This window comes from Lycorma delicatula, chromosome 5, assembly GCF_047948215.1.
Source record: "Lycorma delicatula isolate Av1 chromosome 5, ASM4794821v1, whole genome shotgun sequence".
NCBI classification, from domain to species: domain Eukaryota; kingdom Metazoa; phylum Arthropoda; class Insecta; order Hemiptera; family Fulgoridae; genus Lycorma; species Lycorma delicatula.
This window is the reverse complement of record NC_134459.1, coordinates 90,354,781-90,498,959: the sequence shown is the minus strand read 5'-3', so window position 1 is coordinate 90,498,959 and position 144,179 is coordinate 90,354,781. Positions and strand designations below refer to the sequence as shown.

At 31.1% G+C, this 144,179-nt stretch overlaps 3 protein-coding genes across 8 annotated transcripts in view; all 3 read right to left on the bottom strand.

Moving 5' to 3' along the window:
• LOC142325192 (uncharacterized) overlaps window positions 1-10,940 on the bottom strand; it is a 19,154-nt gene extending 8,214 nt beyond the window's left edge. Inside the window, exons 1-2 of one of the 2 annotated variants that reach the window (XR_012756500.1) lie at window positions 10,430-10,940; window positions 8,322-8,560 (exon numbers count right to left, since the gene is read on the bottom strand). Coding sequence is in view for 1 of the 2 variants with exons in the window: in XM_075366629.1 (XP_075222744.1) it covers window positions 8,413-8,560; window positions 10,430-10,593 (312 nt within the window). In the remaining variant the exon portion in view is untranslated. The remainder of the gene's footprint in view (window positions 1-8,321; window positions 8,561-10,429) is intronic. The other variant, XM_075366629.1, reaches the window with a different exon arrangement.
• Window positions 10,941-23,901: 12,961 nt separating this feature from the next.
• On the bottom strand, window positions 23,902-30,929 carry RpS25 (ribosomal protein S25). The gene is made up of 4 exons (XM_075366628.1): window positions 30,816-30,929; window positions 28,260-28,355; window positions 25,876-26,059; window positions 23,902-24,035 (listed from the first exon to the last, which is right to left on the bottom strand). Exons 1-4 carry the CDS (start codon window positions 30,816-30,818, stop codon window positions 23,956-23,958), a joined length of 363 nt encoding a protein of 120 aa, XP_075222743.1. The 5' UTR covers window positions 30,819-30,929; the 3' UTR covers window positions 23,902-23,955.
• Window positions 30,930-41,996: 11,067 nt separating this feature from the next.
• Nup133 (nuclear pore complex protein Nup133) lies at window positions 41,997-141,075 on the bottom strand. Of its 5 annotated transcripts, XM_075366622.1 has the most exons (24): window positions 140,489-140,713; window positions 139,289-139,482; window positions 132,802-132,931; window positions 128,339-128,463; window positions 126,697-126,887; window positions 122,566-122,880; window positions 116,998-117,171; window positions 113,807-113,921; window positions 106,183-106,362; window positions 100,146-100,308; window positions 96,100-96,241; window positions 87,155-87,320; window positions 86,334-86,455; window positions 85,326-85,432; window positions 82,106-82,205; window positions 79,608-79,727; window positions 77,754-77,900; window positions 77,035-77,236; window positions 72,060-72,193; window positions 71,743-71,958; window positions 63,116-63,298; window positions 57,655-57,758; window positions 50,805-50,926; window positions 41,997-42,255 (listed from the first exon to the last, which is right to left on the bottom strand). In XM_075366622.1, the coding sequence occupies exons 2-24, from the start codon at window positions 139,293-139,295 to the stop codon at window positions 42,113-42,115; spliced, it is 3,408 nt and encodes a 1,135-aa protein (XP_075222737.1). In that variant the 5' UTR covers window positions 139,296-139,482; window positions 140,489-140,713; the 3' UTR covers window positions 41,997-42,112. The 5 variants fall into 5 exon arrangements, with proteins under 5 accessions (XP_075222737.1, XP_075222741.1, XP_075222742.1 ...); XM_075366626.1 differs by lacking the exons at window positions 139,289-139,482; window positions 140,489-140,713 and adding an exon at window positions 141,005-141,075; XM_075366627.1 differs by lacking the exons at window positions 139,289-139,482; window positions 140,489-140,713 and adding an exon at window positions 140,720-140,797.
• Window positions 141,076-144,179: the final 3,104 nt, after the last annotated feature.

Below are 144,179 nucleotides of genomic sequence, written 5' to 3'. Positions count from 1 at the left end.
CAAAAAAAAATTGAGAAAACCACCAGTGCTTCACAGTCATACACAATTAATTGTCTTTGATATTTCCTAACTTCTTTTTTTCAAGGCAATGCTGGCCACACAAGGCAAATGGAAAAATTTCCTTAGAAAAACTTCAATCATCCTCCCTGTAGTCCCAAGATAGCTCCTAGCAATTATTTTCTTTTTCTTCTCCAGACACTGGTTTGCATCACAAAGGTTTGACAATGACAACGAATTGAAAAATGGCATTACTGCATGGTTTAAGTTAACGGTGGAATTTCTAGAAGAGGGAATGAAGAAGGTAGTGAAATGCTATGAAAAATGTGTTTAAGGCAGCTATGAACATAATTAGTAAATTTTATGGGTAAGTAATAAAGTTTGTTCATATTTTCAGTTTTAAAACTTATTTTAAAAACACATCTCCTATATATGTTTAAATAAATAAAAATGATATTTAATTGTTCATATCAATTTATTTTGTTTTTATGATTATTTCATTGCCTGTTTCTTAATTGTTCAATATATCAGTTGGTACATAGAACCTGATAAGCGAGGTCAAATCATTTCATTATCATATTGCGCATAGATTCAGTTATTAATACTTTTATTTAGTGCTTTCAAATATTTTCCTTCAAACCAGAATAGTCTTGTAAATAATTTCAGCATGTTAAAATGCCAATGTATATGTTAAGGTATTATGGAGAATCAGTAATTGCAAAATCTGCAACTACTGACTACTAATGTACTTCTTTACAGTCATACTAAATCTATTAAATAAACCAAGATGTTAGATAATCAAGTTTTGCTACCCTTAAACATGAAACATGTGACAAAAAAGCAAACTTTACACATAGCGATGGATGACATTGATAAAGTGATCTTCCTTTATTGATATACTAGCAGAACATATTTTCTCCAGCGACATCACATAAAAAAACTAGCCATTACAATAAACCTTAAAAAAAAACAACTGATTACACTGGCTTTGTTAAATCAATAAAAAAAATGTGGTAACTGCACAAATTTTTTAATTTTCTTAATAAAGCATATCTAACAGTAACAGTTTGGTTTTAGAGAAAGCTTAAACACAGAATCAGCAGTAACCAAAGTACTTGATGCAATATCAAATGGCATGAATGACTGGGATTGTATAAATGTGGTTTCTTTTTATTCATAACTAAAGCTAACTATGTCAAAAACAGCTTGTACAAGTGTTAAATTCAAAAGGAATTCACTGACTGAAAATATTAACTTTCAAGGAAAAAAGATGTACGTCACTTCTTACATAAAATTCCTTAGTAAAATAATCCATAGTTTTATTTAATTACTATCATTCTTCTACTTCCAACCAACTTTGTTAAAACAAACAATATAAGCCAGGTATCAATAATAAATATACAACAAATACATAAATAAATTATTGTTTATTAATTTAATAAATTTTTAATGCTTGTATTGTCATTATTATTTTACTTTTGGACAGTTATTGTAATGATTGTTATTATTTTTATTGTTAATATATCAGATGTAAATTTTAATTTACTTGATTTTTTTTTAACTTCTATTTTAAATTTCTGATGTAATATAATACTGTCTAATAAATTTTCTACCATAAGAGTACTTTAGTCTAATTACATTGACCTATTTCAAATTTTTATATTTCACTGAACAATTTTTTTTTATAATGCAACTTTTACTAACTGCATAATTTTTCTTTAATCTTAATGAAAAATTGTGTAATTGGACCTTTTTTCTTTACTGAAAAGACTATTAATGGAAATATTTATCTTAATATGTAAAATGACTACTGCTTTCCTCAACTGGTGTACTGGTATAACATCAAATTTTATTTCAAACAGATGGATAGCCAAAAAACCTAGACACCTAAAAATAGCTTTTATTCAGGTTTTACTGATGTGTTTTTTCTCAGAAAAAAAATTATCTAAAAATGTTACCTTTAAGTTTTATTCGCTTAATTACAAAGTAATTTAATTTAATTTCTAAGAAACTACAGAAGACTAATTTTCAGTTCATAAAATAAATATATTTTTTACTGTACACCCAACATTGTTTCAAACTTGATTAATACTTGCTAGTTTAATATTAAAATAAAACTTTTTAGTTTCAACTATTGCCTAAGGTTGTAAAATTAAGAATTTGATGTGTTGTGATTGATTCATTATAAATTTTCCTGGCAGGAAATCTGATATGGGATGTTTAGAATAATTGGTGAGCTTGCTACTGAGATGTCATTAATAACAACAAATAATAACCTAATTTTAAGAAGCATCTTTGCTATGGTAAGTTTCTGATAGTAAATTTAAGACCACACACAAAAACTGCTTCAGTAATTTACAGAAACAAATTTATTATAGGTGGCTTCAACGTTGACACTACCCCTATACTTTTCACTACTAGTAATTTTCTATTTTACTCTATATGAAATATTCCAAATGTAAAACCATAAATCAAGAACTTCCAACAAAAAAAAAGATCATTAACAATAAAATATAAAATTAAAAACAGCATTTTTTATTTTCCTTATTTCAGAATTTATAATTTTTATCATTTGCAACTTGTAGGTGGTCATACAAGTTGTAGTATGACCCGTAAAAGCGATCTGTTATAGACTCCTAATATAAAAGTGTTTTTTTTTTGTCTTGTTAATAAAATGTTTCTAGTAATCCTCCACATATATAATATAACTAAAATATGGACCATGTTTGTCTTTTTTTTTGTCTTCAGTCATTTGACTGGTTTGATGCAGCTCTCCAAGATTCCCCTATCTAGTGCTAGTCGTTTCATTTCAGTATACCCTCTACATCCTACATCCCTAACAATTTGTTTTACATATTCCAAACGTCGCCTGCCTACACAATTTTTCCTTCTACCTGTCCTTCCAATATTAAAGCGACTAATCCAGGATGCCTAAGTTTGTGGCCTATAAGTCTGTCTCTTCTTTTAACTATATTTTTCCAAATGCTTCTTTCTTCATCTTCTTGCGTAGAACTTCATCTATGCCGTTCATTGTTTCTTCTAAATCCTTTTTACTTTCGGCTAGAATTACTATATCATCAGCAAATCGTAGCATCTTTATCTTTTCACCTTGTACTGTTACTCCGAATCTAAATTGTTCTTTAACATCATTAACTGCTAGTTCCATGTAAAAATTAAAAAGTAACGGAGATAGGGAACATCCTTGTCGGACTCCCTTTCTTATGTTCTTCAATTATTACTGTTGCTGTTTGGTTCCTGTACATGTTAGCAATTGTTCTTCTATCTCTGCATTTGAACCCTAATTTTTTTAAAATGCTGAACATTTTATTCCAGTCTACGTTATCGAATGCCTTTTCTAGGTCTATAAACACCAAGTATGTTTGTTTGTTTTTCTTTAATCTTCCTTCTACTATTAATCTGAGGCCTAAAATTGCTTCCCTTGCCCCTATACTTTTCCTGAAACCAAATTGGTCTTCTCCTAACACTTCTTCCACTCCCCTCTCAATTCTTCTGTATAGAATTCTAGTTAAAATTTTTGATGCATGACTAGTTAAACTAATTGTTCTGTATTCTTCACATTTATCTGCCCCTGCTTTCTTTGGTATCATAACTATAACACTTTTTGTGAAGTCTGACGGAAATTCCCCTTTTTCATAAATATTACACACCAGTTTGTATAATCTATAAATCGCTTCCTCACCTGTACTGCGCAGTAATTCTACAGGTATTCCGTCTATTCCAGGAGCCTTTCTGCCATTTAAATCTTTTAATGCTCTCTTAAATTCAGTTCTCAGTATTGTTTCTCCCATTTCATCCTCCTCAACTTCCTCTTCTTCCTCTATAACACCATTTTCTAATTAATTTCCTCTGTATAACTCTTCAATATATTCCACCCATCTATCGACTTTACCTTTCGTATTATATATTGGTGTACCATCTTTGTTTAACACATTATTATATTTTAATTTACGTACCCCAAAATTTTCCTTAACTTTCCTGTATGCTCCGTCTATTTTACCAATGTTCATTTCTCTTTCCACTTCTGAAAACTTTTCTTTAATCCACTCTTCTTTCGCCAGTTTGCACTTCCTGTTTATAGCATTTCTTAATTGTCGATAGTTCCTTTTACTTTCTTCATCACTAGCATTCTTATATTTTCTACGTTCATCCATCAGCTGCAATATATCGTCTGAAACCCAAGGCTTTCTACCAGTTCTCTTTATTCCGCCTAAGTTTGTTTCTGCTGATTTAAGAATTTCCTTTTTAACATTCTCCCATTCTTCTTCTACATTTTCTACCTTATCTTGTTTACTCAGACCTCTTGCGATGTCCTCCTCAAAAATCTTCTTTACCTCCTCTTCCTCAAGCTTCTCTAAATTCCACAGATTCATCTGACACCTTTTCTTCAGGTTTTTAAACCCCAATCTACATTTCATTATCACCAAATTATGGTCGCTATCAATGTCTGCTCCAGGGTAAGTTTTGCAGTCAACGAGTTGATTTCTAAATCTTTGCTTAACCATGGTATAATCTATCTGATACCTTGCAGTATCACCTGGCTTTTTCCAAGTGTATATTCTTCTATTATGATTTTTAAATTGGGTGTTGGCAATTACTAAATTATACTTCGTGCAAAACTCTATAAGTCGGTCCCCTCTTTCAATCCTTTTGCCCAGCCCGTATTCACCCACTATATTTCCTTCCTTGCCTTTTCCAATGCTTGCATTCCAATCTCCAACTATTATTAAATTTTCATCTCCTTTTACGTGTTTAATTGCTTCATCAATCTCTTCGTATACACACTCTACCTCCTCATCATCATGGGCGCTTGTAGGCATATAGACGTTAACAATCGTTGTCGGTGTAGGTTTTGATTTTATCCTTATTACAATGATTCTATCGCTATGCGTTTTGAAATACTCTACTCTCTTCTCTATCTTCTTGTTAATTATGAAACCTACTCCTGCCTGCCCATTATTTGAAGCTGAGTTAATTATTCTGAAATCACCTGACCAAAAGTCGCCTTCCTCTTCCCCACCGAACCTCACTAATTCCTACTACATGTTTGTCTAATATCAGTTAAAATTTAAAATTTTAGCATCTATAGTTAGTTTTGAAGTTATTTTTTTATAGATATTTTTGGATAGGAAATCCAGATTTTAACCCTTCCCCAAAGTAACAATGTGGTCAAATAGCCCATCTCCTTTGTTTTCAAAATGTCATATTTCAGCTACAGCCAAACATTTCTGTTTATGTATATCTACAAACATTTTGACACCTATCTTGCATACATTTATTTTATGTATCCAAATTTCTTTCTTACAACGCATTAAACACTAAACATGAAGAAGTATTATGATCTAAAAATATAAATTTCAGATTGTCACAAATTTCTTTCACTAACTTATCTATTGCTGATAGCCAACCACTATTCTGCTCATTATCAAAATTCATTTGTTCTTTCATAAACAAACAACACAATTTCTAACTTTACTATCATCACTCAACTTCTGCCATAAACTCAAGATTTCTAGCCAAATAATGTATCACAGCACAAACTCTGCAGTTGATAGGATAATATATCGTAGTATTTACTATAAACCATCCACACACCACAATCACATGTTAATGCAGAGTAAATAGTAGACACTTGGTTATTACATCAAATTGAAGCATGATCCTGCTTCATTACCAGAATCTATAGTAATTTCATAATGGACCTTACTTAAAATAAACGAGTCTCATATATGGATTATTTTATAATATATAAAATAATAATATAAGATTTGAATTTTTTTATTATATAGCTACAGGTATTCTCACTACACAAAAAGGGAACAAGCAGAGCTCTTGTTCAATTAAAAATTTTAACTGAGGCAAGCACTGGAAAAAAATCCCATAAATACGTTTTTAAGTCAAATATTTAAATGATGCCGAAATAATGTACACTACCACAGATGACTAAATGTAGGTAGATAGTACAAGATTTTTTCTATTTTTTCACTGTTATCTTTATTTATACATTTTATTATTTATTTCAGAACCTTTATCAAAGATTAAAATTTTACTAAATATTACTTCTGTTCCTTTTTAAAGTTGAAAAAAAATATCCATTTTAATGTAACCAGAAATAATATTAAACACTATATTTTACTTAAATAATCTATCTAATGACTTTTTGAATTGATATAAACTAATATAATCTGAAATTTGATGCACTAGATCAGTAGATCTACAAGATTCATCTTTGTTTTAAATTCACTACCATTACTAATAAGAAACTGATTTCCATTGTTTAGATTAATCCTATTACTGGAACTCACTATTACCTTACCAATTACTTAAATATTTATACGTACCATTATTAAATATCAAATTATAATAGCAGCAGACACTGACACAGTAAGCTCTGTATTGTACAGTAGCATGATTACAAACTCAGACAATTAAAACCATACTGAGCCCGATAAATGGAGAAAACGTTCATTATCTTGATAAATGATTTTAGGATTGCATACCCTGGTAAAATTAATCAAATCTGGCAGCACTTGTGTACTTTTGAAAGGTGATATTTCAGTTTTTTTTTGAAAAATATGATTGTTTATATAAAAGTTATTGGGCCTTGCAAATGAGTGAAAAAAAGGAAGGAATTTGAAATATTTTGAAAGTTTATTACAAAAAAGGGAAGAATGTGACTCGGGCTGCTAAAAAAAGTTGTGATGTTTATGGAAAAGATGCAGTATCAGTATGATAAGCTGGTTCAAGCTTCAATCTGGAAACTTATGTCAATGATAATTTCTCTTTTTTTCCCCCAGGTACACAACGAGGTGTCATTATCAGCGCCCAGATAAACCTCACTCTGATCAGCTTGACTGAAAAAGTTGATTAAATGTCTGTGAAAAGTAGATTAAAGTACAATCCAGATTAAAGTGAAAAGTTGATTAAAGTACAATCCATATACATAATTGAATAATATTCAGAAAGAAATGATGATCACAATGATTTGGTGAAGCTTCGAAATTGTAGCAAAGCCAAGACTGATACCAAGAAACTTTATGTGTGTGTGTGTGGGTACGGGTAGGGGGAGGTGGAATCATAAAGGAATTATTCACTTTGAGCTGCCTCATCCCCAAGTCAAACCATTGAATCAAACTACTATCAACTACTAGAAATACTACGCCAAGCAATCAAGGTAAAGCGAGCAGAATTGATCAATAAGCAAGGGTTTCTTTTCAATCACATCAGACCCCATACATCCTTAATGACCCATTAAAAACTGAAGAAACTTGGCATGGAAGTTTTGATGTGCATGTCTAGTCTAACCTTGCACAGTCAGACTACCATTTGTTTTGAAAGTTTATTACAAAAAAGGGAAGAATGTGACTCAGGCTGCTAAAAAAAGTTGTGATGTTTATGGAAAAGATGCAGTATCAGTATGATAAGCTGGTTCAAGCTTCAATCTGGAAACTTATGTCAATGATAATTTCTCTTTTTTTCCCCCAGGTACACAACGAGGTGTCATTATCAGCGCCCAGATAAACCTCACTCTGATCAGCTTGACTGAAAAAGTTGATTAAATGTCTGTGAAAAGTAGATAGAAAATTTGGTCAAGACCAGCACAATAGCAGTAATGAACAGTTTGTGATATCAGTAATGAACTAAACATCAACCGCAATACTGTTTTAAATGGTTTGAAGAAGGCTGTAAATAAAAAATGTTTAGGCATCACATGATTTAATAGTGAAAAACAAAATTAAATTAACCATTTTTGAAATTGCTCATTATAGATAACAAAAAATGGATAAAGTACAATCCATATACATAATTGAATAATATTCAGAAAGAAATGATGATCACAATGATTTGGTGAAGCTTCGAAATTGTAGCAAAGCCAAGACTGATACCAAGAAACTTTATGTGTGTGTGTGTGTGGGTACGGGTAGGGGGAGGTGGAATCATAAAGGAATTATTCACTTTGAGCTGCCTCATCCCCAAGTCAAACCATTGAATCAAACTACTATCATCAACTACTAGAAATACTACGCCAAGCAATCAAGGTAAAGCGAGCAGAATTGATCAATAAGCAAGGGTTTCTTTTCAATCACATCAGACCCCATACATCCTTAATGACCCATTAAAAACTGAAGAAACTTGGCATGGAAGTTTTGATGTGCATGTCTAGTCTAACCTTGCACAGTCAGACTACCATTTGTTTTAGTCTCTACAGAACTCTCTTAATGGTGTTAAGTTGACTTCAAAAGAGACCCAGTATAATTTTGTACAGAAAATACAGAAGTTTTAAAGTGATGAGAATATGATTTTACCTCAAATATGGCATGTGGTGGTTTATGAAATGGCACACATTATATCTATATAAAGTATCTACTTATCAATATCTAAGAACATCTTTCTTACAATTCTATCTTCATTAAACCATCTCTCTATGCAACCTTGATGAAACATATGGCCACATACTAGATACTGTACATGAGTGTTGTTCAACGATTCTAAACATATAGAACAATCTGCATTTCTACGCCTGTCATTTATTCTTCTAGGATTACTGAAAAAAAAATTTTTTTTATTAAAAACAAAAAATCAATGGTTATACACTGTTCATTGGTACACATACATAATTTTTAAAGCTGCTATGTTTTTTTTCATAAATGGGACTTTCATAAAGCTAAATAATTTAAATAAAAAAATTTATGCTATTAATTCATCTTAAGCTATTAACATAACCATAACTTGCTACAGTCTAATTTAAATCATGAAACATTATGTCTGTTCGAGATAAGAATGCAATAAAGAAGTGCCTAAGAGAAGAACAAATATGCAGGTGGGTATATTCATCATTAATTTGAGCACTTTCTTGATCTTCAATTTTTTTCATACTTTAATCTATGTCAGTAGATATGCTTAGGATCAGGAAAACACAAAATCTAAATGTTGGGAAGCAGGTTTGGGTAAAAGGTGACTTGCGCAAGCTCTAAGTCCGCACTGCATTATCAGTACTCTAGTTATTAGAATCAGTTTTGTGAGTTATGGCAATGTGATCAGTGTAGAGAGGAATAAACCATAAACTAATCTTAACAGTTGTTAAAAGTCGAGCTCATGTCAGCTGTTAAAGATGACTGATGGCGGTTTTCATAATATGACTATCTGCCAAACATGTGAGTATAGCAAGTGTGATATATAGTCACTACAGAGAGACAAAGTGTCCTATGAAATGATATTAAATATTGACACACCTTTGTACCTCCCTTGAAACATCCCTAATCTTTCTTCACAGAACGAATTAGTATCTAAACTGGTACTTGATAACTCATAAAACTGACTTATAGAGTACTGATTATGAGGTGCAGATTTTTGATTTTGTATAAATCTGCCTGCTTTCTCACATTCAGATTTTGTTTTCCTGATCCTAAGCATGTCTAACTAAGGTATAATTAAGTACGAACAAAATTGAAGCTGATCAAGTGATAATTGCTCAGAACTACCAAAATTACCACTTCAGATAATTGTAATTTAATTTATCTTTCGGTATATGAATAAACATTGGTAATTATGTATGATTATGGAATGGCCTCTGATTTTTATGAAATTTGAAATATACCTTATTTAGGACCTAAGTTAGGTTAGGTAACTACAGATTCCGTGTACAGTAAACTTCATACAATATCAGCAAATATAACCTAATGCTGCTTTGCTGGCTAACCTCATCGAATTAACCTTACACATTAAATTGGCAGATTGTAATAAAATATATATTGTAAATACAATTATTTAGTCTGAAAATAATTTACAATACAGTACTGAAATTTTTGGTAAGGATACTGTGTAACTTACAAAACATAACCTGGGTCTTAAGAAGGTATATTACAAATTTTATCAAAATCTGAGGTGAGTCCATAGTTTTATATAATTACCTACAATCTATTTACTTTGTGAGCAAGAATTAGAAATTAAAAAAAAAAAAACTTAGTTGATATTATAATTAACAAAATTGTACACAAGTATTAACTGAAAGTTCAAAAAGTGTTGTGTAACACAAAGTTGCAGAGCAATTCTACCTGAAGTCTTTGAAGTATCTTTGGCATCGATTGTATACAGTGCCATAATACTTTAAATAGAAAAAAAAATGTGGTATGATAATTTATACTCTAAAGCTTTCTAAACTTTGACAAGTGATATTTATTGGAAAATTCAATACAATACTTACAGGAGAAATGGTTGACATATTTACTATAGTGATCCCCACTTATTTTTATTTTTGCTGCTACGAAAATAGAAAATCAAATGGATCTACAATTAACTAATAAAAAAAAAAATTGTTTTTCTATTTAGAAAAAGTACTTAAACAGCAACTTTAATTTTGCTACCAAGTAAACAGCCTACAGACAACCAAATAAAAAAATTTATTAATACTTACCGTCTTCGTGGAGGTGTTGATACAGGTCTCTCTTCAAAATTCTGGGATGTATATTCATGACTATGTCTTCCCATATATTCCTGATAAGCGAATATTCCAACACCAACCACAGCCGCTGCAATTGCAATTATCGGGAAAGCAGATAAAAATCCTACGTTCGGCATTTTTTAAATTAAAAGTATTAAGTGGACTGAAATACGAAATTAAAACTAAATGTAAATTATTCTTTACGAACTCATAGAGCTCAACTGATTATAGTCTGTAAAGATTAAGAAACAACTGCCATAATAGACAAACAGAAATGTTATTATTATCCATAGAAAATCAAATAAATTTAATTTGATATCACTTCTAAAGATTTAACTCTTTTACAAAAAATAAAAATACCTAAGAAGCAAATGTACAAACTACACGCATTAATTCTGTTGCTGTAAAAATACCTATCACACAAAAGTTACCACTGAAAGCAGGAATATAAAAAAAGTACTAAGTGCTTCATGTTCTTATTCTCCACAAGTGTTTTTCTTTACAAAGAGATATGAAACAGCACCATCTCTTAACAAAGATGTTATTTTTTTACATTGTTGACGAACGTAAAAATCTTAATCAGAATTGACTATCTAGTCAATCTGTTTAGATTCTAAACAAATCAATGATTAACAGCCTTAATGAATATAATATGCATAGGAAATTTGGAGACATATTTGTGATTTGGTGTCATATGAATAAATCAATTTTACAACACGTACCAATTAAAAGTGCAAATACAAAACTGATTTTAATGAAAACGCTTTTTTTATTTATGCAACAAAATAAATTGTATGTTGCATCACTTAATTGTTACAAATGTTTATATATATATATATATATAATATATATATATATATATAGACACAATGGTTGTATATTCTGTTTAGCGCTTTTGTATTACACAGCTGTTAAGTTGAAGGGCAAGTGTATTTTTGTTTTCTGTTATAAACACGAAATGTAATAACGAACGTTATCAAAATTGAATAAGTTACCATCTTAAGTTATATGATAAGACAAGGAAACTATTTTGTATATTTGTTTATATGTCTTGAAGTAAGTTAATATTTAATGGTGAAAAATGGACGTTTTTGTGTAAAAATTGAGATACCTTAACGATAGTTTGTACTTATTATAGGTGAACAGACCTCTATTAAATTAAATTTTTCAGTCTTAAAATAAATTTTGAAAAGTTTTATTACGTCCGGAGATTTTATGGTATTAATAATAATAATAATTTTTAACTTTTTTGACAGAGAACACTACTTTTACCGAAATTGTCAGCAAGTAGTATAATTTTGCATGGTGCAGCAGCAATCGTGTGAACGTTTTGTGCTCAAATTACCACTACACTACGATAATTAGTGAAGCAGTTCCTTGCGAATCCACGTATTCGAGTTTGCGTTTATTATTTTTACAATTACTATAGTTCCTTTAAAGATAATAAGTATTGTTATTGTTCGGTAATTGAAAAAATTATTCGAGTAATACCAGTTTACACATTCTTCAAATTTGGGCTGTTTGAATAATTATAATTGTTTTAAAACAATTTTAACTCTCGTAGTGCTCACAAGCCTTGCTTTCGTAATTAACTTAATTCTTAATTCATGATTATGTACAATAGTTAGTGGTGCAATTTATTATTCTGGTAATATTAATTTTTGCCATGACATTGAGTCACATTACAACTGAGCTAATTGAATAAATACTAGATTGTGAATACTGCTATTATTTGGTGGTTGTGTTTCAGTTAATTAGATTGTAAAAGACTACACTACTTCATTTACATTCACACTTTGAAGTAATACCTTACGGTGGTTAAACAGAAAAAGAGAGCGTTAATCCATCAATATTACTTATATATTGCAAGAGAATTACACCTCAAATATCCTCCTCCCAAGAGATTTTCAGCTAAGCCAGTTAACACTTTCTCTTAAAGAACATATTAAGTTGCTCATTTAATATAGCATTACCATATTTCCAACAGGTGAGCGATCTAATTTTTTAGTATAAACATGATGCCGTGACAGCTGCATGGCAAGTACAGCCGAGCAGTTATAGCAAGGCGCTTGAGGAGGTGAGTAGATGTACGGCAATGGGAGGTACGGAACAAATTCGGGGAAGAACTTATTCGTAACAGGAATCAGCAAACTACCTATGCAAAAACCATTAAACGTAATATTATTTACTTACCATAATTAATGTAACTCTTCAATACCGCAAATTTTGCTGTCTGAATTGTCATCGTCACTGGATTCACTGTCACTATTACTACCAGTATAGTTTTCACTACAATTTCCGATACCTGGTATTTAAACATTTATGAAATTTGAAAGTCACATTTTTATCAGCAACATAAGTCTGATTGAGATCTGGTGGAAACGGATATACACAGTGACCCTTTTCATTTCAGCAAGTAAAGCACCTATTTTATACATTTTAAATCTTGATTTACTGACTGAAATGAATTTATATAGCTCGGGTTCTAACAGTTTTCATTGAACGGTATCTTTATTCAGTAAGCCGTTCAATCATTTCACATTTCTTGGAGATTGATGTAATTGTACCATTCAACTGAAAATTGTAATATGATGCGTTATCAATGACTAACACTGAAAATTGTCTGTTATGATAAATTTTTTGAGTTGATTTGTGAACCATTTTTCATAATTCATACAATCATGGTAATCACCAGACTTTTTTTTCTTTCCTATATCCCTGGGCCGGACATCCACACTTAAGTATTCACGGCCCAGGAACGTGTCCATGTGACTTTTAAGGAGGCGTCCCCCGCTTTACACCCGGCACGGCAGGATGGCGCCCCGGTTCCGGATCTTTTAGCGTCTAGCATCTGCCTCTAAAACCCCACGGCTGAGACTAGGTCCGGCTATGGGGGGTCTCCCACCCCCCATCGGGGAACCCGGTCACTGTCTTTATGCCAGCCTCTAACCGGCAGTACCAGCCCCAGAAAGCACCCCCGGCCGGGACTCTGTCTTAACATTTTCCCCATGCAGTCTACCCCAGGAGTTTTTTTTCTTTCCTATATCCCTGGGCCGGACATCCACACTTAAGTATTCACGGCCCAGGAACGTGTCCATGTGACTTTTAAGGAGGCGTCCCCCGCTTTACACCCGGCACGGCAGGATGGCGCCCCGGTTCCGGATCTTTTAGCGTCTAGCATCTGCCTCTAAAACCCCACGGCTGAGACTAGGTCCGGCTATGGGGGGTCTCCCACCCCCCATCGGGGAACCCGGTCACTGTCTTTATGCCAGCCTCTAACCGGCAGTACCAGCCCCAGAAAGCACCCCCGGCCGGGACTCTGTCTTAACATTTTCCCCATGCAGTCTACCCCAGGAGTTCCCACCCCATCACCGGAACCCGCATACCTAAGCATACGGGCCCTCCGAGGTGGGACTGTCCTCCCTTCCCTACTTTCATACCTATATTCCCTGGCATCTTCCTCTTTTGTTCTGAAGATGATACCTGCAAAGTTCGCGAACCAGCCCCAATTTGTATCATTAGATAGTAACCACCTGACCAAATTTTTAGTTGTTAAAATTATTTACCGTTCTCATTTCTATACAGCTCCCATTTATGGCAAACAAAAATCGTATGCTCGACATCATCCACTTCTTGACAATAAATGCATTCAGGTGATTGTCTTTTGCCAAATTTGTACAGGTACTGGCCGAATGATCCGTGTCCCGTCATTTATATAAGTCCAAATTACCCTGTTTCCTTCCTAGCCAGTATTATTAATGATGTCTTACACCTCGGTTCTGGACGCTACTGCTGCTCTCAAGCTACGGCTTCTGATTTGTAATTCTATTGATGGTACCTTGGCCAGTACGCACAACGCATCATAAGATATGGTGCGGTATCCTGCCACTACCCTTAATAATGCGACCCGATGTACGCTTCTTAGTTTCTGTGAGTATTCATTGCATCACCTCATACCGGGGCCGCATAAAGCACCGAAGACATCATGGCTGAGGTTATTAGCCTCCTGAGCGCCGCTCTGGGTATGTTGTGATTGTTAAACAATCCCCTTAGTGCCTTTATAGTGGGTGCCACTCTTTTACATAACATCTTTACATGTACTCCACACTTAAGACTTTTATCTAATATTACTACCAGATATTTGGTATTGCTTACCTCTAAGATGTGTTCCCCTCGTATCTCAACATTAATTTCTCGTACTCTTCGTCTGCCAGAGAACAGAATGTATCTTTGGCAGGGGATACCTGCAGTTGGTTGCTGTCCAGCCATTCATCTATTAATCTCAGGGCTTTGTTAGTTTTGATCTCCAGGTTCTCTACCTCTCTATCCTCTACCAGAACTGCAATATCATCAGCATAACCCACTATTGTTACCCCTTCTGGATAACTGAGTCTGAAAATCTGATCATAAAATACATTCCAAAACCGACCCCCTGTGGAACACCTCCGAATATTTGGAATGCAACAGTTTTAACTTCAGTATGTCTTTCGTAGAGGTAATAGTTAATTTGATTGATTAGGTACCTGCTAATGTTCATCCCTGTCAACGCCCCAATGATCGCTGGCCACGGGACCGAACCGAAGGCATTTTTGATATCCAATTGTACCATTAAAGGCAATCTTCTTGTCCTCCAAGAAAATTATGTAGTCATTGTATTGTAGCTAATGTTTTTAACTTTCATTTAAACTCTATGTCAGACTAAAAACTAATCAGTGGCTCCCACTCTAATATGTGACTTTGGCATGTTGTTACTCTACTAGAGGGGCCATGCTAGAACTGCTCTGCTGTACAAGAGGAGCACTAATATAAAATATCACACTTTTCAAAGATAATGTTCTATTCTTAATATCTGTGATCTACAAAATCTTAATGGCGATAAAGATGCTGAAGAGTTTTTGCAATTGTATTGTTTACACTTTCTGCCACTGAATACTATTGACCACTGATTTCGACTGTTTTATTTTGCAATTGTATTGTTTACACTTTCTGCCACTGAATACTATTGACCACTGATTTCATAATTAAATTGCTGAAATCTTTTGGAGACAATTACACTCATTTAATTACTTTTGTATAATATTATTTATGCTTGTTAATCTATATTCGATACTAATTTAACATTATTGGTTTTTTTTTTCGCTAAATCCTTTTATTAATTTCCCATCTAGCGCTATAGCTTTAGAAGGAAAAGTATTGTAATCGATCCAATTTGGACATTGTAGGTGACATTATGTCACATACAAAACTCAAAATACCAGTAAATTTTCCAGATGTTTGTGTGTGGTGTGTTCAATTTTGCACTCTTATCTCCAGAACTACTGGACAGATTTTGATTAAATTTGGCCAATTACTTCTATACATATGGGGCATTGATACCATTAAATTTCAACTTATAAAGTCAAGGGGTGAGGCTGTAGAGCAAGGTCACCTCAGTATCTCAAGATTTTGCCAAATTAAGGTCTAAATTTTTCTTAGGCCATTCGTTAACAAATAAAAATAACAATATTTGCAAAATCACACCCCAACCCAAAAACTGATTAAACTAGCAGCTAATTGGGTATTCTACATCAATAGTATCCCCTCTCAACACAAGGAGCATTAGTGTAGCACTGACGTATAGCTATTATAGTCTTTTATGTTGTGATATCACAGGTGAGTGATAGAATTAATAAATGAATGAATGAATATTTAAAATGGCTGCTAGTCCTGCCACACCTGCATCAATGAAATACACAGTACGTGTACATGTTTTAGTTAGAATCATTAAATTAAAAAATATATATATTTAAATAAATTATAAATATTTTAGATTAAGTTGTGTGTGTAAGCTGTGTATCAGAAAAAACCCTGTGACAGGAAAGTACTACTGTGAAGTCAGCTTTTTTTTCACTTGATGTATGCATATTTGAAAACTTTTTGTCCTCCTTTTACATTTATTTATACTAACAAATAACTTTTTATTTTCTATAAACCAATCAAAACTAGGTTTTGGTTTAAATTTACAACCTGCATAATTTTATTACTAGATTGTTATATTACTTACGTGGCGAAATACTATTATAATGCAGTCGAATCTCTATAAAGAAATTGAGAATCCTCATTAAATAAAGGTCCACTTCAACCTGTCTTGTCAATGTTGACAATTTATTTTCTCAAATGTTCTTCCAAAATCAGTTACAGCACAGTCTGCTTCCAAGTTTCATGGCCATTTTCTCCAAAAATTGCTATATGAATAACACTGTCATTTTTTAAACTACTGTAAACACCCATTGCTGGCATGTAAATCTTTGTGTCCTAATACGACACCAAATTCCAAGACTTTTTCTTTAATTAATGTCCCAGATAATGGAAGCTTTTCTCACATATCACTGTCATCCATTTTAAAATGGCTTTGTCGATATTATCAAGCGCAATCTTTTAATTTTTTTTCACTAGATTTTCTTTACGCTGGTCAGTTCTTGTAGCATCCCAATTTATTAAAATTGTTGACAATGAACTTTGTGGGATTTCAAATTTTAGCACAATATCTTTTTTAATCCCAACTGATCACAAACTGAATTAATCCCAGAAAAAATTATTGCTGAACTGTATACACTGAACAATAAGAGGGAGTGTGTTAAAATATTTTCTAAGTATTTTTTTGTTATGCCTACATATTGTAGATGAATAAAAGTTGCACAGTAATTTTAGTGCTCTGCTTTAGTTAATGGATTTTGGTAAATTCCACTTCTTTAATATACATGCAGACAGTAATTGCAGAACACGTGTTTAAATCTTTTGTTAGAATTTTATAGTTAATGGTTAAGAGAATATTGGAATGTTCGCTTCATCAGTTCAATACAAATAACCTGTCATTCTTGACCATCAGAGTACTTTCCGTTTGTATACGGGTACAGAAATCAAAAGAATAACTATGTTCAACTCACAGAGATGTCCAAAATACTAAATTTAATGTCATTATTTAAAAAAAAAAACAATTGTAAAAATCACTGTTATGTTAGTTACTACATACTATTATGTTAATATGCAGCATGTCACGATTTCGTTATATAGAGGTAAATTTACATGTAGTTTTATTAAAATGTTTCAGTGCAGTAAAAAAATGTGTAATATCAAGGTTCAACTGTATTAGTATTTTTAAAAGTTTATTTGCTTTAATCCTTGTTCCCTGAAATCTTATACATAAAACTGTTAATTATAATAATTAATTTTACATTAAAATCTCTTCAGCGACAGCTGATTTATTCCGATTTTTTAAAATGCAAATAATATTATCTATTTCCTTAGTATAAGTAAACAAAATCCTTTGGTTTTGTTCTGCTTGCCTGAACATTATAATACTGTATACTTGTTTCATTTATCCAATATACGACAATTATTAAAGTTTTATAATCAGATTATTTTACTTTAATACAGTTTTCAATACTGCATTGATTGTTGTGTAAAACAGTTGGCATCAATGTTACTGCATGACATTTGCAAACAGATGCAAAGAAAGGAGACTTGATGGCCAATCTCTATTGGCCATACCTCATTGCTTGTTGTAATTATATAAAAATTATATATAATTTTGTACATTTATAAAAGTATGCACTATCATACTGCAATAAATAAAGACCACAAAACAATGTTTGACATTATATCAGTCATTTTTAATAAATTATCTAATTTTATGAGTCTTATGATAAAAATTGTTAACATAACATTCTTCTTCATTCTGAAGAAAGTTTGAGACTGCATGAAGTTTTTATGATTTATAATGACCACATCCTTGATTGGGTCTCTTGAGCCAACAACCTACTTTGATTCAATTTTTAATAACAAACTTTAAGTAATTTAATTACAAGGAATGTCTTCCATTACTAGTGTGAATTACACCCTGAATACATAACACAATAGAACAACTTCTATCAATAAAAGAGGGGATATTAATAAAACTGTTCAGTTTTCAAGTCATGAAGAAAATCAAACTTCAAAAATTAATTGAAATCCCTGCCAAATCAAACTCTCTTTTTTGCCAGATTCAAAAAACTTAAATTTGAAATTTTATAAATATCATTCAGTGCCACAATAAAGCATTCTTTCAAAACTTCACCTGGTGCAATACTAAAAATTCAATTTCATAAAAACATTCTTTTAACAATGATAAAAATCATGGGAGAATTAAAAAAAAATTAATATTAAAGAAAGAAGCTAGTTTCACACATCAGAATAGCGTCAAAATAACAGGCACAATAAAAAGTTATTTCAGAAAAAATTATAAGTTTCAAATTCCAGAAATAAGGCTGTACATTAAAATATATGTTAAGAGATTTTCTCGAAGTAGTGACGATTCAATCTTATTTAGGATTTACAAATCTCAATTTATAAAGAAATTTAAAACATTATACGGAAATAATTCTTTCAAAATTCAATAGATGGATGTGATTTGGTGAGTTACTAAACCACATTCAATAGTGTCCGAAGTTGAAAAATGTTAATGGATAAAATTACTTTTATGTTGAACAAGTGGCTGATCTCCGAGGTGAAATGGTAGCATCTGCCTTTCATCAAAAGGTTCTGGGTTTGAGTCCTGGTCAGGCATGATATTTTACATGCTACAAAAATTAATTTCATTATTTATTGGTGTCTGTTCCAGATATCAGTAATAAAACATAATATAGAGCATTTAATTGCTGTTAGACTCTTCAAGTCAATTATAGGTATTCGATATTGAATACAATAATTTAATACTACAAAAAAAAATTGAACAAGTACCACAGCTGATTCTGTAACATTCACGTATAAGGCCTTTCCCTGGTGCCAGTTGTTAAGTATATTTTAGAGCTCTTAAATATTTGAAACTTCCTTTTATATATGAAATATTACCACAGTGCATTGTTAATGGGATTTCATACACCACAAAACAAATTTAGTCTAGTATTGCTGCCAACAAAATTGTATGGCTATCAAGCAGTGAATTTACATCAAGCTGACAGTTTTTGAGACAAATGTATATTTCTTTCAAAAATTGATTCTATTTTATAAAAAAAATACTAGAAACCAGGATGTGGGATAGCATCCCACATTGGGTTTATAGCTCTAACATTTCACAATATGTGTTAGTACTACACAATATTAGTAGTTCCATGATCAGTAAATTCGACAAGCAATGACAGTAGCATAAAATTAACTTTTTTAATATACCTTCTTGTTTGAACTTCTTTGGTCTCAGAGATAATGAATTTCGCTAATGCATTGAATATTGTTTTGTCTCGATGTTCAAATAAGAGATCTAGGTTTTACTTTCAGTAATGTGATCAAACAATTTTCATAATGATACAAAAATTCATGTGCTGCAGCAAGACATTTATCCTTTTGTGTTGGTTAACATCTTTGGGATGTAATTTTTCAGTCAAAACTTTATAAAACCAAGATTGCAAAACATCAAAGACAATTGTGACATGGTGAAGTGCCACTTTTCTTGAATTATTTCATCAACTTTTTTAATACAAAACAGTATCACAGATGGTCAGCTGCTACATTCATCCTGAATATTTGTTTGCCCTTCTCAAAATAAAAGGCTCTAAGCACGACTCATAATATTCGACCTGTAAACAAAACTGCAAATTTCAGTTGATTTTTGCTATAAAAAACCAGATTACTCCTTGTACTTCCCACTCTGTGGGATCATGAACTGTAGCACTCTATATAAATGGATGAATACAAACTGTTGTTGCTAGCAGATGATTATTAACTGAAATAACTGAGCTATGCTGCCATATGTTTATAACGTGCAGAACAAAATTTAATACTAAAATCCAAATATACTTAGTTGATATAATGTATAGCAATTCTATAGTTTAATCATATTTTCCTAACACGTAATATAGCAATGTTGGTTATATGGATTCCTTGTTATGCAATGTTGGGATTTAATTCTGTACAACTGGTAGGCATACTTTCACTGTTTAACATCTTGTACTGTGATTCTGATTTGAAGTGTTCAATTTTTAACCCAATCTGCTAGAATTTTTTTGTAAATTATTTAATAGACCTGTTGACATCTTTCCTGTTTCATTTTAACCAATTTATTTATTTTGACAAGGCTCACTGTGAATTCATGCAGCACTCAAGTTTTGGTAGTCTTGCTTGCTGCTGTAATGGATGCATCTACTTTAATGACTTTAATTCTTAACACGTTGACTGCCGAAAGAAAAAAACAGATTATGACTGCCGATGCCGCTCAGTTTTTTTTTACCACTTTTCAGTTAAAATGATCTTACATTATAAAGGAGGAGCTTTAAAAATGTCATTTTCATTATTTATTTATTCAAAAATTATAAAAATATATTTAACTCTGATCAGAGTGGTCGGCATCGTTTACAGATTTTTTTTTAATTGGTGCCGAAAACTCCGATCGTGTGAATTTTAGGCAATTAAATAAGAAAATCCATTCTTGTAATGAAATAAAGGTTTTATTAATAAATTGTAAGTTTAAAAAATTGAATGAAAATACAATAATAAAATAACTTTTCTAATCTGATAATGAAAACGTGTCTTGATTATGACATTTTAAGTTTAAAAAGGAAAAAGAATTAAATTGAGTACAATAAAATGAAATAATTACACATCAATTTTTGCTTAACATTTTGTGATATTCATCAAAACAGTTTATGCATAAACCTGGATTTCCAAAACACATCTTGCACTCGTAAATAGTTTGCTTTTTAACATTTTTCTTTCTGCACAACTTGCATTCCTTTCTGCTGACTCGCTTCGATTCTTTCAATCCTTTTTGTTCTTTAGCCGTTTTTTCGATTTTGCTAATCCGGTGGGTACTCTTTTCTGTAAGATTCAGTTTTCTGTTACGTTGTACTGGTATCAATGTACGAGATGACAACAACCCTCTGATTATTTCCTAACGAAACTCATACAATCGTCCAGGCTTAAAAAACTGGTTGTGAAGATAATATGCATTTACAACACTTAATTGCAATACATGCATAAAAAGTTTCTTTTACCATCGTAAGGTTTTACGACTACATGGATATGCCATCATTTGGTCCTTACTATCTTCTCAGTTTCTACTATCTTTTGTTTGTGATCATTTTCATTTCATTCCCAAATTCAGTAGAAATGTATGTTACATTTCTTTTGTTCCGCCATTTACAGACATGAACGCCATTACAAAACATGGATTTATTATCCCCCCGTTTCAGGTTTAAAGTGATGACTTCTTTCGGGTTATTCTTGCTATCTGTTCGAAGGGTTCCAGTACAGTATGTATTGTGTTCTAATAATTTCATAGCCAAACCCACACTATTATAACAATTATTGGTGTACACTGCATGCCCATTTTGTAACTTCTCATCCAGTAAATGCAATACTACTTTGTCTGTATGACCAGCTCCACTATGAACATCAGAGGACCTGATCAATCGTTTCGGAAAAAGGTGATAAACATGAAATTTAAGAACTAAATTTCGTTAATTCTTTTATTAAAAAAATCTACTGATCTTATTTTTCCGAAACGATCATCTCATTATGATTAGACGTAAAATGCAGACATCTTAATATTAAAAGAAATCTGTTTCGTGACATGTAATTTCAAAAAGGGGATCGGTCTTCCAATAGTCATTCAGTCGGGACAATGAAATAGTAGCTGTGTGAAGCAGCAAACCTAGGAAAACTTTTAACTCTTCTAATGTTAACTACTTCCAATTTGTTATAAGAGGTCTTCCCTTTATCCCTGGTCGGCAAAAAACTTCCACAACGTATTCATTTATCTCATGGACAACAGTTTGCAAAAAATTATCGTGAAAGATTAACTCGAAAAAATCTAGGGGTTTGCCATCGCCTGGAATTGGAACCAATAAATTCTGTTGTTTCGTACATGTAAATTTTTTCAACATACCTGTATCACTCTCCATACACTACTTGAATTTATATTTGGTGAAACGATTTCGGGTGAGACATCGTGTGTAACCTCATCTTCATTTTCACCACTGGAAGTTGATAGATCAATGTCACTATCAAGAAAACTATCGTCATTATATCACTGTTTTCCAAATAATGAATTAGTTGATCATTAGATAACTGATTACGTTTTGTAAAATCACCAGATTTTTTTAAGAACAGTCGTGAAGGTCCTGGTTTATCCGCCATTTTGTATGATGTCAGAAAAAATGCGGAACCGGTACGCGTACCGAATAAAAATACTGTTTTAAAAGGACGCCAAGACAATAACACACAAATTTTAATAATGCCAAACTCACAATGAAGCTGCACAGTGAACTAAAAACTCCCATTCCGATCGGAGTGGGCGGCACTCCCGAAGGAAGCCGAAATACTACGATCGGAGTGGTCGGCAGTCAGCGTGTTAATGTACTTTTTAAATTGATTATTAAAACTTCAGATAATAAAGCAAAAATTATCATAGTATTAAATATTTTAAATACAGTATTGTGAGTGTTTATAGATGTAATTATTTTGTTATTCAATTTATACAATCAAACTGAATTTATTTTAGAAAGATATGAAACATTTAGAATTTTTCTAAAACAGCAAAAATGGTCTTTCCAATTCATAATGACCAATTAACGCTAAGGCAACTGAATTAATTTTTTTTTTGCAATTTGTTAAATCCTTTGTTCTAGAAATTATCCAAGGATGAGGGTGCAGGATAATATGGATTTGGTGGAGAGGAAGTAGTTACTGTGGTTTGATCGCTTAATGTGAATGACAAATACACAAGAGCAGTAGCACAAAATTATCTATTACACACTTGTCTGAAACTCAATTTAAGAATTTTATAATATGCTTTATTTGACAGACAGCTAAAATTTAATTTGAGCTATAAAAAACCCCTTTCAATTATCAGGAGTAAACAATTAAACCATATTCACCTCAATATGTTTTACATCAGAGTTTACATACCAATGTATCTTTCCTAATCCTTATTTCTTTATGGAAACAATTTAAGTATAGTTAACAATTTATATAGGCACATAATCATCCTTGTCACAAATAAAACTTTCAAATATAAAATTATCAATGTCATGTGATAAACACAAGTGATGTCCTCTTATGAAGGCGCAACTGAAAATCATATAATTGTAAAAAAAATATGAGGTGTTAGTAGTTATTCATCCACTTGCCTCTTACTGTATCGTTAATACGTACAGAAAACTCAATTGGTAGAACACACTACACTGTTTCAAACTTGTCAATAAAATTAACTGGAGAATGTAGTACACTCATATGAAGAGTGTCTCCAAGAGCTACAATATCAGATAATTCATAGTTTTAGACTATGTAATTCATAGTAGAAGTCATCCAACGTCACATTAAAGAAGGATGAAATAGTTCCCAGACTGGCGACTTAATTATACAAATAGCATTAACTTAAAAATAGAAATGTTTTAAGAGGAAATATATATATACATATATAAAAACAAACAAAAAAAATTACCAAAACACTTTATTGGTAATTATCTAAAATATAAAAACAGAACAAATCACGCAGCAGCATCATCTCCCTTTGTTACCCTAGTATAGATTACCTGGGCATGGTGTTTTATCACCTGTTTAATTAGACCTAAAAAAAAAAAAATATTATCAATTTTCTTCAGTATTCTTAATAAATAAATATACAAGTTTGTGATATGTTTATCTGTCCATTTGAAACAGCATCATACAATAACTAACTGAGAAATTGCTTTAAAATTTTTGGGATAGATTTGTGCTATCCCAGGTAAGGTTTCAAAGCCAAATGAGGCCCTAATCCCCTCAGGCATGAAGTTGTGAATTTTTCCTGTTGGATGATGACCTAATATACAGTTTATTTTATGACGTAAAAATAAGACTATGGGCTTCATAATATATCCGAATTTTGGGTCTCAACCTTCATCCCTTCCAGAGATATAGAAGATTCTAGGGTAATGGAAAGAGGAAGCGAAAGATACGTTTGTCTACACCACAAGGGAAACAGGAGGAAAGAGGTTTTCAGGCTTTTCTATTTATCAGTATTATTCTAAAACAGTGAGAAAATGAAAAACAGTGAGGGTCCACCCAGCTAGTACATTATATTTATAATGTATTAGAAACAATATTATTGTTAAATGACTAACTGCAAAGCAATCTCTATTTAAAACTTTAAACTTTGAGCACATTGTTATTGTACATAATACTGAAGCCTGACCATAGCAAAGGTCAAATTTTACTATCCAACTGTTAACTGCAGAAATTAAAAAAAAGAACAAATGAAAGCTCATTCATTATCCACATCTCATAATGGGAGGCATTTTTCATAAGCTATTACACTAATCTGATGATAACATTTGACAACATAATAACTGAATGAAAACTACTTTTGTATTTTCTTCACTTTAGTTCTCCTTGAATGACTTGTGCCCCAACAACCAATCTGTAGGTATCACAATTCAATGCAAAGTTAAGTATTAATCGGCATATGGTCCAGACAACCATAATATTTAAATTTACTTTCTTTTATTCATAGGAAAATATGTTTTATTTTGTCTGATATATTTGCTTCTTATTCTTTTATTCAGAATACAGAGCTTTACTGCACCAAAAATCTCATTTGTGTAGTTTCTTTTATGTTATTATTTTAATTTACTAAGTATCAATTTATTTATATAAGTGAATTATAAAAATTTCCCCATTATGCCTACCATTGGGTAAAAATGCTAAAGTTTCTCTAGTTCATGAGACCATGAAATTTATTTTTAAATTTAATAACTTTCATGTATTTTATTGCTTCAGCCTTTACAAAAAAAAAAAAAATTGGCATATGCTGAGTAATGCTTAAAACCTCAATGGGTCAAATGGCTTTAAAACTCAAGAATGTGAAGATAAGAAAAAGAAGGCAACGGCTGAAGTTACGTTTGACAAACCAGTTTCCATAGATCAACACAAAACCAATCTGAATCCAGTTTCCTTGTATACAAGGGTTATTCTTTTTCAATGTCTGATCGGTCGCGAAATAAAAACCCGCGCAAAAATCGGATGAACCTTTGCGCATATGTGTTACGGAGTGTCTCTAGTATGGCCTTCAATCACATCACGTCACTTTGTTTAGTTCTGAACACGCAGCTAGCACATAAACATGTCTACAACAATAGCATCGCCCACAAAGTGTGAGGTGCATGTGATAATTCGATTTCTTCAGGCTGAGGGGTGTAATGCAGCTGAAATTCATTGACAAATAAGTAATGTGTACAGTGAAACTTCAATGAGTGACAGCAAAGTGCAACAATGGTACAAGAAATTTAAACCAGGACGTACAGATGTTCATGATGCATTGAACATTTGTAACAACATAATATTCATGGTGTAATGTGAATGTATATAAAAAAATCACACACATTAACAACTGGAATACTGAAATCAGATTAGAAAATATAAGAAATGATTACCTTTCTGAAGTAACTCTATAAGTGCACGCCTTGCCAAAGATCCTCGAACCTTCAGTCTTTCACTAACAATTGATGGTGTGATCAGCTTGTACTGTGGAACTTCTTTTAATAATTTATCATATGTAGGTTTATCAAAAAGGACCTGATTATTCAACTTGTCCCGAACTTTTCCTTTAGACCACTTCTGCAATTTGAAAGCAAATAAGGATTAGGTACTAGGAAAATTTTATGACAAAAGATATGAACTTCAGATATACTACGAAACAGTATAAAAATGTAATATATAAATCAGTGTCATTTTATAAACAAGATAAATTATAAAATGTTTGATTTATATGCATAATGCTTAGAATCTGCAATAAAAAACAGACTGTTTTTAGAAGTTACATCTAATGTATCTCTTGGAAATAAATTTAATTTATAATTCTAAATTAAACCTTCTTTTCTGCTTTTTACTTGAGTTTCAACTTATTTTAAGAAAATCTGTAAGAATTACATGTGGCAAATTATGTAATAAAAAAAATTCTAAGATTTTGGCAAACATAGGATTTTTGTTGTTTTTTTTCTACTGAAAACATTTTAACAATCAATGTTTATGTTTAACAGCACTGTTTTATACTAACATAATTTTAGTTAAGGGAACGAGAAAAAATTTTTTTAGAGGCCAGCTCCACCAGAGTGCTTACAGCTAAACAGTTGTAGTCAAGTGTACCTGTCTACACTCTACATAACATATACCTTACTACATATAAGTTGTCTGTAATCTGTTTAAAGTGACTGAAGTTCTCATTCACCTGAATTTAATACTTTCTTTCTTTCATATCTGTTCACAAATGTTTTTATATTCCATAAATTGATATATGAATATCGTAACATAAAATTGAAAGTGCTCTTAATAAAATACACCAATAAGATAGCAAATTACCTTGATTAGACTTAAACTAAAATTAATAAATCATAATTAAAACAAGATTGTTTAACTGAAATTTTATCAATTTCTTTAAATTAATTTCATAAAATGACATTACAATAGCAGACAATGCATGAAAATATGGCTAAATTTATTTTCAGTTTGATTTACAATCTACAATAATGGACACTGTTCACAAACATGCTACTACACAAAAAAATACAGTACTATGCTGCAAAAATATTACATGTGTTCAATGTACAGCATATATTGCACAGCAGCTAATGACAAACCCACGGAATGATGACTTGATTGAAATCATAACATCTACGTCTAAGTGGGAAGTGATGCAATTCAAAACGGATTAACGAATCAGTTACACTGAGTACAAAAGAAAACAAGAAATTTACAATTTTTATTCCTGCTATCCATTCTTCAGAACTGATTGAACAGTTTTATAGGTAAATTCAGTGTCTGCAGCTGTTATTTAGAAGGTTTGTTATTGATAAGTATTTTGTCCATTAATAACACCATAAATCTGCCAAGGAATCAAAGTGTCCAAAGTGTCCATTAAGTTTCACTGTACCGTAATTATACAAATTATATTATTAAAGAAATACACAAGGCCAGGATTTCTTTTTCAAGCACAGGTCATTTTGATTAAAAACTAAATGTCACAAAAATCTTTTCTTTTTTTTACAAAAATATAGTTACATAGAATAAATCTTGCAAATAAATGAGACTACCATATCAGTTTCTAGTCAAAATGCAGTTAAGGAGTTAATTTCCTTCATCTTTGTAATGCTGCAAAAATGTTGCAGCTTCAGCAAGACAATTTTATTGTGTCCATCTGTCAACATCTTTGGCACACACCTGGTGCAGAACTTCCTGCTTTTCCTAAATAAAATGTTTTACAAATTTCCTCATTTGGACTACTTCACATTCACCATGAACATTTGTTCTGCCTTCTCGAAACAATTATTTGTTTCGAGAACAAAAACTATTTAGGTAAAATATTATAAATTAAAAAATTTCATTGTGAATTATTCAACAATTTGCAGGACTATCTAATTTTTACGACACATTTCAATTAGTTCACGCATGGTAACTAATGTAAATATGCCAGGAATTCACTTGACAGTACACAAAGGTGGCACAAATAAATTTTCTACACACCCTGTAATTTTCTTACACATAAACCGGAAGCAAAGTTGGCATGGCAAATTATAGATAAAATTTTAAATGACAAACAAATCATTCCTTCATTCTTAAATAAACACTCAAATTACATTATTAAAAAAGGGGTGAGTGCCACAAAAAAAGTTAAATGTAACATAAAGGCCAGTTAACTTGGTTCTGTCAATGCCATGAAAGAAAGAAAGAAACAAACACACACACATACATACATACATACATACAAGGTGAGAGGGGGAGAGGGAGATGATCATTACAAAAAGAAGAAAATTGTACAAACCTTCTTTTTGGCTTTTCCTCCAGATCCCCCCTCCTTTTTCTTTTGTGTCTTCTGGGGTTGCTTAGAGGAAGACCCCTTTGCATCCTTTTTGGGAGGCTGAAAAATGATGTGCAAAAAAGTAGATAAATTATATTATTAAAGTAAGATCTAATAAAATACACTTTAGACAAGATCACCTCTTTAGACAATAGACAAGAAAACCTCTTTTAGCTTTCAGAATTTATGGTTTAAATGTGAACCATTAGAAGATTGCAACTGATGAAATGAAAGTTTATATTAAATTTTGGTATTTTTAATTATTTAATATTATTAGAGGTCTAATTGTTAATGTTACTCATTTACAGGGCTTACTTCTGAGAAAAACTTAAATATTTTTCATTTTTAAATATTGATATAAACATTGAATGTATATAAAGCTAGCTTTAAAAAAAGCTTATTTACAGTGAAAAAAAGGCAAGGATGCCTGCTTCAAAAGGACTTAGTGCAGCAAGTGCAAAATTCAGTTGCGGTGGCAGCAAGAAACAAAAATATTCTTCTTGTCAAGCATCAAAAACAAGTTTTATAGGACCTAAACATGAAAGACATCCTGAATCTGATATTGTGATTTTCAAAAATGTTATAGAATGTACTACCTGTAACCAGACTCAGAATGGCTTGACAGTCACTTTAGAGGCTACATATCTAAATATAACAGCTTAAGGGTTTTACAAGACCATAACTATTGTTTTTAAACACAATACTGCATATGCTAGAAATTTTTTTTCAATTTTCAAGAAAAATTTTAGTTTTTCACATAACAATTGTATTTCAACAAAAAAATATGAGATTATTATCCATAAACATGCAAGTGAGGCAGATAAGACAACGGTCTTGTTTTGGTCAATAACAAGTCTGAAGAAGAAAAGCTGACACAAAAAGGATATACAACACAGGAATATATGCTAACCTCATCTAATTAAATAAAATATACAACTGAATAACAAAAGTAAACTTAATATAAATAATTAACTGTACTTAAAAACAGCACAAATTGAATGCCCTCCTCCAAATAACACAACAGAAAAAAAAAATAGTCTGGTAACTGTAGTTATAGTGATCTTGCCTCTGAATTTTATAAAATCTAAAATACATTTTTTTGGAATTTTTATAACAGTAGGTTAGCTGACCCTACCTCCAATTTTGAATTAATCTGAAAATGCTATTTAATTTCAGCAGTTCATAATTCTTATCTAAAAAACATTTCAAGTTAATTACACTATGACTGTAAAGATCCTGAAAAGAAATATTTTGGTTAATTGTGCGTTCTGAACAAACACATTACATGCAATCAGAAACAAACACTACTGACAAAAGACTGTAAAGGTTAACCACCAGGGCTGTATGAACAGGGTTTAGTAGTTGAATTATAAGACTTTTTTTCTTATTTTTACCTTGAAGCACAGAATTTTGGATCTCCTAAAATTGAAATTCATAGTTATAACTAAATCTATTACAAGGCTTCACAAAATGTTAACTTTCTCTTTTTAAAATTTCATAAACTTGGAGGCGTGACAATTATCCCTCAGTCCACAAACGAATGGCACAAAAACACAATTAATGCTCGAGGGCTCAATGACATGTTAAATAGCAGATAAATTGGCTACTACATAAAATACTTGCAGTCACTATGAAATATCAGAACTTTACTTTTTTTTAATTTAATTTCTGAAGAAATTCGTTTTAGTTATAAAATATTTTTTTTTGCTACACAAATAATTAACTAATACCAATGATTTTAAGACAAATTATAAGTATAAAAGAAACATCAATAAAAAAATTATACAAATTCACCTGTCATTTTTTTTTGTTGTTTTAATTCGTATATAAATTTTTTAAAGTTAATTCCTTTTTATTAAATCAGAGCACATTAATAAATCTTATTATGAATTTCATAAATCTAGCAGTTTCTCTAATCTTTAAAAACTGGCAATTACTCGATAATTCAGATGTGAAAATATTTTCTACAGAAACAAAAGTTAATCTCAAGAACTCCTGGGATCAAAGGAGTTCCAATTACCAATCACCCGGATTAATTAGGAAATAGCCTTTCTCTTTATTATACGTACACTAACCATGGGCAATTTTTATCCCATATTTACAATGAGTAACATATCACAGAAGTTTTAATAGTAAAGAGACTAGCAACATTAATCGTTGGTACAATCTGGTAATTTAAATTACCATTCCATCGTTCAGGTTATGTTATTTGGAAAAATGTCAACGGGATGAAAAACTCACAATAAACTCTTTTCATTACCTAATTAGAGTTATACTTGAACAATAACTCTCAAACTAAAAGAAAATTTCAATTGATACAGCATTTCTTTAGAGTCCGAATAAATCACATGGCAACGTAACGTGTTCATTGTAAATAAGAAATGCACAAGGTATAACAATATGGTAACGCTAAATAAGGATTCTAAAATTACATACCATATTAAAAATAAACTACATAAAGAACAAGCAACTGAACATACTACAAAATAACCTATCCTTAAAACTAACGAAATTACTCACCATCTTACTTCACTAACTCCTAAACCACGACACGGGAAGAGGAACTCGCCCATTCATCCATATTCAATCTTGCCATGTTAGAAGATAATAAAAAAATTTCGTACTACATACTCATAAATTAACAGAAGAAAAATTCATAAAGTAATAAAAATATTCAACTAATAACAAATTAAATATTATCGAGAAATTTTATTTTATGTAAAACGTGGTTTGATAAATTATAAGTCGTCTTGATACCTATAGTTGTTTCTTTATCAATGTTGGTACACTGTAATACCTCGTCTGAGTTACTGTTCCCGGTATAGTTAAAAAATTATTTCAAGTACGTTTTAAAGTGGGTAATAATTTTAGGATAATGTAAACGTTAATTATTTCCAAATAATTTTTGACAATAAAAACTTATGTACTGTTACATACGTTCCAATAAACAGAAAAATTAACATAGTTTAAAAACATTCTCTTTTCTCTCCCTTGGCATCATAACAGATGTTCAATTTAATTACTAACTACTCGTATCTATAAGTAGTTATAACTCTACTTTTTTTTTATAATTCCTCTGAAAAGGGATTATTGAGTTCTATATCCACATGCTTGTTTATTGCCTCACAATGGTGTGTTGCTTTACAGTCTTCAACCCTGATTACATATATTTGTACAAATCTGTTGTTTTTGTGTGACAATACCACCATTCATAAGGTATAGTTAACTTATTGCTATAATTTGTGCAGCAAAAAGTTCAATTCCTTTTTCTTTTAACATGTTGAGTGCTAATGACTCAATGACGATATCAGTATGATTTTTTAATTAAATTAAATATATACATTTAAAAAAAATGAAAGTACATAAAATTTTATTTCATTATAACTTCTGATATTTTTTTTTTATTGTTATTATTGAAATATTATATATTGTAAAAGTTTTTTTACAATCAGATGTTAATAATTATTAATAAATCAATATATTAAGTTAAAAAAAAAGAAAAGGAGATGAAGTAGTTTTTGAATGGATGTGGCTTCCTCTTGTGTAGGATCCAAATAGTTCATTAATTATCATTCTGCTTGAAAAACAAAAATTTCTGTAATAATTATTTGTAAAATTATTCTTTGTTTATTAAATGAAATCGAGTTGGTAAGAGTTTTGTAACAAATTTATCTTTTTTTTTTGCTAATTAAATGGAACGTTTAAACATTGTTTATTATCTATAGTCTATTACATATATTTTTTTTTAAGAAAATTCTAAATTAATAACAGATTTTGATAATAGAAATGCAGTGTCTTACCTTTTCTGATATCAGTATCATTTTGTTAAAAACCATTTTATTTATATTACAGAAATTTTTGTTTTTCGAGCAGAAGAAATGATATCTGTGAGACTTATCGTACAACTTACAATTTCATTGTAATATTTTTGAATAAGAATTTTGTAAATATATTTACACTTTGAAACAAACAAGATTGTATTCAACATGCATTGTATTTTTATTTCATTTTTTCTTATTGTCATGTATTTCATTCACTGAATTTTTGTATTTTTTCCTTTTTTAAACTGTTTGTTGTATTCATAAAATAATTTTATTTTAGTTTTGTATGTTTTACTTCCTTGTACAAAGTAAAGGAAGTATTGTGATTGGGAAAAATTTTGGTTTTCAGATGTCAACAGAAATATCCATTTTGACTATCCCTGAATCCATTTTCACTACCTTCAACGTAACGTCTGTATATACGTACTAATGTATCTTACATAACTCAAGAATGATTTGCTGTAGGATGTTGAAATTTTGGATTTAAGACTGTTGTAACATCTTATTGTGCACTTCCCCTTTTGACTGCAATCAACTGGAACAGAAGTGTCCAAAGAAGCCCAAAATCCAAAAAATTTAGATTTTTCTTTTCTTAACTGCAATAATAAGCCCTCATTGAGAACTTTTCTTAGTGAGGTTCGGTGGGAAGAGGAAGGCGACTTTTGGTCTGGTGACTTTAGAGTAATTAACTCAGCGTCAAATAATGGGCAGGCAGGAGTAGGTTTCGTGATAAACAAGAAAATAGGGAAGAGAGTGGAGTATTTCAAGACGCATAGCGATAGAGTCATTGTAATAAGGATAAATTCAAAACCTAAACCGACAACGATTGTTAACGTCTATATGCCTACAAGCGCCCATGATGATGATGAGGTAGAATGTGTATACGAAGAGATTGATGAAGCAATTAAACACGTAAAAGGAGATGAAAATTTAATGATAGTTGGAGATTGGAATGCAAGCATTGGAAAAGGCAAGGAAGGAAATATAGTGGGTGAATACGGCCTGGGCAAAAGGAATGAAAGAGGTGACCGACTTATAGAGTTTTGCACGAAGTATAATTTAGTAATTGCCAACACCCAATTTAAAAATCATAATAGAAGAATATACACTTGGAAAAAGCCAGGCGATACTGCAAGGTATCAGATAGATTATATCATGGTTAAGCAAAGATTTAGAAATCAACTCGTTAACTGCAAAACTTACCCTGGAGCAGACATTGATAGCGACCATAATTTGGTGATAATGAAATGTAGATTGGGGTTTAAAAACCTGAAGAAAAGGTGTCAGATGAATCGGTGGAATTTAGAGAAGCTTGAGGAAGAGGAGGTAAAGAAGATTTTTGAGGAGGACATCGCAAGAGGTCTGAGTAAAAAAGATAAGGTAGAAAATGTAGAAGAAGAATGGGAGAATGTTAAAAAGGAAATTCTTAAATCAGCAGAAGCAAACTTAGGCGGAATAAAGAGAACTGGTAGAAAACCTTGGGTTTCAGACGATATATTGCAGCTGATGGATGAACGTAGAAAATATAAGAATGCTAGTGATGAAGAAAGTAAAAGGAACTATCGGAAATTAAGAAATGCTATAAACAGGAAGTGCAAACTGGCGAAAGAAGAGTGGATTAAAGAAAAGTGTTCAGAAGTGGAAAGAGAAATGAACATTGGTAAAATAGACGGAGCATACAGGAAAGTTAAGGAAAATTTTGGGGTACATAAATTAAAATCTAATAATGTGTTAAACAAAGATGGTACACCTATATATAATACGAAAGGTAAAGTCGATAGATGGGTGGAATATATTGAAGAGTTATACGGAGGAAATGAATTAGAAAATGGTTTTATAGAGGAAGAAGAGGAAGTTGAGGAGGATGAAATGGGAGAAACAATACTGAGATCTGAATTTAAGAGAGCATTAAAAGATTTAAATGGCAGAAAGGCTCCTGGAATAGACGGAATACCTGTAGAATTACTTCGCAGTGCAGGGGAGGAGGCGATTGATAGATTATACAAACTGGTGTGTAATATTTATGAAAAAGGGGAATTTCCGTCAGACTTCAAAAAAAGTGTTATAGTAATGATACCAAAGAAATCAGGGGCAGATAAATGTGAAGAATACAGAACAATTAGTTTAACTAGTCATGCATCAAAAATCTTAACTAGAATTCTATACAGAAGAATTGAGAGGAGAGTGGAGGAAGTGTTAGGAGAAGACCAATTTGGTTTCAGGAAAAGTATAGGGACAAGGGAAGCAATTTTAGGCCTCAGATTAATAGTAGAAGGAAGATTAAAGAAAAACAAACCAACATACTTGGCGTTTATAGACCTAGAAAAGGCATTCGATAACGTAGACTGGAATAAAATGTTCAACATTTTAAAAAAATTAGGGTTCAAATACAGAGATAGAAGAACAATTGCTAACATGTACAGGAACCAAACAGCAACAGTAGCAATTGAAGAACATAAGAAAGAAGCCATAATAAGAAAGGGAGTCCGACAAGGATGTTCTCTATCTCCGTTACTTTTTAATCTTTACATGGAACTAGCAGTTAATGATGTTAAAGAACAATTTAGTTTCGGAGTAACAGTACAAGGTGAAAAGATAAAGATGCTACGATTTGCTGATGATATAGTAATTCTAGCCGAGAATAAAAAGGATTTAGAAGAAACAATGAACGGCATAGATGAAGTCCTACGCAAGAACTATCGCATGAAAATAAACAAAAACAAAACAAAAGTAATGAAATGTAGTAGAAATAACAAAGATGGACCACTGAATGTGAAAATAGGAGGAGAAAAGATTATGGAGGTAGAAGAATTTTGTTATTTGGGAAGTAGAATTACTAAACATGGACGAAGCAGGAGCGATATAAAATGCCGAATAGCACAAGCTAAACGAGCCTTCAGTAAGAAATATAAGTTGTTTACATCAAAAATTAATTTAAATGTCAGGAAAAGATTTTTGAAAGTGTATGTTTGGAGTGTCGCTTTATATGGAAGTGAAACTTGGACAATCGGAGTATCTGAGAAGAAAAGGTTAGAAGCTTTTGAAATGTGGTGCTATAGGAGAATGTTAAAAATCAGATGGGTGGATAAAGTGACAAATGAGGAGGTATTGCGGCAAATAGATGAAGAAAGAAGCATTTGGAAAAATATAGTTAAAAGAAGAGACAGACTTATAGGCCACATACTAAGGCATCCTGGAATAGTCGCTTTAATTTTGGAAGGACAGGTAGAAGGGAAAAATTGTGTAGGCAGGCCACGTTTGGAATATGTAAAAGAAATTGTTAGGGATGTAGGATGTAGAGGGTATACTGAAATGAAACGACTAGCACTAGATAGGGAATCTTGGAGAGCTGCATCAAACCAGTCAAATGACTGAAGACAAAAAAAAAAAAAGAGAACTTTTCAGCGATATATCATAAGTGATACTTATTTTCATTGGTTCCAGAGTTAGCGAAATAAAATTTTAATTAATGAACCATTTGGATCCTACAAGAGGAAGGCACATCGATTCAAATCCGACTTCATCTCCTTTTTTTTTAACTTAATATATTGATTTATTAATAATTATTAACCTCTGACTGTAAAAAAACTTTTACAATATACAATATTTCAATAATAACAATAAAAAAAATATCAGAAGTTATTAATGAAATAAAATTTTATGTACTTTCATTTTAAAAAATTGTGTATATTTAATTTAATAAGTATATAAGGAAGTCATGTAGTGTTCACATCAATTTTTTTCTTAAACAGTGGGTCCTTTTTTATTTCTCTAACAGCCACCAATGGGACACAAAATTCCAATGAAAAATATCAATGGGACATGTCTCAGATCAAAATTTAACTGAAAAAATAAAATGAAGTCATATTTTAGTAAAAAGTGATCGTATCAGTGATATACATTAAAAATAATATATACAAGTTAAAAAATAACTGATAAAAAAATGTTTTTCATGATACAAAACTGATAAAAAATTGGTAGCGAAAGGGTGATACCCTGATGTGAGGATATAAACAATCTTATGGGCATGAATGGAAAAAATCCTTGAAAAGTAAATTTTTACTATCTAGTATATAAACTAGTAATCTACAACTATATAAACTAATGATAAACTTCATATTTTAAGATAATAAAATTAAAACTACCTATGTCTGAACTATGATTTGTTCAATAAACATCTTCATAGAGTATTGCTGATAATGCACTGTTATGCTGCCATTGGATGTGATGTTTGTTAAATTTAGTTTAGAAAATTTGTTTTGTTTATGTTCGAATAAGTAGGCATGTTTGTATTCATAGTGATGCTCAATTAGCTTATGCTTGTGTTTTTTCTTAATGGTAGATGTTCAGGTTTTTTTTTAATTTCATTGGTGTGTGCAAGAGAGAGAGAGAGTTGTTTGGATTATCTGGTGCTTCCATTGCAACATTTGTTGTCTCAACTTTGTGGGTGTCAACAGAAAATAAAAATACTAATTCATCAAAAAACTATTCAAGGTGAATGGCATTTGAAATTATTATTATTATTGTTGTTTGGAGTACTAGAAAAGAAATTATTTAATTCCTGTGCTACCTGAATAGGGAATGCGATAACATAAGTTATGTCCTTTTGTATTTTTGGTGAATTTATATGATCTGTTTTATTTTCAAATTCTTTTTAATGTTTGATAATTGCTCACATGGTTTTGGATTTATTATTAAAATTTTATATTAAATTATCATAATATAATCTTTCAGCTGTATGAATTAATCTTTTGAAAATATTTGTTCTTTATTTTCAGTAGATTCATTTTTTTGAAATTTAATATATTCTATACCTTTTTCAATTAATTGTATGTGACGCTTTTGATCACTTTATTACCTAATAGAATCTTATAACCTGTATCCATATAACGAGTTAAAATACTCTCAAAAGAATTTGGATGAGGATTTACATATTTCAGGAATTCCGACAAAAACTATGCTATCATATAAGTGTAAATTTAATACATTATGCCATCTACTGAAAAAATTTCATATGGATCTTTTTCTAAGTTTTGTATTTGCAAGGAATCTATTTCCTAAATATGCAACAGTGTAAAAACATTCAGACCAATATTTCTTATCTATTTTGGCTTCAGAAATAAGATAGCATGCATGGTCCATTTTAATTTGATTATACTTCTCAGTGGCCCATTTAATTCATGTGTATATGAAGGAACAGACCTTAAATAAATTCCTTCTTATTTTGCTGAAGTTTATTTATTCCCAACATATACGTTGCAGTGTAACGTACATATTAATATACAGTTAAATTTAAACAATAGATATATCTAAAAGTAATTTAATGTTTACAGTTCATTTTATAAATACAAACAGTCAAGTTAAAATTATTTTTATAATTAAGTAGCAATTAAGATAATTTTATAATGAATGGAGATATGACTTTCAAGAGTACAATTTTAGGTATTATCTTTGCAGTAAAATTGACACTTTTTTACTTTCTAAAAGTGGAAAAAGTTTGTAGTTGTAATTGAATATATGAATAAGGAATGGCTAGAAAAAAATACATTCTGGCTGGAAGGAAAAGTGGTGGGAAAAAATGAAATAAAAATTCTAATTTATGTTTTGCATTTTATAAACAGAATGAAAACCTATAACCCTGAATGATTCAATAAATAGTTTATACTTCAATTTATAGTAATATACTTACTATAAAGTAATTTACTTTATAGTAATATATACTTCAATTTATAAATAGTTTATGATTCAATTTATAGTTTATTATATAGTTTATACCAAATATTTAAATAATGCACTTAACTAGTTTATATTGTCCTGAGCAATGCATTAGTTATGATCAATCATGTTTGAAACATTTTAAAAAGTTACACTTCACAAATTATGAACCGAATACAAAACTTTTTTCCATTAAAATGAAGCTTAATTTAAAATTATTGCTGTCAACATAACTGCATTTAATTAGTTATCATGGTCTCCCATTTGTTAGCAATAACAACTAATATGTGAGTAGACAATGTTTATTAGAGAGTGCAGCAGTAATTTTTAACAGAATTCTAATAGAATCTATCTGTCAAATGCTACCTGTTAGTTATCAAGTGCTATGAAGAATTTCAGGATGAGGCTGCCTCAGTACATCTACTCAATGGGAATGTTTAGATCTAAGTGAAGAAACTATGAATTGTGTTAGACAAGCCCCTGCTAATCTTACTTCATGTGCAAACTTACAACTTGTCATCTAGAATCAGAACTCATCTAGAATTAACAGTTTGATAAATTCTTCCAAAAAGATTCAAAGTAAAACGCTACAAATTTCAGCTAGTGCATACTTTTAATAGTGAAGGTAAAGCTTTCATTTTTTAAATTACAATACTGAAGTTCAAAATCAGAATAATAGAAAGTGTTTTAATGGAATTGCTCTTAAGTGTGGAAAAATATTCCAAGTGCATAGGGATATATATCATTGGAAGGTATCTAATGTCTATCAAGACAGTTATATGTTGGGAATCTGCCTTACACTAAATGAAGATATGGATGATTACTTTACCAACATGGTGGCTGACTATCCCATTATCACAATGAAGTATGATCTCAACAGTAACTGGTCTCTATGTTGAGTGCTGCTTACCTTTCTTAGCGTCATTCTTTTGTTGTAAAATGGTTAGAATAATTCTTTATCATAGAATGTATATGCTAAGAAAGGTAAACAGTACTCAACATAGAAATTATATTGTTCTTAGCAGAAAAGATAACAGTAATTATTATCTTAATAACAACAAATAACTGGTTTTGCTAAAATAATGAAATAATACAAATTATAGATATACATCTTTTAACCATTTAATAAATTATAATTTATATTTTTTATAGTGATAGTGATGATTTAATTCTCCAAAGATAGTTTGTTTGGGAATTTGTACAGTGAACTATGGCAAACCTGAGTGAAATACAACTTGTTAACATACAGTTAAATCAGGGTGTTAACTTAAAAGAGGTCCATCACTCAGTAGTTTACACTGCATGCATATTTTTGTTAAAATACTATATTGGTGTGAGATGGGTAAAATAATATGGAAGATATTGTTATGACTGGAGCTGGAGTGGGGAGGGCTATTTATTGCCTGCATATTTGAGTATTGCCAGTCTGTGTGGACCATTGGCTTTTGAACAAGGTTACATTGTTCAGATTCATGTATTTTCTTCATACTCTTGCTAAATATAAACATATCCTGTCATTTTCTTGTTTTTTATTAATGAACTAGCTGAGCTTAAGTAATGTTAAGTAATCATTAACTATATGACTTCACTTTTCTTTAGAATGTCAACCGATTAACACGAAAATGTGTCTGTTTTAGTCAGAAAGTTTAATATATACAAAGTATATATAATTATATATAAAGTATAATATATAAGATAATACACGAAAACGTGTAATTAATGTAAATGTGAATACAGAAAGTATAAATTATCCATTTGTTGTTTAATCTGGGAATACTTAGTGTATACAATTATCACAACCAACGAATTACTCCATGGCTGAAATTGTCGTACAATGCAATTTTGTGTTGTTTATTAAAATTGCAATTAAATGTTGAAGAAAATGTATTTGTCATGAAAACTTATGAAGTCTGTTCAGAAAATAATTGAAAATTTAATTCAGAAAACTAACTGAAATTTTTAATTATGCACCAATGGAAATATTTAGTGACATGCAGTTGGCAGAACTGTGTTTTGCATAACCTTCTCAGTAACCAAATGTTCTTGGATTATTGATATTTCATTTAGTTTTCATGTTATCATTATTTGAATGTTTAAGTGTTAGTAGTGATTTTTTTAACGTGCGATTTTCAGGAGCAACGATACAATCTAAAATTTTCCGTGAAACTTTCAAAGAAACTTTTCAACTTTTGAAACAAGCTTACATTGATGACTGTGGGTCGTGTGCAATGTTATGAATAGTTTTCACAATTTAAAGTGGTTGTCAATCAATTGAAGATGAACTTTGACTAGGAAGGTCTTCAACTTCAAGTGATGACACCCATGTTTAGAAAATTAACGATTTTGTGCGTTCAAATCGCCGATTGACTGTCAGTCAGAGAACTTGAAGAAAAGGTTAGCATCTCAATTGGATCATGCCATGACATTTTTACTGAAAAATTGAACGTGCACTGAGTTGCAACAAAGTTTGTTCCTCATTTGATGACTGAACAGCAGAAAGAACATTGAATGAATGTTTGTCGGCAACTTCTTGAAAAGCCAATGATGATGAACCATTCATGAAAAGGATCATAATGGGAGATGAAAGCTGGCAAAATGAAATTGAGACAAAAGTTCAATCATCACAATGGATAGGCAAAGAGTTGTGGTGATACAACTCATGGTTTCCCTTCACCACGACAATGCCTTCGTACACTCAGCTTTGTCAATTCGTCAGTTTTGTCCAAAAATCAGATGATTGTCCTCCCTCAACCTCCCTACTTGTCAGACCTGGCTTCTTGTAATTTTTTCTTATTTTCAAAATTAAAATCAGTGATGAAAGGACACCGTTTTGAGACTATTGATGACATTAAAGCACACTCATCATGGAACTTAAAGGCCATTTAAAATGAAGCTATCCATGACTGCTACACACAAAGTGGAAACACCGCTGGGAAAAGTATGTGAAGGGGAGGGGAGTACTTTGAAGGGGACAAGGGCCAATAATCTGTCAAATTAATAATAATAAAAATAAGGTTTGGTAATTTTCTGAACAGAACCCATATTTAGAGATGAAATTTCATGTAATGTATCAAAGTTCAGGGAGACATTTAAAAAGGAAGCACCAGTGAAAAGTGTTATTCAGAAGTTAATGAAAAATTTTTGTGAAACAGGTTCGATGTTACACCAGAAATGTGCCCAATGCAGGTTGTACAGACATTAAAGCAACTGACAGTTACAAGATCTCCTCATAAATCTTTGTGGAGACCAAACTGGGAAAGGAACATTTCATTAGGTTCAGCCCATATTGTAGTGAAGAGAATGCTGAAATTTTATCCGTATCGAATGCAGCTTTTCAATGAGCTAACTAATGCTGAATATGATAAAAGATTCACTAATGTCAATGGTTCAAGAACTTCATTAGAGGTAACATTGGCATTTAGATCAAATGTTTTTCAAAGATGCATGGTTTTAAGTTGGTGGGCATGTTAAAAGTTAAAACTATTGGACCTGGGATACTGAAACTGCAGACTTTCTTTGAATCTTCCCTACACCCACAGAAAATAAGCATATGGCATGCAACAATAATTGGACCCTTGTTTTTATTTTTTATTTTTTTTTTTTATAAAAAGTGTGGATGTTGGCGTCTAACAAAAAATTATCCCACAGTTCATAGCCTTACTGCAAGAAAATGAGCATGACTGCTGGTTGCAAAAGGACAGTGCCACTTGCCATACAGCTTGCTCTACTATAAAGATACTATAGGATTTTTTTTTGTGGAAGAATCATTTCTGAAAGATTGTAGTCACCAAGATCCTCTGATCTGACTAGTACAGACTTATTTCTGTGGGATTACTTAAAATAAATTGTTTATAGAAGCAATCTACCTACCCTGCAGGAATTGAAGACAAACATTACCAATGCCATCCAGGAAATAGACAGGGTACAGCTAACAAGAGTCAACAGTCAACAGTGGTTGACAGTGTTGACACGTACATAGAATTGGTTGGACATCATTTTTATTTAACACCTTCAGTAAATTATTATGCAAGTGTTTGACAAAAAACATATTATTTATATACTAGCCTAAGAGATGGGGCCTCTTTTAAGTTGAACACCTGCAGATGTATGAAATTAAAAGGTGTTTTTTGTAAATTAATAAAAAAAATAAGAAAAAACCTGCATTAAAAAAAAATCAACACTTTATTAAAAAAAAGACAAAACAGAATTATGGTTTTAACTTACTAATTACATTTTTTTTTTATTGAACGTAAAAAAAAATTAACAATGATACATAATAAATTACAGAATATCAGCCAATGTTTTTGTGATATGTTCATAGCCAACTTTTAATAAAAATTGGAATGTACTATTACCTTGCAATTCACTAAGTTCTTCTGCCTGAATAAGATCATCATAAGTTGGCAACATATCTTTATTACCATCTGTAAACAGCATGGAAAAATCAATCATTCACTTATTAAAATACATTAAACATCATTTTTTTTCATTACTACTTCCCAGAATCTGAGCAAGCAAGAGCTGCCCTGAAAGATACAAAGACATTCCAAAATTAAGTTTTCTGTCAAGAAAAAAGTTTAATGGCATATCAGAAGTCAACACAGAACAGCCTTTGCATTACGACCTATAATATATACTCTCAATGTGTTTTTGAATGGAAAAAGACTAATGTAAATAAGTGATTAGCTGTCAACATAATCTAAAAAAATCTATGAGGGATATCTCTAAAGTAAAGACCACTGGGAAATTTCTCTGTTTAAGGTTGGCAAACCTGTGTTGTTCATGACCAATTAGTAATGTACACACTGCATTGTTTTCTGTAAGTTGTCATGTTATAGTATCTTTGATTATGTGTGAGTTATTACGTTATAAAATGAATAGGAAAATCGATGTTGCCACCAACTGTGAAATACATGGAGACATATGCTTTTTCATCCATCAAAACATTAAACTGGGTGAAATTTATAGACAGTTGGTTGCTGTGTACGATGATCTTGGCATGTGTCCATTGTGATGAGGAGGGCCACAAACATGACGATTGTTTGCATAGGTCCGAGGCTCTGACCTGTGATAACTATAAGAAGTTGCAAAAGAATCAGAGCACCCAGTTGTTAATAAGGAGTGTGGCTGTTATGTAAGGGCCGTTGCACTGTACTTTAATTCCTTAGATGGTTAGGTTCTGTCAACTAAATGCCCAGGGTGCTTATGTAGTCCAGGTTGTAAGGTGAGATTGTAGAGAAACAGAGCCTCGATGTCCTTCTGCTGCACCCATATGTAATAAGGGGTAATCTGCCAGGCTTTCACAGCTGGAAAAAGTTTTGTGTAGGGCATACCTGTATGTCTGCTACTCTGTGCAGGAAGTTGCTTGATAGTGTTTTTATATGGCAGGGTCAGACTTTCCATTCGCGGACAAAACTTTACAGTTGTTAGTTCATATTTCCAATACAGGGATCCCACTGAGGAGATGGGATAGGATAGGATCCTTCGTATTGTGGGCAATGGTCCAATCCTTATTGGTGCCGAAACGAGGGTGATCCCATTTGGCATGCAGCCCTAACTGCATAGCGAGGGCTAGGTACTTTCATAGCATTAGGTACTCCAAGCGTAATTCCTGGTGCTTCTTTGTTCAGGAGCAAGGGAATAGAGATCCTTGAGGTGTTGTGTACAGAGCCCTTGGACATAAGCGCAGGAAAGATGTTCTCCTGTCACCTTTGTCAACCCGTGAGGGTGTGGTAATTGATAAGGACCGTGTCATTAATATTTTGCTGAATGATTTGCTCCCAGAATACTCTATGGTGTGTGAGGTTTCATACCACTGGCGTGTCAGGCGGGAAGTCGCAATTTTCAAGACTGACATACAATCTTCTGAGATCACTGAGGCGGAAGTGTGCCAGGTGATCTGTAGCATGGCATGGCACAAGGCCCCCGGATATGATTGTATCACAATGGAGCTCCGTGCACTTCCAGTGATCCTTAGTCCTCTAACTAGAATATATAATAGGGTGCTCTTCACAGACTACTTTCCAGCGTGTTGGAAGTGTGGAGACTTGGTGTTGTTGTTCAAAGGTGGCAACAAAGATCCTACTGTTAGTTCTTCTTACCGTCCACTAACACTCTTGCCTCTGATTAGCAAGGTTTTTGAGAAGGTACTATATTTGGGTATTAAGGTTGGCCACTGATAATTTGTAATGGACAACCAGTATGGTTTCTGACTGGGAGAGAGCACTGAGGATGCCATACTAAAGGTGATGGACAGGCCCTCTGCCCTGTTTCAGATGCAGAAGTGTAAGTGTACACGAAATGAACTAGAAGTGCTCTCAAGTTATTTCAGCCGTCAGACCGTTTCCCTGCGAGATGGCGGCTCGGAGGTTCATAAGACCTGAAGTAAAGGATGCTTTCAGGGCAGTGTTCTGAGTTCCCTTCTTTGAATCATAGAATTCAATTTGATGTTATGTTTAAGGTTGCCATGTGGTTGTCGTGTCATTGCTTATGCTGATGACACACTGCTACTGAATGAAGGGGGATTCGTGTAACAAGATGGAATTCCAAGCTGCTCGTGCTTGTGAGACACTCCAACTGTGGAGTCTCTAACATAAGATGATTTTCAGCCAAAGAAAACAACAATGATGTTGCTTAGGGGCCGACTTGCTGCTTCCTGACGAATCTGGATTTGGATGACTGGTCTTCCCATTCGGTACATTACGATTCAAAAATACCTGGGTGTTATCCTTGATGAGAATTTTCGGTTCAAGGAATATCAACAGCATGTAGCAAAAAAGGCCGCTGATGCTTTTTATGGAATTCGTAATCATTCATCCTGATTGGGGGTTGAATTACTGAACCATGTGTATACTTTACAAAGGTGTCAGCAAAGCTATTATGCTGTATGCTGCACCTGTCTGGGCTTACTGCATGGCTTTTAGGTATTGCGCAGATATTTTTCTGTGGGCCCAGCGACTCCTCTTGCTGGCTGTTATAGGCAGTTACAGAACAGTCTCGGAGGCAGTCTGTGTTATAGCCGAAGTCAAACCAATAGATATCTTGGCTAATGAGCGTAAGGAACGCTACATTTCCGAGGTAAATAACCTATTGAAGTCAGAATGAAAACAGGAGATTGAAGACTGGGGCCTTGCATCTTTGCAAGTCAGGTGGGATGAATCCCCCACAGGTCGCTACACGGATGATATATTTCCATGGTCTAATTTAGGTGCGATTAGATGGATCTCCCCCAATTGGTATGTCACAGAGTTTCTAGCCGGGCATGGTGCCTTTCAGACGGGTTTGGCTAGGTTTCGTTTGGTGGATTCGAGTCAATGTCCAGATTGCAGGACTGATGACACAGTGGACCACGTCCTCTACGTCTGTCCCTGATACGAGGTCAAATGTTCATGAGCTGTTAGGGAGCTTGAGAGAATATATTCCTTTCTGGATCTCTGTACCAACTGGATGATCCGTGAGGAATGGTCTATAGTGGCTGGTTTTCTTCGCGACCTTGCAGTATGTAGGTCTGCAGAGGGAGTTTGATCGAGGTACTCAATCGTAGTAGGATCCTGGTAGCTAGGGTTCTAGCTTAGGCATTGGATTGGTTGGAGGTAGGCGAATTGGCATCATTCCATGGTTATATTGTATTGTTTGTGATTCAATTTGGGGCTCCTGGTGGTGGGGGTGGCTGCTCTGCCGGGGTATGGTAGCCCGTGTGACCAAGGGCGGTTTGATCGTGACTTGGTAATGCCATGAGAGACACCATGATGGGACCAGGTGGGGGTGCGAGGTTTGTCCCTGGCTCCTGCATGAACCAGAATGATGTTGCGTTCCCCTTGTTAGGTGACCTAAACTGGTCGACTTATTTCGGTGTAGGTCTGAATTTCTATGTTGCGTAAAACACAATTTTGGTTGGTATGATTGTAGCACTGATTTAAGTTTAAACTCGTTCGTTTTCTGAGGCATTGACAGTCATGAACAATGTTGTCAAATCTGTACTAGGTGCAGGGTTTGCACTTCTGCGGTTTTGGTTAGTTAGTTTGAGGGAATCACGTTAGGTTGGATGTGAAGATGTCCATTTGAGGCCTATGTGAAGGTGAAATTTGATATGTATTTACTGTTGCAAAACATCTGCCGAGGCATTTACATCAGTAACATCCTGACCGAGGCCTAGCTGTTGATTGCAAGATGTAATCAGTTAAGAGGATCTAAAGACGACCTCTGGTAAAGCCCCTCAGGGCTTGAAACAGAGGGGGTGGTGTGGCGACCGGTAACGTCACAAGGTGGGTGGGTGTCTTCCCCCTAAGGGGTTGGGATATGTATGGTGATAATGTAGTGAATTAAAAAAAACGTCCAAAAATTGTGTGAAAGGTGTAGAAATAACAGAATTAACATGCACGATGAAGAATGTTCGGGGAGGCCTTTGATAATCGAGGACTTGTTGAAACGCATCGACAATGAAATTAGAAAAGATTATCAGTCAATGATTTCCGACCTAGCCCTTCTTTTTCCTGCTGTTTCAACAGCTGTTATAAACCCAATTTTTTATGACCATTTAGGCTTCAGAAAGGTTTGTGCATGTTGGGTGCCACACATCTTAACGGAACATCACAAAAAAATCCAAATGGGATCTGCTTTGAAATTTTTGATGTGTTACATTGTCATTGGTGACCATTGTTACTGGTGATGAAACATGGATTTTGTATTACACGCCAGAGAGAAAATGGCAGTCAAGTGGATGGCATCATTCTCAATTACCAACCAGAACAACAAAGGTCAAGCCATAACCATTTGGACGCATATTGATAGCCACAGTCTTTTGGGGTTAGTTTGGCATACTACTGATTGATTTCATGCCACATGGAAAGACAATAAGTGCAAAAGCCTACTGTGAAACTCTATGTAAGTTATGGCATGCCATTCAAAATCAGCAACAGCGTCATCCTGCTACATGATAATGCACATCCACACGTTGCAGGTCTGACACGTGATTTACTGAGAACATTTGTTTGAGAAATTTACCATTACCTACCATAGAGTCTGAAATTAGCTACTTCTAAATACCATTTGTTTGGTAAATTAAAAGCGTTTTTGAGTAAGCAATTCATGGATGAAGATGAACTTAAAAATGCTATTAATTGGTGGCTAAATGGACTGGCGACAGAAGAATACGATGAGGGTATATTGAAGCTGGTGTATTGCTACGATAAATGTTTTAATTCATGTTGCAATTATATAGAGAAATAGAGTAAGGTATATAGTTTAAAAGAAATAAAAACATTTACAAAGTTTTCAGAATAAATTTTTTTATAATGAAATGGTCTTTACTTTAGAGATAACCGCTCATAAATAAAAACTTGCCAAATGTTTTTTTATGTATTATAGTATAAACCTGTTAATATTGATCATCCAGACTAGTCAGGTCATGAAAGAAATCTTTGAAAATAATTTTGAGGAAAAAATAATGGAAGGAATAAAGAAATATTTTGTTATGAATGGAATACACTCAATTTAACTACTAAAAGCCAACATTTGATGTGGAGTTAGCATATTAAGAGAGTGGATAATCCATTTTCTGAGCACAATTCATATATGTCTAAGCAAACATTTCACTGCAGTAACCTGGGCAAGAATAATAACAGATAAGAACAAATTCTCTAATTGACGCAATATATTATTAAATTAACTACAAATTTTTAATTCAAATTTAAAATAAATTTAATTGTTACTCATAGTGGGATTACAATAGATAACACTTGACATTGTCAAAAGTAGAACACTGTTTATGTTTCCACTTTCTTTGGTTTGACTGCTGCTCTTACCTATGAGAAAAAAGTCTTTTATCATTAAAATATTAATAAGATTTCAAAGAGTAAATGCTAAAGACAACAAAACTAACATCTGGTTAACCAATAGTTCCAGTGGAACTATACACTGGAACCAATAGTTCCAGTGAATTGAGTGCAATTCCATCAGTTCTGGATAATTGGGTTTCTATTGTGTATTTATATTGCATCTAATGTAGCAAATATTAGTCATATAATCAATAAATGTTTCTTCTGAACATTTAATCAGTAATAACATTTAAGAATAAACATTTAATTAAGTTTCTTCTATAACTTGTTCTCTGTAACTTTAATTGCATTTCTATTAAAATTTAGCAGATATGCAAAATATGTCTATTCAGAGTTGACAGCAACATGTCTGATAAATTACACAACATAATTGATTATTTTTGTAGTTCAAAAGAGAGGTGAAATAAAAAGATAACTGAACAAAAGTCTTTGTCATTCATTAATCATGTCACCGACCAACCATGGCAGAACTTTGTTTCCCAAATTTTAGTGAACCTACTAATGATTATTATAAACCATTTAATTATTATAAGGTGGATGATTTTTTTTTGCATGAAGAAGTTTGTGTCTGGAATTTCATTTACTTTTTTGTTTAAAAGAATTTTTTGGAGCTGTAGATAAATAATTTACAGTGTCCCATAAAATAATTGTGGGGTTTTAAATGATTATAGCTTCGAAACAAAGCATTGTAGATAGATGAACTGTACATTAAATGAAAGAGAAACACTCAAAGTTTATATATGCAGAAGTTAGTGTTTGTGTGTTGTGTTTCCAGTACACACAAGCAGCATGTAATGTTGCACTGGTCGTAATGTTTGTGGTGCAGAGGAAGGTTCAATGTGTGTTGCTGCTTGCTATGTTTGACTCACTTACATGTGTTAGGCTTGAATACAGTCATGTGCATGAAAATAACATTTGGCGATTGGACAAACAACTCCAAGAAACAGGCAGCCTACTGAAGCAAACACTTCCATGTTGGCCATCAGTATCTGATGAAACAATTGAACATTGCGAACAAGTTTCTTGCGTAGCCTCAAGAAACCCGTGTGGAAATGTTCTAGGCAGTTGGGAATTCCAAAAACAAGTGTTCACAATGTGTTAAAAAGATGGTTACGTTATATGCGTATAAAATGCAGGTGTTACAACTTTATCTACAGGATAAAGTGAAACAATTTGATTTTTCTGTAGACATTCTGGATAAGTTAGAGCAGGATGATGGTTTTTTAAACAAGTTCATTTTCAGTGATGAAGCAATGTTTCATGTTTTGGACAAATACATCAGCATAATGTTTGTGTATGGGGTACTGAACCTCCAAATGCCGTTATTGAACATCAGCATGACAGTGAAGAAGTGAATGTGTGGTGCGCTATTGGACAGGGAACATCTTCCTGTATATGTTAGATGGGTATACAGCATCCCAAATAGTGGAGAATTCTATTTTTCAATTAAATGGAGCTCCTCCATATTCTGCTGCCATCATACAGGATTTTTGTTATGAAACATTTCCTGAGTGATGGGTCAGACAAGAAGAGTAGATTGCCTGGCCATCATAGTCTGCAGACCTTACCCCCATTATTTCTATTTCTGTTTTTGCGGTTATGTAAAAACACAAGTGTGTTCTATTCAATTTCAAAATCTGGACCATTTAGAGTAAAGGATCACTGAAGCTGTTTCTTCTATCACGCCAGATGTTCTCTGCTAAGTATGGTAAGAGGCTGAATACCTTCCTAACATCTGTAGGGCAACTAAAGGAGCAACACTGAATAGCTAAGAAACTTGGATTGTTTCTCTTTTATTTAACGTATAGTTCATCTCTCTTCAATAATTTGTTCCAAAGTTACAACCATTTAAAACCCTATTATTTTACAGACACAATGTATTTATTAAAATTGTTTCTGCTAGGATATTTAACAAAAGGGGTTTTTTTAAAAAGAAGATATTTAAGTAATTTAATACAATGGAAATGAACAATGAAATGATCCTCAGTAAAGTACAGTAAGAATCTGAAAGTGAAAGCAATCAGGTTGAAACTTTGTTCACTGTACTCTTTTTTTTTTTTGTGAATCTCCTACAAAGAATTTGTACAAAATAAGATCAAAAGCAAGTGAAAATGTATAACAATGGGATTTCTGGGATTAAAGTGAGTCCACAGAACCTCCAACATAGCAACCTGGTAGTCACAAAGAGTGAAATACTACAGATAAAGTAAAAAAAAAACAATGTATCAATGCATGAATTGTCAGGCAATTTTGTAAATTTTTATACATTAATTTGAAGTCAACCAACCTTAGCTATAATTAAAAAGTCCTAAACAACAGAAATAAGTAAAATATTAGAATGTAAAACATTTGTTCTGGGGTTAAACCTGTAGCCTACTTAACACTAAAAAAGATAAGTGCTCTTTTCAAGAATATTATGACCTTAGTGATTATATTTTTGCATACTATTTCCTTTAACTGATTATAACTTAATATCTTTTTTTTTTTCAAATCTATTGTAAAGGAATTAAGTAATATGAAAAGGTGAGAATTGTCAAAACACTTATTAAGTAAATATAAAATGTGAAAGTCTGATATAATTGGTTGCTCAGTTTTTTTTTGTTTGTTTGGGGGCGAAAAACGCCTGAGCGTTATCATCGCCCGGAATTTTTATTAATAAAAGAGTAAAATAGCTCCAAAATAACAAAACTTATAAGGTATAAAATTAATATTAATCATATAATAAGAATTTATTAAAACAAAAGTCAAAAAAGTGAAATAAAACTCAAAACTAATATCGCAGACGAAGTCTTTAAAATATAAAAGTTAAAATAACAGAATAAAGAAACTATATAAAACTTACCTAATTCTGATAGGTTGTGCAAAAGGCTCCCTTCTAAGATAATAAAATTAAAGACACAGAACCAAAAAAATCAAAATTGAAAGTAAAGGTTAAAAATTATCAAAAACTCTTGATAATTGCTCAGTGGAGCAGAATACTGTAGTATACCAGATTTCTGTCTCACTTAAAAATCTAAATTTAATATAAAAACACATAATAATAAATAAGAAAATACTATTACACCAATAAGAAAATACTATTATAAAATCTAATTTACTAAGAAAAAATACGGTATGAAGAAATAAAGAAACCTTACCTAAAGTGATACAAAGTTCAGCAAGTCTAAAAAATAATAAATCTTGAATAGCATGCAAAGGTGTATTTGAATCAAGGTCAGTCCAAGAATCTCTTAAGATAGCTTTACACCAGATTTCATTTCTGAAAATGAAATGTAAAAACATTATTATGTTAGTTGCATTTTACCCATAAAGACATTCTTGAAAAAAAAGTGTCATTTAAAATGATATAATTCTTTCAAACATAATACATACGGGTAATTTGACAGGTGTTTTTTTTTTCAAGTAGTTATGAAATCCCTTTAGTATTTAATTTGAAGTAGAATTCGTGTTTGAAAGTTAAGTATTACTTCCATGCATTGTCATCACAGTGTTGTAATTACTGCTTCATCCATGTGCACTATTAACCATGGCCAAAACTATGTGTTTACATTTTTTTTTTAACCTTTACTATGAGTAAACTGTCTTAAACAAGTTCTAAATTTGAAACAATTTGTAAACAGGTAGTGTGCTTCCTGTAATGACGTCTGTGGAATAACAGCACTCTTGAGTCAAAGTGACAATTGTAGTGCTTTGATGGGCATCAATGGAAACAGTACTTACTTTTTCTAACACACTCTAACTTCTGTATCTGACTTAATTCTGTTTTCTAACTCTTGTATCTAGGGGGAATAGAACGCAAGGTTAGTGGGAGTTTGTTTTCTCCCTACTAATTGCAGAACTATTTTATCTGCCAGGTTACCTGTTTTGTGGTGGTTATAGATTTTATTTACAGATAGATCTCATATTTGTGTTCAGATTCTTTAGACCATTAAGAAACAATTGACTGGGGCTGATACGGGGATACTAAGCGTGTATATGCTTTGCACTTCCAGCAATATTTTCCTTCAGTCCGTTTTCTGAAGTTCTTTCAGTGCTAGAACCTATTAAGCACTGGGTATATGGGAGCCCTGGTGGCCTTTGTCTTCTGGGTAACATATTTTACGAGGGTTATTGTTTTAATGTCTGATCGGTCACGAAATTAAAACCACAGTGAAAATAAAAATTTTTTATTTGTAATAAGTATTTACATAGTTACGCTATTTCTCTACATAGTTGCCACTTTGATTTAGACATCTGTTGTAGCGTGGTACCAACTTTCCAATACCCTTGTCATAAAATGGAGCCACCTGTTTTCAGCCATGTTTCTACGCTGGTCTGCAGCTCTATGTCTGTGCCAAAATGTTGTCCTCCTAGCCAGAGTTTCATGTGAGAAAAGAGGTGAAAATCAGATGGAGCCAAGTCCGGGGTATATGGTGGGTGATCAAACACTTCCCAACAAAAACGCTGCAGGAGCTTCTTTGTTACAGCTGCAGTGTGCGGCCAAGCATTGTCATGAAGACAATGCCTGATGACAACATTCCTCTCCGCTTATTCTGAATTGCCCTTCATAGATGTTGAAGAGTCACGCAGTATGAGGCTGCAGTGATGGCCATGCCACGTTCCATGAATTCCACCAAGAGAACTCCATTCCGGTCCCAGAACACAGTAGCCATACACTTTCTGTTGGAGAAGGTTCACTTGAACTTCTTTGGTTTATTGGGAGAATGAGAATGCATCCACTGTTTGGATTGTTCATTTATTTCTTCAGTTTTGAAATGGACCCATGTCTCATTCCCTGTGACAATTTTGTTCAAAAAATCATCTCCTTCATTGTGGTAGCGCTGGAGAAACGTTAGGGAGGCGTCCATTCTCATTGTTTTGTGATGGTTGGACAGCATCTTGGGAACCCATCTCGCACACAGTTTGTGGTACTGAAGTCTCTCACTCACAATGGTGTAAAGCTGACCTTGAAAATTCAGGAAATGAATCGCTCAATACAGAAATTGTGAACCGACAATTTTCTCGAATTGCCTCATCCACTCGCTCAACGAGATCATAGGTTGACACTCGCTTCCTTTCCTGACCGCCTGCATCATGAACATCTGTACGGCCTGCTTTAAAGTTCCTGCACCATTGTTGCACTTTGCTGTCACTCATTGAAGTTTCACCATACACATTACTTATTCGTCTATGAATTTCAGCTGCATTACACCCCTCAGCCTGAAAAAATCGAATTACAGCACGCACTTCACACTTGGCGGGAGATGCTATTGTTGTAGACATGTTTACATGCTAGCTGCGTGTTCAGAACTAAACGAAGTGACGTGGCGTGATTGAAGGCCATACTAGAGACACTGCGCAACACATATGCGCAAAGGTTCATCCGATTTTTGTGCGGGTTTTTATTTCGCAACCGATTGGACCTTGAAAAAAATAACCCTCGTACATGTTCCCCAAAGGTGCTATTTATCCAGGACTACTCCCAGATATTTAACTTTTGTCTCAATAGGTATTTTTTCCCCTGAGATTTCCAGCTTTCTGGGAGAGCGCATCGCTTGCATGTGAATAGCATGGCCATGGTCTTTTCCCCGTTGACCCTTATTCTCCACTTATCAAGCCATGGCTCCACTAAATCCAGTTGCCGTTGAAGTCTCTCGACCGCGTAATCCATATTTCGAGATGTTTAGTAATACGCCATATCATCGGTGTATAAAGCGGTGTTGACACCTTCTGACAACGGCATATTGTTTGTATATGCAGTTTACAGAATCGGTGAAAGAACTGCCCCCCAGGGGATCCCCAGCGGTTATCGCCCTGGCAGTCGATAAGGATACCCCAACGTGTACTGCGAACTGCCTTCCCAGTTGGTAAAACCTTATTAGCCTCGTCCCGGGCACTCTCCTTCGAGGATGCGGCTTCTGGCTTTTTCCCGTCGAGGCGGTTGGGTGTTTTTGACGTCACCTTTGTGGGCGCCGAGCCTCGGTGGGGCTTGTGGGTTCTGCCACAGTTTGGGTTTTGGTTATCACCTGCTGTGGTTTTCCCGAATTTTTGGCTTCTTTTGTCGCCTTTGGGGTAGTCTTAATTTTGTTTTTGGTCAGTTTTGTGGCTGCACCTTTTCGGTCGCCGAAACCCGTTCGGGCTTTTGCGTTGTGGGAGGAGGTGGCACCTCTTTTCCCACCGCCGGAGTAGCCGTAGGCTCTTGCGGCTGGGGTTTTGCTACCCCCCTGGCGATTCGCGTCCAGCTACGCCTGGATAAAAATCCTGATCACTGATTAGGATTTTTATGGGGTGCCCTTCTGTCAGGCCAAGTGATCCATATAATATGAGCATCCTCTATAATTTGCCGGGTGAGGCCCCTTGCAATTCGCGCATGATGCGGACTCTTCTCACGACTTTAGGCAAGACGTTGTTTTGTGGTTCCCACCACGTTTGACGCAGAGCTGTGCCCTGCAGCAATAGTTCAACAAGTGGCTGAACTTTTGTCATCTGTGGCATTGAGGGGGGCCCCCTTGTGACATGAATGCCGTCACGCCATTCATGTCACTGTATGTTTTACAGCAAAACATACTGTCCAGATCGTAGATGCCCCTGGTGGTTGACGTTCTTTTAAGTGCCACAAGGCACGTAAGGGTTCCCTACCATCCCTTGTGGTCAGCTTTTTTACTGATGCCATGTCATAGCCTAGTGAGGAGAGCTCCTCTCCCACTTCTTCGTAGGTGGCCCCAAAGGGGATACCTGGACCATGACTTTAAGCTCCCTCTCCTTAGGGAGCTGGTAAGTGTGGTGCAGAGCTTTCTGCACCCTTTGAGTGCAGAAAGCTCTGCACTTCCTGGAAATCACCTTTGCTGCTTAATTGCAGCCTTACTGAGAGTTCGGTGCTCTTTGTGACCAGGTATCCATGAACTATGGAGATTGGACTACTAGGGAGTGGGCCACTCCCTAGCAGTCCAACATTATGGGCGGGATTTTCTCCTGCTTCTTGACCGGTGGTTGTGAGGAGGTTTCCCCTGTAACTTCCATGGTAGCGACTGCTGTTGGCTCCATGACTCAATGTCCACGGCTACCAACGCCTTGTGCTTGGCCCTCTTCCGGGCTCCCAAGGTTAGAAACTCTCCGCCGGAAATTTCTGGGGATGGAGAATGAGGAGGTGGTATGCGATTAGTTGTCATTAGCCAAAATTAATAATAAAAAAAATCTAAATTTTAACACTAGTATAAGTTTAAATTCACAAAAATAATAAAATTAACTTATTTAAAAAAAAAAAAAATTAAGTGGATAACAGCTTACATTAGTGTAAATTGCTAATATAAGTGGGCGGTTAAACCTGGAAAAGTCTCTATCAGTGAATGACTAAATAAAATTTAAGTAAAAATGATTTACTTAACACTAATCACTACTTAATCAATAAAATAGATTGAAAATAATATAATTACTTTTTTGTAAGCCTAAAAATAAAATCTACATATTTAACTAATTGTTAGACACTTATTTAAAATAAAATAAAAGTAAACTATGCTAAAACTTATCCCGTTGGACTGGAAGGTCAGACAAAAGATATAACACTATCGCTGGCTGAACTGGGCGTTCTAACGGTATGTTGGTGACGACACTGAAAATGTTATTCAGGTACACACAATCAAAGAGCACTAGAAATCACGTCCTTTAACAGTCACTGTTAGACAGAGACTCCTGTATCTGGGATATTTTATCATTTTTAATGTATTTATAATGTTCAAGTTAGTTGAATAAATTCAACTAACTTGAACTAAACTTTCCTATGTCCGAGTAAAATTTACAAATTACTATCAATATCTCTGTTATTGAAGTAAGTGCCTTGTTTTAATAGAACATACTGAAACAAATGCTTTGTTTCAATACGGACAGTAAAAAAGATTAATTGTTTTCTTGGTGTGTTATGTATCTCTATGGTTAAATGTGCTTCTGGTTCGCTCATTGTCATAAATAGAGCCATTGAAATTTAAATGAATATATATATTTATCAGCATGTACTAGTATTTTGTGTGATTTTGGGTATTTTTAAAACAAATCATCTTCTATGAAAATATGAATGATTTGAATGATTGGTTGATGCCATTTTCTATCAGTAGGCATATTTTTTTTTTTTTACTTTGCAATGAATGTTTTGATTTAGGTTTTCTATTTGTTTTAAAAGTGTGATATTGTCTAATTGAACAAGGAAAGTAGAAATTAAATGATTTGATGGTCTTGCATTAAGCAGAAACTAATTGTAGGAGTGTAGTTCACTTATGTTATAATTTCTTATGAATTATGTAAATTCTTATCTATATGTATTAGAAAATTGAAAGAATATATATGAATTAGAACAATTTTTTTTAAATTTATAATTATTTGTATGAGGTATTTCATTGGTTTGTTTTAAATGAACTGTTTCTGTAAAAGAATTTTCTGTATCTGGAAATTCATTTTTGTAGATTTACAGAGTGAGTCACTTTATTTAACTAGTTATTTTAAAAAAATTAATCATATTTAAACACATTTTGAACAAGCAAGACACAGCATAAAGCCACTGAGCTCTACAAGACTCTGCATGGGGTGGCATATGAGAATCACTTGTAGTCTTGAAACTATGTCTCATTGCTTCGAACTAGGTTATTGCGGTAAAATGATCCTAAACCTTAACAATTAGCTATGGCTTGTCAGTGCAAAGTTGGAAACATGCTATTTTGTTTTCACCAGTAACTTTCAAACTTTCTATTACAAAATTAAGATTTTTGTAACTAGGCAAAGGAAATTTTGTCTTTATTTCAATGTATCATGAAACAGTGCAATTCCATTATGTTAAATAACTTTTGAATCAACCTTCTTAAGTATAGTTACTAATGAAGGACCTACTCAAAGAGGAAAAACAACAGAATTTGGTCACATGAAACAAGAATTTAAGTGTAAAACATACTGATCTCTTTGTAATTACTAGTGTACTGGAACATTCTTGTGAGACTACTCAAATGAAGTTTAATTTCACACAAAATTCAATTAAGTTTTGGGAGATTGCAGATGCATAACAAGAGAGCGTAATATGCCAGTTAAACTGGTCTTGAGGACAAAACATTTTCATATTTTACAGTTTTTGAATAAAGAAAGGTGATATTGAGTGACCAACTAGCCCATTAAACTATGTTTTCCTGCATTAATTGTGTAATTTGTTATTGGTCAATCTAGAATTACTAGAAAATTATTCTTTTAAAGAATGGAGAAAAAACTGCAACAATAAATTTGGCATGAATTATATTGTTGCACACTTTGTAACTGATGAATTGAGAAGGACTAGGATAAATCCACAAAATATTACTTTTAGAGTGTTTATGTTCTGAGTAAGACAGTACACTTCATTCTTTTTCTTATGTAATACACTAATGAAAGTTTTTTCAAAAAAAAAGGTGTGTGAATAATTTGAAAGAAGCTAATGTTAAACAAGTAAATATTTGAGTAGCTCTTATAATATAATTTTATAGTTAAAAATGTAACAGCAATGCACTGACTAATGGCAATCACAAAACAGAGAATGGATTGTTTGAAAATTAATTTTATACTTTTGTGGGAATAAATGATAATTTTTACTCTTGCTTATTTATTCTTTCATGTAACAAAATGAAAGTGTTGTAAATGGTGTAGACATTCTGCACTTCACATTATTATTATTATTATTGCAATTTTATTTTTGAACTAATAGATTCCTATTTGGTGATATAAGAGCTGATAACTAAAGGTTCTGTAAAATGTAATAATGCAGTACATGTAAGTGTGAGAGGCTAATTCTAATGTTAATAAATGGAGTTATTTTTTGTAATGTTGGAGAATTGAATAGATTGTAGCATAATAAATACAAAAACAGTAAAATAATAGTTACTGCAAACATAGTATGGATCTACATTATTTTTATACTTATTTACAATAAATCTAATTTTATAGATTCTACAAATGATTTAGACTAATAAAAAGCAGGCTATGATAAAAAAAATTACTTACTTTAATTCAGCTTTTAATGTTTCATCTTCTATGAAGTTCAATAAATCAAGAGCCTTCTTAAAATCTAATTCACTTTTTGTCGGGTTACTTTCACAAATGTAAAACTGCAAAGAAAAATGGTTAATGCTGAATATAATGAATAGAGAAATGAAACAAAATTTTAAATTACTGTACAAAAATGTTTCTATAAAAATATGTTATCAATTCACTAAAGAAAACTATGTACAGCTGTAGGCATTTCACTTGGTGCATGGCTCATTCAGCATAGTCCCTGTTTCCTATGCCTCCCAGCCCATCTCTATAGTTGTTTCAAATAACTAGTTGACTTATTACAACTATACCGCATAACTATAACAGCTTGTTTACTTGGTCATTAAAATGACTAATTATGTCATATTTGTTTTGATTCTTATTTTCATTGCCATAAATAAATTAAAGATACGGTAATAAAATATAACAGAAACTAAAATTTGCTCAATAATTAAAAGTTAGATATCATCTATAATAAGTCATTGTTGAAACGTTCCTTATTGCCCATTTCTTCAAATGTACGCATATTGAAATCACGTATTGTAAATCTTACGAATCTGTTCAGTTTGTTCTACACAACTGTCAGCTTCAGTGATTTGCAAGCATTTGTTCGTCTTTTCACTGTATACTATTTGAGTAAGGTTGTAACAGTTAATTTTTTGTGTCCAGTTATTAGCTGTGCATTTTTTTTGTAAATTAATACTGTTGTGATATTATACTTGAATAGTTTAGTCAAAAAGTGAAATTTAAAATGTCAAAAATTGGGGGAACTAAACTATTTCATAGTCAATTCCATAAAACTGTGGCTAATGTCATAAATGTCATAACAGAGGAAGCAGAAAAAGGAGGTGACTTTATAACTGACCCTAAGAAAATGATAAAATGTATTAGTACAGACACTGATGTCTCAAATAGGTCTATCACTTGCAAAAAAAATGAAGAAAAAAAAAATTACAGCACATTCATCAGCGTCTTTTTCAACACCAAAAAAAAAAACTTCTCAAAGGCCAAAACCTGTCACACGGTTTGATGATTTAAATATCAATGTTATTCGTAATACATTTCAGAAAAATGTTTAACTTCTGTTAATAAAATACTCAAAAAAACAGAAGGACGATAATGTGTTTCACGGTTCAAGCCGATCATTACATAGGATTCTTATAGCAACAGGGTTTAAATGGACTGAAATTCTATCTAATAAGTATACATTGGTTGAAAGGTTTGATATTCGGGATCAAAGATTTAAGTATTAAAAAAATTTTTATGAATTCAGAAGCAAATCATTCAATAGTTTTTGCAGATGAGATGTACATCCATGGCAATCATTTGCAAAAAAAAAAATGTGAGTTGGAAAATTTAATACAGCAGCATGTTTGAAAAGCCTATTAATAAAGGAGACAGGACAATAATTTTGAATGCATGAAGAATGATGGGATTTATATCGGATTGTCGGATGAGGAGGAAATCTAGTAGTACAACAGGGGTTTACAACCATGATATGAACTATACTAATTTCTCTAAATGGGTTTAAAATAAATCACTTCTTAAACTACTTGAAAACAGAAAACAACTAATTACGATAGACAATGCGCCTTATCACAATGTAAAAGTTAATAAAGCTGTAAACTCAAATGCTAGAAAGGAAATTATGGTAAACTGGCTTCAGTGTAATATAATTATAATATCTCAAATGCTTCAGTTTAATATAATTACATATCTCAAATTGCCTTGAAAGTGAAGTTGTATAATATTATCAAGTAAAACAAAAAGCACTGTGAGAAATATGCCATTGATGAGATTGTAAAAGAAAAACACCAAGATGTCTTAACTGCCTCCCTACCTGCCAAACCAAATCCCATTGAACTGATGTGGTGAAATGTGAAAAACTGGGTTGGCAACCCAACATAATTTTCATACATAAAGATGTCGTTAATTTTTATACGGATAAATTTAGTTCTATTGGTTCTGAACAAAGGTAACCAAAAATTTATAATCGCTTATGATGTGAAGATAAATATAAAGCTAAACTAGGTATTTTAGAAAACGCAGTGGAATCTTTTATATGTTTAGACGAAAATATGAAAGTTATTTTCGATGACTGCAGTGTCTATGACAGCGATCTGGTTACTAATTCTGTAACCAGATCATTCTGGGGAGTGGAGTAGAGGAGTTATGATATTTATCTGATGGTGAGTTATGTTTTTAAAATTTTTATTAGAAGTTAAATCAGAGATATTTCAGTACTGCATTGGACTAAATACTTACAGTATAAGATGCAATCTTACAACATTTTCCTATAAAATAAAATAAATAGGCCTGTTATAAAATAAATATTATTAAGATAAAATATCAACTGTAGGTTTTTCAGTTTAAAACATTATAACTATTAATAACATCACAGCCATTCAATGATGGTGGAAAAGATCTACTAACTATTGAACCAGCTTGTACATACGCTATCTCTCTACATGTCAAGTGAAATGCCTGCAGTAATACTTAATGGTTTACTTCTCATACCAAGGATTTCTTTAATAGAGATATGAAGGTATAGTGTAGATACACCAAAACTATCAGAATGCAGTGATAATAGCTTTTTTATTACTTTTTATGTAAGTCTTGTTTTAGAAATTTAATTCAATATGTATCTTTTACCACATTACAACAAAGATTAATTCTAAATGATTAAGATAAAATTAAAAGGATATAAGTTAATTCCTACAACACCTTTTTCATTTTGTATTTTATAATATATATATACACTAGCATACCTGTCGCAGTTTTGCACACACTATATATGGTTACTTATGTTTGCCGTTGCAATCAGTGGATATTTAGCCAGTCATGGCTTCCTTAGCTCACCATTCCCGTCTAGCCAGAGGGCTCTGCCTCTTGGACTCCACTGTGTTCATTAAACTCATGCTTGTGAGAATAAAAAGAACATTAAGTCAATTTTTTTCTACCAAATGTAACACCTATTTGTCAACCTATGGATCAGGGTGTCAGAGCAGCAATAAAATAATATTATAAATGAAAGATGTTATTTCATATTCTAGCATCACAGCTTCAAGTTATGTCCACATTAAAGGCACTGACCATAGAACATGCAATTTATATGTTGGTAGTATCATGGAATTCAATCGATCAAACAACAATCAATAAATTATTTACAAGCATAAGGCCAGTTATTCGACAAGTTAAGAATCAAGAAACCTTTGTACTATGCCATTGAATGAGGAGTTTTGTGCTTTACTAGAAAATATAATGGTATATGAAAACGTAAAGGAAAATGAAGTGGAAGACTGTTAAGAATCGGATTCAAGGGAACCAACATTTGAAATTTATGATGATGACAAAACTGAAAGTTGTGAGAGAAGAGGTTAATGAAATCTCCAGTGACGAAGACAAACTGACTGATGAAAATGAAAAAAATTAGGCACAACCAAGGGAATGTATTTCTCATAAAAGCGCTCTAATATTTGAAACAATGAAATGATGTTCAACACTGCTGTGGACCATGTTACTAAGTTAAAACAAAAGAAGGTGACAGACATTTTCTTTAAAAAATCAAATTAAAGTTTATGCAAGTCAATGAAGAGTGAGTTATTAGTGACTAATGATTTTATTATAATAAATACAGTAAATAAAATAATAAATAATGTAATTATTTCTAATTTGTGGCTTATTCTGCTACTAATTCGATATTAATGTAGTTTGTTGTCTGAATTCAAAAATGAAACTTAAGGTCTCTGTTAGCTGCGGATTCTGTTACCTGGGCCAACAACACCCTCAATTTCCTCAATTAAGAGAGGCCCTACTGTAGATTAATATTACAACTCTTCTTGTATTTATTGAAAATATTTTCTTGTAAAACAGCCATGAAATGATACATTAAGTAGAGGGGATGTATATGATAGTATATACAAGTATAGGTAGTATGTTTACATCAGTTACATAGTTCATGAAATGTTAATATGACCATCTTACATAATTATAAATAATAGGTTATACCTGGTCATAAAATAAAAAAAAATATAGCCTATTAGTTACTACATCTATCTATACATTTATACTTGTCCTGTTCCTAATGCTGGGTGTGGGTGTTAACATGACCTCTCCAAGTTCTTTGATCTTCCTACCACTTGTCGACGACCTACTGCCAACTGTATTCCTTCTATCCCTAATTCCCTCCTTCCGTCTCGTCCCCTCGGTCTTCTCCTGTCAATCTCTAGTCCAGCCATTTTCTTTGGCAATCTCTCCTCATCCAATTTGTTAACATATCTATACCAACACTATCCTTTCAACTCTGTCCATGCTCTCCACATTTAGTTTCTTTTTTATATATCTATATTCCTTATCCTATCCCTTCTGATTTTGGTTTTTATTGCTCTGAGGACCTTCATCTCTCCTGCTTGGAGTCTACTCCAACTCCTTTCTGTCATCTTCCATGATTCTCTAATACAATAGGCATGTAGTATAATTCATAATCATGATCTTAGCTTTTTCTGGTACCTTTTTATTATACTCCATATGCTTTATTGCCCGACACAAATTTTCCCCTTTTTAAAATCTTTTTGATATTTTATCATATATCATACCACCCTCAGAGATCTCACTTCCCAAGTGATAAAAAATTTTATTTTATTTTTTCTCCCTCCCATTATTTCTCACCAGGCAGTTCATTCTCTTCATAATCACATTAAACAATACTGGGGATAAGATACGTCCATGATTCAGTCCATTTTTTATCTTAAACCATTCTTTATTTCTATAAACTGTTCTTACTCTGCATCTATAACCCCTATACAACATTTACTTAATAATATCAATATATTCCTTGGCATAATCCTTGCCTATCTACAGAAGCATATGCTTCTTCTATGTTGATAGATCTGCTACATCTCCCTTTGTTAATTTCTGAAATTTGGAAGTTTAAAAAGGAATAAGATATTGATGTTGCTGTAAACTGTAAAATTTTCCTTGCTCTTTCAAAATGTAATACCAAGTAAAATCCATGGGTGAATGGCTGATGCTTATGATGTTATTAGGATGAATTAAAGACAACTTTGAAGTTATGCTATGTTACCCGAAACCAGTAATATAAACAGCTGACAATGAACATGTATGACACACACTTTCTGCAGTTGTTAATGGTGAAAATTCAGATGGGATGTTCTCAGTTACCATTCATAAATCACTTGGTCTATACTTAGCCACGAGTGTCTTCTACTTGATTAAGGAGTTGAAGGTTTACTGTCTCAGAGTTTTAGTGATTATATATAGAAGTAGGGTAGTTGTAAAATTAAAAAAAAAAAAAATACAAAAAAGATATATTCAGGTTAAGAATTTTATAATCAACACTCATTACATGCAAAGTAGATTTTACAAAAAAAATTTACAATTTACTTTAAAAAGTAAACTATATACTACATACCTTTATCAATTCAGGAGGTGAAAATACTCTGACAGTATCAAAACTGTACCCATATGCAGTTAAAACTGCTTCTGGTAAATCCTCCTGATGTGTAACTAAATCAAGAGCTACATTAACTTGATCTAATTCATTCCCTTCACAACCACCAGCTAAAAGAGCTAACTTGCCAAGAGACAACATAGACTGTAATGAGAAAAACCAGATGAAATTGATAACGAATATTTAATAAAGTTTAATAGTATATTATCTAAAATTAACATCAGAACATATTCATATGTATTATTAGAAAACTCACAAGCATCTAAACTTACAATAATTAGATGAACAAGAAGTAAAAGCTTCTAGTGTATATAAAAATGGTCTAGAGCTAACTGCAGTACTTTATCAGTAATAAGTGACAGAATACCTGAAAGAAGTATTATACCCAATAAATATTCAGGATCTGTAGTAACATCTGTATTATAAGTTGTGGCAAGTTATTTAGAGGGATGTGCATTTTTTTTATATTTGAAAAAATATATAAAAACAGAGATCAAATTTCACAAAAGCTCAATTATGCAAGAATGTTAAAAAATAAAACTCTTACTTTCTGAAAAATTTAAAGAACAAATTATGTAAATAATTACTGTTGTTCTTGATTTAAAAAAAAAATAAATATATCAGATTATCTCAATCTTAACCCTACTTTTATGAACAATATATATTTTTAACAACTGACTAATAATACTTGTTCTTCAACATTAATAACAAGCAAGCATTAATCTCATTAGTTAAAAAATTAAATTTTAATTTCTCTAATAAGTTTAAATAGTTGTAAAATGTAGATAGTCTGTAAATAAAACAGGAATTTGATTAAGGCAGAAACTGATAATCCTAGAAGTTTCACATACACTTTAGATTTACAAAATCACATTCACATTATTTCAACTGGATATTAGAAAAATTTGTAAACCACATTAAAAAAATAATAGCTCAATGAACAAGCATCATTAAATAAAATGTAAAAATGTAATCTTTCATAAGTAATTGTAATCAAGTGACAGCCTGTTGTTACTTGGAAAAAAAAAGACAAATATCATAAAAATAATTTATTAATATCTTCTGCAAGAAGAAATTTTTAACTAAGATATCCCAAAATCCAGTTGGAATCCAAAGATAATAAAGTTATTAGAACTGCCACTGCCACTTTTACTATTATTACTTTCTTACTGTGTTATAGAACATTTCACTGCTTCATAAATTAACAGTTTGTTAGTTAAGATTCTGCTTATAATTTTTTCCCATTTTACATTTTATGTGTTTCTAAACACATTAACCAGTTCATTCATTCTAGCTTCACACAATATTTTAACATCTGACATAAAAAAAAATACGAAAATATGAGTTATTGTCTTTTATGGCTGACCTACCTACCTCAATGGATTCAAATAAAGTTGGTAAAATGGAAGTCTGAGAATTCAATAGGCAATTTCTTTCAAAAGTTCATCTAAGACTTTGATTCTCAAGCTTTTTTGCTAACCACCCACTTTGAGAATAAAAAGTTTTCTAGCGCCCCCAAAATTTTTAAACTTACAATCTGTTAAAAATAATAATTGCAATTGCTGTTTTTAAGATGTGCTCTTAAAAACAGCAATTTCAATTATTGTTTTTAAACGTGGCATAACCACGAAATGAAATTTACATTTTAATCTCTATATTTATCTGTATCAATATGTGCTTAGATCGGGAGATATGCAGCATTAAAAGTAAAGTGGCCTTTTCTCTTTAAAGTGGAATTTTTCGGTTCAGAAATATCATAGAGACATACAAAAAAGAAATTAAAGCTAATGTCTTAAGCTTTTAAACAATTTTAATGGAGTTTACTGAAAAAATTTTGTTTACCTCATGCGCTCAATCAAACATGAAGAAAAACTTTAAAATTTTTAAAACTTTTCTTCTCACTGATTTTTTCTTAAATTTGATGATTTTTGAAGTCTGAAGTATACTGTCAAAAAGTAGAATATTCACGCTTTAATTTTTTTTACTCATCTCTCTAAACCTCTTGGTTGCAAAGTTAAAGTAGTTTGAATAAAATCATTTTTTATCATAAAATATAAGTACTCTTTTAATTTTTTTGTACTAGTGTAGTAGGTATTTAATTTTAGTTTGAAATATCAGGAAAACATAATTTTTGCCTTTTTTTTAATCAGCAATCGCCTTCCTAGACTGCCTGAATGCTGCTCCCAATTTTCTGTGGACCTTCTACCACCCCGCCTGAAGGCCACCAGCACCCACAAGGGGGCATTATCACCCGCTTTGAGAATGAATGATCTAACAGGTATCATCTCCTTGTATTTCTACGCAAGTTAATTTCTTCATATAATTATGATTTTAGCATCTTAAAATAAAACAAAGTGTTGTTTTTAAATCAGTCAGTAACATCAGCAAACATTAACAGAATTTACTTAAGTTGCAGTGTGGTGGTATACTGTCAATGATTAATACTGGTTACAAATTACTTTTACTGTTATATGTACAATATTTTTGTATCCATGATGTCATTTTAGTTACCATATTTTGAAGCACTTATCTAGATTAAGAGTAAAATAAAATCAATTTTTCCTCTTGCATATGTGATAATTAAGCAATCTTTTCTGAATTATTTGTTATATTGAGTTCTCACCACTACCATCAGAATACAATTTTTTTTTACTAGTGTGGTATTAAAATGCCCAATCTCCTCCCCTCCAAAAAATCAACTAATTACTTTATCTGAAACAGTCAATGGCCTTTAAGTACTAAATTTTCTTCGACATGTTACTATGTTTTATAATTATATTTTTTTTTTTACCTTTTGTACATACATTACTTAAACCCTAACTCAGAAAAGCAGTTACAATACTAGTATTACAACCTTATAAAGTTTCATACACTATGTTAATATTAATAAATTACTTAATGCTATTATTATTTTTTAAGTATTCTATTAAATCACAAGTGTAATCAGATTATAAAGACACTATGTATTCTTGTTCTAATTAAGTTTGAGCTTGTATCTAAGGTTTAAGTAAAGTAAAACATTAAATTTTTGAAGTTGTAATCTTGACACACAAACAGCAAGGTGCCATTTAGAGCCTTATCTATTAAGTTTCTTTCTTAACTTTGGGTTCCTTCCAGAAAAGAACAACAAATACTATAAACATTTACAATTTCACATGTTTGACGATGAATCTTTTCATTTTTCACAATATATTTAATTTCTGTCAAAGAAAAATATCACTAGAAATTAATAAAGTTTTGAAACAAAAACAAAACAAACTTTATACTGTTGTCACTTTTGGAAAAGACTGTATAAAACCAAAAATTTATGCAGTAAATTATTACAGAAATAAACAAAAATGAATGTTTAAGAATTTTTTTTTAAAATCATTATAAATAAACTGCAGGAATTCAAAATGGTACTAAGAACAGAACTGATGTTTTTTTTTCATGAAATTGAAGAAAAATAGCATTATACCAGAAAAACTGCAATTAGTAAGAAATCTTGAGTTCATAAACAACATAATTGTTTTTACACTTACCTTCTAAATTTATGAGATAAAATAGTCTAAACTGCATTTGACAACTATATGACATTATTCACTACTCATAGTTACATTATGATTTTCACTACTCAGTAGTTGCTACGACTTCTGTTAACCAACTGATGAGAAAAAAATAAATCTATTTCAATCTCGGAATATTTTTAATTTATTGTAATACCATTTAAGTCTGATAACAGAAAGTATAAATTTTTTCATCAATTCTACATCAATCATCTTCATTCAATAGATTAATTTACAGGATCTACTAATAAGTGAGGTTAGTTTTGCTCAGGTGAACGTTGTGGACATTTGGTTAGACTGTTGCCTAACTGTTTCATGAATATCTTTTACTAGAACACATAAGACTTATGAGTAAAGAACAATAAATTAATTTTGAAGGTTGAAGTGAATTAGCAATATCATATGATGTAAAAATGTTCATTTGCTTATAAACATTGCAAAGTATAGACTTTAAAAAATTACCTTATAGTAAGATGAGAAAAAACTGTTAATTGTTTTTTTCTGAACTATTCAATATAACACATAACACTATATAACACTGTTAATAACATAAAGCACTAAATACATTTTTCTTTATAAGGAATTACAATGTACATAAAAAAATCAATTAAGAAGATGTATTTACAACGTCAGGCAGTAAGGTTATAACATAATTTATTGATGGCCTTTTGAAGGGTCATCCTTTTAAAGGAGGCAAGTTTCGCTTAAATCTAAAATGGCAGCTTCCAAATTGTCCTCATTTCCAAGTAAACTCAATTTTTAAGAACTTCGAGCAGTTTAATTAGTTTATTTGTACACCTGAAATAACAGCACCTAATGGCAAGTGTTCAATTCTCATAATTAAGGTCTTGAGTTTTGAAACTTTTAATTTTTTTGGTCTATTTTAGTTTGAACTAAGTCCTGGTACATATTTTTTTGCGATAGATGACTGCACTTTTGGTATTAAAGCCTTCTAATAATCCTTTTTGTACAGAAAATTGCTTTAATTTTCTAACCTCTTTTCTTGCTTCCTTACTTGTGATAGTAAATCTGGATTCATTTTCATTGTCGTCACTGTTGTTTGTTTTGAAAATAATCAAGTCTGAGGCAGCAACAAGATCATGAATGTCAGTCGATATGCTCTCTGGGTTGAATGCATCGTCAATACTGGGTACTCTTTGTAGTTTCCAAATGGTTCAATAAGTTCTTGTAATTTACTCTGTTCCACAGAATTTTCATTTGTTTAAGTATAATTTTCAATTTGAATTGAAGTTAGTTTGTAAACGTTTAATACTGGCTTTTACAAAAAAAATTTTTATTGACATAGAAGTAACCTGTTTTAAAGCTGTACGAATCCATAAAACTGCATCCAACACGCTAATGCTTTTAGAAAGCTCATCAGCATCCATAGCTTTCATTGTTGACAATAAGTACTGTAACCTTTTTTCTGTACTGGATTGTAAAGTTATTTTATATTTTTTAAGCTAATGTTAGGGTGGGATTTTGCATTGTCCAAGAATAGTACGAGTTTCCTATTTTAACTTCCCATTCTATAACCAAACTTAACTATCAATCCATCATTATTTCCCTAATCATCCAAGATTTTTTATTTGAATAACATTCAATTTCTATTGAATTTATGTTAACACCATTAAAAAATTGTGGCTTTGCTGATTACTAGTGGTCTTTCAAATCCATCTGACATATTTACAGCCAACATAACAGAATTTCTTTTGATATCTTCTCCTCTACACATTTTTGCTTTTTCAAACACATTGTTTCACTGGCAAAGCCTGGGAAAAAATTGGTCTCATCACAATTAAAAATGTTTCTTTTATTAAAACACGCATTACAGCTGCTGTCAATTTCTGAATGTTAAGCTACTCAAACCTTATGAAAGTGTAATTTGGTATTTAACCTTTTGGTTCTTAGTTTTATTTTCTTGGGAATGAAAAATTAAATCTGTTCAATGACAAACGTTAACAATAGCTGTTAAGGCTTTTCATTGTGGGGGGGGGGGGGGACGACGACACTGTGCATGAGAAAAAATGTTAATAGAAATTTTAACATTATTATGATGGGCTTAAGGCAGGATAAACAAAAGATGTTACAAGTGAGAATCATTAAAACTGGTGAGTTATGCTGTATATATAAATGTTTTAACAGTTCTGTTCTACGGCAACACAAAAATAAAAATAATAGCATGAGAAACAATTTAGATACTTTCAATATATTAATCATGTACTAATGTGGTAAACAATCATTTATTGTGACTTTTATTAGTTACTAAAAAATATCAATTTGATGACAAAAAACACACACAAATAAGTCACTGCATGCAAAGAATAGTCAAGGTACTTAATACCTAAGTATCCTTATTGCAGTGACAGGGAAACATTTTTGGGAGAGGGCCAAAGAAAAAAGAAAATGCTAGGTGGGCCAACAAAACTTATTAAAAAATAAACATGTACAGATAGCTAAATTTTATATTTATCTTATATCTTATTATATATTGTTACAGAACTCAATTAATGATTGAATGAGTATGAAGGAGTGTGTGATAAATGCAACTGTGACTGTACTTCTAAAAGTTTCTCAAAATCTAGTTGTAACTGGGATGCAATGACTCTCAGAAGTGAAGCTAAATGGTCATCTGTCAATCGGCTTCTAATACTACTTTTTCAAAGTTTCATGGCAGAAAACACTTGTTCACAGACACGGAATGATGCTAACATGGAGGTTATCTTCTGGGCATGAGATATCAAATTTGGGAAACTTGATCTCGATAGGGACTTTAGAACTCTAATTTCGGGATGTTGAAAAACAACTGTTTCAATTCAGGGTTACATTGCAACTAAATTAATTCAAGCTCAAATTCTGGTTTCACTGGGTCACAGTCCAAATTAAATGGCATACTGAAAATATCTAAGTCTTGTTCAATAGTTTTGAAGTCTTGAAACCTGCATTCAAATTCATCATGGAGTCTTTTCATTCTTTCCTCATAGCTTACAAGTTTGTCTTCCATCGCTGGGACTATTGTGTTTAGACTCAGGAAGTGGAACAGGTCTTTCTTTACTAGCTGTTTGGCAAATAGATCTAGTTGAATTTTAAACCTTTTGAGATGACTGCAGATATCGTGGATAAATTGATTTCTTCCTAGCAACTTAAGATTCAAATTATTCATATGACACACAGAAAATTTGTGAAAAATGCATAGTTCAAAAGCCATGTGGCATTTTCCAGCATTTCACAGCCTTCAAACATCTGTATTTCATGCATGAATGAAATTATACCCTCTTTCATATCTCAAATTCGCTTGAAGACGCGTCCTGCAATAAGCCATCTTATTTTAGTGTAGTAGAGTAGATCAGTGTATTCAGACTGCATTGAGTCAAGAAACACTCGAAACTGTCTGTGAGTAAGCACTTGAGATCGAACAGTATTAACAAGCTTTCATAATGACATCAAGCATGTGTTTCATATCTAGGACAGATTTACACAGTGTCTTGGTGTATGACACAATGAAGAAATACAATGTTCTCACGGTATGCTTGGTTAAACATGCACACAAAATCAGATTTCTTCCCTGTCATATTAGGTGCTCCCTCAGTTGTAATATTGCATATACTGGTTATGCGTACTTTCAAAGTTGATAGGCCTTCTTGAAATTCATGAAAAATGTCTGACCCTGTTGACGTACCCTTTAATGATCGCATGCATGCTAGTTTTTCAGTAATACAAAAATTATCATCAATACCTCTTATAAATAGTAGTAACTGAGCAGTATCATTTATGTTGGTACTCTCATCCATAGTAACAGAACAGAATGAACTAATTAATTCTTGATTCTAGCTATGACAATAGGTGTTTAACTATTGTTTTAATTCTAGAAGTAATTGTTTTTTAAGACAAAATGACAGTCTCAAAATCCTTTGTTTTCTCAGGACACAAAATATCACAAACTTGGAGCATGTAATGTTTTACAAATTCCCTATCAGAAAGAGCTTAGTTACTTTTAGCAATATTGTATGCTACAACATAACTAACAGGTGTAGCTGCTTTTTGAGAAATATTTTGAAAACTATTTTTAAAAAATGTAAAGCTAGATACATCTAGCTTATTCTTCATAATTGGCATTGTTATGCTTAAATGTAAAGTGCCAGGAAATGTTAAATTCTTTGTAGATGGCCACAGTTCCATTACAAATAAGGCACAATGGTTTATCCTTAAAAGCTGTAAAAAAGTATTTCTAAGTCCACTCATCTTTAAAAACACAGCACTCTGAATCGGTTTTCTAGTTGCCATCTTGGCAAATCAGAAATGTCTCACACATACTCACTACAAAATAGCAAACTATAATAACAGACAAGAATAAAGGAGATCATTTTGAGAACTACTGCATAACTAGCCACTGATTCAGACTGACTGAGAGTATTAGGCCGTTAGGTGGTGGCTGGAGTGGTGAGGATAATATGAGTCAATCTGTCGAGCATTACTGTTGTGAACACTCTGGAACTGTTCTGTGACCTACCGCTGTCTGCTACTCTGTATGCATAATACATTCTGTATCTATGATACAGAAAGAATATGATGTGATATGATTTGAATGTGATGTACAACAACATGAAATGCATGTGCATGTTTGGTTGAGAGAACTGTTTAGAATGTGGTAAAGAGTGTGTGTAGGTGGCCATTCAGAACTGTGTCATGGGCCAGATTTCACCAGTCTGGGGACCACATCAGGTCCACAGGCTATACACTTTACCCATCACTGTCTTAATGTTGAGTAACACTTCAGGACAAGCTTTTAGATTTGTTGTTTCACTATAACTGAGTTATGGAAGTAACTAGTTAGCATTTGATCAGCTGTTTTACAGCTGTGATTATGATGCTTGAGGATACAGATTCAAGAAAGTTAAAGGTATATTACTTTAATCTCATTTCAGTATCTGAATGATGGGTACACTTTAGTAGTAAGAAAAATGACTGGTAAACTGTAAACAAACTTTCTTATTTCAGGATAATTCTAATAAAAACAAATAAATAAAATATAAATTGAGTTACCTTTTTTCTTAATAAAAATTCAGTCTCATTATGTGCTAAATCAAGAAGTGTATGTGCAGCAGACAAGTAATCATTATTGAAAACAGCATTAAGCCAAGACAATGATGGATATGCAGTCAATTGTTCAGCTAACTGTTTCTGTTTAAAACTCTGTTCAACTAAGTCACGTTGTTTACCCTCTCTCATATACCAGTTAAATAAGAAATGTGAAAAGTCCTGCAAATTAAAAATTAAATATATGTATATGTAGGAAATTCTACATTATATGTAAGACAGAAATAATTACATAACAAATAATGATAAACTAAAAGTTTTACCTGGTCAGTAAATTTTGCAGTATAGCTGTTCAATCTTTCTTTGTTGCCAGTCTTATCACATAACTCTACTAATATTTGAAAATCACAGTACTTTTCTGCTAAAATAGCAGCACGTTCAAATTCATCATCTTCCACTGTAAAAAAAAAAACCATTAATTCTTGTTTCTCCAAAAGCATTATTTCAATAAACAGCATAATGAATATCTTGTACATACTACAATTATCAGTTAAAAACAACACCATTCAATTCTTTAAATTTCTGTTAAGTCAGTGGAAAATTAAGATCAAACTTCCCACAATTTAACAACTCTTAATCTTATACTAATATCAATATGCTTGAATTTAAGAACTGAGTAAAGTTACTTTTCGCTGTCTTTTAGAAGTAGTTTTTATTTTATATAATTTAAAATATGAGTAAGCCTACAAGAAAACTGCCTTATGAAATAAAGCAGTTCAAAAAAATACAAAAGACAAACTATTGTCTTGATAAAAATAAGAAAAGCAAATCAAAAAATGATATTAAGCAACCACCAACAATTGCCAGATACAGTGCTGCTCTGGAATATGTATTATTTTTTTACTTTTTAAGTTTTACTAATTTTTATTTGAATCTTCATGAGAAAACACTTTAAATAACAGAATGAGTGCAGACTATATACAATATCCCGTAAAAAACTAATATTACATAATGATTGTAACAAACAAAATAAAATCTTCAAGCCATCCATGGAATTTTTCATTAAAAATCTTTCACATCAGTTAATTTTAAAGAAATTTATTAATTAAAGGATCACAAGAAGAATTTCTCTACAAAATACAAAAATTCTTGACACTGATATATCTGGAAAAAACAAGAGTATTCTTAAAAAGAAAAATACACATGGGTTGAATTAAGAATCTATATTCAAAATTTTATTTTTATTTTTTGAAGTTGGTTAATAGTATTAACATTCATGATGCAATGGTAATAATAGTAAGGCTACTGAAATTAGAAAGAAGCCAAAAATAGGTTGAGAATAAGACAGTGAACTGCATCCCTTACAGTCTTATGGTTCTGAAACACATTAAATGCCCAAGAAATTTAAGAGTATGATGCAATCTGAATTACCCACAGCCAAAGCCAATATTTAACAAATCAGTTTCCATAGGTCGTTGAAATAAAACACAAGAAAAATTACTCCTTCCATTATTTCCCTGGCAATCAGATATCCTATCATATAAAACAGAATATGTTGACACTGATGCTATAGATACTTTAACAAATGGTGTAAATTTATCCTGGTAATATTAAATAGCGTTACAAGATAAAGTACAGTATTCTACTTTCAAATGAGTCAAGCAAATTTACAACTAACTAAGATCGTCACTATGTTCATTATCATCATGCTTATGAGAATAATACTGATAAGTAATAATTAAAGCCTCTTCAATTCATAAAAACTTTCAGTTTACCATAATTTCCTCAGAGCAACAGTTTGGTCAGCACAGGACTCAAAACTCTGAATAATGTGAAGTATGCGGGTTTCAGAATAGTCAACCCCCATCTTAAAAATAGTAGTTATAGCTGGCTATCTGTCTTTTGTACAGGTAAAAAAGTATTTTACACGGTTCTTAGTGTTACCGGATAAATACCACGAGGAGATGACCAAATTTAATTTCTTATTTTTTTAAATTTTATTTTATGTTTTTTAGTAAAAATATCAGATATTTGTTATCAGCGCTTAGACGCAATATTAACATACTAAACAATTAAATGATAAAAATTAACTTAAATTAAAAAAAAAACAATAATATAAAAACACAGCATATATGTAAAACGCCTACATTGTATGCTAAAGGCGAAATATAACCACAACGAAAACAATATTAAAAATGTAACTTAAAACAACAACATTACCATCTGGCACATGCAAAGTGGCATAAATAGACAAAAAACATTTCATGAATAATCAGTTATTTGAATACAAATGCACAGCCTTAAGAAATCATAAGACATTCGATAACGTCTCACTGTTCACCAAGATAGTTTGGATGTTAGTCGCTAGTTTAAACATCTGATGCAATGCTGCATAACAGACAGTCTACAAGGATGTGGTGTACTGTTAGTTGGCAGTCATAGTGAACTCAAACAGATGCATCGGTCTGAATCATGAGGTGTTTTTTGAGTAGGTTTAGATGTAATATTCGCAAAAGGCAAAAAAAACCTCCTCTTGACGGTTATTCTTGCATGAGGAGCTCCACGGTGACACAATATGTTCTTAACTAGACAAAGTTTATTGTTGATAATAGCATTACATTCACTCTGCCACTCATAACAGATTATCTTCTTAACGAGAAAGACAAGATCATCACAAACAACACAATTAGTGAAAGGAGGCTGCAAAAACAAACATCTTTTGCTGCACCATCAGTGCGCTCATGGCCTGAGATTCCAATATGGCTGGGGATCCAGCAGAAGCTCACACTAGTGTTATGCCGAGTCATTTCAGAAATAACAGACTATATGAATCTGAATAGAGTAGTACGTGACAATATGTTGGGATAATTATATTTAAGGCCTTATTAATATCATACAGCTCTGTGACTAAAACACTGAGGATACTGGGAAGGCCAAACATATATGTTCTATTACCAATCACAAAAGCACAATCAACAGAATTATCTTGTTTAGAACCATCTGTATAAACTACAGCATCAGGATTCATGCTATTTATAATATAAAACTTGCAAGACAACCAGAATCATGTGGTTTTTATAATAATTTATGAAAGAAGTCTGCCAAGAGGGGTAATAACATTGAGTACCAGAAAGATCTGGAGGTAATTTAGAGGTATATTTAGAGCTAAGAAAAGGAGCTGAGTTCTGATCCCTAGGAGAGCAGTAGATCTTGCCTGTTCCTGATATAATGTGGGTTAGAGAACACTGTGTCAAAGGTTGATGATTTGGTTGTGCTTTAATGCGAGCTACATACATTTGGTTTCATGTATACCAAAGAGATGGCTCTGTTTTGGAGGTTTATTTTCATATAATATGAAATATATTATATAAAATAACATTCATATAAATTATATATATATATATATATATATATATATATATATTTATAATATATTTATTGGACAGATTAAAATGATAAAATTATAACTTTTAACTTTAACAATCATATGCAACACTAAGATATAAAAATACAGCAACATAATATAATTACACAGTATTTATAAAGAAAGATGCTCACATTAAAAACAAACATTAAACATTAAATAATAATTCAAAACATTAACAAGGTGCAAAACAAAAGAAACAATAAAATCTGTTCAAAAAATTCTGTACATTCATGAATAAACAACACATTCACAAACACCTATTGTTCAAGAACAACATAAAATCACAAGTTCATTAACTAGGTTTTAGTGTTTACAGGTTATTTTACCTGACTAACTTGAAGGTCTTTTTTTTAAATAACTTAAAGAAAGCTACCTTTCTGCCAGCTAGCCTGTGTTTACCAGAACTTTCTTTTTTGACTGCATTGTAGTAGTAGTATTTACATAATGTATGTAAGAGTGTTGCTGCAATATCTTTTAAAAGAACAGCTCTCAAATAAAAAGTGTACAAAAAAGAATATTGGGGATTTTAAAGCTATTTAATATCGCTTAACTTTTGATTTTCAGTAATTAATTGCATACAAAATAAAACAGCAACTCTTACAGTTTTTCTTTACAAGTGTTCAATATGAGCAGGTTTCTTCATCACACAGGATGTGACACATCTAACTGATAAGAGTTTGTAAATGGCACATCTGGAGTAATGGAAGTGACAGCTGCTTCAATCCTATGCCTCAAATCAGGTAGACCAGAAGGTAGCTGAGGCACTATACAAGATCCTTTGTAAAAACCCCAAAGGAAAACATCTTGTGGGGTCAGATTGGCAACCTTGGTGGTCACTGCACATAAGCTTTGTCATTGGGTCCGTGTCGACTGATCCAGTAGTTGGAGGTACATCACTCAACCAATCCTGTACAGTTATGCTAGTGAGGAGGTGCATTATCTTGTTGCCAAATAAAATTCTTGACTTTATCTTGCAGCTGAGGAAAGAACCATGGCAGCATATCCAAATAAACAATTCCTGATGCGCTTGCTTCAGCATAAAAGAACTATCTGTAAACTTGCTATTGGGATATCGCACAGAAAACATTTAATTTGGGGAGTTCCTTTCGCACTAAAAGAGTTTATGGAAATTTTTTACCTCCAGATACAAACATTATGTATGTTAACTTTTCCATAACGATGAAATTTTGACTCATCACTAAACACAATACAATCTAGAAAGTCATGCGCAACATTTTGATTGTGAAGTCGTCACATACAGTACAGTTGTTATGCTTCAACACCTGTAACAGGTGCTAATGGGATGCACACATATGGAAGCATTTCCTTCAAAATTCCACATTGTCATAATCTGGTGATGACATCATCAACAACACCAGGTGATGTTATCACCTGAAGATTGTCATTATCAGGTTTTTCTAGTAAATTTTTTAGGACTAAACAAGAAAAATTCCTAGACACGTTTTACAATTTCTTCAGACAACCTTGATCATCCCATACTCTTACCATTATACAGACATTCAGTCATTTCAAACCGATAATCTTTTTTATTGTTAATCTTTTTGCTCTTTGATTCTAGCCTTAAATCAATACTGTAAAACTCATCTAAGAGATATAAAAAAATTAAAACCTTGATATTCTTTTTGAGCAGCTGGTATAAAAAGACAATAAAAAATGCATATCTAGTAAAATGAAAAAATAAAGCTTGTTGTGTTAAAAAAGATATAAGAAAATAGTTTATGAAAAATCTTTGTAGCTTATGGCACTTTGGCACTTATATCACTATTATTCTATGACACCAAGCTCATCAGGATATGAGGCTAAGAATTAAGTAGTCAAAAAAATTAAATTAATAAAATTATAAAACTTACAAAATGGTTTAATAAGAGAATATCGATCTGCTTCATACTGATGTAAAACAGAATCAAATTTATTCGATGATCTTATACTTTCTAAATGACATTTACGGCCATCCAATATTACATCAACCAGATTGACTAATTGGTCTAACAATTCTGTATGAGTATTGATATCACCCGTTGCCCGGACACCATTTTCTAACGTCAAACTTTGCTGAAAAATTTTACAAAAAAGTCCATAATTATACTTAGAAAAAAAATAATAAACATACAAAACTGGAAAAAATCTGAAATTAAAGAAAAATAAAAACTATAATAAAATTATTACAGAATAAATATTATGAAATAATTGTGTTAGAGAGTGGTGCAATTTTTGTCTTTTCATAAATGTTTGTGTGACAATTACCATTGTATACATTAAATATTAATGTGTCTGCTATCACAACTATTGTCACTGAACTAAAGGAAGCAATATACTACCTACTATTAAAAGAAAAAAACTCCTTAAGAAAACTGAATAATAGTACAGATTGCTTTATGAAATTAATATTTAGAATAAAATAATAGTGTTTATTTTATATTATAGCTATTTACATCGTAAGACAGTTTACTACTTTTAGGCATAAATATTCTTATAAAATGATATAAGCCTATCTTTCATCTGTTCAATCAAATAAAAGTAAATTATAAATTAGTTTTAATAATTCATGACAAAAAATAGAAACACATACCTGTAATGTAAGGTATTTATATAGACCTTGTGATCCAGAAGCAGCTGTCCAGGGCAGATATTCATATAATACATCAGCTACAGCTCTACAAGGTGTAAAAAATGATGCTTTCTGTTGACGGTATTGTATAACAGCTTGTACAGCTTCCTGTAAACATTAAAAAGTTAAATTACAACCATGATAAAGAAAATTATAAATTCTAAGATTAAAAGTTACTCTGCACTTTCTTAAAAAAAAAAAAAATTGAATTTGCATTTATTATTATTATCATCATCATCTTTTATGACTGCATAGGATCACTTTAGTCGGTCCATCATCCAAGTCTCTTCAATGGGACTATTTGCACCTTGCGGCTCTCCCAGTACTATTTCATATGTTCCGATCTTTTTGCCCTTGCTAGAGTTGAAAATGTTGTGTTGTGAGATTTTCTTGTGAGTGTTTTTCATCTTGATTTTCTTGTTTAATTTTATCTTATCTGTGGTGTCTTCTGGCGTAAGGCCAATTTCCTTCAATCCTCTCTTATTTCCCTGATCCATCTGCATCCTGTCTTGGTGTTTTATGATTTGAGATTATACTATACTAGCTGTTTCAAAACTCTTGAATCTTGCATTCTCATGAAATGTCCAAAGAATCCATCTCCCCTTGCATAGTATCAGTAGGGGGGTTATAACTCTTTGTACGTGACTTTACTGGGCATAATCCACCACTGCCCGTCTTTCTGGTATTTTTTAATGATGCAGGTTCTTCAAATTCTTCTTTTGATTTTCTGGAGTCTGTCTGTCTTTGATTGTTTGTTCAGAAGAGTGTTTCTAGTTTTATAAATGTGTTGTAGTGTCTTATTTTTGCATTTATTGATAGGCATTTTTTATTGTAAGTATAATAGGTTAATTTTTGAGCTTTAACTAGTTTGTTTCTTCTTATAAGGATCAAGATTTTTTTGTTTAGGTTGTTTGTAATTATTTCTCCGAGGTATTAAAATTGAGTTACTATTTTGATTTTATTATTGTTTACGTTTACTTCTTTTAATCGTATTGATTTTTTGGGCATAATTTCTGTGTTTTCAAATGACATTTTGAGGCCAATTTTATTTTCAATATTTTGAAGTTCTATTATCTCTGATTTAGCTTCATCGATGTCATTTGCTAGCAGTACCAAGTTGTTGGCAAAACCAAGACAGTATATTTTGATTTCTCGGCCTATTTTTACTTTTGGAGGGAATCTTTTGAGCCATTCCTTCACTACCATTTCTAGAGCGAAGTTGAATAATAGTGGTGAGAGCCCATTGCCTTGGCGTAGTCCTGTTTTGATTTCAAATGGTTCTGAGAGCTTGCCTCTGAATTTTACCTTCAACTCATGTCAATTTACATCATATTATTACACTTCTAAATTTTTTCTAGTTATTAAGATTAATTAATTAAATTTTAAATTTTAGATTAATTAATTAAATTAAAGATTAAAGGAATGACTTAAAATAAAAATAAAAGATGTATCTAGAGTCACTTTTAATGATAATTTATTCAAGTCATAGAAATCTTGAAGTATTAAAAAAAGTAAAATAAAAATAAGCTATTTAAATTTTTCTTTAAATTTTGGCTTTTTGAATTCAATACTAGATTTAGGGGTGTAAGTTTTTTGGAACTGTATTTATTGTGTTACACGATTTTATTAATTCAAAATTTAAAGAAAAATAGAAATTTAGTTTTTAGCATAAGTTTTATGATGTATGCTCTTTAAAATTTTACTTAAAATGTGGATAGGCTGATAAAATACCAATTACTATATGAGAAAATAAATAAGTAAACAGAAAAAATAAAGTAAATATTACAGGTAAATACCACTAAAAAATGTAATTACCAAAATAACAGAATTAGCAGAAAGAGTTTGCTGTGAAACATATTGTGGATTCTGAGTTGTATGAACCAAATCCTCACACCATTGACAAATCTGTTGCAACGCCTCATGTACAATGCTAACCTGAAATTTAGAAAACAACTTAAAAATATGTCAAATTTAACTAACATAAGAAAAAGAATTTATAAAAAATATTATTTGTTTTCCATCAGTCCAACTATAATATATATTCAAAATAATAAGTTGGAATAATGTAGATGATTAAGCAGTAGCTTTCCCAAGTGGAAGATTGATAGCTTAAGACTCTGTCGAACCAGTTACATTTTAACATTAATGGCTTATGATACTGTTTTGGTCAGCACCATTTTGTTGTTGGGTTCTAATTAACAACATATCCTGGCCTGGAATTTTATGTAATAAACTAACAGGTACACTATACTTATTATACCAACTAGGGATGGAGCTATCTGAGGCCAATATCAAGAACTGCAATATATAACTGGAGGCTCCAGAATATACAAATCAAAGTAAAAAATATTATTTCCATGAATACCATTTCTATATTATTTATAATACTGTAAATGCTGCTTATTAGCCACTGGGTAATTGAATCAGCCAGATTATTGAATCATTTTTCTAAAACCCAAATCAAAATCCAAGAAATTTTTATAAATTTCTTCATGTAATAGAATCAAGAATCAGTTTATTGAATCAACATTTTAATATGTTATGTTTATTTGTTACAGTACAAAATGTATTATTTATGTTTATTACACTGCATTAATGTTGTTAATGCTTTCATTTTACTGCAGTACCCATATTTAATGTTTAAGCTGAAGGAAATGGGTCAGTGTACCATGGTCTTGCTGCTAGCTGGCTAAAAATAAACAGTGCGGTGCCAAATTTCCATTGGTAAAAGATGGTAGACTAAATATACATATGTGAAGTGCCAGTACACTTCTAGCTATTTGTCTTTCAGTGTGTTTCATCATTCTAGACATTGTATATTGTACATACAGTTTGATTCGTATGTTTATTTAAATTTTTTAGTTTTCTTTTTGTGTGTGCTTCAACTGTTGTTTATATTTACTGTTACGTTACTATTGTTTCATAGAGATCATTTGTGATTTTGTCTGTTGTCTATTTTTTGTGTACTGTACTAAAATTGTTGTGAATTTCAAAGCCAATTCACATAAACATTGGGGTTTACATTCACATGAAAAATTAGAAGTTTTAAAAATATGTGATAAATTTCCTAAATGTAGTCAGCGAGAAGCTGCAATGACACTGGGACTTTCTCAGACTTCACTTTCTCATATCATTAAATGCCGCAAAGAATTAGAGGCTGCAGTCCAATGAGAACGTACCATGGCAAATGGTATGTTCTCATTTAAGAGGAAACATGATGGTAAGAATAAAAATGCTGAACACGCTTTATTAAAGTGGTTCACTGAACCACTTTCTTGCATTTAAAGCAATAACATTAAATGTGTCCGTCAGTCATGCAATCTTAATAGTAAAAGCAAAAAAATTTGCAGAAAAATTTGGTGATCATGATTTTAACCAACAGATGGAAATTATAATAAAACATTAAATAATAGTGATCCTAATTTTAAAAGGTGTATATAATCTGAGATGTAAAGATTGTGATATGATATATCACATATGTATGGGATGACCAACCATAAATTTTCCATACGTGCAAAAGAACACATTAATAGTATTAAAAATAACAAACCCAAAAATTATAATTTTTCTAAACATAGATAATGGTCACACATACAATAAAAATACTTTTATAAAAATGTTAGATATATCCTATAATTATTTTTTACACATAACTTAGAAAAATTTCACATACATAGAAAAATTGAATTAATGAACAAAAATTTTTTAAAGAAGATAGATTATTTAAATATATCCTAAATACAAATATAGAGATATTAATCATAAACAACTAAATTAAGATATTTATAACATGGTTCCCTTTAATTATAATTTATTGCACCAGAATCCACTATATTATCTTCAATATACTGTTGACATTCAAACAGTCATGACTGTACTCATTTTAATTTTTGACTTATTATAATATTTTTAATCTCCTGATGATGGTTTGAAAAAACTAAAAGAGCTTGAGAAAATACATTCTTTGCTGGTAAAGTGATTAAAGAGATTTTTTATTATTAAAATATATCAGCGGAAACCATGTTTAAGAAATTTAAATAAATTTTGGATGAAAATAAAAGGGAAAGGAATGCTATTTATTAGTTTGCTGTAAATAAATTTTGAGAAAATCATTAAGTTAAAAAATCGTTTTGTTTAATATTAACTATAAACTAATAATTATGAGATTACTAATCATGAAATGTGGGGGAAAAATTATATACAGATACTGAGAATTAATTAAGGTGACTGTTAAGAGATAGATGGTTAAGTACAACTTAAATCAGAACAACCAAGTACAAATTATATTTTTTAAAAACTTCAAATTAAATTACCTTTCTAAAAAATATATCTTGATTAGTAAGTACACCAACTGGTTTCATTGAATGTTGTTTTAACACCTCATCAATAGCAGACTCAATTATTGTTCCATATCTATTAAAGATAAAAAGGTTAAAAATAAATTATACAGGTACAAATATACATAAATTATTTTAATAAAAACTATTCTAAATATTATTTCTCGTTTAAATAAACGGTAACCAATTTTAAATATAAGTTTTTTACCTGTGTATACATTGCATTCAAGTTTCAGCTGTAAATAATTTTTGGGGAAAACCTACTGATATCAAAATACTTATAGAAATAAAATAGGAAACTAAATCAACTGTGCCCAACTCTATGCTCATAAAGCTTTTTATGTCATTTTTTTCAGTTACATAAATTTTGTATAATGTATAAAAAAAACCAAGTACATATTCCTGGTCACAGCAATCTCTCTGCGGGTTGATTGTCACCCTTCCTCTTGAAAACTATTTTCTTATTCCTTATTCTTTGGGCAAGTTCCATAGGAGTTAGTAAGCCACCCTGGTTCCACCTGTGGCACCATGGCAATTTTTTGTCAGCTGCTAGAGCAACTGCTTTTTAACTAGTGTTTAAAGAATCACTACTTGAACTGCTATTCAACTGGCAATCCTGTGCCTGTGGAACTCTCCAAGGATTCTGCTTCCTGCCTGGAATAACACAAAATGCTAGACCATTGACCAACGGTAAAGGGTACCCCTACTGGGTAAAGCCAAACATTCTATCCATGATCCTAATCAATCTGAATGCTTATTCATATCTGAATAGCTAAATTTATTTAGCTATTCAGTAAGGTAAGCTATTCAGTAAATAAATTCTTACCTAAAAACTATGAGATTTTAATGGAACTTGACGAAAAACATTTGTAGGAATTAGATAATTGGGAAAAGAATGTTGACCGGTTTGATACATAAACTTGAAATTTTATGTAAGAATCAGATATAGTGTTTAATATAGTAAAACACATTTTATAACAATTTTTTATCAATATATTTATTCAAGTTATTTGCATTCCAGCAATGAAAAAATACTCATAAGAATATGAAAACAGAGATATAGTTTTCATGTTCTAAATTATTTCAAAATACAGTGATAAACTCTGAATACTTATAAAAAATAACACAAAAAGGAGAAAAGCCACCATTTTCATGAATGTATTAAATTTTTTTTACCAAAATATCAATGAAACCTACCTTTTTATATAAACTGATTACAGAGCTAAAATACAGATTTACAACTGCTAAAATTTCTATAAACATTCTGTATTATTATTGAATCCAACCTCAATAATAATAATAACTGTACCTAATTCAGTTAGCTTATAGAGTTCAAGTAAACAGACTGCAAGTGTTCAGACGATCGATTCACAAGCATCTCCTGTAAATTCTGATGAATATAAATCAACTGCAAGATGTTAATATTCAGTAACCAAGTGCTATTACATTTCACAAAAATATAATAGTCCATGGTTAACGAATATTTTAGATTAAACTTCTATGATAAACAAAAATAATAAATTCAATTCAGTATTTGTCATCTGATTCTGAGAAATCCAAAGTGCTGACGACAATATTAGGAGATACAGTGAAAGGTTCAATTTTTTTTCTATTATATTTTCCAGTTCCCAATAATTTGGTTCAACAGTATTCGTTATCTGTTTTTATACAGTTTTTCCATTTCTGCTTGCCCGTTTTATCAATGGCTTTTAAACATAAATTTTCTTTTAAACATGGGGTCTTCAAAAAATATAGTGGAATATTAAAAGAAACAAGTGGAATCTTTTGCAGCAAGAGTTAAGACTTTCAAGTCAAACATCTAATAATAAATGAAGAAATAAAATTACTTTAATTAATGCTTATAATTATAATCATGTAAATATAACATTCATACGCTTGTAAGTTGAGAATCATCAGTGTTGAATGTTGCATTACTGAATAAATTATTTGCAATGTTACACAGTTTGCCTAATTTAGCAATTTTAAAAATTGGTTTTTGATGATGCGTTTCATTCGTTTCGCTTAAATAATAAAATCAAGCATTACTCGCATCGGTGTTTGTTTCTGACCTTTTACCTTGTCATTTTACACATTTTATGTAATCAACATAGTACTGCAGATCCTCAATAAATAATCTAGCTTCAATTAAATAGCTTACGTTCAAGTATCTAAAAAAAATCAACATTCTTAATGCAAAGTGTTATATTTTAACTACATTGTTTTGACTTTTATTGTGTACTAGTTATTTATAACTTACAGGAATCAAATACATTTAAATTATTCAGTACTAACAATTAAAAGAATGATAAAAAATTCGACACCAGTGTGATAATTTTAGGTTTACACTAGTAGCTGTTCCAGCTTTTTCTGTGGCAGTAAAATGTTAAAACACTTTAGATACACATCCAGTCCCTCTGAAGTTCCCCTATAGCTAACAAGTGTAACTTGAAAGGCTGAATGTAACAGTATATATAGTTCAGTGAAGAAGACAATGATAAACATCACATAACTCTTTACGGTCCCTAAAATGCTCAACGTGGGATACTGTTCTTGAGAGTAAGTAAGCTGTTCTTGGGAGTAACTTGTTTTTCATATAAAGTTGCACATAAGTGTTATGGTTTTGGCACATTACAGGTGTAAAATAATGTAACTATGTAAAAATTCAATGTTTATTTTTTTTATAAAAAAATTTAAAAAGTCTTCTAAACAATAAATTAGAAAAATGTACTGTAATATATCTCTAGGATAATATTACAATTACTGACATTTTATGTATATTTACACCTAACATAATTTACTAATTCAGCAATAAGTAAATAAACTATTTTCCTTCAGTATTCTGTTCATTAATTATAATTACAGAACATGAAAAGTTCTTTTAGTACCGAAATGTTCAGTACAGATTTCAATTGAAATAAGTCATGATAAGCAAAGTGATAAAGTTTTCAAAATGAAATGAAATGAAGTCATAAAATGTAGAATGAAATATGAGAACAATTAAACTGAGAATAAAATTTAAAAATTGAAAACAAATTAGTAAGTTTTAACCTTTTCTTAAAATAATAATTATGCACATAAAAATATACAATTTCCACAAAAGATTCTAAGTATAAAAGGATTTGGAATCTTAAGTTATTAGACTCTTAGATAAAGCCATTAAAAAAAATATAATTAATAAGGAATAACTGTTAATTACTTAGACTGAAGTTTCCTTAATGTAATAGAAGCAACTAATTTTTCAGCGTGTTCAGCTAGCATAAATGTTGTAGCTACAGCTTTACCACGACATGTAATACCACCAAGCTGTAAAAAAAATAAAGAAAAACAAAAAATGTGTGAATTATAGTTAATACTTGGTATATTGTGCATTTGTCAATGCAGATTAATATAAATAATCTTATCTTTAAATCAAGATTCTCAAACCATGATGCGAGTAACATAAAAAAATTTTATGAGCAATACAGTTTTAACCAGTGCTTTACAACATTTGAAGAGAATGAATGTAAACAATCTTTAAACAGAAAAAGTCAATTAGAGAATATTTAATGAGACTGATTTATGCAAGCTACAGAAAATGATCTACAACCAGTGTTTACTAAATGTAAAAGATTTAGCTTCAGCACAAAAAATATGTAAATCACCGCATGATGTATGGATTCAAAAAGTCAAAAACTGTTTAAAAAAAATTCTCTAAACATACATACGAATATGTTTAAAATACTTGTTGTCAATTTTGTCAAAGAAAGAGTTCATCATTAAGTTCAAGTGAACCAAAAAGATAAAGCATGTTTCACGAGTACAGATTTCACAGTATTATGTTTAAACTAATGTATAATGAATTACTTAGAATCTGATTTAATTTCACCATGTCTTTTTATAAGAAAAATCAGCATATAATCTTTGTCATCAGATTCATATGACAGCTTTTTTATCTAATTTCTAATCTATGAATTAACTTAGATGTCAGATTGAGTTTGTGGTTATACAAATCTATCCCAAAATTAGTATACAACATTTAAGTTACATACAACATTTTCATTTACATTTAAGAAATAACACTCTTTAATTTAAGGTCTCTTTTCTCAAATAATTATTTTTCCTGAAAAGATCTTTGCATATTTTTTATACATAAGAAATTACCAATAAAAATGTTGATAATACCACTGAAATTAACATAACATCTAATCACAAAAAAAAAACATACCTGATCCCAAACTCCAAGATCTTTCAAAAATGAGATATAATAATCTAAAGCTTTTTGTTTCTCTTCAAGCTGGTTCAAAATCTGAAGTGAAGTCAAATTACTTATTTGTTGAACATTTAAAGCTAAAAAAAAATAAATTCTTTTATAATACTTCAGTCATAAGATATTTATTTATAATAAAAGATAGGGTAGATTTTACTTTAAAAAGGTATAAATAATTAAATGTACATAAAGCAATAATTTACATTCATTTAAAATGATTGGCATATTTTTCACAAAATTAAATTTTTAGAAGTCCATCAACATATATATTTTAAAATAATCTTGAAGAATTAATAGAATAAAAGAAAATAAACTGATATGAAGAAAAGGAAAGTACAGATTCACTACCCAACAATCTTCAAAGAAAAGAAAAAAAAGGTAAAAGGTGGTAGCTGTAACCCAAAAAAAGGTACAAAAAAAAGTTTTATAAAAGTTTGAAAGTTTCTTACAAAAGGGGAGGTGAGTTACTTAAAAATGAAATTTATATCACATTCAAGTTAACAGTAATATTCTTGTGATGTTTCATAATGAAACATCACAAGAAGTTCCTTGTGTTAATTTTATGGAAACTGAAAAATTTAATACAATTCAATATTTAATGAAACATTCATAAATTTAATTTGTTGAATTTATTTTGAGTATCAAATTAGTCAAATTTTGAATATTTTATTTTTAGTAACAAAATGAAGAAACTTATCAGAACTATGGATGCCATAGAACATCAACAAAATTGATATAATTTACAAAACATAAAAACTACAACATGAATAAATACTTACAAGTAGTTGCTGCTTTAGCATCAGCCCAACGAGGATCTTGAAAAGGAATATCATCTATTAAACCTTCACTGACTTGTAAAATTACAGAATCCAAATAAGCATCAACTTTCAACATCATTTCATTTTCTGGAGGAAATGTTTCATGAACTAGAGCTCTGCTTTGTGTCTGAAAAGAAATAAAAATGCGAGTAAAGCAAAATTTAATTGTTATATAAGTAGTATTACTTTTTAACTATTTATCAAGCAAAGTATAATAAACACTTGTTTACTGTACTCACAGTGTTTACACAGCCATGTCATAAAACAACAAACATCAAAATCATGTACAATTGCTATAAAAATAGTAAATGCTATAAATACTGGGCAATTCTAAATGGTCTCAATTTAGTTATTCTACATTTCCTGAATTATACATTATGTCTGACTGATTTACACAGAAGTTGAGAGAGTAGGTCTGAAAGTTTAGAATAACACCATTAGAAAGAAAATTTTGCATGAAGCCCAAGAAAGTCAATCCATAGAGCAAGCAGAGAACTTGGAATATCTCAACCAACTGTCTGGTGTGTTTTGAGATGTTATTTACTTTTCAAGCCATATCACCTACAACTTTTACAGGCTCTTCGTGAAGGTGACAAACCAAAGCATGTTGAATTTTGTGGTCAAATGCTTGAAAAAAATAGAGGATGACACTTTTCTTTTGCGCTCAGTGGAAGCAATGTTCCATCTCAGCGGAAAAGTGAATAGACTTAAATTTTGCATATGGGGTCTAAAAAATCCCAATGACACATTGCAACATGAGAGAGACTTCTCCAAGATTAATGTGTTTTGCGTTCTATCGCAAACAAAGGTTTATGTACCATTCTTTTTTGTGGAACACATGGTTATTGGGATAATGTAACAGGATGTGCTGGAAAACTGGCTTTTCCCTCAACTAAATGAAGATTCACAAGAGTTCATTTTTCAACAGGACAGAGCTCTGCTCCATTGGCACTTAGATGTTCAATGCTGTCTGAATGAATCTCTAACCTCAATGATGGAGAGGACACATCAGAAATGAAAACCTGGCTCTTCAGTTCTGGCCTCCAAGATTAACTGATCTCATGCTATGTAACATCTTGAGGGAGTTAGTGAAAGATGCAGTTTATGTATCACCTCTACCAGCAAATCTGGTCAACCTGCAAAGCTTATCACAGCTGCAGTGAACTCAGTAACATAAGATATTATTCTGCATGTGTGGGATGAGTTCAGTTATTGCTTAGATGTGTGTTACCGGAGGGAGCCACATTGAACAATTATGAATTGTTTCTGTAAGCCTTATTGTGAGTATTATCAGATGTAATTTATTTCAAATTTGTCATTAGTTCTTCGTTTGGAATACAGAATTACAAAATTGAGACTATCATTTTAATTACCCTGTGCTTTTATTTGTCCTTTTGTCTAACCCTATGTAACTATTTAATAAATAGATTACCTTCAGTATTGTTTTTACCAAATGACTTGATTTTACTGAAGAACATTTTAATTTGAATATTGAAATTAAAATTATTAATAATTAATTTGATGCAATAACTAGTGTTGAAAATGGAGCAAGGTCTGCTATTCCAAAATAAACTTCAGACAAATATGGAACCAGTAATTTTCTCTCCTAGGAACCGTGACATCAATAGTATGATTAATATTCTAAAGTGAAAGGATATGATGTCACCAAGACCTGTTACCAACTGCTCATGTTTATGGTAATAATGTGATGAGTAACAGTAAAGTGAGAGTTTAAAGTTGGAAATTTTAAGAAACGCTTAGAGTGCCTGACAAGATGGGAAACATTTAATTGCGACTGACAAGTGAATTCATTTAAAAAAATTTGGTTTAGTTCATCAATTTTACAATATTCCACTTTAGGATTAATAAATATCAATAGCACTATAAACTTGTTTGTTAATTAACAAATACTACATATAATATATATATGTTACAATATTACACACATTCACTACATTTAGAACCGACTATAAACTTGGCATAGAAGACAATTACTCGTGAAAAATACTTCATAAAAATATATCTAAAGATCTAGAATACAAGACATTTATGACCTTATTTAACTGTAACATCTTAACAATAAATAAAATTAGATTAAATTAAAAAATACATTCCTATGAATTGAAAATAAATTTATCAGGGTATTTGCAGAGAACCATTTTCAAACAGATACTGAACACTACATGCAATGTAGTTAAAAACACTTCCACTTACAATACTTATTAAATATTTAAAAAATACATTACACTTAATTTTACTAATAATTTATATCTTTCATTAAAGAAACAGTTTGTTTAAAAAATTACTAAACTCTTTTTAATTGTCATTTCCAAAAATCATCATTGTTTTTTAATAAAATAAAATAAATTGTAATTCTTCTTTGCTTTTGTTTTAATTAGTAATAATTCTCTTCAACCATTTCTTATTTTTAATATTTTCCATTGCAGATGGGGGTCAATACCTTATGATCTAAAATATATCAAAACAAGCTTAACAGTGTCCAAGGCTTGTTTGGAAGATGGTGGCAACATTTTTGGCAGACTTTCTTCTATGCAATCTTCGTCATCCCAGGAAAGGATACTTTCAATGATATTATCATCAATAAATTCAGTTGCAGTTGGTACCTTGTCAGCTTTTATATATTTGTCAATATTGCAAACAAGGATGCTTTCAGCAATATTGTCAATATACTCAGCTGCTATTTGTACTTTATCTTTGGATATTTGTCAATATCAAATAAATGTACTTGAAGGCACTGCAACACATTAAATTGCTTAATCAATTTGTTGTGTGGCAGATTACCACTTTCACTATCTTCTTCAGAAACTATTTTCTATGCAGTAAGATTGGCATGCTGAAGTGAGCATTTTACTGTTTCAACTGTAACCAGGTCCCATACTTTTTGAGGTATGCAGATGCTATGATACGATTATGTTATTTCATTACTTTCTTTCTTCAGTGAGATAAAGCAACATTCCCCTTCTGTAATGAGCCATAAGACATTTGATAACAATCTGACCCGTTGGTTGCAGTACACTTATAGCATTGGCAGGTATAAAAGACAAATTTAATTTTTGCAGATCCTTGAATGTCTGAAGAGCTTCCAGTCGCCAAACCCCCTCTCCCCATTCCTTGCCCTGCTGGGCTTTAATGAGAGTCTGTAAGTGCTGCATAGTTATCCACCAGTAAAAGAATTTTACAATTTTTTTATATTTACTATGTATCACTTTTGCATTTCTTCTTTGAAGATTTGAGTCATCAATTTACACAAGATTTATTGTTTCATTACTTCAGAGGTAATGTTTTTAAAACAACCAGGATTTTTATGTTTGCTTATCACTGATAACTACCGTTTCTCAGTTCCTGTGATATTGGATCAAACTAAAACAATTAATCATCATAATTTCCCATCTTTTAAACTTTAATGTCTTATCTGGCAACATTAAAAAGTCTTATTTCATCAGAATTTAAAATGTCTTCTTCCTTGTAAATCTTAAAACTCTAGCTCACTTATTTTTCAAGTAGTGCACTAGTAACATTAATGTCTATGTCCTTTGTTTCATCATTAATTTTTCTGAATGTGAGGTTGTGATGCTTAAATTTGTGTAGTCATCTGTCACACCTTTAAAAGTTTCTACATCCAGCTTTTAAGTGAAGAATTCTACTTTAGAATTCAAAATTTTACCATTGACTGGAAAGTGTGATTTTGCTGCTGTTGAAATCACTGAGAGAGGTATATAACTGATTCATCTAGAATGCTACTTCAGAACAGCTTCTGGTTGTGGACTTCTGGACTGTGGAGACAATGGTGAAAAATAAATTCACTGGTACAGTATTTTTAGTCAGATTACGCAATGAGCTGTTAAGACAGTTTACAAAATTCTAAACTCTTTTAATGAGAACTGTACTACAGTATGATATGCGTTACCTCAGGGGTTACTACCTTAAGGCCAACATTATGTATGTTGGACTGTGTTTTAGGCCAATGATTATGGTTATACAAAGCAAAGAGAGGTATACATGCTGTTGTTTGTTGTTTGCATTGGCATGTAGTAGGTAAAGTAAGTGATTTATAAAAGTCATAGAAAGTGAGTAAACTGGCAGTTGCAATCAAGTGTAACTAGTTTCTATTTAAAAACTTCAAATACTAATTGGTCATTAACTATCAAAAAATATTACACAGATTCAAAAGTAGTTGTGGGTAATATTTTGGATGTTGTATTTTATTGTACATAAATTAAAACTTTTCTTTTGCAAGATGGATACCCTAAAATAAATTAATTAGTACAGAAATTATGAAGGGCCTCCCAGTTCTTTCATTACAGAGAAATTCTCATTATGAAGAGCTCTATTGTAGAGGGTTTACTGTATTTTATTTAATATCACACTTGTATATTTACTAAAACTTAGAAAGTGTAATTATTTAATTGTGTTTATATTAGAGGGTTAAACGTATTGCTGGAAATTGTATTAAAAATTTATATTAATTTTTTAAAACTTTTAATAGTTTTACGATAACACATTTTGACAAACATATTGATTGAATTATCCATGACTAACATCTCCATTATTCCAGTTAAACACACTTGTACTTATATATTCATTTGGATATAATTATAATTTTAACTCTTTTTTATTTATAACTATTCACTATTTATTTCTTTACTGTTTTATTTAATCCTCTAACTGGTTTATTTAATGTTATTCATGACCCAAAATGGTAATGAACTTCAGCTACCAGTCTTTGAGTAAACAGCAAGAAAATAATATTAAGATACTATTTAAGAACTACAAAACCAGTTTTAAAAATCTTAGATCATCAAATACAGGCAATAATAAATAATATGACCAAAATGTTCTCAGATTAATCCTACAAAAAATCAAGTGAAACATGACAAACTTCATGAGTCAGCATAATAAGTGGTATTCCTCTCTACATTTCAATTTCTCTTGCATGTGATTTTATAAACATGTATCTAATTAATTTTCTAACTTATTTATATGTTACCAGTGGTAAAAATATTAATAAACTTAGCAGATGTGAAGCTACCTTCCAATGTTTGGATAAAAAGTAACAGTATTCTAATAAAATTTGAATTTAAATAGGCAAGCATACACCAAGAAATATCATGTTGCACACCAAGAAATACCCAATTCTGCATCAATCTTGAAAAATCTGGGACAGAAAGTTTTATCCCAAATTTAAATGTCTTGAAATTTGTTTTATTAGGATAAAACAACAAACTGAACATATTATCTTGAGTTGCACTCAAGCAGAAGTAGAACAAACTAGAGGACCAAGAGGGATCAGGATAAACTCCATAAGCGCAACTCCTAAAAATATGAAAAAAACTGGATATTTCGGTATGAGAATTGTCAGATCAAATGAAAGAATATCATTTGGAAAAGTGTGGGTAATCTATATGCCTGTTTTAAATATTCATCACAAATACTGCAGAGTTTGCACCCAGACACCTGATCCTCAAGCACAGGGGTTGGCAAATACTTTTAACCATGAGCCAAAAAGGTCTCTTTTTTAATGCATCATGCGACCAAAGGTGCGATGGTGCTTGTGTAATGAATTTTGCAGTGTTCCTATTGTTTTCCAGGATCCGTTGGGTGGTCTGGGGAGGGAAACACCCCTCCCAAGTAGAAACTAAAAAAAAAATTTACAATTTAAAAATAGCATTTTATGTACTTAATTTCATATTTTTTTTACAAATAAGCCCCACATGGTGGACACACAGGGTCATGACAACCCTGCATGCAGGTCAACCAATCGAATATAAAATGAACATATTAATTTCAAGGAATGTGGAACAAAAAAAGGCATTGATGATTAATCAAACATTTTTATAAATTTATAGCTTTCCATATATTTTTATTTTTATTATAAACGTGTTGTAAAAACAATTATTAATTAATATATACTTAATATAAGGCATGAAATCTCAAATGTTCGTTTGCATTATTTCACCCAAAGGTTCTAACTCACTTGCAGTGATCCTTAATACTGAATGTACATTTTCATCAGTAATTTGTGGTCAATATTTATTTTTCATATACTTCATTAACGTAAAAGTTCTTTCACAAATGCCGATTCAATTAAAACTAAATACTTTTTGACATAATCCAGAAAACTTTTGAATTTATTTGCATTGAGGGAACCATAAAAAACTATTAATTCGTTCAAATGAATCTTTTCCTCTAACAAATGATCCAACTGCAAATCAGTCAGTTCTAACTGAATCTGAACTCGAGCATCCTGTACATTAAAATTAAATGGTGTATTTGTTAATGACAAAACTTTTGCAATTTTTTAAATCTTCTGCCAAATTCAGCATGTATTTTACTATTATATTGCCTTTACTATTTTTCCATAATTAACAAAATCATCATTTTTCAAGTTTTCTTGTTGCGATTGCAATGTTGGAAAGTGATTTAACTGTTTTTCATTTAAATTTTCAGCAAATAAATTAAGTTTTGTCATAATGTTCTGATTTTTGAGTAAATATTTAAAGTGTACTACTTTTTTTGTAGCAGTGCAATATTTAATTTGCTCAAAGAATTAGTATATCAACAGAAACGAGAAATCATTTAACCATTCCTCATTTTACAATTCAGGAAAGTCATTGATTTTTTCTTTAATCAACAAAAAACTTACAATTTCATCAAACAAATTGTTAAATCTCTTCTAAACCTTACTGGTGCTAAGCCATCTCACATCTGTATCGTTCGATATTTTGTAAAATTCACATTTAATATCTTTTAACATTTGAGTAACTGCCAATGATTTAGGGCTTGTCCCCAGATAAAAATTACAACTTTTGCTACAATATTAATGACACGACCCAATTTTAAAACGTTTTACAAAGAATTCTTGATGAATGAGGCAGTGCAGAAAAATTATTTCATCTTGCGGCTACATCTCTTTTATTTTATCCTGATTCTTTTTAATAAGCCCACATTTTTCCTGTTAAATTAGGATAGCCATCCATGGTGGTGCTTACAATTTTTAATGCATTATAATTACACTCTTCAGCAGCCACAAAAAGTCTTCTCTGGTAGTAGTACCTTTCATCAAATATACACTAATCAGTTCCATGCTAATTTCTTGTCTATGCCACAAATAAATATTAATAACGGGCTTGTGTCAGTGGCATTGCAGGACTTATCTAAAGTGGGAGAACGGTAGTTCAAAATTTGCATTTTTTGTTCTAAGCTGATCAAATAAATTCTGTGAAATATTTCCAATCTGCCGTACTACCATTCTTCTAGAAAGGCTTACATTTTCAAATATTTGTTTCTTTTCAGAGCAACATATTTCTGAAACTTTTACAATGCATTGCTTGACAAACTCTGCTTCAGTAAACGGTTTATACAACTTCTCATCATGGTGTGTAATAACATAACTAGCTTTTCTGGCTTCTTTGTTAATATTGTTTTGTTTCATGAAGATATTTTAATTCTTTTGCAAGTTTTTTCAAGTTCTCTGTAATATTTTGCAGTTCCTTTAAAAAAACTGGTTCATATTTTGAATGCTTTATTGAAAAATGCTTCTTAAGTTGTATTCTTTGAATATAGCAATTATCTCTTGGGAAACTAAACAAATTGCTTTATTTACATTTGTAAATAAATACTTTGCTGTCCATGCATCATTAAAATTTTGGCATTCCAAATCAGTTTTTCTTTTTTTGTGCTGATTCATTTCAAAGCCTATAATTAAATAATTAAAACAATAAAATAAAATCATAAAGATACCTTACCTACGAAAAAAATTCCAATATTTTTAGAGTTTGGTACATTCAGACATAAAAAATCTGAAATTTACTGCAAGAAAGCACACTGCGCATTGACTGAGTTCCACAACTTGCTAACTTGCCACTACTGCTCTCACTACAATCCATGCTACTAGTCACACACATATATTTGCATATACAGCGTAACAACAGGTGGGCATTCATGCTGTTGATTTCAGTAGTTTACTAATAAAATTGGGTAGAAAAGAAATGAAAATGTCATTACACAGGATTTCATAATGAGCCAGATTAAACAATTAAAAGGGCTGCATTCGGCCTGCGGGCTGCCTTTTTCCTACCCTGCTCAAGCACAAGGATTGCATCTTGAAATCTGTCTGGATTTCTGTCAAACCAAGAAGACCTAAACTTCAAGTCTAGGGCCAGCAACAAGACTTAGGTCTATGGCTGTGATCCAGACAAATATCAGTCTGGAATAACCGACACCTCTGCAATTGAGAAAGTGAGCCAGGTCAGGATAACACCAAAGTGTGTTCATAATTTTCCTGGACATTTATGTTACTTTCTGTGAATGTGTCCCCAAGGATCAGACTGTCAACAACTACTAGTAAAACATTCTGAAGTATTCGAGGATCGGTGTTAAGTGTAAATAACCTATACTGAGGTGCAAGGACAATTGGATGCTCCCACTTCTGCTCACATAATATTACAAGTTTTTTATTGCATATACTTGCTATATTCGCTGGATTTCACCCTTGCAACTTCTTCTTTTACCCTAAGGTGAAGATCAAACTGAACTATCACCATTTTGACACCATAAAGGAGATCTAGAGAGGAAAGAGATTGTGTTTGGTATGCCTAAAGAAAAGAATTTCCTCAAATCATTCAACTTTTAGACAAACAATGGGAGTGGTGAATCATTAATAAGGAGATTAATTCAAAGAGGCTGACAGGAAAATTTAAATCAGATGCATTTTGTAAAATTCTAATGTTAGAATTTTTTGATCACCAGCTCAATATAATAATAAAATATTTATTATACTCAATGAGTCTACAAGGAGAGAGGAATGAAGTGGTAAGAAAAGACAACTACACACTTATATCACAGTCACATACACATTTAAGTAAATGATACTTAAAATAACTCACCATCTTCTTACTGATGTATAAAACAAGTGCCGTTTTAATTGTTTCACATCCATCTTTTTGTCCCCCACTGTTTGTCAGCTCATCCAGCTCATTATCTGAATGTAAAATTTCAGATGCAATAGTACAATCAATTGCTGTACTCCTAAAATTATAAAATTAATGTAAAATATAAATATATTACTAATTCTATTCATTTCTAACAGAGTTCAATAAGAAATTTTTCAGTACTTAGTTGTTAAAAGGGCTACCACTCATAATCTTTTCCTTATCTCTTGTTAAATGAATACATGCATGATCTATATGTTACACACTAAAAGGCGAAAAATTACCTTTAATACATAATGATTAAATTATGGCAATCATTTGATCATCTAAAATTAATAAAAAAAGTTCACAAATGTGTGTCCATTAACAATATTAATACCTATTTTACTTTTCTCTGACATCTTTGGTTGCAAGTTTATTTATATGTCTGCATAATACTTCTCAACAGCTGATCAGATTAAACAAAAACTTGGACTTAGCATTTATTGGACACTTATATTACTTCAGGAATTCCTGTTCATGAGAGGCCACTACTTGGATGGGCAAATGCTTGGTGAGTTTTTGCTTTCTGAGCATGAAACTTCAAAAGTCAAGGAAGATTATGGCATCAAATATGATTAATTTATTATGATGATGCTACAACATACTAGAAGGTAAATCCTTAGAGATACCCCCACACAAAGTAATTTGCAAAAAAGCCATTATACGCTTTAACATCCCAAATATGCTTTATAATCATATCTAATCAAAGTAATGATAGTGTTATGTATTTAACTGAAATGTAAAATTAGTTAAAAAGTCCTGAACAGAAGGTTTGTTTGGTTGAAAAAGTAACCTTCAGACAGGAAAAGACAACAGTTAATAAACAATAAATATTAACAGAAATCATTTAACAAGAATGAATGATAAAAACAACTCTTGATAAAACATGCTAAAAAATAAGTAAAAAATACAAAATAGCTAATGAGTATAAAATAGCTGATGCTATTTTAAGGTGTAAAGTGATCTTTACACCTTATAACTAGCTTACAACTTGGGCAGAAGAAGTAGGAAAATGGGGATGTAAACAGGTACAGAGAAAAGTAGAATGTTGGTAGTGACAAGGAATGGTTGAAACTGGAGACAGTTTGTAAATACAAATAGTTGAATATTCTCTTTGGGAACTATTAAAAGTTTTAATTAGGTTATGAAATATCAGAACTGGGAATATCAAACAGAAAATTAACAGCAGAGTGCAGATGGCAATAATGCACCAAAGTGTTACACATTTAATATAAGATCAATAAAGTAAAAAACAAGTTTTAAGTAAGCAGACAAGTTTCATAAGATTATAAACCTACTTTAACATTCAGTTCAAAATCAGATGGCCACAAGAAGAGAAGAAAGTGAAATGCAACTGAAATAAGATTTTTAAAATGGCATGGCAGGAAAGACAAGAAATGCTGCAAACGAAAAAACTTGGAATGTAGTGGACTAAGCAATATTTCTCAACCTTTTAAGCTCTATGAACCCCAAAAAGTAAAAAAATATATATATAATAACCTGTCAACCACAACCCCATGAAGCCTAGTTAAAACTATTTAGCTGTGTTGAAAGTGACATGAATGAACATGCATATATGATGTGTACAAACACAAGCAATGTAACTTGATATTCACATGCTCCTTATAATTTGGTCTGTATGCATAATATTCACTGTGAGAGTGTCAGATTTGAATATGCATATGATATCTTTGAACACATAATGCTCTTCACATTATAAAAGAGGCATAAGCGATTGCAGAACACCAGTTTAGTTTTGAATACAAAGCGTGCATCTGCTGCCTTTATTTAAGTTTTTAAAAGCATAGTTTCACTGAAAATAATAATTGAGGTTTTGGTTTTTTTGTGTGTGGTCAAACGGTGTAACTGATTTTTTTTCAACTAGATTCTTATGCAAAATGGATAAATTTGTAAAAAACTAAGTGAGCCATCTACATCCAGTGAGTCGATTGGTAAAGAGACAAGACTGTACAATGACAATTAGTTAAATTATAGTTTTACCATTGGGTGGAAAGCCGCAGTGTGTTGTTTGGTTTTAAGTCCTCTCTGATGAAAGCATGAAGCCATCAAAATAATTTGATGCTTGAAAACTAAACATCCAAATTATAAAATCAAACCCTTACAATTTTTTGAAAGAAAATTACATACTTTGATAAATCAACAAACTTCTATTTGTAAACTAAGCATACTGTTAAAAGTAACTTTGAGGCATCTTATCTCATGCATTAAGAATAGTTAATTGATATGGTCAGTGCTTTAATAGGCATGGAAGAAGCAAAAAAGTGAAAAAAATTCCACTTTCTAATGACACAGTATCAAAGAAAATTGATGACATGACTAATGACATTCACGATTATTTAATTTAAAGTGAGTTCAAGTGAATTTTTAGTATTCAATTTGATGAATCAATAGATGTGGCAAATATTTCTCAGTTCTTATGTTTTGTGAGATATGAATGCAATAGGGACAGATCAATCAAAGAAAATATGTTGTTTTGCAAATCAATACCTGTCATGCAACAAGACAGTGATCGTTAATGATGCTTTTTGATGGTTTTTATGAAACTACTAAAAACTATAGCATAGATTGGACAAAATGTATTGTTATGTAATGATGGTGCAAAGGTGATAACAGGAAAGAAGAGTGGATTTCTGAAAAAATCAAAAGATCATCTTATACCAAGGGCGGAATGGACGCACTGCTTCCTTCAAAGACATGCTCTTGCCACAAAAAATATGTTGGAAAATCTCAAGCAAATTGTTTGTAAAGCTGTAAAAATGGTTAATTTTATTAAAATTTGACCATTACCAAGAATTAGAATAAATATTTAGTAAACAATACGATGAAATGGGCAAAAGAAAAAACCTCTTCTTTTTCATACAGAAGTAAGATGGTTATCCTGGGGGAAAGGTAATTGGAATTGCGAGATGAATTAATATTTTTTCAGGATAAATGAATGTTTTTACAGAATAATGAATATATGTTGCTGTTAGCTTACTTAAATTATGTACTTTCACATTTAAACATCGTGAATGTGAATTTACAAGATCATGATAAAAACATTTTATTAATGACAGACAAAGTTCATGTTTTCATTAAGAAGATTGATATCTGGATTATTCACCTTCAAAGCAAAAAATCTGATGTTTCCACTAACTTCCAATTATATTGAGAAAAATTTGGATGAAGAAGACACTATTCACCACATTTTGGATAGCATGAAGATGCATTTACATGAGATAAAAATTCAGCTGATGATGTATTTCCTGGAAGATAAAAATGATTTCTCAGAGATTGAGACTAAATCCATTTAGTAAAAATGTTGTTGTAGCTGCTGTTACCAGTTGAGATTCGTGACCAGCTGATCGAAATGTGTGCCAATAAAACGTTGCAACTACAACTCCATCTGAAGCTTTATATATGTTTTGGCTTGCTGTTTTGAAGTGAATATGGAAATTTATCACAGAAACGTTGAAAATATTAATCCCTTTTGCCTCGTCTTACCTCTGTGAAAAGGGTTTTTTGTCTGCGGTTGAACTAACAATTAAATATCGGAATCATCTTTCATCACACAAAAGCAACAATTTGCTTTTGTGTGTTTCCAACATAGATCCACAAATGGAGAAACTTTTAAATGAAAGACAAACCCAACCATCTTATCAATTTATTTTCTTTATATATTTACTTATAAATATAAGTAAACTCTTTACAATAAATGATTTTTTTTCTCATAAATGATTTCATTATTGTTTACATGTAAAGGTGTACACTAATTTTACCACTTCCTTTTCATACTACCACAACCCCAGGTTGAGAAACGCTGGGCTACAGGAGAGAACTGAATAGGGCAGACTAAGATCATTTGGGAACTTGCAGAGAATGCCAAGTTGAATAGATAAATAGGAAAAGAAATAGTTAAATAGAAAAACAAACTTATTCATAGTTTACAAGTAACTCACCCATTAAAATCATCAGCTAACTCCAGAGAAATGAATCCATGTTGCCAAGTGAAAAATACAGGAATGCCTCGGCACAATGATCCTCTAAGTATTTTAACACCAGGTAATTCAATATTATCCACTTCATTGATACCAGTATTAACACTATTACTAACTGTTGAAACTGAAAAAAAAATTACCTTATATTTTTAATTACTCATATGTTACAAACAATTGACAACAGCATACTTTAACTAACTTTCTTGTGTTAATAATTATTAAGATAAGCCTAAAATCATGTTAATTCCATAAAAATTACAATAAGAAAATTACTTAAATTTATCACTTTTAGATTATGGGTCACGAAATGGGACGGTTGAAATGGAGCACAGGGCTAAGTACCCAACATCATTTATTAGGAAAACGACATAGCTCCAGACCGGTCAACTACCCGATTCTCTACCTCCCCGTGGTGTGACCCGGGCAACGCAAGACCTACCAGGTAGCGCGGCAGACAGAGAAGGGTGGGGGTCATGTCTAAGGTCATTAGATTAAAAAAAATGACCTTTTTTTGAATCAAATGCAGTTACAAAGTGAACACCATAATAAGATGTGGCTGCGACGTCATTAACACCTTAAGCCCTGATCCCAACAGTGTCATGAAGCCTTGGGTTACCACGACTGGAGACCACCGGTGGAAAGAAAAGAAAGGTCGAATTTTGATTACAGGCAACATGAAGACTGTCAAACAAACAAAACCTTTTAAATCCAGACAGGTTCAAAAGAATGGATTCATGCTTTATGGAAATGATGGTTGAAATAAATAACACTACCCCTCCGGGGACTAGCCTTCAGGTTCGTGATCCCGGGACGTCCACTCGTGGACGGATCAGAGCTCGAGACGTTTCGGGGGCGAGCAAAATGAAGCATCCAATTGGACCTAGGATTTTGCGCATTGGCTCATGGAACATGGGTAGCATGAACGGAAAGAGCTACCAACTGGAGGATGTGATGAAGAGACGGAGATTGGATGTTCTGTGTGTCCAAGAAACAAAGTGGCGTAACCAAGCACACAAGACCCGTTTTTTGGATACGAACATAAAGAAATTTAAACTACACTATCACGGGCTCGAGAATCATCGAAATGGAGTTGGCATCACACTCTGTCAAGAGTTACAAAACAACATCGTCGATATTGAAAAAGTCAGTGACCGCCTGATGAGCATTAAGTTGGTGATCGACAGGGGAATTTGGAACATCATCAGTGCCTATGCACCTCAAACAAGATGTTCAGCAGCAGAGAAAGACGCTTTTTGGCTTGAACTGGAGAACTTGCTTAAAAAACTCCCCAAACACGAGAGGGTGTTTCTAGGTGCGGATCTCAACGGACATGTCGGCACACAAAATCAAGGCGATAAAAGGTAGCATGGTGGTTTCGGATATGGCTGCAGAAATGAGCAGGGAAATGAGATACTTCGACTTGCCAAGGCTCATGAGTTAGCGATATTGAACATTCTTCAGAAAACAGCCCCGTCACCTGATCACTTACAGCAGCGGGGGCCGTACAACCCAGATCGATTACCATTTGTGCACTGCCGACATGAGAAAGCTTGTGAGGGATTGTAAGGTCATCTTGGGAGAGGACGTTGTGGATGAACATTGTTTGCTACTGACTGAAATGCGCCTTCCGGCTGCTTCTCGAACTATAGACAAGTCTGTTAAAGTGGAAAAGATTTGTTGGCAAAGACTGGGTATTGAACAGGGCGTGCAGCTTCTGACAGAATTGCAAGACTGGATTCATGATATTGTTGAGGCAGAGGCTGAACTGGATGCTGGCGAGATGTGGCAGGCATTCCAAGATGTCTGTTTGTTGAAAGCTAAAGAACTGCTTGGAGTATCGAAAGGTCGACTGAGAAACGGAAGAGAAGCCTGGTTTTGGAAAGGCGACTCTGTCAAGAAGGCAGTGGCGGCCAAGAGGGCAGCATTCAGGGCGTGGTTGAAGTGTGATCCACTACTAACAATAGAAAAAGAGCGGCTACGACAACAAAAAGTTGAAACGAAGAAAGCCGCGGCAAAAGAAGTAGCTAAAGCCAAAGCTGCTGAATGTCAAAAGTTCTATGAAGATCTCGAATCTACAACGGCGGTGGGATGATCTTTAAAGTGGCGGCACAGCGTCGAAATAATGCAAAAGCAATAACTTCACCTAAGTTTATTGAGGATGCAAATGGCAGGCTGCTTATTGACGACTACGACATAACGCAGGGATGGAGAGACTACTTTGATAATCTGTTGAACGAGGAGTTCCCACGAACCGAATACCCATCCTGTGAATCTGTCTTAGGCGAAGAAGTAGAAGACATAACAGAATTGGAGGTCGAAGCTGCACTGAAAGAAATGAAAAGAGGTAAAGCAGTGGGATCGGACGAAGTGCCCATAGAACTGTGGAAGTCTGTTGGAGCGATCGGCATCCTCTTTCTCTGTATTTTCAACAAAATTAAAAGCAGAAGCTCGATGCCTGCGGCTTTTCATCAAAGCTTCCTTTTGCCGTTCTTCAAGGGCAAAGGAGACTCCAGAAAATGCGGCAATTACAGAGGTATAAAACCACTGTCGCACACTATGAAGCTTTGGGAAAGAGTCATTAACAACCGCCTGATGAAAATTGTACTGTCAAAAATTCACGTTAATCAATGTGGTTTCGTGCCTGGCAGATCAACAGTGGATGCGATTCAAGCTATGCGTATACTGGTGGAAAAGTTTAGAGACACTGCTACGAATTTGCATATGATATTCATAGACCTTGAGAAAGCTTTCGATCGAGTGCCGCGAGATTTGATATGGACGGCATTGAGAAGTCACGGTGTTTCAGAACCACAAGGGTGAGATGCATAGCAGGAACATCAACGGCTTTTCATGTGAACATGGGGGTACACCAAGGCAGCATGCTGAGCCCACTGCTCTTTAACATTGTTATTAATTATCTGACAACGCACATCATGGATGAATTGCTGCTGAGCGTACTTTTTGCTGACGATGTGGGTCTCACAAGTGAAAGTGTTGCGGTGCTGCAGGATGTTTTCAATCGCTGGAAATGTGCACTTGAAAGTCACGGTCTGAAGATCAGTGAATCCAAAACGGAATATATGTTCTTGCCATTCAGCGACGCGCAAGCACCATCGCCTGACATTATGATCAATGGTCGAGTTATGCCGAAGTGTACAAGTTTTAAGTATCTTGGATCTATATTGAATCAAAGAGGCGGCTGTGAGCAAGATGTGAATCATCGAATCACCGTGGCATGGTTGAAGTGGCAGCAGATTTCGGTTGTTCTTTGCGACAAGCATATGCCTCCAAAACTTAAGGGCTGAATGTATACTACATGGTTAGACCCGCACTTACATATGGAGCAAAGTGTTAGACATGATACGAGCAGTTTGATTGAGATCTCACGACTGCAGAGATGAAAATGTGTCGAATGTCTCTTGGTGTGACTAAGTTAGACCACATCAGAAGCGAATGAATACGAGGCTCCCTTCAAATAAAAGAGTCAGTGGCAGAGAAAATCTCTCGAAACCGAAACGATTGGTTCGAAAAGGTTGATTCTCAGCACCCTTCAAGTGTTACAAAAAAGATAATGGCTCTTAATATCCTGCCAGTCAAGAAACGACGAAGACCGAAGAACAGTTGGTATAGGCAGTTGGAAGATCGACGATTGAAACATGGCTTTACCCAGCAAGAGAAGGACGATAGCATGAACTCCAGAATGACACTCCGTTCAATGAGACCAAATTGAATTGAAATTTTACTGTTTTACTGCTTACCCTGGAGACTTTTGTCTCAGAACAGGAATTATATATGTAATATTAGTCATTATGTATATTAATAAAGCAAGGAAGAGAGAGAGATCACTTTTAGATAATAAATTTTAACTTGTTAATAGTCTTCAAGCTCAACTTTATCAGTCTCAGAGTATTCAATTACTGACACAATATCAAAGATAATAATGGACAGGAATCACTTATGGTCGAAAGCCCACTTACTAAAACTCATATGTAGTCATACTACTAAGTTTATTGAAATCACCAGACTGGCAATAAGCATATAACCACCATTATCAGTCAACATGCATTATATCACAGACAATTTTACTGCAGTAATAAAATTTTATAGCTTCTTAGTTCCGCTGGCCAAAAAACGTTTTCAAAATGTAAATCATAATTATCACAAACATATTAAAGGTATCATAATTATAAAAAAAACCTAAAAAACCACCCTTGATTCTTCATTAAAAAAAAATGGTGTTTTAAACTATAAAAGGAATAGAAATAATAAATCCTGAGTAAAACAGTAAACTACTCCCTTAAAACCTAATAATTCAGTAACCCAAGAAAATCTCAGGGAAGAATGATTCTGGAAATTTAAGTTTGAAATAACACTAAATGTCAGTGACTTAAGCCATATTTAATAAACTGGGACACAAAATATTAAAGTTAAACAACATTGGAAGCAAGTTCACTAGGCACTATTGGAATTTATTGATGGTTTACTGGCTAAAGCAGCTGGTTTTATTTTAGCTGAAAATAATTAACAAATGAATATAATAGTGTTTCCTGACTTATGGATTTATGCCTAGCTGCATATAATAGTGTGCAAACCCCAGGTTGTGAAGAGGGGAAAAGAAATATGATTGTTAGCTATGAATAAGGAACAACCTGAGTATGCTGTCAAATCAAATTTTTAAAAGGAAATGATAATTTAATAGTAGACACTGTAATGGTGTAGCAGGAGAGAATGAGAGCGGAAAGTAGTAGCACAATACTGATTAAAACAAAGGAATGAAAGAAGAATTAGAGAAATGTTTAGAATTTTGCACTAAATATAAACTTCATGAAAATCCCACAAAAGTTCATAAAAGAAAATAGATGTGAAACCAGGATATACAGAAAGCTATTAGATAATTGAAAGATACCAAAGGTGAGGCAGATATTTCAAAACCAAATTAAGGAGTGCAAAGTGTCCCTAGGTGTAGACATTGATTCTGATCACAATTTAATAACAATGACTTGTAGGTTAACATAAAATGAAAACAAAGAGATGGAATACAGACAAGCTAAAAGAGAATGATGCAAGTTAAAATTGAACAAATCATACGTTTAGGCCTAGAAGTTATTAATACAGAAGATTCAGTTAAACATAAATCTAAAAAGTTAAAAAAGGAAATAGGACAGACGAGGAGATGTCAGATTGAAAAGTAATAGGTAAAAACTCATGGATAAATAGTATACTAAAATTGATGGTGAACACAGAAGTATAAAAAATGCAAAAGATGACAAACACAGAAAATTGCATCAAAATAAAACAAGTGAAATTACTGAGAAATGTAAAGTAGCAAAGGAAAATGTGGAAGCCAGTGGAAGCCAAAATAAATTAGTATCACAGATGCCAATCGAAAATTATTGTTACAGAAAGAAAGAGCTAATAAAAGATAGGATTGTACAGAGGATAAAAATTCTGAGATAAAGTGGTAGAGAAGGAAAGACATTTGAATGACAGATGGAGGGTAATGAGGTATTAAATACAAAACATATAAATTAAATTAGGGAAACATGAAATGCAAGTAATTTATTTTATTTTGTTATTTAGATATAAAATTAAAATGATAGAACAAAGTAATGCAGACATTAAAAGTGGACTGACACAAACAAGAACTTTCACGTAAAATGATAAATTGCTAGTATCAAATAATAGATCTATGAATTAGAAAGAAAATATTTGTCTGTATTGTAGTGATTTATGTATGGTAGAGAAACACAAACATAAGAAAACAGAAAGAAAATGAACAATGTCTTTGAAAATTTGGCAAACTGAAAACTATCAATCCAACTTTAATAAGAGGCATGTCAGGAGAATAAAAGAATTTAATTGTTCAGTTAAATATTATATAAACATTGTGAAAAACACAAAACTTTTAACAAAAAAAAATTATTGTACTTTGTAAGAAATTTTTACTACAAAATTAATATTTTATAGGAAATTAGAAGCTTCTATCATAAATAATTACCTTGTAAAGCAACAATTTGTCTTTGACTGTAGATAAGAACTGTTTGACCCATCAATAAAAATTGTAGTGATTTTTCATCCATACCACTGTTCAAAAGTTGAGAAGAAATTTCAGGGGATCTTAAAGAACAAAACCAGGATACTTGTGTTGGTGGTACAACTCCTTCAGTGTTGATCCCAACTATATAACAAACAAAAATCCTTTAATAGCTACAATTTTCAAAACTTTAAAATCAAATCATAATAAAGATTTAAATTCTATAACTATGGATAGATATTAAATCCATAAGTTGTAACCATTCCTATATTATGGATATTAAACCAATATTAAGATTTAATTTCAAAGTTTTGAAATAAGGTTTAAAAAAGATTCAATTTCACTGTAAAGATTTAACATATAATTTAAAAAAAAAAACTTTGACAACTATTGTATGAGCAAAACATGAATGAAATAGACCACTTATCTAGTCAATAACTTGATCAATTGTCACACTTGTAAGTCAATTGTCACAGGATCATCAACTTTATTATGTAGTATACTAAACTATGTGAATAAATTTACATCTTACAACTAATGAATGATTTCAAACATTCTCATTAAATCTTCATATGGAACATGTAAGCGTAAACAATAATCAAAAGGTAATCTTAAGAACTTTCTTTACAAGCTTTTTACTATATCTACGTACAGCATGCAAATAGGAAATCAAATACACAACACACACACATTCTACATGCGACCTGACTAATGATTAATACAACATAATTGTGGAAACATTGGTAAATTATTTGAAGATCTAAAAATAAACCTGATTCCTGTAAGCTGTACTACATTTGCAAAATATGCAAAGAGATTACAAATTTTGCATCAAATACAATCCCCAAATCCTTAATCTCATCAAATATCCAATGGTTAGTGGAGGAAATTATGCAACCAAATAGGGAAAAAATAATATTTTAAGTATATGTCATTACAAAATACTTGGTAAGATTTAATTTGAATCTATTTTTCACATACCACCTAAATAGGTATTATATTATGTTGAATGAAAATGGATCTAGATCTTTGGAGGACAATAAATTTATCAGAAATTTTATTTCAAAATCTGATCAACATTCATTCAAAATTATTTCACTCCTATACTTTTGATTGCAATTCAGGTCAAAATTAGGACTGGATATTATCTCAATTAAATTAAAATCACCAAGCGTTCAAGAAATTAGTTCAGCCCAACTTAACAAGTAATATATATAAATAATAGTTAAATTATAACGATAGATTATTGGTTATGTATAACTATTAGTAGTTATAACCAATATATTATTAATGAGAAATAATAGTATAAATTTTCCTATGAAGTAGGATTCCCACAGAATTAAATTAAAATTAACAACCTATTCCATAAGGTAAATAAATTGAGGCAACAAAAATTGCAAATACCTACAAATTAATCAAAATTATAATAATAGCCACAAATAAATAATTAAAAAGATATACAAACTAACTATAAAATTATAAAACCAAAGAAAAATAAAAGTATAAATCTGATAAGAAGATTGTTAATTAATAAATATCAAATAGGGAGAATAAAACAGTGGTAAGCAGAAGTATAAACTACTTCCAATGCATAGCCCAACCCACTTCCATTTTCAGTTTCTCCAAATCATCCATACTACTTATTCTAAAAGAAGGTTCACCCTGAACTTTTCTCAACACTCTTTATTGTTACAATCAAGCAAGTGAATTTACATCCAGTTCACTCTTTAAAGAATATGATTTGATGAATATCATCAATCAACCAATTTTTTGGCTAAAAATTAACAACTTAACTCATTATACAAATTCTATCCAATAATTGCTAATTTTTATTTTCTGGAATATCTTCTTTGCTGATACTGTGTATTGTAGGGTCTGATTAAGTTCTGATTTTAATTTAAAAACATATTCTCTTAATATGTTATTTTCACATTTAACATATTTTAATTAATTAATATGTTTTTATTGATTTATCATGGACCTACGCCTTCAGTTCAGTTATTTCTTTTAAAATTTTGTTTTGAATAATAATCAAATTTTTTATTTCAGTAAGTATATTATCCAGCTTTTCAAAGACTGATAATCATTTAACATATCTGTGACCTTATCTTCTGCACTACCAGAACAGGTTCCCTTCAAAGACAATAATAATATTAATTTTATAATACTTGTTTATGTTGAAGATAATACAATCAGTCTACAAACGATCAACAGTAATCTGTGATAACACAGTATAACACTAAAAAAACTAATTAAATAGAATAAATTGCATCATTTAAATAATCACATTTTTCAGTTGATATAGAGTATTTTAAAAAACCTCTAAAAATCCATTCTAAACACAGGATAAAATGATAAAGATGATATGAAATGAGTCCTACTGGTTCAAATTAAAGGATGCACTATCCACGGAAATGAATTCTTGTTTTACTTCAATTTATTGTTTGAAAATGAACTATTTATCAAAGTACATTTGAAAAAGTGGTATTTGCTGTATTTATAGTCCTAAGCAGTTTTAATGTTTCTGTATTTTTTTCTAATATAAACAGTTAACATTTTACGTATTTGATGTTTATTAAGTTTTCTAATATGAGGGTAAATCGAATATAAACGGGATTTTTGTTCCTGAGAATCTAGGGTTGGTAGGACTGGTTCCATGCTTCTAGTATGCATGAGTGGGGTCATTAGGAGCGGGAGAGCCAGCCACTACCAACCAATTCATCAGTAACGCTCACGATGTCGAAGCAACAGGTGCACCCCTCCACTGCGCAACATATAATTATAAAATTTCTTGCTTGTGAAGGAGTTCAAGCGAGGGAAATTTTCTGGAAATTGACTGCACAGTTCAGAGACCAAACATTGTACAGGACTTGTGTGTTTGCCTGGCATAAAGAGTTCAAGGAAGGAGAACGAGTGGAAAATCTGGAAAACGATCGCCGTCTTCTGACCAGCATTACAGATGAAAACATTTGTGCTGTTTGAGATATTCTTGAAGACGATCAACGGGTGAGAGTATCTGAAATTGAAGAACAGGTCGGAATATGTTATGAGAGCTGTCACGCGATCAGCACAAACAACCTACAGTTCCATAAAGTGTGTGATGGGTCCCTCGCCTTTTGATCACAGATCAGAAGTTGAGACATTTGGAGGTCTGTCAGAGGCGTATAGTATGGTTTGCAAAAGAAGGTGATACATTTTTGAGTCAGATCATCACCTGTGATGAAACGTGAGTCCATCACTACACTCCCCACTCGAAACAAGCCAGTATGGAGTGGTGGAGGAAAGGGGAGGCAGCCCCAGTGAAAGCCAAGACTCGACTGTCGGCTGGCAAGGTTCTTTTAACAATTTGTTTTTACCGGTGAGGCATTTTGCTCGTTGATTTTATTCATGAATGATGCACAATCAATGCTGCTTACTATTGCAAGCTGTTGAATGAGGTGAGGGCAGCATATCACCACAAAAGATGAGACCAACCAATTCAAGAGGCCATCCTCCTCCACGAGAATGCCAAGACCCATACTGCAGCTCTAACAGTCTCAAAACTAGAAGAAATGCACTGGAATCAACTTGATCATCCTCCCTACAGCCCGGATTGCCCTGCGATTTTCATTTGTTTGGGCCGCTTAAAGAAGCTTCAGGAGGGCAATGATTTGAAAATGACAAGGGTATGGAAGGATATGTGTGCAATTGGCTCCTGATGCAACCAGCTTCATTCTACGATGCTGAAATAAAAAAACCTTCCTTCTTGCTGGAAAAAATGTATTTCTAAAGCAGGAAACTATGTAGAAAAATAAATTATATTTGTCTTTTATTTTTCAATAAATAAATTAAAAAAAAAAAATAAAATTCTGTTTATATTTGACTTACCCTCGTATTTTCAAATGCTGATTTTTATAATAATGATACACTTACAGAATACTGAATGATACATTAAACTGATTGAATATGAAATAATAATTAAGAAGCTGGTTATCACACTGAAAATAATATTTACTTTATATTGAAATGTACAATAGTTCTTTCGATATTAATATTAAAAAATCATTTCATTCAAATGTTATCTATTACATTTATAATAGCAGAATTAAGAGAGTCCTGAAATAATTCACGAGTCTATGTCACAGTATATTCTATTACCGCTGCAATTTCTTACCAAATATTATGTTTTATTTAGCACAATACATTCAAATACAATTACTAGTTCTTGAAAAATATTGGCTTTATTAGTAGATGATTTAAAAAAAAAATGAAATGTTCGAAAGCATACATAAATTATAAAACAGCAAAGAAAAACAATGTGTACTTTTTTCCAAATTTTTTTACTTCAAATTATTTTTTATTTTCCAAAATTTTATTTAGAAATACTAATTCAAATATTTAATTTTAGATTCTAATCAAAGAATGAGTAAAAGGTTTGAAAGTGGTGCTTGCAAGCGCAAGAGAAAGAGACTTCAATAGTATGAGGTAAAGAAGATAACAATGATTACTGCTTACATGCATGTGCCAACTAGTACTATTCAACTGGAAAAAAATATTACTGAAATGATACAGCAAGCTGTATGTGAGGAAACAGCCGTTGCACCCACTCAAAGTGAAAATACGGAACTAATAATAGAACCACTGACTGAACACGAATATACAAAGCCACAAGAAAATAATATGCATATTCAGAATTTTCTACAGACACCTAATGAGAAACACCAAGTTCAAAATATTGCAAATTCAAATAGTGATGTCAAATATATATCTACTGTAACAGATGTTGGTTTGCAGATTTATCACAAAATGATATATCTTATTGGATAGAGATGGGCACCTCTCAAGTTTACGATCATTGTGGACCATTTTTAAATTCCAAGCGAGTATATACGAATCAATCCAGGTTTTGTACAAAAGTTATTTTTTATTCAACAAAAGCCAGTGGAGAAAAATATAGCCTAGAATGGCTTGTGTAGTCTCCTTCAAAAGGCTGCGTTTTTTGCTTTGTTTGTAAACTCTTTCCAAATGTTACTGCTTCAGCAACAGCATTAGCTTTTGAAGGGTTTAATGATTGGAAAAACCCTGCTATCATGCAAAGACATGAAAATTTGGGAAATCATAGGAATGCTATGTTAATGTACTTAAAAAGAGCAAAAGGGAAAACTTTAACTTTAAGGCTAGAGGAACAAAAGAAAAGAGCAGCAATACTGGTGTTACGTTATAGAGAGTTTTCACTGTAATTTGTACTTTTGCAGAGCAAGGCTTACCATTTAGAGGAGACAATGAAAAATTTGGAACCCCAAATTACAGCAATTACTTTGGTCTTCTAGAAATAGTAGCAAAATTCAATCCCTTTTAAAGGATCATATCGATCGGTATGGAAATTCTGGGTCAGGAAAACTTTCATATTTGTCCAAAATTATATGTGAGGAAATTATTCAACTTATGGCAAAAGTCATAAGCAAAAACTACAGAAGCTATTTTAGAAAATTACTATGATATCACCGATGCACTCAATCATTTACATTCAGATATTAATAAAAAAGGTGATACTAGATTGAGGGCCAACAATCTTTTACAGTAGATGAAGAATTTGAATTTGTATTAATGCTCCATTTTTGGAACCGAATACTGGGGCATTTTTATAAAGTTAATAAATTTCTTCAAAACCCTAATATTTTACTTAGTAGTTGTGCAAATTTGTACATGTCACTTCTGGGTATTTTACGTGAAATTAGAGAAGATTTTGATGCACTTGAGCAACATGTTACCAAATACTGAATATAAAACTGCTAAAAGGATAAAAAGATGTAAAAAGCAAGGGAATTATGAAAATTTATCTGATCTTGATGCCTTAGACGAACTCTCATCAAGAGATAAATTTAGGTTTAAATCACATTCCTATATTAGATGCATCATTAATATAGCAAGAATAACCAGATGTCAACCAAAATCTTGAAAAAAGAATTATTACATTTCCATACATACATGAGACAAACGCATAGGCCTTCAAAAAATTCCACTTTGTCACATACAGACCTATTATTTGATGTTGACAAAGTCAACATCAAATAATATTCAAAGAAAATATTCAGGTGTCCTTTTCCAATATGGAATCAATCTTGTGGCTGTTTCTCAGTTTAAAAGTCACTAAATGCACTGGAGAAAGGTCACTTTCAAGACTTAAAAATATCAAACGTGAACTAAGAAGCACAATGACCCAGAAGAGGTTGTTTTCATTAAGTATTTTATACATCGAAAATGAGACATTCAGAAAAATAAGTTTTGATGAACTTATAAAAGATTTCTGAGAAAAAAATTAGAAAGAAATTTTTTTAATTTACTTTTTTTTTAAATGTATATTTAGCCTTACATGGATTGAATCAGTTCTTAAAACTGTAAGACCTGCTTTTATAAAATAACAATTAACATAAAATTTAATATGATATTTTCTTTTTTGTGATTTGGATTTTGTTTGAATTAAGTTTGATTTGGTTTAGTTTAAGTATGAATTAAATTTGGTTTAATGTATTGAATAAATTTAATTTGATAGAAAATATGATACAATTGGATATTTTCCTTTTGTAGTCAAATGATTTTTATTATTCAAATTTTGTTTCTTAGTAAGTTTTGTGTTTGATTAGATGTTGCTACAAATGCTAGATATGGTGTTGAGAATAAATACATAAATGTTCTTGGATTTTTTTATTAATTATCCTTACCACATTTTTTATAAAGGTTTAGTTAATTAATGCAAATTTATTGTAGATCACTGTAATAAATTATACTAATTAAAACATATTGCATTTAACATACTGCCATATATCATACTATTGATGTATTTTATTATTACCTCTCATGTGATTTACAAAATTAAAAATAGGAGGTGGAAGGACCTCGTAAGTGGAATAGCCAGACCTGGTGGTCTACCACAATTTTTCCACTTTTAACTCAAGGTAACATTGGAGAAAGATAAGATGTTTATTATTTTGTTTTTACTTGGGTTTAACAATGCAATCTTCACAAAAATTTTAAATAAATGAAGAAAATCTCACTAATAATACTTCTTGTTTTTAAAGTACATTAGAAAACCATTCACAGTATTTCATTGAATGTTTCAATATCTGTTTCAAAATGTTTGTTAAAACAGTTCTTAATAATCTGAATATGAAGGATAATAATTAGAAGGATAACAATCACTAAATATGTGGAAACAGTAGTAAATCTCATTTAAAATACTTTCAAAAACTTGGAACAGATTTAAGTTACTGATAGCAGCTAAAGAACAAGTAACACTTAAAAAAAGGCAGTTATCGGAATTGTTTTATTTATATTACCTTTTTTATTTATAGTTTTTCTTATATCATACTTCACTAAACTATAATTCACTGGCAAAATCAATTATAAGTAGCCATAACATAACTTTACATTAAAAAAATGTTGTTTATGTTACTGAACTGTTTAATCATGTCTTTCTAGAACAAAACAATTTTAAAGAAAGTTTAACAACTAAACATATAGTTCTTAAAACAACTTCACCCTGAGGAAAATTAGTAGTCTAGAATATATAACACAATATAAATTCAATGTTTTTTAAATTCATTCTAACCAAGGGCATAATGGAATACAGAATCTGGAGTAGCAGCAGCAACTAAAAGAAGAATTCCAGAATCCATACGCTGCATGTCTGAAAGTCCAATATCAATATCTTGGTTTTGAATCTCCTGAAATAAAATAAAAGAAAAAAATTATCACCATGCAACAATAATGAAAAAATAACAGGGTAATTTAGCAATTAAAATGACAAAATACATTAAAAATTAATCAAAGTAAAATCCTGATGAATGAATTTTAAGTTATGTAGATGATCTCTGTATCACATTGTAATATTTTAACACAATGTTTTATTCTGTATCATAGCAAATAATACATAAATTAAAATTTTTTTTATATAAAACAAATTAAATTACTTATCATACTCCATGAAATACTAATAAAAAAAGTCATAATATGTGATATGACATTGTGAGCTTACTTCCAAATTAAAAAAAAAAAAAAAAAAATTAATTTGAAAAGCTCAAGTGAATCAATATAAAGTAAAAGCTCAATCACAAAACAATTCAAATCAAGGGGGGAACAACGAAAAAATGTACTAGGGCCTATGTAGTCTGATCACATGTATATTATTAAAATTAAAAAAATAATTAACATTAACAATACGATAAATAATTTTTTTAACATAAATTAAACATATTAGGCATATCAAAATTATTTGGAATCATATTTTGAATCATATATATGGAGTCATAGAAAACACATTTCCACACTACTCGTCTGTCATATTTAAAAAAAATATATAAAATAAAGTAATTAACATTAACAATACAATAAAATAATTTTTTTAACATTAGTTAAACATATTATTTATATCAAAATTATATGGAATCATAGAAAACACACTTCCATACTACTCGTCTGTCATATTTAAAAAAAATATCTTATCATTAATTTTTCTCTTCATTATACATAAGGATACTTTCCTGCACATATAAAAATAATGATGACCTCGCATCGAATACACCTATTTACCCAGTCTCACTGTCCTGTCATATTGAACAAAGAACACCACCATCACTTCTGTGCGATCTAACTTAAAACATGTCTCCACTCCATGACTGCTACATTCACACTAGCCCCGAAAACAAAGAATGTCAGTCTGGCTTCCCCCGCCAGACGCCCGTTCGTATTTATGCACATACACACTTTTTTTCTGAGAATGTATATGCTCACACCAGTCCACGATGACACCACCGTCTGGCTATCCAGACCATGTCAGACATCAAAAAACAAAGTTATGTAATACAATTTCTTATCATACTAATTACGTTTATTTAACTATTAAAATAATATAATACTATTGCCTATTTTCTGTTTTTAATATCAGCTAAGCCAAATGAATATTAACTATCTTTTAAAATATTGAAACTTTTCTTTATGACATAATATATATTGTTCGTAACCAACAAAATTTAGAATGGTTACAACATAAGCATAAAATTGTTGAGAACAGCTGACTGGAATGTATCATGACAGGAGAGTATTAGATTGAAACAGTAGAAAATGCAAAGAACAGAGAAAGGAAAAATTTACAGTTAATCTAAAAGAAAACTGAACAACATTTTGAGCACCTCTGAAAGATAACATCTATTTAATAACATAGTAGTCTCACAAATTTCAGTTTAACAGAGATCACATAGTTTACAACAATTTAAATCTAGACTACGAAAAACATCAACTTTTATGAATTAACACAAAGTTGTAAATGCACTTTATTGTTGTTTCTATCCATTACTTAGTTTTATTTATGCACACATGATTATTATCTAACTAATACATTCATCCTAATGTTCACTGATAAAAAAAACCAATTGAAAAAACTTTTGACTCTAGCTGGAAAAAATAATTAATGAAAAAATCCCTTTCGGCACATTGGAAGGCGGAGGTAGATTTCACCGGTGCTAAGTAGGGAATAAAAAAGATTTCTACCTTAAAGTTAAGAAAAATCTCAACTTTACTCAATATGACAATGGTTGCATGTGAAAAAAAATTTCACATGTTTAGCGTACGACAAGCACCATCTCTTTCAATTTCAGCAACATTTTGGTCATCCCTTGCTAAATTTCATTCAAGTTAGCATCTGTGTAATGAATATACTTCATAATGGAAGCATATCAATAGCAACAATATCAGTAAATTTTCAGTCATTATTTTCAATACCTCTTTAGTACCTTAAATAGGTTCCTTTTAATATTATCTAACAATTTTTTTATGATGTTTCTATATGTTAATCAGAGTAGTAGTTATCCTACTGTTGACAACCAAATTGAGAAGTTGAAACATCTAACCCAATGGACACATTAAAAAAATTTCAATGTCTATATTCAATATAATTCCTTCAGATTTTTAATTTATAAATCTGAAAACAATCCAACAATAATGAAATAACTTTAAACAGTTAAACATCACACAGTTTCACATGATTTATATCAAATAACAAGCATCCATAATATTAACATTGATATCGATTTTTGCATCATGTGACCAACTGTACTAAATAAGTGAAGCAGTACATTAATTTTTAAGTATTGTATTTCAGGATGAATGAACTATGCATGTCATAATGAAAGAAAGGTAATAATATATTTTCATGAACAGCTTGGAGAGTGTCTAGTAACACTAGCACATAAAATCACAGCACAATTTATTGTTATGTTTCTTTTTTTGAGGAGAATTTCATGTGTCAAATAGCACTTCTTATTGAGTATTCAAAGATTTCTTTCTATAAAAACCAGGAAGATACTTTTTTGCAAACCAATATTTAACAGACAAATATTTCATGTTATTCGCATAAATTATAAATGAAAATGCCAGCATAAGTCAGAACATGAGAAATACTCTCTATATATTATTGTTATTAAGTTAAAATATTTTCTGTTGTCATTTTTATTTCTTATTATATAAGACATAATATCATTTCTTCCTTCCCAGGTTGAAGAGCAACTTTTACAGCTAGTCACTGATAGATCACTGAAATTAAACAATATTGAGTCCCGTTTTCAAAAAATTCCCAGCATAGTGGGGCTTGCTGGAATCTGCTTGGATGTATGATGGTAGCTGTAAGATAACAACAACCTTAGCAGTCTATGAAACACATAGACAAAAGGAAAAACTAATTACGGCAATAAAAAAATACAATAGATAACTTAGATATTTATATAAGTTGTAAAACGACTCACTCACAGGAATAAAGCTATTAAAAGCTTCTCTAATAGTGCGTGTAATGTCACATTCATATACAAGGTGTTCTGGTTCCTTTGAAAAAATCAACCACTTCTGTAAAGAATGCCCAGCTAGTACCAAAACTTCCCACTCACCATCACTACTAACACTTACTGTTACCATCTTCACCAGTTTCTAAAAATAGAAAAAATGTGAGTATATTAATAATATATGTAATAGAGCACATTATGGTAAACAATCATAAAATTAAAATAGTAAAACAATTTAAATATCTAGGGGAAATAACAACTTATAATTTAAATGAAAAAGTGACATGGCAAAACAGGACAAATAAAATGATTAAATCCCAAAAATTAACTTGGTCAACATATAACAAAAAATGCCTTTCTGCTAAAACAAAACGTAAACATTATAAAACTGTAGTTCAGCCAGAAGTCACCTACAGAAGCGAGACCCTTTTCAAAATCACTCAGAAAAACCGAATTGATAAAATTCTGAAAATAGAGAGGAGAATTGTCAGAACGTGTATCAATAAAAAACACCAAAAAGAAGGCCAATGGTGGATTGTGCCAAATGAGGTGGTGTATCGAGAAATAGAGCCTGTTACTGATACTATGCGGAAAAAAGAATCTCTTTCTTTGGTCATCTCATAAGGACACCGGAAACAAGATTGTCAAGAAATATCATTGAAAAGCTCTGGTTCCAAAAGCTAGAAGTAGGATGGATCAAAGAAATTAGAGAAGATATGAAAGAACTGGGAATTTCCCTGACTGACCTACAGAATAAAACTGGAAAAATTACAAAGCTAAAAGACAAAAGCATTAGATTTAAACAAAAGACGACAAACGACAAAATACAACGAAGAGGGTGTTTACGGATGAAGAAAAGAAAGCAAGATCTGAACGGATGAAGAAATACTGGGCAGCTCGGAAGAGTAAAATAACACGCTTTTCTCAGAAAAGATAAAACTAAAATTGACTTAAGTGGTCCCATGTTGGCCGTAAAAGCATAATAATAATATATATATATATAAACCACCAAAACAAAGAAATCAGATAAGTAATACTTACCATATTAATTCCAATAATTGATTTTTGGTGGATTCTGCAACTTCATTTGGTACTGAATTCTATAATTACATTAAAACATATATATATATAATTTGTCAATTTGTTGAAGTTGTTTTATTTTTAAAATTATTATTGATGTATTGCAAATTCTGCTGTATCGTACCAAATGACGTAAAATTTTTAAGAGAAAACAATTTTGACAAATTATAAATAAGTTTTAATGTAATTATAGAATTCAATACCAACTGAAGATGTGGGACCTGTGAAAATTGACTATTAGAATTAATATGGTAAGTTATATCTAATTAATGTGCTTTGGTGGTTTATAATTTATATAATATTAAACTTTGTTGACACAGTGGTCAATATGTTAATAAATAATTTGAATTTAAAAATACAAATAATATATAAATACATATAGATAACATATATATTTATAAAATGTAGAATATGCATTGTGTATTTGTAAATTATGATATATATGTATATACATTTCACAATTTTTTTTTTAACAAAATATGTATTTTTAAAAGAGTAAAAGCAAACTACTGGCTGAGACGCTACCACTGATCATTTCAGTCTTTCATTAAGGGGTCCCAGGTTCAAATCCTAGTCAGGCATGACATTTTGCATACCCTATATTCCCAAGTAAAAGCTTCTCTACATACTTCTGTGTTGAATTAATTTGTCAAAAAAAAAAAAAAAAAATAGAAAATAAAAAGGTAATTACTCTAAATACACTGAATGACAACTAAACTTTAAGACAGATAGTTCCAATATACTTGCTTGACAACATATTGTGGTCAGGAGACATGTACCTAAAGAGTGTATCACTCTACATCAGCTCAAATTTTTTATTCTAAAATTAAGAATAAAATGTGGTTTAACATCTATATTGAATGAGCGTTTCAAATGTGTAAGATTTAAAAATAAAACACAAATAATTAACCTGTTAGATATTGATAAAATATAAAAGTATTGTTACACCAATCTCTTTCATGCAGTGTGCTCTTATCAAGTTAGTTGTTATTCTAATTCCTTTACATCTCCTACAACTTACATCTGACATTTACAAATAAAAAACATGTTTTAAAGCCTAAAAACAATATTCTTTTCAAATATAAATGATTCAAAAGAAAAAACTTTTTGATAAGTTTCATCAAGTTGAATATTTATACAAAAGTTTAACTAATTGAAAAAGAAACCTACTTTTGTTTACACTAAATTAAAATTGAATAATTTCAACAAAAGACTATTAGATAATTTTGCTTATTATTAGTCATGTTCATGGAATAATAATAAAAATACATTTATCAGCTAAACGACTTGTAAAAAGCATAATACATTTAATTCAGTATATTAATAGATTATAAGTATTATTGCAGTTTTTGTTAAATACTACACTCCAAAAGACCATCAACCTAGACTGAATTCACCTACAAGTTTTATTATGTCATGACATTCAAACCACCAACTATCCGTCTAGTTCAGGATCTTTCATGCTTTCATCAACTAGCAGGAAACTTTTAACACAGAAAAATAATTAGAAATTTAAAAATCAGCCATATGCCATAATGACCACATCAACTCTAATGAATTAATGATAAAAATCAGGTATAGGCCATAATGAATTAATGAGTTAACGATCACATCAACTCTCTCCTTTAGCTTCAGCTTCACTTGTGTCATTCTAGTTTCCTCATTTCTAACCTCATCAAAAAATGTCAGCCCATAACATATCTCCTTTTAGTCAATCCTTTTTCTTAGTCTGTTATTACTATAAGCAGACTACTCTTAACGAAACATGTAAAATGTCAAGACATATTATACCACGAAACATTCTTGCTCGATAAAACAAAATGAAACTTCTTGATTATCTTTCACTTCCAACCTTGTTCAGGATATCCTTAATGACAAATGCTTCTGAAGTGAAGAAAAACACTCATATACTTAACATATTTAGTAGCTTTTATAATACCTTCATTAGTAATAATAACAATATCCTCTCAATCTCCCCCAACTTAACTTCTAATCCTCATTTCTTATATTCCTCAACCCATTTTCTAGTTATATATTCAACATCAAACCTAACCTCAGTAACAATCACTTCGTAATTAGCAAATAAAAATCATTAGAATATTCCCTTTTAATTATTACTTATGTAATAACAATTAAAAGGGAAACATTCAAAAACACTGAAATTGCTATACATTTTAAAATGGTGAAGATAATTTTGTACGTTTAAAAGTAATGTTTAACCAGAATTATAACACAAAACTTATTTTTTTAAATTTTATTTCATAGATTTGTCATTGTATCATATTTTTTATTTATGTGTACAAATAATATTTATACAATACCAATGTATTCTAAAATTGCATTTACTTTAATAACTTACTAGCTTTTTTTTTCAATTAAAAAAAAAATTGTTTTATTTTTTACATTATAGCAAGTGGTTTTATGAGACAAATACTTTATTACTTTACTTAGTAAATTAATCACTTTCAGTTCTCACTTGTTGTTTGGGGCTATATGAGTTCCAAACAAGTGTATCACATATAATACTCACTAATTAATATCATACACACAAGTAATACTAAAAATGAAATTATTCAATTTTATTAAGTTATTAATTAATTTTATCACCTTAATTGATTATAGATTTAAATTTTGTTAATTTGATATTTATTTTTTGAAATTCTAACTTGTTTTTCTGCCCAAAAAATTTGCATTTATCTTTGAAAATTATAGACTTCTTTCTTACAGATTTTTAGACTAAATTTGCACCTTTACAGTTTTTATAAAAGTGATGCTGAAGCAGTGAAGACTAACTTATACCTCAGAACATTATGATTTCTATTGAAAACAAAAATTAAAAAACTGACATAACTGTCATTAATTTAGAACAACTGCTATTGAGTTTTGAAAATATGGTTTAGTAGCATGATTTCTGAAGTTTTAAATGATACAGAAATACTTAACATGCAATGTAGATGAAAATAAAATAAAAATTTTGCAAACTTAAAATTTTAACATTATTGGACTTAATTAAGACTGCCTACAAGATTACATAAAAATGCGCAAAAAGATGATTCTATTAATACATGGAATTAAGTCTAAACAAAATTACTTTGTACAAATAGTGGAGATTGTTCAAAATAGATTTTCATAGTCTTATTACTGGACTTCTGGCTATAAAAGCGGTATTATATATACTTGGTTGAAAGGTAGATCTGTATACTGATTTCAGATTTTTTGTAAGTGATTGCTCAATCACATACCAGTTGCTGTTTACAGATGTAAATAATTATTTTAAGCAATATTACAATTACGGAATAAAGAAATTTGCACTCAATCTCCAATCACTGCAATACTTAGTAATGAAAGAACAGATGAGATTACAAGAGCTGTATCAGAAATTGGCCCAATGTCACAACTCCAGCAGCCTTTCAAAAACTATGTTTCCACTGCAAAACAAGAATAGGAATCTGGTGTGATGCAAACACTGGATATCATCTTTATAACATTCAACCTTCCTTCACTGACAAAATCCTACACCACAGATATTCTGTTTTATCATCAACATCGTTCAAAATTAATTGTTGTGCAATCATATATAACCTGAATCATACAGATATTTAAAGTAATTTTGTGTAAATATTTAAGAAGGATGGTGGGAAAACAACGTAAAAAAATTATATGCATTTTATAGAATCTAAAAGTAATTTTAGTATTTAAGAGTCTTACCAAATGTGGATGCGCAAACAAATTTAATAATTTTTCTATTCTTAAATTCTGACTGACATTTTGAAGTAAAATTGAAAATAATCAACTACCAAAAAACTATGAATTCTTAACTTGGTTCAAATTTAAAAAAAAGGATTTTTTATTTTTTTTTTAATTTTCAATGTTATTTTGTATGTTTTTATATTCTGACATTTATCTTGTTTTTATTTTTTTTATTTTTATTTTCTAAACAAAAAATATAAAGATTAATTTGGCATAAAATACAACAGGTTTCTAAAACATGTGGACAAAAAAAATATTATTATGTTACAGCATAATAATAATAATCCATTAACCAATAATTTAAATAATGTATTTTTCCTTCCCTTATTTACATACTGTGTTACATATCACATTTTTATTTATTATTTTCCTTTTTTTTGTTTTAAAAGTAATACTTAAATACTCAAACTTTTTTCATAAAAACAAAGTACTGAAAATATGGAAATTCCATTTTAGATACTAATATTACCATATTAATATTACTAATATTACCTGCTAATATTCTACTGACACTAAAACTGAAACTAATAATGCCGTACCTGCTGAGTAAATACAAGTATATTATTATATTGTAATAACTGCAACACTTCATAAAATTTTAAACTTTTTTTTTGTATTGTGAAAAAGAAGATAAAAGTAAAACATTTATATCAAGTCTATAGAATAAATGGTTACAGAATTTAATACATTGAAAAAGATTTATACATACTGTTTCCATAATCTGCGAAGACTGTAATCCAAAAAAAAGCGAAGACATTTTACGTGATATACCACCTAGCCATCCATGAGGAGTTTTAATGGTACGACATATTAATGTATGTCTAGCAGAAGATATCTGTGGTGTAACTAAAACTAGAGTAGCAGTGGTTGTAGCCAAAAGAACTCCCAGAGGAAGTATTAACTTAAGGCAGTCACACTCCTGACCTTGTAAATCAGTATTTGCTTCAATACAACTACTTTCATGTGCGATACTTGGCCAGTAATGAATTACTCCTCCTGGAGAAACTGCAATACAGCTTGGCATCTGTTGGTTTAAAAAACACGCAATAATTTAATGTGGAAAAACAAATCGCTCTATTAATAATTGTCTCATCATGGAGAACTACAATATAGGCAATTGTCTATCTACATAACATAAAAAAAAAAATTATTTAAAAGTTATTTTTAAATACGATTACTATACTTTATACTAACACAATAGTGTGTGTGTGTACGTACATGTGCATATATATATATATATATATATATATATATATATATATATGAACTAATATAATGTTAGAATATTAGTACTTGATTTTTTTAAATATTTAAAAATAAGTTAAGAATATGCTATAGTATAAACAAATATTTGGGATATGAATAGCTCATTTATATTAATAATATCAAAAATTGTTATTTTCTTATGAGAATTTGATTTACGATGTGTTATGGATGACAAATGGTAATTCAAAAGAAAAACAGGGAGCTTTGCCAAATAGTAATTTGGTTTTTAAAAACTGGACAGGTGTAATCTTTAAATTTTAATATCCATAATCTTTAATATTTCTAAATAAAAATTAATTGCTGATCTCTGTGGCAAATTCATAAAAAAAAAAAAAATGTATCAGGACATAACCAAAAAGATTCTTTTTTAAACATTATAAAAGAATCATTAATAAGAAAAAAAATCAGATTTTCTTCAAACATTGCTTTTAAAATAAAAAATTATGCAATAAAAAATATGGTTGGTCTTATCAGGTAATATTTTACTTACTGATATGATATCATAAATACTACTTAAAACTCACTTTCTGTACATTAAAATAGAAACTCCAAAGATGTTCTGTCACTACGGATTTTCTGAGAACAACTAAAGTTATGTAAATGCATATATTTCTATGTAAAATGTTTCACCTGCTGCTGGACACAGGACCAATTTCATTTAAATTAAATACATGGTACCACAATAGGAGATTTTTAGACATTACATATTTTAAGACAGCCTAAAAATTCAATCCCAGAAGAAATTTAACTTGTATTTTTGTAAGTTTTTCTGCAAAAAGAGCAGTTATAATAAAAAAAAACCTATTGACAATTAATGTAAAATCACTCTATAATTACAAAAGGCAATACAATTAATGAGGCCCTGTCTCTTATTTGATATGCACCACTATTTTAACTTAACAACCCAATTATCCATTTCAGCAAAACAAAATAATATAATTGAAAAAACTGTTCATCTTTTATTAATTTTCACTTCCATTCTATTTTGTTATTTATTAACAAGGGCAAACTTTTTTCATCCATTCTTACAATTCTTCTTGAACAAGTGAAAAGTGAAGTTTTTGGAATAAAAAAAGTAAACCTTTTTTTTTTTTTATAACTTTGTAATTTAAAAAAAAGAAGAAATTGAACAGAATTCCCATGATGTAAAATGACAGTAAGTAGATAGTTCAACAACATGTACATTCTTTTCCATATACAAATACTATAAAAATTCACAGCGACATGACAGTGTTTTTCTTAAGTTGTTCAGATTACGCAAAACCGTAGTTTTATAAAATTTTTAATTAAAAATTTACAGTAGAATCGGTATGATTGGTTTAACTTCCATAATAATTTTAACTCATCATTTTCAAGTTCTAGCAGAAATAATTTTATAAAATAATGTATACAATTATTTATGAAAATGATGATTATAATTAATACCCTTTTGCTGTAGGCTTTATGTAATAAATATGTCATGTAGTATTTGAAATGTTAAAAAAGCTTCATACACACTTAATTATACATATTTAACACACTTAATTATACATATTTAGAGTAGAGAAGAAAAAAAAATAAATTTCAACAATACAACTTTAAATTACACTTTGTTATAAGGTATCTTATTTATAATAAAGTTTGCAATAAAGTTATATTACATTCAGACTATAAAACACAATTATGAGAAAAAAGAGTAAAGTGCTGGAATTTAAAATATCTTCACTTGTTATTACCAAGTACGAGGTTAAAGAATAAAATTCCAAGAGTTGATTCATTCTGATTTTAGAAGTAGGCTGCACAGTTGTTAATAGGTATATAATTAAACACTCCTAATAACTTATTCTATGGTATTTGATACGTCTGGTATGTATGAAAAGGGATAGGGGGAAACTTTATAGGATCACATACTCTTTTAATGTAAATTTATACTTTTTATTATTATGAAGTTGATTTTTTTCTTTTTATTATTACACTTTTTTTTTAACAAAACCCTCTCCCTTTGAAAATCACTTTATTTTTCGTCAGGATCAGTTTTATGCTAAAAAGACCAACTGGCAATTTTTGTCAAACTCATTTTATGTGAGAAAGACGGTTTGGAAAAATTTCATGAGTGTCAAAATGACATTTGTACTGATCATGTGTTTTGGTTAGCATGGCAGACCACTTGATAGAGGTGTTAAAGTTGTTATTATTGCAGTCTGCATTGTTGCAGGTTTGTTTGTTATTGTTATAAATCACACGTGAAATCGCAATTAATTGTCGGATGGTAAACAAAAATAATTATTATTTTGATCTTAATGACTGTTGTTTTTATTTTACGTAATACGTAAATATCATACGTTTGTTATTGTTTTGGGCTTGGCCATGAAATTATAGTTCATTTCAAGTGAAAAGAAAAGCAATATTTATTTATTTAGTTTTTTTACAATATTGTATTTATTGGTATGTTGCATACTATGTAGATGACCTGAGAACACTGTGCGTTAATCATTGTTTTTGTTTGTCTGATGTTCAGATCGTAATATTACATTTACTTCATCTTATTGTTCTGTTTTCTTTTTTCTGACAATATTTATTAGCGAGTTGCTATAATATGCAAAATGAAATGAAATGTATTTCAAACACTGAGTGAAAATGATTGGGACTTAGAAATGTTCAATCTGATTAGTGATTTGTGTACTGACAGTTCTAAATAAATTAATTTTACAAATCTGACTAAAATTTATAAATTTCTTGCCAAAAATGATGAAATTTCCACGTTTAACACAAAACAGGGCAACAATTCCAAAAATCATTTCTAAAGTAAAATTGTTTTTTGATTTTGAGTTATTTGACTTCAAACTCAGTTTTTTGGTTTTTTAATTTCTTTTTTAGGATTCCTTAATTTTTAAAAATATTTTTAAATAACGTATGACCACAAAAATATTTCAAGTTAGTTGCATTGGTTTTCTTACAATTAAAAAAAAAGCTGCTAAAAATATTATAAATTCTTTAGCACAAGTTTACAAATAGTCACCATAAGACACTGTACAGTTTTTTTTTACTAAGAATAATATAAGCATTCAATTTTTTTTAATCATCTCCAAAAAATATCTGGTCCTCAAAGGGTTAAATACAACCTTAAGCAGAAAATCATGAATATTGAGTTTTTGCCATCAGTGGAATGGATCTCAAAACTAATCCGTGACACAATGATTAAGACAAATTATAAAATCTTAAAGGAGTGTTTATAGAAAATTTCATCTATTTTTGAGAAAATTGGATTTTCCTTTTTTGGGGAATAAATTATTATTAAATATCAACTTTAAAAAAAAAAAAGGCTGGAGATATTGCAGAAAACCCATATAACAAATTTCATCAGAATCAGTCAAACTGTTCAAGCCACAGCACATAGACAGATGAACAAACAGAAAATCAATTTTCTGGACTGATAATTTCCTCTGTATACTGACATATGCGTGTGAGAATGTAAAAATGAGATGAAAAACCACCTTCATGCAAATAAATCTGAAAGAAAAAAGAATTATATACAAAAAAAGCCCACTTAGAGAAAACTTTAAATAAAGGAAATCAAAATAAATACTTAATATACCTGATTGGTACCAGTAGTATAAACAGCAACAAGATGTGCACAATGAGCAATATCACTAGGAGGAAGAGTAAGTTCACGACACTGAGAACTAATTGGATGTCGACTACTGGCTTGCCATATAAGAAGTCGTCGACCACACACAAACCAAGCCCAGCCATCATTTGATATGTCAACACTGACAACAGCTGAACCTACAGAAATAACAGTACTGTAAACCATAAATAACTAAATGCATAGAAACTGTTACTTAATAGTATGATATGTACACCTCTCCTCAATTAATGAATAGAGAATACTGATCTACTAGACAAATTAAGCAGATATTTAGTCTTGTACAGATGCAACTAGAGTACTACTTTTTTCTTTTTTATCTTTTAAACTGATAAGGTTTTTTGTATTGATAATTTAAGTGTACAAGCATATAGATCCACCTATCAAGATAAAACTATGTTATCAACTATGTAATGGTTATAAAACCAAATTGCTCATGTTTTAGAACAATATTAATCCAAATGTATAAATAATACGTATGATTAATACATACGACACATGCTAATATGTAATTTATAAACATATTTGAATACTGTAATCAATCACTGGATGTTTTCTATGGCTCTGTCGATGTATTCAAAGTAAATAATGCACCTTAACAATAAGAATCAGTGTTGTTAAATATTAAAATAGATAAATTATCAAGAAGTAATTTATAAATTTATAATAAAAAATTCTACATTAAAACATAACATTATTACTTATCTTAGAAATTCACTCACGTGAATGCTAGTTATTTAAATCCCACAAAACAAAAATACATAAAATTTCTATTGTATCATACATGGTAGTGCTGTGTCCATTCAGAAAATTCATTAACTAATGTTTTTATAGCCTATTTTTATTATTATACTGAATATAATTAAGTAATTTTACAATTCTACACTAATTTTCAATCAACATATTTGTATTTCCTCTTCACATCTTATTTATAAAAAAAAAAAAAAAATGTTTTTATACACTGGATATACCTCCTTAACAGTCATCAATCAGTGATGACCAGTGAATCTGGAAATAATCCTTATACTACTGCTAATTCTAAATAATATAGATTATTTTTTAAACTAATTAAACCTTGATCAATAGCAATTGACAACTCCATTTTTTTTATTTTTCCTTGACTATTTGTGTATACAAATCAATCTGAATCATTTATATTGATTTAATTTTGTTTTGGAATATAATTTATTAAATTTAATATAAAATGATCAAGGTCTACTGATCAAAGATTTTTCAGGATGATTTAAGTTATTTTATTTACATGAACAAATAACATTTACTAACTTACCAGGAAATCAAATTCTATCATGTATTTACTAAAAGATAATTATTAATACTTTTAAACAATGTTAAACGTGTTTTATTAACAATAAGAAGTCTGTTTTTTTTAAATATTTTTTTATATATTTGTATAAAACAGCTAACAGCAGACTTAAGATTGCACTTTTACAAATGTTTATTTGTAAATTTAAAATGTGACATCACACAAATATGTACAAAAAATAAATAAATAAAAAGGATTTTGACAATCATCATTTGGTGATAAGCTAAACAAAATTACTAAAAAAAAAGTAGATTAAATATAGCTTACTATCAGCAAACTTTAATGCTTCAGTAACAAGAACAGGTAAAGGTGACCCAAAAGTTTCAACAATGTAATGAGGTGATTTACAAATAATCTGCACAGATTGACTTGATCGACCAGAAACGCTCCTCCTAAAAAAAAGTACTGTCATGATTAACTGCAAAAAAATAATAAATATGTCCTATAGCTATGGTAATGAACTCACAGCTGGCTTGTACATTAGGGGTCCACACTTTAAAATAAGGTAACAAAAAAAATTGTTAATACCCTTCACTACAGCAAGTATGGAAATTACATGCAGCATTGTTTAAATATGTGATGTGTGGGAAATGATTTAGGTTCAGTTAAACTGGTCTATTCTAGTTCTTTTATCTTTAGGGGCTAATCCCAAAATTTGTTCTAGCTGTAGAAAAATTGGATAATAAAATGATATAATCTAAATAATATCCTGGAAGTTATTCTACTGGATTTTTGGTTTAAAATGTTATGTTAAACATAACTGGATTATTTAAAATTTTCCATAGTGAAAGTAAATATAGCATGCATTTTTCCTAAAACTTTTAATTGTGTAAATGCTTACAAACTGCATTTAACAAAAAGTTTAATTTTACTTATTTTACAGAGTTTTTTTTAGTTATAATAAATTAGCATTCTTTGTACGAAGCCTGAATTAAAAAGGAAATGATGGCTATAGTAACATTGAACACCTAAAATAATGATTATGATATTATGATTATGATTTAGTAGTTAATATAATTAACGAGTCAGGCTACACAGTTTTTATACATTATACATATTTTTATACATTATACATATGTACAAAAGATTTTTATTCATCTTATTTATCATTAAAAAAAATAATATGGGTGAGTTTTAAAGTAATATTCATTTAAAAAAAAAAAAAAAAAACAGAACTGAAAATTATGAACAAAATTTATTACTTACACATAAAAACTACATTTATTTACTACTTTTCTACATAGCTGCCTTCAACTTCTAAAGAATTTTTCATAGTGTTTCATCACCTTCTTCATTCCCTCTTCAAGAAATTTCATCAATAGTGATTAAAATCACACAGTAATACTATTATTATAATTCAACTTTTCACCACTGTTAACCTTTGTGATGCAAGTCATTGTTTAAGGTGAAGAAAAAGAAAATAATCAGCTATCAGCTAAAACAAGGGTATAGAATGAAAGACTTTCTAACAAAATTTTTCCAACTGCCTCACTGTTTGATTTATCTAGTGTGGCCAGAAATTGTCATATAAAATCAAAATCCTGCATGATAGCAACCCATACCTTTTGTTTTTACAGCTCTTCTAAGATTTATTGTTTCACAATGTGTATCTGCATTCACAGTAGTTCCACAATCACTAAATTGACAATCAAGACTGTTGTTTGTCCCAAAAAACAGTAGTCATAAACGTCTTTACCAAACATTCTTGACTGAAATTCTTCAGTCTAGGAGGAATGAATGCTGTCATTGCATTGTCTGCTGTTTTATCTTGACATTTAAATAAGAAATCCAGGATTCAGCTCTAGTAACAATGGCATCATACAACTCATCACTTTCATTTCTGTAACATCACAAAAATTCATGCCCCGCAGCAAAACATTTTCCGTGTATTTGTAGTTAACATCTTTGGTACCCATCTAGTACACAATTTTTATGTCAAAACATTTTTTTTGTATGAAACTTTTGTTTACTTCATAAAACTGTTAAACATCAGGAAACATAAATAATTGTGACAGGGTGAAGCGCCAGTCTTCTCAAGTTTTTTAAATAAAATCATCTTCTTTCTTTACTGTTTAGCCTCTGGTAACTACCATTTAGATAATTCTTCAGAGGATGAATGAGGATGATATGTATGAGTGTAAATGAAGTGTAGTCAGTTCGACCTTTCCTGTGATGTGTGGTTAATTGAAACCCAACCACCAAAGAACACCAGTATCCACGATCTAGTATTCAAATCCGTGTAAAAATAACTGGCTTTACTAGGACTTGAACGCTGGAACTCTCGACTTCCAAATCAGCTGATTTGGGAAGACGCGTTCACCACTAGACCAACCCGGTGGGTCAATCAAATCATCTGTTATCACTGAATGCCAACCACAATGTTCTTCATCATGAACATTCGTTTGCCCTTTTTGAAATGAATAACACTCTGTCTTACTGTAGCATCACATAATCAGCCCGTAAATCTCACAAATTTGCCTGTAAATTTCAGTCACAGAATGGTTTTTTGCCATCAAAAATCAAATTATTTCTCATACTTCGCACTAGGTAGATCACGAATTGTAGCAATCATAATAAATGAATGAATATAAAAAGCTAACAACAAACTTACTGAACTATTTCTGCTACAGCTGACTGTTGACTGAAATAACTGAGTTACATAAGCGCCATCTATTTACATCAGTAGTATGTAGGTGGAAAATTTTAAATGCACTTACTTTAAAAACACACTTTGTAACACATTCTTGTAGGAATGTGTCTGTTACCACTAAAATATTATTTTTCTCCAATTAAAATTATTAATTATGTTGTCCAACAACATTCTCCTATTCATCAAGATACAACAGTTTGCTTTTTTTAACTGTTTTTCGTTAAGACAAATTTTGCCTGCAAAACTGGTAAACAAGATTACATACAATTTTGAGTTATTCTATTTACATTGTTACATTTTATCTTTCACAGACTTTTTGGATTTTGAACAATATTTATATTAAAAAGGTAGATATTTTAATCACCGAGGGCTAAAAATAACTATTTTTGTATGTATAAAATATGAACTGAAAATAGAATGAAAATTACACAATTTTTTTTTTGATTCTTTAATTATTTTTCAAAATCATGACAAATGAATATAACATTTAGGTTAGCACAAAGACAACACATCAAACAAGTCCACATAATATCAATATCTGTTGAGAATTTCAAAAACTACAATAACATATGTATTTAACCTATAAATGAAACTTTTATACGGTTCGCTGCAATTAACTAAAATCAATGGAGTCAAGATAAAATACTGGAACTAAATGAAGAAATTGTATTCATCTGAGAATGCAAAATACAACAGTGAGAGCTGAAAATGAAGAAATTCAGAATTACCAACAGGGACTGGGTTCTGGTGACAATGTTTCTAAAAGAAATGTTCATATGGATCCACTGTTAAAAGAAAATTACAATATCTGACTCATCATCTGAAACAATGAGTTTCTTTTTTTTAGCATACAAGCTCAGCTTAATGTACAATATGAAAAAATCTGATGTGGACACCATATGACTTCCTTGTACACCTATTAAATTGCATATACACATTTTTCTGTAATTCATTTAAACTTATTTCATTTGATAGTGAGATAAGATCCTCCAATTCTTTAATAAAGTGGACAGTTACACAACTGCATTGTGGAGGACACCACATTGTACATCATATTTTTTTTTGTGGTTTCCATATCAACATTTTATATTAATTTTGTTTCGTGTAACTCAAATAGTTAAGTGCTATAAATGAGAATGTATCGGATCCAGAAGCATGCAGACATCAGTTCAAATCTGACTTCATATACATATATTTTTTTAACTTTTTTTTTTAAATTTAAATATACTGATTTATTAATAATTATTAACATCTGTAAAACATTTTGAATTAAAATTTAATTATATTTTATTTCATTAATAACTTCTGATTTTTTTAAATTTTTTTTATTATTATTATTATTATTGTAATTTTTTTCTACAGTCAGAGGTTAATAATTATTAATAAATCAATATATTTAAAAAGTTAAAAAAATATATATGTACATTAAGTCGGATTCAAACAGATGTGTCTTCCCCTAGATAAAATTTCATTAATTAAATTTGGCTATAACCCTGGAACCAATGAAAATAAGTACCACTTATGATATATTGTTGAAAAGCTCTCAATGAGGGCTTATTACTGCAATTAAGAAAAAGTCCAAAATTCAAAAAAGTTTGATTTTGGGCTCAAAGGGAGGTACACAACTAGATGTTACAACAGTCCTAAATCCAAAATTTCAACATCCTACAGCTAACTGTTTTTTAGTTATGCGAGATACATATATACATACAGACATCACATTGAAACTAGTCAAAATCGATTCAGGGATGATCAAAATGGATAGTTCCGTTGAAATCTGCAAACCGAAATTTTTCATAATCACAATACTTCCTTTACTTCATACAAGGAAGTAAAAAGGACCCTTACAATATATGAAGAAATGCCATGTCTGACCAGGACTAAATCCTGGGATCTTCTGGCTCGAAGACTAAGACAATCCTCAAGACTCCTCAATGGAGTCAGCAGATATTTACGTCAGACATTTTGTTAGAGAAATAAAGTTGGTATAGTTACTATTAATTTCTCTGATAAAGTTGCAAGTAATAATTATTTGAAACACCAAAAAGAACGTAACCTGAAAAGAAAAAGTCATTCTTACGTGGGATTTTTTTTTACACTCTGAAGGAATGATGAATTTCGTCTAATGGCAGCTCTTGATCCAGGTCCTCTAGAGGATAACATACTGCTTTTACTGCTTAAACTGCTTAAATCCATCTTTTCATCCAATCCTTGAACATACAAAAAAATGTAAATGTTAAAAACAATGAAAAACTTGTTTTTTCACTGTTACTTGTTGCATTTGTTTTTTAATTACTTAATTTATATGTAAAAATACACTTAAAATCAGTATTATAAATTGCTACAACTATAAAATCCTTCAATTTGTGTCCAATGAGAAATCGCAACACCTTACTCAGCATTTTCTCTTTCTTTCTTTTTCCTGTTTAGCCTCCGGTAACTACAGTTTAGATAATTCTTCAGAGGATGAATGAGGATGATATGTATGAGTGTAAATGAAGTGTAGTCTTGTACATTCTCAGTTTGACCATTCCTGAGATGTATGGTTAATTGAAACCCAACCACCAAAGAACAACGGTATCCACAATCTAGTATTCAAATCCGTGTAAAAATAACTCTCTAATCTGAATATGCCACACAAATTGTCAAGATTCTGGGAGTTAGATGCAATAATGATGCAAATTAACTCACATAGTAAGATTATAAATTTTATAAAAACAGATTAGACCATTTAAGGAACATTTATAATAACAATACTGATGATATTCACTATTGGGTCATTCCATGTCAAATCAACAAGCCTCACAATTTGATAAAATTTATCACCAATTTTAACAAAATTTATAAGTGACCATATCTATAAAGTGATGCAAAAAAAAAATTTTTTTTCAAATTTTTCAGTCACTCAGTTTTTTGTGTAGAACCCCGTAAAAAAATTAGAAAAAGCAAGGTTAAGGTAAATACAAACAATTAATTTTCTCAGCTCCTATAAGAGCTAGAGAGCTCAATTTGGTGTCATTTTAAAGCTCTTGGAAAGGGCTTTCATGTAACATATCACTTGGCAAGATTTTGTGACATTAATAGTTCCAGGAAACCAGAATTTATTTGAACTTGAATATATGCAAAAGTGTATTTTTCAAAAATTTGAAAAAACTTTTTTTACTTCCTAATGTGTTGTACAAGTGGTAAACATTTCATAATGGGATTGCAATGTGATCATGGTGAAATAAAATAATGAACTTGAATGTACTCACAATTTAACTGCAATTCGTATAGCTTCCAAAGATATTTACAGAATTACAGTGTACATTTGTTTTTACTTCTGATTAGTACTGTCCACTTCCTGCTTTGAGAGGTTATAAACTCTTCCTGTTGGATTTACCCCTGGATCTACTTTTGAAATAACATCACCCCTATGTACATTAAGAATATCCTTTAAGTCTGAGTAGTGGAACGAAGGTGAAGGTCCATGTGGATGTAAGTACTTCATCTTCATTTGATTTTCCTCATTTAAATCTAGAACACACCCCAACTACCAGTGTCCACCATATCTCCAGATCAAGAACCCAACCATTTCTGTGAATTCAGATCATCCTCAATATTTGTTGTGCTTGCTGCTGTTGAGTTCTTATAAAAAGAAAACATCCTCACTTGCACCTGATTCTTGTTCAATGGAACAAAAGAGTGGAGTTTCTGAGTACCTGTTATAGTTCTTGCTGTCATTGTTCTACTCTTCAAAGCCTCTTATTCTCCTTTATGCTAATTAATTGTACTGTAATGGAAATTTATCGACTCATTGTGTCCATTTTCCCAGTCATAGAGCTGTAGTGGAGTCATGATCTGGTCATTGTAGGTCATTTGAAGATTTGCTCTAGCTGCAAGTCTTTGATTCCAAAGTCTGATTCATGGTAAGAGGTTGAAAAAATTGAGTCTGCTTTTGTACTGAAAGGCAGCACCATCACTGAATAGATCAGGCTTGGTTTTGAGGTAAAATGAGACTGCATGAAACCAATTAAATATTTCTGAAAAAGGTGTACTGACTGCTATTGTGTCATGTGTGAGAAGGTAAGAAATTATGACAAGAAATGTATGCATCAATGTTTTTGTTGTTGGATCTTGGAAATAGACTGTGAAGGCGTGATCTATTGCCTGTGCATTGTTCCAGTGGAAACCTTGGGCTGCATCCTGGAGAATGAATAATAGTTCTCAGCGAAGTCACAGATTACAAGATACCTTCTTCAAAGATTGCTTGAGATGGATGAGGTAACTGGACTGTTGACTAGCAAGGAATGAGTGTTGAAAACGTTTTGGAAGTTTTTCAAAAAGTATACTTATGAATTCTTCGGTAGGTTTGACTAATGTCTCCAGAGATTTTCTTTTTTCAACTTGTATCACTATTTATTAACTTGCAACACTGTTTGTAGGTGATATGTTCAATGCAGTTGAGCTCAAAAGCATCCTCAATTCTTCATTTGACTTCTTCAAACCCAAGACCATTTTTGCAACCTCCAAAGTAGCAAGCTTCAGTTGGATTGGCACACACTGCATATGTCATAATATCTTTGTAAGACTCAATTGGTTTATCATCTTCTATCAGTTCTTTCATTCTAAAATGTATAACCAAAGTATTGCGTTTTAGTGCGTTGTACATACAAAAACACTGTGGGTTTCATTTGCACCTCCAAGAACACAGTACTTAGGCCTGAGTTCACAGAACTTTGAAAATCCTATTTTCTGCAATGGATATCTCTGTTTAAACAATACAAAAGCTTCATAGAGATTACAAAGAATTAATTTTTTTCTGAACATGCTCTCATCTTCCATCTATCTTAAGAAAAATAAAATCTTGTTTTCCGGGCATCATTCGACTTATTTTCTTACTCTCATACAAATGAGTTATTTTTTCTGCTTTCAAAATCTAAAGTTCTACCAGGTTTAGGATCAGGACAAGATATGACACGTTTTTCTTTAACCAGGCTTTAAGCTTCCTTGCAGTGTAGTCTGATACTCCAAATTTATCTTCAATGTCTTTTCAAGTCCAGCTTTTAGGGAGCGTTGTTAATATTTATATCCTGGTGCTCTTATAATCTGTAGTATTAAATTTTTCCTTCAATTGGTTCATAATTTCACAGTCAGAGGAGAGAAAAATAGCATCTTGTCCCAAATCTGAATCCATGTTCAATATTTCGCTTTTGAACACTATTGCTATTTTCTCTCACACAGTCATTTTTTCTGAATAGTTGATTCATTTAAAATAATCAAACTTTTGTTCAGAGCATTTAGTTTCATCTTTTTCTGGAGAACAAAAAGGATCTAATTGTTGAAATTCTTCATCAGAAGTAGATTCTTCTGCATTATTTTTAGTAGATGCTTCTAACTGTTAGTGGAAAGTATTTGTAACTGTGTTTAAGAAAAATAAATGTTTGCACCAAGTTCTTGCTTACACTTCTCAGGTTTTTCTTACAGGAATTATGACTTGACTTTTCAAATGGATTGCATGTGGAAACTGTAGAAGTTGATGGTTCCATACTGGTCACTGTATTCTGATCCAAGGCTGTGATGAATTAGTCATAAAACTCCAAACATGCAGAGAAAGGCAAGCTCAGTTAAAAAAGAGTGACTGAAAAATTTGAATTTTTTTGCTTCACTTTATAGATATGAACAATCCTCTTGGAAAGTACACCAATGAACCTTCTGCTCCAAGAGATGATCCAGACTGAATATTAGTTTGCTTGTCTCAACAGGATGAAACATATACCTTCTTTTGCTGGCACAAGGTGTGTATGTCATGACAACTACTCTTCTGCCTCATCAGGTGACCCAGTCTGAAAGGGGAGGGTTTTCATAAGACTGAATCTCAATTATCAATTGCCATATAGGGAGAACTGGAATATTCTACTGTACCTAATTATTACAAAATTACTTTTTAACATGATCCCATTATGAAATGTTTACCACATGGACAACACACACTGAAGCAACATTTTTTTCAAATTAAAAAAAAAAAAAACTTCGGATAAATTCAAGGTTAAATTAGTTTCAGTGACCTTGAACTATTAATATCACAAAACCCTGCTAAGTGACATATAATATAAAAGCCCAAAGAGCTTAAAAATAACACCAAAATAAGATCTCTACCTCTTATAGGAGCTGAGAAATTGATTCTTTTGTAATTACCCAAATCTTGCTTTTTGCATTTTTTTTTTTACTTTTTTATATGTAGGGGTCCTACACAAAAACTGAGCGACTGAAAAATCTGGAAAAATATTTTTTTTTGTCACTTCATGGGTAAAGCCAAACCTGTAAATTTTATTTGAATTACCGGACGAATCTGAGAACTGCATTTATTTTTGTTGATTTGATGTGGAATGATCAAATTAGCAGCAGTGTTACAAGTTGATAAAATAAAATTTTTGCAATGCACCTGTAAAAAAATATTTACTGCACATTGGTAACTACTATCACCTTCAGCGACATATTTTACACTTGTCCATCTATGCATTGGTTTAAATGATTCAATTTTTGAAAATAAATCTGGAACTCGTTTGCCAGAAAACTCTCCTTTATCATACTAAGCTGAATGAATGTCAGTGATATTAGAAAGTATTTTCCTTCTAGCAATCTTTTATTTTGGAAACAGCCATAAATTACAAAGGACTAAGTTGGGTAAATATGCAGGCTGAACTAATTTGGTAACCAATTTTTTAGCCAAGAAACTCTTTCACAATGAGCATACCATGACTAAGTGCACTTTTTTTTCATAGTAAACGATCCACCTGTCAGATCATAATTCAGGTCTTTTAATCTTTTACTAACAGAATCCCATCTTTTAATTTTTGATTAGCCATAAATTGTACAATTAGTTGCCTAACAGATCATACCAGGCTCTGTTCCCATTTATGAAAATCATGTTTCTAGCTGCCTGGTCATCATTCACATCTTGATGTCCATTTCAATATTTCTAATGTTACTCAATGGCACATTATTTTATTAGAACTTCCACATCATATTCTCTTTCAAGAGTTACACATTTCAGTAGAAATTTTGGCAATTTTCACCTTCCAAATTTGGTACTTGCTCTAAATTTTGAATGCTTATTTTTATGTTGCATTTTTTACACAAGCATGTGCACACACATTCACTCACACAAAGAGTTTTACTTTTTTTTGCATGGCTCAATTAGCTTGAGGTTTATGTTTACATTAGTTAAAACACATACAAACATGAACTTACATTATTACAACCAGGGTTTCCTTTAAAATTATAAAATAACTTCTGTAAAAGAAAAAACTGTCTTTGCATTAATAACTACAACATTGTTCTTTCTTCCCTGCTGTTGTAAAACAATCATAAGTGAGTGACATGTGGAAAAATTTCAGTTCCATATAGACAAAAAGAATTCCAACACATTAGCCTTCTCCCATAACAATGATCCGTGCTTGATTAGCGCTCCGCGAAAATATGTTGGTATTTGATTGCCTCCCTTCATGGTCTTATGCTACCCTCTTGTGAAAAAAATTTCAAAAAATTACAGTATATTAAAGAGATTTAACAGATTGTGACAAAAAAAAACATTATGATTGGATATTTTTTATGCCTGTAACAAAAAAAAATTGAAACTACAAAAATTACGATAATTTAATTGCAGAATTTTTTTTGTGCATTTCTACCGCATTTTTTATTAGCAAATTTTTTTTTTTTTTGCTTTGTGTTTATGAAACATTATTTGCTGATTTTAAAAATAATACTTTCAAGCAAATCGGTTGAAAATTGGGCAAAATAAGATGAAAAACCCGTGTCATAAATCACAGATTAGTAACATATGTTAGTATAAGTAAAAGTGTATTCAGAAAAGTACGTTTTATAAAAATTCCCACCACTGAAAAAGGTATTCAGATTGACAAAAAACAATTTTTACTGTATAGTGTTATTCATTACGAATCGTTATGTGTTACATGTTTACCGATATCATTTGTCAGAAAAGATATTTATAGACCTCAAATAAAATTATTTATTTGAGGTGGTATTTATGACCCAAATTCCTTTTTTTGTGTTTGCCGTATATCATAATTTATTATGTGTTTCAATACATCGATATGTTGCTACTAAGATAAGCTATTTTTGTAAATAATAAATAAATCCAAAATCATCATAGCAATTATAATACACAAGTCACACACACACAAGCACATTTCTGAGAAAAAAATGGTCATATTCTTTCTAGTCTAAATAAAACATTTTACACCGCATAAATGTTGTTCAAATTGTGTAATAAAACTGATTCCTTTGTGAATATAAAACAAAATAACTGACTTAGATGCAATATAAAATGATTTTGTAACAGCGTTTTAAAACTGACGCCGTACATAACCAGTTCCAAGACTAAATGATCTGAAAAGGTTAAAATTAAATGAACGTAATGTTTAATTGAGCCAAATTAAGATCTCTGTGTACACATGTAAGCGCATGTGTGTGTGTGTGTGCATGCGCACGTGAACACACACACACACACACACAGAGACAGAGAGGGGGGAATACTATAATATAAATAATTATAGCTGTTTCACCTTCCATACAAACAAAAATGAAAGTTAGCTTCTTTTCCTTTGGCAGATGAGATCGTTGTTTTTTTTTTTAGACAGATGGGATTAGGTGGGCATTTAACTCTATAATCCTCTTTCTGATTAATCTGCTAGAGGGAATAAACTACAGAAATCTGTAGAATATGAACGTCATGCCAGACTGTAATTCGGATCTGGACCTGTAAATCAAAAGACAATATTACCACTCCACTACAAATTTATTAAAGACAGATTGGTGATAAGTGAAAAATTATTACATTTTGTAATTAGTTTATAGATTTCCAATTATTTCACAGATAATACATACACTACATCAATATTTAGTTAAACACAAAAAACTAAAAATGATACACGAGTGACATTGAGTAATGACAATAATGGCAAGGGCTGTTGCTTTGTCCATAAGTTAGAATTGCCTATTGTATATTACTATTCATACACTTATAAAATGAATTGTTATTTTTGGACCCTCAATTTCAAATTATATTTATTGTTCAACTTACAAAATTCACTAAAACAAAAAAAATTCCAGTTGTATTCATTATTGATTATCAAATTTGTTTGGTATTTATTCAAATCTATCAAAATGTCTAGAATAATTTCAGTCATGAAAAATTAAAAATTGCAATGTAGGCAGTACAGTATATCAACAAGGTGCATTTAATTCAGAACTAACTTTTCCCTACCCTGCCCTTTATTAGTGAAACCTCTGTTCAGTGATAACTCCTTAATTGCAGCTTTCTACACATCTTATAAAGGAGAATGCCCTATAAACTAATATTCATGCAAACAAATAATCTGGAATTGGAGAGGATGTACAAAACAATATTTTTATAATTATTTCGGTCATAAATATTAATCTAACATAATTAGAAATTAAAAAGAAAATTCACAATTAAATTTATGACACCTGATGTAAAATGAATTACTTCATTTTAAATATAACAAACATAAAAATTATATACAGTTTACTGTTAATGTTAAATTTGAAACGAGACATACTAGGAACTAAGTTGTAATGAGGCAATATCTACAAACATAAATGGGTTAAAACCTTGATTCACAATGCACAAATTCCTTACTTAAATTGTGGAGATATGTGAAGATAAAAGTCAAAACTTAATTATACACAAGAAAAAAAACTGTTAATTACATTTCATAACTGACATAATTCTAGATATTTACCACTGTATGAACGAGTAAACAAAAAATTATAAAGCAAACGTTCAATAATTCATCACAGAATATCAGCAAATAATAAATCTTTCATAAAAGCACAACTTAATTCATGAACTACTTCTCTTAAATACAAAAATACACCAATAAACAAAACATTGCAAAATAAAAGACACGTTAGTTAAAAGTAAGTGAAAACAGAATAAGTGTTTAGAAATCGTGTTTTATAGGAATTCTAACCTACAACTCAAACGTAGCACAAGACTGTAATACATTAATCAAAACTTAAAAAACTAAAGTAGAGGTTATATTGCCGTTAAAGTGTCGGCAACGATGAGCGCCATGTGTGTCAAGTCGGTAACCGTTGAAAGAGAACATTTTGAGATATTTTTTATACATAAATGAATTTGTAAGAGATCGAGTTGACCAGTAACATTGGGATTATTTATGCAAAAAATATATCCTTCAAATTACAGTTAACTAACTTATTATTAACAGAAAGTAATTTTGCTTATTTCTTTGTACATTATTTGAACCAAATTTTCTGGTAGAAGTAGAGGTGAAAGCACGAATGCAAATTAATTCACTTGTTTCAGACTGTATTTACACGACTGCCCAAAAAGGATTGTAATGTATTCAGGGTGTATGTATATATTTATTTATATATGTTTATTCCACCGCAGCACCTCAACGGTTGAACCAATTTATATATACGACCCCGCATTACTGGGAGTGTCATAGATTATATAAGTAAATAAATAAATAATAAAAAAAATATATATATATATATTTAAACTTTAATGAACTGTGTGCCTCTATCACTTTGTGAGCTGGGCTTGAACTGATTCAAATGAATAATTTTGCAAAAATTAAAAAAAAAATTGTTTAATAGTAATGGGCTTTCCCATGGGGATTGTGGTTGAGGCTAGAGTGGTGAGGTAATACGAGCACCTCGTGTGATGCTAGAGTAATCATCACCATCAACTGATAACAAATGAGGTGCCACTGAGATGCTGTTTTGGGAGGTGCTCTTATAACATCTCAGTAAACAATCGTCCGATTTTCAAAATTCAAATGGGGCATTTGTTAGTGAATAACTGTTGCAAGTAAAAGGTACACTCTCAATCTAACAGATCATTGTTATTCAGTAATGTTGTTATATCTTCGCAACCAGTCTTCTGATTTTCAAAATTCAGACAGGATATTTGCTAGTATAATACAAAATCATGGAATCAAACCGGAACAAAAATTGACATATCTACTCAGAAATGGACCTTATTACATAACTCCCCAAAAAGGAGTGTAATGTATTTAGAGTGCATGTATGTATGTTTGTTCCACTGTAGCAGCTCAATGTTCGAACTGATTTTGATGTACGACCTTGATGTTGTAATCCTTACATTACCAGGAGTATCATAGGCTATATATATATGTTTAAATAAATTTAAAAAAATTGTAAAAAATTTACTATATACAAAATTGTTACCAGCACACTCTTTAATTATCCTATATTAAAAATGAATGTTTTTTTTTGGCAGTCGTGTTTTTTAATTTTTAATATTTATCTCCAGTTTGTCTGATTGTTTTAAATAAACAAATTAAATATATTAGACAGATATTACATATATAATAAATATTAAAAATTATAAAACACAACTTCCAGAAAAAACATTGCTTTTTAATGCAGGATAATTAAAGAGCATGTGGGGGATAATTTTGAATATAGTATTTGTACGAGTATATAATATAATTTTTTTTTCAAATTATTTAAATTTATTTAAACATATATATATATATATACAAATTTATATAGCCTATGACACTCTTGGTAACATAAAGATTCCAACACGGCATCATCATACATCTAAATCACTTCAGCCACTATGGTGACACAAACATACATGCATATATACACTCCCTAAGTACATTACACTCTTTTTGAGCAGTCATGTAATTATTTTTTTTAATAATTTGCCGCTACAATCTTTGCTAATAGACTACAATCTTGACTTTTCACTTGCTCTTGGGCTGTTTCCTCCTTTCATGAATTTTAATGAATTATTAGGCAAACCTAAGAGCTTTTTTGATTCAGACATGCTTTTTCATATATTTGAATGAGAAATCTCAGAGAACAGATAGGTGATCAAGTCAATACACTGTTTAGTCAGTCTTTGAAATAAATTAGAAAAATTTAATTCTTGTTTGTTGATGTTTATCCTCTACCCAGTAATTAATTAATGAAGTTGCAAACAAGAATTTTTTAAGAGCTTTTCCAAGTACGTTCTGATGTGGAAAAAGAACCAAGTATGGTAGTTTTCTTAATCATAAATTTAACAAGTATAATACACACCAAGATAAGATAAATTTTCTGTTAAAAAATATTTAATTCAATACCTGCTTCAAAACTACAATTCCAAAACAATACTAACATAAAAACTCAAACAAGTTCCAGTCCTTTGTGGAATAAATAAGGAATATTTAGATCCCAATTTGTGTTAATTGTGCATAACAAAGACAAGTACTTTCAAGTAAGTTTAAAATTAGATATTTTTCATTCATGTACATGAATTTTATTCTTCCTCTTTCATTTCACATAATACCAAATATTTCTTTTTTATTCAGCTTAAGTTATTTTAAAAATATTCGTTTTTTAAAACACTTAAATTTTTCACTAATACCACATTTTTACTTGTCTGTCTGAAAGTAGAAATTGTAGGACATATCTGCATGGATTCTTAGTATACATTTTTGTACACTAACAGAATCTATCACCTGGTTTAACTGTGCCAGATATAAGTTAAATTTTTTGTGTGAAAATTTTCTTACACAATAGAAATTGAATACACCACAGTTAGGTAGCAAACAGTAGTGATCATTACATTAGTATATTAAAATTTACTTATATTAAAGTAATATTGAAGTAATAGAATAACAGATTTGACTATATCTTTAATTATCAATAAGTATAAATTAACAGGTGATAGATTAGCAATGATGAAGTAAGAAAGAAAATACTCCTAAATTTTGCAACAAAAATTTATTGAGATTTCTATGTCACAAATTACTTTTGTAACAACAATGTTCCTACTGATCTTGTATGTTCTTTTATTCAAGAAAAAAACATTTTTTATATTATTCCATAAATTGGAGTAAAAATCTCCGATTGGTTGTTAATAGTTAGTACATTACTAATTTTTCTGTCATAAATTGTTCTTAAAATGAAATTATCATGCCACTTGAAGCAATTCAGGGTTCTGAATTGTACATGCTCTCTAAGTCAACACTTTCTATGGTAGAATTCAATTTTATTTTTATTTTAGGATAAACTGCCTTTAAACTGAACCCCCTCACCATCTGTAAAATGCAAATTTTAAGTTGGTCTTGTTCATTGTCATGCCATCAGTCAACCAAGAAGGTCTTCATTCCAAATCAATTAGAAAAAAGTATTAATTGTATTTGAAACATTCTTGCAGCACTGAAACCCGCTAAGGTTTAAAAAGTATAAGATTATCATTCACCCTGCAATCTTTTTTCAACATGTCAATGACATCTCTAGATGATCACAAAGTTGGAGCCATGAATTTACTTACATATTAGCAGCTTTGTAAAAATCTGTGATTGCACTAAAGTTAATTATAAGTCAATGCTTCTCCTTCTCCTGTCACATTTTTTTACTCTGGCAGATCAGGTTTGCTGCTAA

What these genes read in the sequence shown, in the direction of transcription:
- RpS25 (XM_075366628.1), bottom strand. An exon ending in GAGGAAAAGCCAAAAAGAAG is followed by an intron (nt 26,060 to 28,259) that starts GTTTGTACAATT and finishes TTCAAATTGCAG; the next exon opens with AAGTGGTCTAAAGGAAAAGT. An exon ending in TATAGAGTTACTTCAGAAAG is followed by an intron (nt 24,036 to 25,875) that starts GTAATCATTTCT and finishes TTTTTTTTTTAG; the next exon opens with GTCTAATTAAACAGGTGATA.
- Nup133 (XM_075366622.1), bottom strand. An exon ending in ATCTTGGAGTTTGGGATCAG is followed by an intron (nt 85,433 to 86,333) that starts GTATGTTTTTTT and finishes TTTTTTTTACAG; the next exon opens with CTTGGTGGTATTACATGTCG. An exon ending in TTCTCTTATTAAACCATTTT is followed by an intron (nt 72,194 to 77,034) that starts GTAAGTTTTATA and finishes TTTTTTTTACAG; the next exon opens with TGGAAGATGATGAATTTGAA.